Consider the following 136,782-nt stretch of genomic DNA (forward strand, 5'->3'; position numbering starts at 1 on the left):
GGCTGCTCCCGGGGCTGCTCTCGGGGCTGCTCCCGGGGCTGCTCCCGGGGCTGCTCCCAGGGCTGCTCCCGGGGGCTGCTCCCGGGGCTGCTCCCGGGGTGGCTCCCGGGGCTGCTCCCGGGGCTGCTCCCGGGGCTGCTCCCAGGGCTGCTCCCGGGGCTGCTCCAAGGGCTGCTCCCGGGGCTGCTCCCGGGGCTGCTCTAGGGGCTGCTCTCGGGGCTGCTCCCGGGGCTGCTCTCGGGGCTGCTCTCGGGGCTGCTCTCGGGGCTGCTCCTGGAGATGCTCCCGGGGCGGCTCCCGGGGCTGCTCCCAGGGCTGCTCTCGGGGCTGCTCCAAGGGCTGCTCCTGGAGATGCTCCCGGGGCGGCTCCCGGGGCTGCTCCCGGGGATGCTCTCGGGGCTGGTCCCGGGGCTGCTCTCGGGGCTGCTCCCGGGGATGCTCTCGGGGCTGGTCCCGGGGCTGCTCTCGGGGCTGCTCCCGGGGCTGCTCTCGGGGCTGCTCCTGGAGATGCTCCCGGGGCGGCTCCCGGGGCTGCTCCCAGGGCTGCCGGCCCCCTGGGCCCTGCTGCGGAGCGAAGCTGCCATCAGCCAGGGAGCCGCCCCGGGGATTACTTGCAGGTGTGGACGTCGTAGACGCGGGTGCACTCCTGGCAGCTCACGTAGCAGCACCAGTGGAAGATGCAGTGACATTTCTCCTTGCGCTTCTCCGTCCGGGTGTTGTGGCCGCGGCCGCAGCACAGCAGGTCGCAGCCGTCGATGCCGTGCGAGCTGACGTTGCAGGTCCTGTCCCGGGTGCCGAAGGAGCCTGTCTCGGGGTTGGGCTCGCAGAAGTTGGGGGAGTTCTCGTAGTAGACCAGGTCCCGCTCGGTGGGGGGCTTGAAGAGGGCGTACTTGGCCCGCAGGGTCTCCACCCAGCCGCGGGACTCGCGGTGCTTCTCCACCACCATCTCGGAGGCGCTGTCGTATTTGTCCTTCAGGTAGTCGCCGATGGCCCTGAAGTCAGGCTGCGCCCACCAGCAGGTCTTCACCTCGCAGCTGCCCGACAGCCCGTGGCACTTGCACTTCAGGTGCATGTGGTCCAGGATGGTCTGCCCGGGGGACACAAAGCAAAGCGGTCAGCAGCAGCTCCCGGCGCCCCCCGGCTGGCCCCCAGCCCCCTGCCCACGCTGCCCTGGGCAGAGCCAGCCTGGCAGGGCAGGGCTGGATGGGGCAGCTCTGGGGTGTGGCACAGCCACCTCCAGCTGGGGACATGGCACTGGGCTGGCTGAGATGGGCACCTGCTCAAATCCACTCCATCCTAATCTAATCCCAAGGCCAAATCCTTTCAGTGGGGTCCTCCCCAGCTCCCTCAGCTGCTCCTCCCCAGCCCTGCTCTCCAGACCCTTCCCCAGCTCTGTTGCCCTTCTCTGGCCCTGCTCCAGCCTCTCAATGTCCTTCTTGGAAGGAGAGGCCCACAGCTGACCCCAGGATTCCAGGTGTGGCCTCCCCAGTGCCCAGCCCAGGGGCACAATCCCTGCCCTGCTCCTGCTGCCCACAGCATTGCTGCCCCAGCCCAGGCTGCTGGAGGCCTTCTTGGCCACCTGGGCACTGCTGCCTCATCTCTACCTGGCTGTTGGCCAACACCTCCAGCCCCTTTCCAGGGGCTCTGACACTGCCTCCCTTGTCCTGGCTCTGCTCAGGAGCCTTTCTTGCCCAAGTCTGAGAGGCTGCACCAGGGAGTCAATGAAGTGGCCTCTTGGCCTGCAGCAGGCAGAGTGTGGCCAGCAGGAGCAGGGAAGTCCTTGTGCCCTGTGCTCAGCACTGCTGAGGCCACACCTGGAGTCCTGTGTCCAGCTCTGGGCTCCTCAGGTCAGGAAAGAGGTTGAGCTGCTGGAAGGTGTCCAGAGAAGGGCAACAAAGCTGGGGAGGGGTCTGGGGAACAGCCCTGGGAGGAGAGGCTGAGGGAGCTGGGGTTGCTTAGCCTGCAGGAGAGGAGGCTCAGGGGAGACCTTCTTGCTCTCTGTAACTCCCTGCAGGGAGGTTGTAGCCAGGTGGTGGTTGGTCTCTTCTCCCAGGCAGCCAGCACCAGAACAAGAGGCCACAGTCTCAAGCTGTGCCAGGGGAGGTTCAGGCTGGAGGGGAGGAAGAAATTCTTCCCAGACAGAGAGATTGGCCACTGGGATGTGCTGCCCAGGGAGGTGGTGGAGTCCCCATCCCTGGAGGTGTTTAGGAGGAGACTTGATGGGGTGCTTGGTGCCATGGGTTAGTTGCTCAGATGGTGCTGGGGGAGAGGTTGGACTTGGTGATCTCAAAGGTCTTTTCCAACCTGGTTAATTCTATTCTATTCTATTCTATTCTATTCTATTCTATTCTATTCTATTCTATTCTATTCTATTCTATTCTATTCTATTCTATTCTATTCTGTTCCTCCCCAGGAATCTCCTCTGGAGCTGGGCAGCCCCTGGGGCTGTTACCATCAGCAGTTTGCTGGTGGTTTGGCTTTCTTTTTTTCACAGGCAGCTGTCAGCTGTTAACACAACAGCTGACCTCCCAGCTCTGCCTGCTGTGCTGTGCAGGAGCCCTGCCTGGGGCTGCTTCAGGCACTGTCTGGGAGGTCTCACTGTGACAGGGTTAAAGCCTGCTGGGCTTCCAAATGACCTGGAGCAGAGTGTCCCAGGCCATGCTGGCCGCTGGAACACTGCAACAGGTAGCCCAGAGAGGTGGTTGAGGTCCCACCCCTGGAGATATTCCAGGTGATGCTCAAGAGGGCTCTGGGCAGCCTGATCTAGCTGAGGATGTCCCTGCTGAGTGCAGGGGGTTGGACTGGATGAGCTTTGGAGCTCCCTTCCAACCCAAACCATTCTGTGGTTCTGTGCTGGCAGCCAGAACAGATCATCCAGGCTGGAAGGGCTGACAGCCACCCCCTGGGCCAACAAATCCCTGGGTGAGACACTGCGACAAGAGAGAGCATGCAGGGAGGAAAGGCCTCTTGACCTGAGTCTCAGGTGGCTGAGCTGGGCTGCTACAAGCTGCCTTGAAGGCATCTTTCAGGTCTTCTAATCCCCCAACCTGTTGGAGAATCTGAGCATTGCCATGTCCAGAGGGCTCTCTCTTGGGCACTGCCATGTCCAGAGGGCTCTCTCCTGGGCACTGCCGTGTCCAGAGGGCTCTCCCCTGGGCACTGCCATGTCCAGAGGGCTCTCTCTTGGGCACTGCCATGTCCAGAGGGCTCTCTCTTGGGCACTGCCATGTCCAGAGGGCTCTCTCCTGGGCACTGCCGTGTCCAGAGGGCTCTCCCCTGGGCACTGCCATGTCCAGAGGGCTCTCTCCTGGGCACTGCCATGTCCAGAGGGCTCTCTCTTGGGCACTGCCATGTCCAGAGGGCTCTCTCCTGGGCACTGCCGTGTCCAGAGGGCTCTCCCCTGGGCACTGCCATGTCCAGAGGGCTCTCTCTTGGGCACTGCCGTGTCCAGAGGGCTCTCTCCTGGGCATTGCCGTGTCCAGAGGGCTCTCTCTTGGGCACTGCCGTGTCCAGAGGGCTCTCCCCTGGGCACTGCCGTGTCCAGAGGGCTCTCTCTTGGGCACTGCCGTGTCCAGAGGGCTCTCTCCTGGGCATTGCCGTGTCCAGAGGGCTCTCTCTTGGGCACTGCCGTGTCCAGAGGGCTCTCTCTTGGGCACTGCCGTGTCCAGAGGGCTCTCCCCTGGGCACTGCCGTGTCCAGAGGGCTCTCTCCTGGGCACTGCCGTGTCCAGAGGGCTCTCTCCTGGGCATTGCCATGTCCAGAGGGCTCTCTCCTGGGCATTGCCGTGTCCAGAGGGCTCTCCCCTGGGCACTGCCATGTTCAGAGGGCTCTCCCCTGGGCACTGCCATGTCCAGAGGGCTGTGTCCCGGCCGTGCCGTGCCCGGAGGGCTGTGTCCCAGCAGGGTCGTGCTCGCCGCAGCGCCGTGCCCCCAGAAGCGCCGTGCCCGCCGCAGCGCCGTGCCCGCCGCAGCGCCGTGCCCACCACAGGGCCGTGCCCGCCGCAGCGCCGTGCCCGCCGCAGCGCCGTGCCCACCACAGGGCCGTGCCCGCCGCAGCGCCGTGCCCCCAGAAGCGCCGTGCCCGCCGCAGCGCCGTGCCCGCCGCAGCGCCGTGCCCACCACAGGGCCGTGCTCGCCGCAGCGCCGTGCCCCCAGAAGCGCCGTGCCCGCCGCAGCGCCGTGCCCGCTGCAGGGCCGTGCCCACCACAGGGCCGTGCCCACCACAGCGCCGTGCCCCCAGAAGCGCCGTGCCCGCCGCAGCGCCGTGCCCGCCGCAGCGCCGTGCCCGCCGCAGCGCCGTGCCCGCCGCAGCGCCGTGCCCGCCGCAGCGCCGTGCCCGCCGCAGCGCCGTGCCCGCCGCAGCGCCGTGCCCGCCGCAGCGCCGTGCCCGCCGCGCGCCGTGCCCGCGCTCACCGTCCTGCCCGCCTCGTTGTTGTGGCGGTTCATGGCGGAGCGGGCGTCGGGGCGGTTCTCCCGCGCGTCGGCGAACTCCCTCGACACCAGCACCCCGAAGTCGGCGTCCTCGCTGCAGCCCCCCCACTTCCAGCCGTCCCCGGGGGGGCCCTTGTGGTGGGCGTCGCAGCCGCAGATGGTGGAGGTGCCCTCGGCGCAGGAGCGAGTGACGGCGAAGGCCACCCCGGCCGAGGCGATGGCGTGCACGAAGGCGGACTCCCGGGTGGCTGCGGACAAGCAGAGCCCGGGGGGTTAAGCAGCAGTGCCAGGCTTGGGCATCCTTCCCGACCCCCCTCCAGCACCACCCGCGGCTCAGCATCGCCCGGAAGGTTCTCTCCTTGCTTTCCAGTGCCCACAGCCTGAGCCGGGGGCTGCTGACAGCTCCCTGTGATGCCTGCAGGCAGGAGGAGCTGCAGCCTTGCCTCCAGCTCTGGGGAGCTCAAGTGCAGCTTTGAACCATGGAAGGGGTTAGGTTGGAAGGGACCTTCAAGACCATCCAGTTCCAGCCCCCAGCCACGGGCAGGGACCCCTCCCACCAGCCCAGGCTGCTCCAGGCCTCATCCAGCCTGGCCTGCAACACCTCCAGGGAGGGGACAGCCACAGCCTCCCTGGGCAGCCTGTGCCAGAGTCTCCCCAGCCTCTCTCTCAACAACTTCTTCCTCCTCTCCAGCCTCAATCATCCCCAAATGAGCAGCCAGCATGGGTGGTGATAGACACACAAAACATCAGTGGGGGTTGAAGGTGTCAGAAGAGAGTCACTGGAGCAATGCCTGGTCTGGAAACCCAGAGAGGATCCTCCATGCCCAGAGTTAGTCCAAGAGGAGATGAAGCAGCTCAGCTGTGTGCTGAAACAGGGCAAGGTTTCAGGTGGCCCAGGACAGGCAGTGGCAGGACAAAGCTGGAGAGCAGGTACTGGGTTGGAGGTATCCAACCAAGGTGGAACTGCACAGCAAGAGAGTTAAAAGCTCTTTCCAATGAGGTTCTGCACTGTGAGGCTGGGGAGACACTGGAGCAGGCTGCCCATGGGGGTGGTTGAGGCTCCATCCCTGGAGGCATTCACGGTCAGACTTGGTGTGGCCCTGGGCAGCCTGCTCTAGCTGGAGCTGCCCCTGCTGCCTGAGGGGAGGGTTGGAGAAGATGCCCTTGGAGGGTCCCTTCCAGCCCAGTGCACTCTGTGAGTCTGTGCAGCCCAGCTGAGGGTGTGAAGATAAGCCTGAAGTTTGCTCCTCATCACTGAACAAGCCAGGAGCAAACCCAAGCAGATGACACTTGGGCCCTGGCTAGAGCCCTGTGACCACTGGTGTGCTCACAGCTGCAGAGAATGACCTTCAGCAGGGCCAAAGCAGCCAAGCTGGAGAAGGTCCTGAGAGCACTGAGGGCTGAAGAAAGGGAGAAGTGTCCAGGATGGCCAGGACAGAGAGGTGGGGACAGGGGCACACAGCCACGGCAGCACTTGGGCTGGAAAGGCCTCAGCCATGGGCGGGCTCCTGTGCTGAGAGAGAACAAAGACACCTGGCAGGAGGTGGGGGCAGGACAGGAGATCCAGGTGGAGATGAAGATGAAAGAAGATGAAGAAAATGATGAAGATGAAGATGATGAAGACGAAATGAAGATGAAGATGATGATGATGAAGATGAAATGAAGATGAAATGGAGAAGATGAAGATGAAGATGAAGATGAAATGAAGATGAAGACAAAGGTGAAGATGAAGAAGATGAACAAGATGAAGAAGATGAAGAAGGTGATGATGAAGATGAAGAAGATGATGAAGATGATGAAGACTAAGTTGATGAAGATGATGAAGATGAGGGTGCGGTGGGTTTGCTGAGCTGGAGCCTCTCTGTCCATCGCCTCTTCCACCCATGCCCATGGCAGGTTGACTTTCAAGCCCTCCCTTTCCCTGGGCACTCTGTGGGGCCCTGGCACAGACTTTGCCCAGCAGCAGCCAAGGTGCCCATGGGCTGTGGGGAAGCCACCAGAAGCCTTTGGGATGTTTCCATTGGCTGGGGCTGAGAAGGGCAACAAGGCCAAGCAGGATGGGTGGGAAACCAGAGCAGCACTGCCTGGTTTGTGCCTGGAGGCTCCAAGCTCAGCTGCAGGCTCTGGAGGCAGGGAGCTGCTGGTCTCCAGCGTGCCCCAAAGCCTCTGCAGCAGCCCTGCAGGGTGCTCCGAGCACCAGGGCTGCTCCTGGGCTGCAATGGCCAAAGCCCAGGGGTGAGGGCCACCCCTGAGATGCTGTTCTGAGCAGCACACCCAAAGCAGCAGCTGCTCTGGAGCTGCCCTGATGGAGTTCCTTGGCCTTCCACTACCAGAGGAAGCTTCTGAGATGTCAGAAGCACCAAGTGCCAGGACTGGGAGAAGGCCCAGACCTGGCTGTAGGGGATAAAAAGGAGATGACTGCACATGGTGACACTTTGCTGCCATGAGCTCTGGGAGTTTAATCACAGAATGGCTCAGGCTGGAAGGGACCTCAGAGCTCATCTGCTCCAACCCCCTGCCATGGGCAGGGACACCTCTCAGCCAGACTCAGCTGCTCCAGGCCTCATCCAGCCTGGCCTTGATCACCCCCAGGCAGGAGGCAGCCACAGCCTCCCTGGGCAGCCTGTGCCAGAGCCTCCCCAGCCTCACACTGCAGAGCTTCTTCCTCAGCTCCACTCTGACCCTGCTCTGCCTCAGCTCCAAACCATTGCCCCTTGGCCTGGCTCAGACACCCTCAGGAGAAGTCTCTGCAGCCTTCCTGGTCATGTTTTTGGGAGCCCTCCCTGCCCACAGGTGGACATTGCTCTGCCTCACTGAAAGGGCATTGCCTGCATCTTGGAAGCCAGCTCTCCAGGAGGTGCTGGAGAGGTTGTGACCTGCTCTGCTCTCAGCTGCTCTCAGCTGGTGCTGTGCTGCAGGCTGGGAAGCAGGGCCCTGCCTCACTTGGCATTTTCAACCCAGACTGAAGCCCAGCCAGATCCTGCCCTTTGCCCCCTGCTCACCTGGACCTTCAGCCTCAAGCAGCTTTTAATGGTCCCTGCATGGTGCTTGCAGAGAGAGACTCTGTTCTCATACAATCATGGCATGGGCTGGGTGGGAAGGAACCCCCAGAGCTCCAACCCCTGCAGCCAGCAGGGACAGCCCCAACCAGAGCAGGCTGCTCACAGCCCCAACCAACCTCCCCTGCACTGCTGCCAGCCATGGGGCAGCTCCCAGCTCTCTGGGCAGCCTGGGCCAGGCTCTCCCCACCCTCAGTGCCAAACATTTCTCCTTCTCTCCACTCTCAAGCTCCCTCTTGCAGTTCCAAACCATCTCCCCTTGTCCTCTCCCAAAGCGCCACATGCAACCTTTGCAGCCTGGTTGCTCCTCTCTGCAGCTGCAGAGAAGCAGAAGCTCCCTTCCAGCTGTGGGGCTGATGGAGACCAAGTCCTAGGACAGCTCAGAGAGTTCTTCTCACAGCTGTGCCCTGGCTGCTCAGCTGCAGAGCTCTGCTCAGGATGGTTTAAGAATGATTTTACACAGCAGTCAGTGCTGTGCTGTGCTGCTCCTAATCAGGAGTCTCACCCTGGCCTCCTAAGAATGACAGAATCAACCAGGTTGGAGATCACCAAGTCCAACCTAATCCCTAACCCCTCCTGACAACTAAACCATGGCTCCAAGTGCCACATCCAAGCCTTTCCTGAACACCTCCAGGGATGGGGACTCCACCACCTCCCTGGGCAGCACATTCCCATGGCCAATCTCTCTTTGGGAAGAACTTTCTCCTCACCTCCAGCCTAAACACCCCTGGCACAGCTTGAGACTGTGTCCTCTTGTTCTGCTGCTGCTTGACCCCACCTGGCTCCAACCTCCCTGCAGGGAGTTGCAGAGAGCAAGAAGGTCTCCCCTGAGCCTCCTCTTCTGCAGGCTAAGCAACCCCAGCTCCCTCAGCCTCTCCTCCCAGGGCTGTGCTCCAGACCCCTCCCCAGCTTTCTTGCCCTTCTCTGGACACCTTCCAACAGCTCAACCTCTTTCCTGACCTGAGGAGCCCAGAACTGGACACAGGACTCCAGGTGTGGCCTCAGCAGTGCTGAGCACAGGGCACAAGGACTTCCCTGCTCCTGCTGGCCACACTCTTCCTGCTGCAGGCCAGGATGCCCTTGGCCTTCTTGTCCCCCTGGGCACACTGCAGGCTCCTGTTCAGCTGCTGTCCACCACTACCCCCAGGTCCCTCTCTGCCTGGCTGCTCTCCAGGCCACACCAAACACAGTCCTGCCCAAGCACAGCCAGGGGGTGACTCCATCTCAGCTTTCTCCTGGGGGACAAAGAATCAAAGAGTTCTTTTTGTTGGAGAGGACCTTTAAGACCATTGAGACCAAGCATTCTCTAACTCTCCCAAGGCTGGGGCCAAACCCTGTCCCTCAGCACCACTTCTCTGTGTCTCTGAAGCACCTCCAGGGATGGGGTTTCAGCCACCTCCTCGGGCAGCCTGTTCCAGTCCTTGAGAACCCTTTCAGTGAAGAGGTTTCTTCTAATGCCCAACTTAAGCCTCCCCTGCTGCACCTTGAGGCCATTTCCTTACTTGTTATTAGGGAGAAGAGACCAACAGCAGTTTCTTGGTTCCCACAGCCTAAGCCCAGCACCCAGGGGAGTGACCCTGGAGTGTTTTAACTCATAAAGAGGGAGCCTTAGGTCTCTGCCTTCAGAGCAGATGTTGGAGTCAGCCCAGCCTCACACCCAGCGAGCAGGAGCCCAGGAATGTGCTGAGGGCAGGTGGCCAGGGGCTGCAGTGTCTGAGGTGCTGTTGCTGGTGGATGGTGCCCCAGGGTGTGCTGCTGGAGGTGCTGCCAGCTGCCTCCTGAGTGCAGCTTGACCCAGGGGTCAGGACATTTGCCAGTGGGTGAGGGAGAAGGACAGAATTTGCTGCTGGCTTAGATCAACCTTGGAGACCTCCCCCTCCTGCCAGAGCAGGAGCCTTGAACCAGCTTCTCAGCTGCCCCATGCACCTCTCACATGCTCTTGCCTCATGCCCTGGGGAGGCATCACTGCAGCAGGTTCTGCTCCTTGGCCTGCAGTCTTCTCTGAAGGTCTGGCCTCTACCCTCCAAGCCCCAGGAAGCTCAAAGTGTGCTGATTTTGCCCATGCAGGCAACTGCAAGAGGCAGCTGCTGGTGCATGCCAGCCGTGGAGGGGCTCATCTCCACCTGCTGCAGTGGGGGGATGTGCATCTAGGTGCCAGGTGTGGTCCTACACCAGGGCTGCTCAGTGTTGTCTTTGCTGCTGGGCCCATGCTGTGGTTTTCATCTCCTTCAACTCAGACTCTTCCCTCCTGGCCCTTCCCTCCTCTGATCCACCAGCAGAGATCCAGCCTCTTGCTGCCCAGGTTTTCCTTAGCTATCTGGGGACCACAGCCCACCGGCTGAAGAGGACTGCTCCAGCCAGGGTGCCTCAGCCTGACAAAGGCTGTTTGGGTGGCCTGTGATCAGATTAGAGGAGCCAGGGAGCCCTTCTGGCCTCGGCCTGGGACAGCTCGGGGGCACAGGGGGAGGACACGAGTCGCTTGCTGGCCGCTGCCTCCCTGCCCACGCCGGGGCGGGACAGCGATGGGCAGGGGATGGAGCCGCGGTGCCGGGATGGGGCCGAGCCGGGGCGGCCGCGGCCGGGCAGAGGCGGGACCAGAGCCGTGATCCGTGAGCCCTGAGCCCTGAAGCCTGAGCCCTGAGCCTTGAAACCTGAGCTCTGAACCTTGAGCCGTGAGCCCTGAAACCTGAGCCCCGAGCCAAGAGCCCTGAGCCGAGAGCCTTGAGTCGTGAGCCGAGAGCCCTAAGCCCTGAATCCTGAGATCTGAGCCCTGAGCCGAGAGCCCTAAGCCCTGAGCCGCCCCGGGGGGCTGCCCCCCGCCGGCGGCTGCCCCCCAGCACCCCGCACGGTGCCGGTGCGGCGGCAGCGAGCTGCAGGCACCAAATCCTCGCCCGGAGCTGCTGCCCCGGGCCCGGGCGAGGCGCCGGCAGAATTTCCCAGAGACGAGAGGAGGGAGCAGCGTTCCCAGAGCCAGGGGAGGGGCCGGGAGGGAGGATTAGAGCCGCCTTGACAGGGCACCACTGCGCCTGTCCCCCAGCCGGGCCGGTACCTGCTGGGACGCTCAATCTGCCATTGTCCCCTCCGTGTCACACTCCATTACCCGCATAATGCCGAATGTTTCCGCCGGCCAGCGTACCCACGGCACGGAGCGCTGGCATTCCCCAGGAGCACCTCGTAGCAACGGGGCAATGTTCCCCTGTCCTGCCGTCACCCTCCAATCCCGCCAGCCCGGCTGGGAAATCCCTTTTGATGGCGCTCCCCGGCCCCCCGGCCCCGGCTCGGAGCGGCTAAAGGGCGTGTGAATGCGGCCGCCGGCTGCGGCTGCGGCGCGGCGCTGCCGCCGCTCGCCCGGCCTCACAGTAGGGGAGGAAGCTTAGCTCTTTCTCAGCGCTATAAGCTTATTTTTCTCTCTCCTGCTCTCCTTTCCCTCCCCCCTCCCCTTAAGCTGCTGAGTTTATATCAAGACGGCCCCCTGATCCCACACACCCCTGTTTAGATGCAAATGACTGCGGGTGTCATGGCTGAGAAAAGCGCAGGGTTATCGTGGTGCGGCTCCTGCCTTTCACAGCTCGTGTCAGGGGCTTAGCCCGACACAGAAGGACCCCCAAAGGCAGCCCAGCCCCAGCTGCCCGGCCTGCACCTGGCCCCTCGCAGCCGCGCACAGCCAGGCGCTGCCCTGCCCGGCGCCGTCGGCAGGAGGACTGAGCCCCGACTGGGGCTGAGGAGCAACCTTCCTGGAGAGCCGGTGGCATCTTCCTGGGGAAGGAGAGCCGGAAAAGGGCAGGGGAAGAGCGGTCCCCGCCGCGCTCAGGGCGGAGGGAGCTGTCTGAGCTTGGGACGGCTCCTGCCGAACTCACTCCAGCAGATCCAGTCCTGCCTGCGGCTCCGAGACCTCTTCTCTGCCCCAGGAGTCTGTCTGCAGGTGCCTGCGGGGCCTCCCTGCCTCCTGCACTCCCAGACAGCCCTTTCTGGGCACCACGGAGCTGAGCACTAACCAGAGGACGGCGATCGCTCGCCCTCCAGAGCAGCGGCGAGGCACCGGCCCTGGGCTCGGCCCTGGCTTAGGGCAGGGCTTGGCTGCGAGAGGCTTTGGCTGCTGCTGCAAACTGCTCTCGCTGCGAGAAAGGAGGCGGCAGAGCAGGAGGAAGCAGGTTTTGCCTCTCCCCTCGTCCCGGGCTGCACACCTGCAGTATAAATCATCCCGGGGAATTTGCTTGTAAAAACATGAGCTTGCCCCACGGACTGGGGCTGGGCTGGGGGGGCTGCAGTGCCCGGGTTAGAAGAGACATGCAAAAAAGAGAAGGAAGATAATCGATGGCCCTCAGGAACCAAAGCCTCAGCAGCTACGGCTGCCACAGCTTCTGTAGCAAAACCCTCACGAGTCTGAACTGGGAGCAGGGCACATGGGAGGGAGTTGAGTTGCTCAGGCAGAGCCTGGGACAGGGCTGGTGACCAGCAGCTCCCAGATGGGAGCACGTCAGGCCCCCTCGGGGGGGTTCTCTGGGCTGTGTTTGGCTTTGCTGCAAACCTGAAGCCACAAGACTGAGGGAGGAAAGATCAGAGTCATACTGTGGAGCTGGGAAGAGAGGTGGAGGTGTGGTGGGAGGCTGTGGGATGACCTGGAGCTGGAAGCCCTTGGGCTGCTCCAGTGCTCTCAGTGCTGGAAGCCTGGATGGTGTGGCCAGAAGGAGTGACCAGGAAAGGCCTGAGGATGAGCCCTGAGAGGGTCTGGCACAGCCAAACCACTGCAGCCAGCTCCCACCCTGCACCACTCCTCAGGCTAAGCCCTCCTGGAATGGAAGTGGCAGTGATGAACATTTTTGCAGCTCCTGTGAGATGAAATTACCCTCACTCTCTTCCCAGGCTGCATTAGAAATGATTTCCCATGCAGGTGCAGTGAGAGCTGCACCTTTGAAGTTTTCTCCAAAGCAGCTTCAACCTACCTAAGGGAGCAGGGAGGAGATCAACCCAAGAGGGGCTCCTGGAGACTCGGAGGTGATTCCACCCAGGCAGTTATCACAGCTTAGCTCTGGCTAGTTGGGGCTTAGCTCTTCATGCCTCTTGGCCTGCTGCACAGTGCAGGCTGCAAGGGGTTGTCATCTCAGCCTGAGCCTTACCACTCATTAACCCTTCTTTGTTTGAGGGGCTACATCCTGCTGTGTGCCCTGCAAGTCAACAAGAAGCTCAGAGGGCTGGAGCTGCTCTGCTGTGAGCACAGCCTGAGGGAGTTGGGGTTGTGCAGGCTGGAGAGGAGAAGGCTCCCAGGAGACCTCATTGTGGCCTTCCAGGATCTGCAGGGGGCTCCAAGAAAGCTGGGGAGGGACTTTTGAGGGTGCCAGGGAGGGATAGGACTGGGGGGGGATGGAGCAGAACTAGAAGTGGGGAGATTGAGATTGGCTGTGAGGAAGAAGTTGTTGCCCAGGAGGGTGGTGAGAGCCTGGCACAGGCTGCCCAGGGAGGTGGTGGAAGCCTCCTGCCTGGAGGTGTTTGCAGCCAGGCTGGAGGTGGCTGTGAGCAACCTGCTGTGGTGTGAGGTGTCCCTGCCCATGGCAGGGGTTGGGGCTGGCTGAGCCTTGAGCTCCCTTCCAACCCTGACAGCTCTGTGGTTCTAAGATGCTCAGAGGTCAACCAGATGGAGGAAGTGCAGCCAGTGGTGACCACAGATCTCAGACCTCTTCATTTCTGTGTTGCTGCAGCTAAGGAGGATGGGACAACAGCCTGGGGGAGGGACAGCCTGGAAGTGTCCAACCCTACCCCTGTCCCCAGGCAGCCCTGTCCCCAGGCAGCCCTCTCCCCAGGCTCATGGCAGCCAATGAGGTCCACCAGGGCAGGACAAAAGCCTTCTCCTTGCCAGCCTTCCCTGTTCCCTCAGCTGCAAGCAGTGCCCGGGAGGGGTTTGCTTTCCTCTGCCGGGGCTGCAAGCTTTGGGATCTCAAAGGCTTTCCTTGGTGCTACCTGGAGGAGCCGAGTCCCAGCCCCTCTCTGCCGGCTCCTTCCCAAGGCGGCAGGGAGAAGCCATTAGCACATGAGAGGGATGTAAATGAGAGCGGGGTGAGGTGGGCCGGGTTTGATGTGTCCTCCTTTGCAGACGCTGCTGTTTATTTTTAACTGTTCCACTTGCAGGGGAGGGAGCTGCAGAGCACACACAGCTCCCCAGCTAACTGCCTGCCTGAGAAACCACTGATGTGCCACGCTGGGACTGGCAGGGCTGGAGAGACTTCACCTGTCAGAAGGGCTCCAGAGCCCTGGGTGAGGTTTGCCTGTGCCAGCTCAGAGCACAGGGGAAGGTCATGTCCACACACACCAGGCTCTGCTCCACGACATGGACCTGGGGGACAGGGTCCAGAGGAGGCCACAAAAATGCTCAGGGGGTTGGAGCAGCTCTGCTGTGGGGACAGGCTGAGGGAGCTGGGGGTGCTCAGCCTGGAGAACAGAAGGCTCCAGGGAGACCTCAGAGCAGCCTCCCAGTACCTGAAGGGGGCTACAAGAAGGCTGCAGAGGGACTGCTCCCAAAGGCCTGCAGGGACAGGACCAGGGGCAATGGCTTCAAACTAGAGCAGAGCAGATTGAGTTTGGATACCAGGAAGAAGTTCTTCACTATGAGGGTGGTGGAACACTGGGACAGGTTGAGGCCACACCCCTGGAGGTATTCAAGATAAGCCTGGACAGGGCTCTGGGCAGCCTGCTCCAGTGGAGGATGTCCCTGCTGAGTGCAGGGGGGTGGACTGGATGAGCTTTGGAGGTCTCTTCTGGCCTGGACCATTCTATCATTCCATGATTCCAGCCCCAGCAGCCCAGAGCACCTCAACAACTTCTTCATGGATCCAGAGCTCAGCTTGCTCCTTCTGGGATGGGTGCTTCAAAGCCAAGCTTTAAAGTGCTTCCTTGCTGACAGAGATGGTGGTGAGAGATGCTCAGAGCCTGGGTGCTGCAGCAGCTTCATGTGTTCAGTAATTTTATGACAGGCCTGAAGGGACAGGAGGAGGAGCAATGGCTTCAAACTAGAGCAGAGCAGACTGAGATGGGAGGTGAGGAACAAGTTCTGCAGCAGGAGCTGCTGGAACACTGCTGCAGGCTGCCCAGGCAGGGGGCTGAGGTCTCAGCCCTGGAGCTGTTCCAGCTGAGGCTGCACAGGGCTCTGAGCAAGCTGCTCCAGGGCAGGAGGTCCCTGCTGAGTGCAGGGGGCAGCACTGGAGGAGCTTTGGAGCTCCCTTCCAGCCCAGAGCACTCTGTGGTGCTGTGATTCCACAGGAGTTGTTGTTTATTGTTGTTATTATTGTTATTAGTATTACATGAATAGTATGGTCATTGTCACTACTATCATTATTGTTGTATGACTGCCTTTAGGGAACCCAAACCCTCCTGCTCTGGCAGGTGCTGAGCTTTGGGAGATGCTTTGGCATAGGCAGCAGGTTTCAGTCTGGGGAGCCTTGGTGAGAAGTTATTGGATGGGGCTGGGTTGGAATGGATCTGGAGGTGTTGAGGCTGGAGCAGAGGAGGCTGAGGGAGAGCTCCTTGCTCTCTGCAGCTCCCTGCAGGGAGGTTGCAGTGAGGAGGGGACAGCCTCTGCTCCTTGGGGGCAAGGGGCAGGAGCAGAGGCAATGGCTCCAAGCTGCCCCAGGGGAGGCTCAGGCTGGAGCTCAGGAAATCTTTCTGCCCTGGAAGGGATCTCAGCCATTGGCAGAGGCTGCCCAGGGCAGTGCTGCAGTGCCCAGGCCTGGGGGTGTGCAAGCAGCAGGGCCCTGGTGCTGAGGGCCATGGTTTGGTGCTGAGCCTGCAGTGCTGGGTCAGGGGCTGGACTGGGTGAGCTTGGAGCTCTCTTCCAACCAGATCTGTTCTGTGACTGTAAACACAGGGGGTCCCCAAAATGCATCCCCCCAAAGCAGGGGGAGCTGCATCTCTTGGTCCCTGCTCCATTCTGCTAGGACTTTCCAACCCTGATTTCTGCAGTGTCTCACTGTGACCCCAGCCACAGAACCACAGAAGGGTTGGGTTGCAAGGGACCCTAAAGCTCATCCAGTCCATGGGCAGGGACCCCTCCCCCAGCCCAGGCTGCTCAGGGCCTCATCCAGCCTGGCCTCAACACCTCCAGGCAGGAGGTAGCCACAGCCTCCCTGGGCAGCCTGTGCCAGAGCCTCCCCAGCCTCACTGCAAAGAATTTCTTCCTCCTCTGCAGTCTCCATCTCCTCTCTCCCAGCTCTAAGCCATTGCCTCTCATCCTGGCACTGAGTCACCTCCCCTGAGCTGCACAGCTGCAGGGAGCTGAGCTGCTGGTGGAAGCTGAAGCTTGCTAAGCACATCAGGAGCTGCTCCCATGCAGAATCTCACTTTGTTGTGAGAAAGATTCACCAGGAGTTGAGTATTAGACTAGATTAGACTAGACTAGAATTAACCAGGTTGGAAAAGACCTTTGAGATCACCAAGTCCAACCTCTCCCCCAGCACCATCTGAGCAACTCAAACACTCCCCTGAGCCTCCTCTTCTCCAGGCTAAGCAACCCCAGCTCCCTCAGCCTCTCCTCCCAGGGCTGTGCCCCAGACCCCTCCCCAGCTTTCTTGCCCTTCTCTGGACACCTTCCAGCAGCTCAACCTCTTTCCTGACCTGAGGAGCCCAGAGCTGGACACAGGACTCCAGGTGTGGCCTGAGCAGTGCTGAGCACAGGGCACAAGGACTTCCCTGCTCCTGCTGGCCACACTCTTCCTGCTGCAGGCCAGGATGCCCTTGGCCTTCTTGGCCCCCTGGGCACACTGCTGGCTCATGTGCAGTATGGCCCTGGGAGGAGAGGCTGAGGGAGCTGGGGTTGCTTAGCCTGCAGAAGAGGAGGCTCAGGGGAGACCTTCTTGCTCTCTGCAACTCCCTGCAGGGAGGTTGAAGCCAGGTGGGGGTTGGTCTCTTCTCCCAGGCAAGCAGCAGCAGAACAAGAGGCCACAGTCTCAAGCTGTGCCAGGGGAGGTTTAGTCTGCAGGTGAGGAGAAAGTTCTTCCCAGCAAGAGAGATTGGCCACTGGGATGTGCTGCCCAGGGAGGTGGTGGAGTCCCCATCCCTGGAGGTGTTTAGGAAGAGCCTGGATGAGGCCCTTGGTGCCATGGTTGGGTTGATCAGATGGTGCTGGGGGAGAGGTTGGACTGGATGACCTCAAAGGTCTTTTCTAACCTGGTTAATTCTATTCTATTCTATTCTAGTCTAGTCTAGTCTAGTCTAGTCTATAGCCCCAGGATGGGATGGAGGGAAGGGAATCTTTGCACCCTGCCCTGGCTCAGCTCCGTGACAAAGCTTTTCAGCCTGAGTCCTTGGTTTGCTAAGTGTGCATCTGGCCTGGGCTGGGCTCTGCCCCCAGAGCCCTCCAGCAGCCTCCTTTCAGGCTGTGCCTGGCTGCAGGCTGCTGCTTTAGCTGTGGCCTCCCTGGGAATCCCAGCTGCACTGAGCCTCACCAGCGTGCTGCCAGTGGGCCTGCCAAGTGGCCTTCCAGGAGGGGGTGATGAAGAGGAGCAAGCACATGTGTCTGGAGGGCAGATAGGGTTTGGTCTCCTTCCTTTTGTTCCCAGTCCTGACTGCTTTGGGCTCATCTCTGAGAAGAGTTGGTGAGATGCCAGCCAAGGCTGGTCAGGAGCATGCATTTCAACCATGGCTTCTCACTGGGGGGGAAACCTCTACCCCCTGGCCTCCTAGGGTGCAGTGCACGCTTCAGAGGGCTTGCCCTGGCCCCAGGGAAGCTGACCACAACCTTGGCTTTGGCCCTGGATCTGCTGGAGCTGTTGTTTGGAAGTGCTGCAGGCTCTGGGCAGGGAGGGTGGAGGTCACGATTCCAGACCATGCATGGGGGTAGATATTCTCCTTCCTGTGCTTCACCCTCCTGAGAGCTCCTGGGGTGGGAACAGACCCTCCCCTCCCCTCCTCTCCTCTCCCCTCCCCTCCCCTCCTCTCCTCTCCCCTCCCCTCCCCTCCTCTCCTCTCCCCTCCCCTCCCCTCCTCCCCTCTCCCCTCCCCTCCTCTCCTCCCCTCTCCCCTCCCCTCCTCTCCTCTCCCTTCCCCTCCCCTCATCGTCCCTTCTGCTGTAACACACCAGAAAACTGGGGCAAAAGAAGGAGCTGGGGAGATGAGGGCTGGAAAGGAGGCCACCAGAGCTCCCACAGTGTGCTGCCAGCAGGACACCCGGGGTGGCTCCAAGAGCGCAGTGGGGCTGTGCCAGCAGGACCCAGCTTGGCAAAGCCTTCCCCTCCCGAGCCCCAGCCGCGGCCTTTACCTTTGTCCAGGACGGGCCCGAAGATGGCCAGGCTGTCGTCGATGGTGGTGCAGTTCCAGCGGCGGCCGCGGAACTGGTGCTGGCACTCCTGGATGCCCAGCTTCACCCCCTCGGCCACGCTGGGCATGATCTCGATGTAGTTGCGGCAGAAGCGCAGCTGCTTGGGTACGAGGCCGGGGATGGAGCCGCAGAGGATGGGCTGGGACCCCAGGGAGCTGTACTGCTGGCCCAGGGCAAGGGACCTGCGAGGGACGGAGCGCAGCGTGAGGAGCAGCCCGGCGCCCCCGGCCCCGCCGCCGCCCCCAGGGGGAAGCAGGAGTCGCCAAGGAGCTTCCCAGCGCCGGGCTGGGAAGGGCTGGAGGGAGCCCTGGGGCCCCTGCGGGCACAGCTCCCTCCGTGCGGTGTCTGAGGCATCCCCGTGGGGCTGGCGGATCTGATCAGGACCTGCAAGGAGGGGACCTGCAGCCAGGGGAACCACAGAATGCCAGGGGCTGGAAGGGAGCTCCAGAGCTCAGCCGGCCCAGCCCCCTGCCAGGGCAGGGCACCCAGGGCAGGGCACCCAGGAACACAGCCAGGAGGGTTTGGAATATCTCCAGAGAGGGAGACTCCACAGCCCCCCTGGGCAGCCTGCTCCAGGGCTCTGCACCCTCACAGGGAAAACTTTTCCTCATCTTTATGTGAACCAACACCTGGAGGATGTCCTGGGGATGTCCTGGGGATGCCCTGGGGATGCCCTGGGGAGCCTCAGACACTGCTGTGAAAGCTTCCCAGCTGGGGCCAAGGTGGGAAGTGTGCTGCCCAGTGCCAGGCTCAGTAGCAGAGGGATCAGCATTCCCTGCAGAGTGGCTGGGCAGGGGTCAGGCAGCTCAATGCCACATGCCCCAGGCTGTCTTGGCAGCTCTTGGCAGCAGAGACTTGACCACCATAGGTCCATCCTGATGGGCATCAGCTGTGAGCCAGGCAGGTGTGCTGAGCCTGGGGAAGGTGCTGGAGAGCAGGTTGGAGAGGACCTTTTCCTGCTGGTCCAAGGACCTGCCAGTTCCCCCCAGTTCAATATCTGGGTCATCCCTGGAGGTGTTCAAGGCCAGGCTGGATGAGGTCCTGAGCAACCTGATCTGGTGTGAGGTGTCCCTGCCCATGGCAGGGGGTTGGGACTGGATGAGCTTTAAGGTCCCTAAACATTCCATGGCTCTATGAAGTGCTTTGGGCTTCCAGCTCCTACCAAGCAGGGTGTGCTGGGGAGCTGCCAGGCACTGCTGGGCAGTGGTCAGCTCCAAGCAGCAGCTGGGAACAACCTCAGCTTTGTTCCTCACCCAGCGAGGCCAGGAAGGTGGTGAGCAGGGGGAGAGCAAAGTGCACTTCTCCAGACACCTGCCCTCACAGGCAGACTCCTCTCAGGGGGTGACAGTCCCAAGCTGTGCCAGGGGAGGTTCAGGCTGGAGGGGAGGAGAAAGTCCTTCCCAGCAAGAGAGATTGGCCACTGGGATGTGCTGCCCAGGGAGGTGGTGGAGTCCCCAGCCCTGGAGGTGTTCAAGAGGGGATTGGATGTGGCACTTGGTGCCATGGTCTAGCCATGAGGTCTGTGGTGCCAGCTTGGACTTGATGATCTCTGAGGTCTCTTCCAACCTGGGTGGTTCTGTGTGACAGGCTGGGAGCTGCTTGCTCCTGCCTGGCTGTGCACGCTGGGGGAAGTGAAGATCACAACCAGAGCTGCCAGGGATGTGCCTGGTACTGCAGCTGCAGATTCACAGTGGTGGTGAAGGACAAAGATTCACAGACTCAGGGAGTGCACTGGGCTGGAAGGGACCCTCCAAGGGCATCTTGTCCAACCCCCCCCCAGGCAACAGGGACAGCTCCAGCTAGAGCAGGCTGCCCAGGGTCAAGTCTGATCCTGAATGCCTGCAGGGCTGGAGCCTCCACCACCTCCCTGGGCAGCCTGTCCCAGTGTCTCCCCAGCCTCCCTGTGCAGAGCTTCCTCCTGATGTCCAACCTAGCCCTGCCCTGCTCCAGTTTCAAACCATTGCCTCTGGTCCCATCCCCACAGCCCTGAACAGTCTCTCCCTGGCATGCCTGGAGCCCTTCAGGCACTGCAAGGCTGCTCTGAGGGCGCCCTGGAACCTTCTCCAGGCTGAGCAGCCCCAGCTCTCCCAGCCTGTCCCCACAGCAGAGGCTCTCCAGCCTCTGGTCACCCTGGGGGCAGTGAGGGCTGTCCTCATCTGCTGGCTGTGGTCCCCACACCATGTCTCACCTCTTGCTTACTGCTGCTGTAGCTCACAGGTGTAAAGCCTGGCCCAGGCTTGCTCTGGATGAGCAGTTCCAGCCCTCAGGTAGCCTCCAGAAAGCAGCAGTGGCTTTGAGGCAGTAAGAGCTGGGAGAGCCCAGGAAGGTCTGGGGACCCTCTGGCAGAATCCATCCCTCCATTCAGGCACAGACTTGCTCAAATCCCTTCTTTAAACCCCTGAGCCACCTTGCAGCAGACTTTCCTGCCTGAAAGGTCCACCCAGGGGAGTGCAGCCAGCTTTGGTTCCTGTTTTGAGGCTGGAGAGTGAGCTGCTGTGTGACAGAGGCCCCTGGCAAGGGTAGAGGCTGCTGTGGCTTGCACCTGGCCAGGTACCCAGCTGCTGTTTCCTCACCCACACACAGAATCCAGCTGCCTTTGATGACCTCTTCCAAGCTTTCCCACCTTCCCCTTCCTCTCCTGCATCACTCCTGAGTGCCTGCTCCTCATTTCCCCTGCTGCTGATTGCTGAGAGCAGCCACACAGAAACTGCCAGGGCAGGGCACCAGGGCAGGGCACCAGGGCAGGGCACCCAGAACACAGCCAGGGGGGTTGGAAGCTCTGCAGAGCAGGAGCCTCCACAGCCTCTCTGGGCAGCCTGCCCCAGGGCTCTGCACCCTCACAGGGACAAAGTTTCCCCTCCTGGTCCCCTGGCACCTCCTCTGCTCCAGCTTGCCCCCAGTGCCCCCTGTGCTGTCCCTGGCCAGCCCTGAGCAGAGCCTGGCTCCAGCCCTGCACATCTTTCTGCTATCAATAGCTGAGGGCTGGGGGCAAGAAGCAGGTGCCAGGCTCTTGTGAATGGTGCCCAGGGGCAGGACAAAGGGCAGGGGGCACAAACTGGACCCCAGGAGGTTCCACCTGAACAGGGGGGGGAAATTTCTTAGGTGTGAGGCTGCTGGAGGCCTGCAGCAGGCTGCCCAGAGAGGCTGTGGAGTCTCCTCTGGAGACTTTCAAGCCCCATTTGGATGTGTCCTGCCCTGGCAGGGGTTGGACTGGATGAGCTCTGGAGGTCCTTTCCAACCTCTGATTCCATGGAGCAGATGTTAAGAGGAGAAGTCCCCAGGTGAGTGAATAGAATAGAATAGAATAGAATAGAATAGAATAGAATTAACCAGGAAGGAAAAGACCTTTGAGATCACCAAGTCCAACCTCTCCCCCAGCACCATCTGAGCAACTCAACCATGGCTCCAAGGGCCTCATCCAGGCTCCTCCTAAACACCTCCAGGGCTGGGGACTCCACCACCTCCCTGGGCAGCACATCCCAGTGGCCAATCTCTCTTGCTGGGAAGAACTTCCTAACATCCAGCCTGAACCTCCCCTGGCACAGCTTGAGACTGTGTCCTCTTGTTCTGGTGCTGCTTGCCTGGGAGCAGAGCCCAACCCCCAGCTGGCTCCAACCTCCCTGCAGGGAGTTGCAGAGAGCAAGAAGGTCTCCCCTGAGCCTCCTCTTCTGCAGGCTAAGCAACCCCAGCTCCCTCAGCCTCTCCTCCCAGGGCTGTGCTCCAGACCCCTCCCCAGCTTTGTTGCCCTTCTCTGGACACCTTCCAGCAGCTCAACCTCTTTCCTGACCTGAGGAGCCCAGAGCTGGACACAGGACTCCAGGTGTGGCCTCAGCAGTGCTGAGCACAGGGCACAAGGACTTCCCTGCTCCTGCTGGCCACACTCTGTCTGCTGCAGGCCAGGCTGCCCTTGGCCTTCTTGGCCCCCTGGGCACACTGCTGGCTCCTGTTCAGGCAGCTGTCAATCAGCACCCCCAGGTCCCTCTCTGCCTGGCTGCTGTCAGCCACTCTGCCCCCAGCCTGCAGCACTGCCTGGGGTTGCTGTGGCCAAGGTGCAGCCCCTGGCACTTGGCTGTGTTCTGTGTGGGGTGGGTGTAGGACATGGACAGTGCTCAAAGCACAAAGCACAGCTCCAAGGCTGCCAGACCCCACACCTCTCTCTCCTCCTCTCCCTGCTTGTGTCCCTCCTTGCTGCCCCAGCCCACACTTCCCTGCTCCCACCACATCCCAGGAGCCAAGCTGCCTACCCCCTGGCCCACTGCCCCCAGCTGTGCCCCCAGCAGGTGACAGCTGTGTGTCCCCAGCCCAGCTCCCCACACGCTCTGCAGGCTCAGGACAGGAGCCCTGGGCCCCCCCAGCTGTGCCCCTTCCCTGACTGCTCCCCTGGGCAGAGCTGCAGCTGCAGGAGGGCTCTGTGCCTGCAGCTCAGCACCACGCACAGCACCAGCAGCACGGGGGCCTGAGGCACAGGCACAGGAGGTCCTCCTGCTCCTTCCCTGCTTAATCCCCAAAGCCCCCAGGAGCCCTCCCGCTGCCACCAGGCCGCTGCCTCCTCTTGCTGCCAGCCAGCAGGGCCAGGCACAGCACAGCTGGGGCTCCTGCAGCCTCCAGCTGGCTTTCCATGGTTCACCTTGGGCTGGCAGATCCTGGCAGATCCTCCTCCTGCCATCAGCAGTGGGAGCATCCAGAGAGGTGACTCAGGTCATGGAGTCACAGACTGGGCTGGCTTGGAAGGGAGCTCAAAGCTCCTCCAGCTCCAGCCCCCTGCCAAGGGCAGGGACCCCTTCCCCAGCCCAGGCTGCTCAGGGCCTCATCCAGCCTGGCCTGGCACACCCCCAGGGAGGGGGCAGCCTGTGCCAGTGCCTTACCAACCTCACTCTGAAGCATTTCTTCCTCCTTTCCACTCTCAAGCTGCCCTCTCCCAGCCCCAGGCCATTCCTTCTCCTAGGTCTTGGCATTGCTTCAGCATGGAAGGCTCTGTGCCCACTCCCTTCCCACAGAGATGCTCCAGACCTCAGCTCCAGTCTGGGCACAGGTTGGAGAGCCACAGGGCACCAAGAGGCACTGGGCTGGCAACCTGGCAGAGCAGCAGGACCTGGCCAGGTTAGAACTGTGCCAAAAGATAGGAGAAGGAGGTTTAGGATGAGCAGCAAGGAAGGTCTCCTGCCAGCAGCTGCTGGGACACTGCTGTCCCTTCTGCATTGCAGACCCCAGCAGGGAGGGCTGGAAGGGACCTCTGGAGCTCACCCAGTCCAAGCCTCTGCTCCAGCAGGGCTCCCACAGCAGCCTGCCCAGGGGCACAGTGCCCAGGGAGGGTTGGAAGCTCTCTACCCCAGTAGACTCCACAGCCTCTCTGGGCAGCCTGCTCCAGGCCTCCAGCAGCCTCACACCAAAGTTTCTCCTCCTGCTCAGGTGCAGCCTCCTGGGGTGCAGTTTGTGCCCCCTGCCCCTTGTCCTGTCCCTGGGCAGCACTGAGCAGAGCCTGGCCCCAGCCTCTTGCCCCCCAGCCTTTAGCTCTTGCTGAGCATTGCTCAGCTGCCCTCTGGGGCTGCTCTGCTCCAGGCTCTCAGCCCCAGGGCTCTCAGCCTTTGCTGCTCCCAGAGCTGCTCCAGGCCCCTCAGCAGCTTCAGAGCCTCCCCTGGACTCTCTCCAGCAGTTCCCTGTGCCTCTGGAGCTGGGGAGCCCAGAGCTGGAGCCAGGACTCCAGCTGTGGCCTCAGCAGGGCAGAGCAGAGGGGGAGGAGAACCTCCCTTGCCCTTCTGGCCACACTCTGCTTGATGCCCCCCAGGAGCCCATTGCCCTTCCTGGCCAGGAGGACACTGCTGGCCCCTGGGGACCTTGTGCCTTGCCCAGAGCACTCAGGACTGGGCTGCCAGCTGCACCCAGGCTGCACCCAGAGCTTTGCCAGCCAGAGCCACGCAGGGCTGAGCAGCCTGAGCCCTTCCCTGGGTGCTGCTCTGCTTGGCTGCTGGCTGGCACAGAGCAGCTCCTGGGCAAGAGGTTTGCTCACCCTCTGCTGTGTGTGCAGGGCTGGGGAGGGCTGGCCTGAGGCCTTTGCTCACTTGTGTCTCAGGTTCCACAACCTCCCAAAGTCCAGGAGGGGATCAGCTCCCTGGGGAACCAGCTGGGCTGTTCACCCCTCCCCTCTGCAGCCCACCAGGCTGTGGCCAGCCCTGAGGGGTCCTGGGCCCAGCTGTGGGCAGGATCCTGCTTCTCCCTGTCTCTGCCGTGGCCAATGCTGCTGTGGGAGCTCCAAAGTGGGGCAGCCCCTCCTGAGCTCACTGCTGCAGCCATGCATCACTGCTGAGATGCCAGGAGCACACTCCTGGGCTGTGCTGCTGGAGGATGTTCTCCAGCTCTGAACTCAGCAGCTGAAGGCAGCTGAACCTGGGGAGCAGTTTTTCTTTCTTCCCACTCTCCTGAGGACACCTCCAGGCCCTGGGCAGCTGGGCAGGAAGGCTCTGGGCCTCCATCCTGTGCCATGGAGCTGGACACTGCCTGCTTTGCAACACTTCCCTGCCTCTGCTGAGGGGGCTCAGCACATGCCTCAGGCAGCCTGTACCCCACAGGGGGAGGGAAGGTCCCCCCTGGAGCCCCCAGCTGGGTGAGCACCACCGAGGTGCTGCTGGCTGTGCTGGCTCCAGCCATGCAGGGGACAGCAGGGGACGTGCAGGCTGCTCAGCACCATGTGCCCACACAGCCTGCCCTGGGCCACCCCCAGCCCTGCAGCCAGAGCAGAGCTCTGCAAAGGGCCTGTGAGTGCTGGGGGTGGGCACCACACCACCACCTTCTGCCCTCCTGTTCTCAGCCACAGCTGCCCCTGCCAAGCCCCTTGGGGGTCACAACCAGCAGCAGCCCTGCAGGGCTCCGGGGCCCTGGGGGGAGTGAGGCTGCTTTAAGCCAGGGGCTTTCCTGCCCAGCAGCTCAGGCTGCTGCAGCTGGATGGTGCTTGGCAGATGCCCACCCTGCTTGTGCCACCCAGTGCCCCTGCAGTGCTCACAGCACACTGGGAGAGCTCCCTCAGAGCCACAGCCTGGCTTGGGTTGGAAGGGACCTTCAAGATCCCCCAGTTCCAACCCTCTGCCATGGGCAGGGACACCTCCCTCCAGCCTGCTCTTGACTCTTCCTGCAGTGAGGCAGCCACAGCCTCCCTGGGCACCTGTGCCAGTGCCTCACCACCCTCCCAGTGAAGCATTTCCTCCCAATCTCCAAGTCTAAATGGACCTGCTGCCAGCTTCAACCCATTGCCCCTCACCTGTCACCACACTGCCTGATGAAGGGCCCTGCCCAGCCCTCCTGCAGCTCCCTGCTCAGTGCTGAAAGGCCACCAGAAGGTCCCCTGGAGCCTTCTCTTCTCCAGGTTGAGCAGCCCCAGCTCCCTCAGCCTGGCCTGCTCACAGCAGAGGTGCTCCAGCCCTCCCCTCCCCTGAATCAGCAGGAGAAAACCAGGTCACAGTTCAGCTCTCCTGCAGAAGTCTTTTCTCTGCCTGGGCATTTCTGCTGTGCCTGGCTCATCCCAGACACTTTTGGTGCTCCCCAGTCCTGGGCCAGCTTCTGCTGCACCAGCTGGGGACTCAGCAGCTCTCATGCTGAGGCTTCCTCCTCATTTAGTGCTCTCCAAGCCCATCCCAGCTCCCACCTTCCCCCTGCCTGGCAGGGGCATCTCCACAGCCTCATATCTCAGGTGGGTCAGGAGCCCTGCAGAAGCTCTGTGAGCAGAGGAGCAGGATGACTCCCAGGCCCACAGGATGACTCCCAGGCCCACAGGATGCCAGGGGTTGGAAGAGACCTCTGGAGATCTTCCAGTCCAACCCCTGCCAGAGCAGGAGCAGAGAACCCAGCACAGGTCCCACAGGAACACATCCAGGCAGGGCTGGGAAGGCTCCAGAGCAGGAGACTCCACAACCTTTCTGGGCAGCCTGCTCCAGGGCTCTGGGACCCTCACAGGGCAGAAGTTCCTCCTCATGCTGAGCTGGAACCTCCTGTGCTGGCTTCCATCCATTGCCCCTTGGCCTATCCCAGGGCACAGTGAGCAGAGCCTGGCCCTGGCCCTCCCTCCTGCCCCCCAGCCCTCAGCTATTGATAGCCATTGATCAGATCCCTCTCAGCCTTCTCCTCTCCAGACTAAACAGCCCCAGGGCTCTCAGCCTCTCCTCCCCAGGCAGTGCTGCAGTCCCTTCAGCATCCTTGCAGCCTCCCCTGGGCTCCCTCCAGCAGATCCCTGTCCCTCCTGAGCTGGGCAGCCCAGAGCTGGATGCAATACTGCAGGTGAGGTCTCAGCAGGGCAGAGCAGAGGGGGAGGACAACCTCCAAAGCTTCCAGGAGAGCCATCCCCTGCCTGCTCTGCTCTGCTGCTCCTGACCTGTGCAGCTCAGCCTGATGCAAGGCTCAAAGTGCTGTTCCCAAGGAGCTGATCAGAGAATCACAGAATCAATAAGGTTGGAAAAGACCTCAGAGCTCATCCAGTCCAAGCTGTCACCCAACACCTCCTGACAGCTAATCCATGGCTCCAAGTGCCACATCCAAGCCCCTCTTGAACACCTCCAGGGATGGGGACTCCACCACCTCCCTGGGCAGCACATCCCCAGGGCCAATCTCTCTTGCTGGGAAGAACTTTCTCCTCACCTCCAGCCTGAACCTCCCCTGGCACAGCTTGAGACTGTGTCCTCTTGTTCTGGTGCTGCTTGCCTGGGAGCAGAGCCCAACCCCCACCTGGCTCCAACCTCCCTGCAGGGAGTTGCAGAGAGCAATGAGGTCTCTCCTGAGCCTCCTCTCCTCCAGGCTGAAGACCCCCAGCTCCCTCAGCCTCTCCAGTGATGCTGATTGGAAGCTCAGAGCTCAGGACCCAGCCCAGCTGGGGCAGAGCTGTCCTGGCAGGCCCCAAGCAGTGCCTCCAGCTGCTGCCTGCTCTGCTGACCCGAGGTGGGGCAGGAGCTGCTCTGCCATTCTGCTCCTGGCGGTTTGCTGACTGCAGCCCTTTGTCAGCAGGGCAAGACACAAATTCCTGGGTTTGTCTGAGATCAAGAGCAGCAAGAGGGAAATGTCTGCAGGTCAGAGCATGCAGGCTGTGTGCACAGGAGCCTGAGGGCTGCCAGGCCCTGCCTGGCTGCCGAGATCAGACAGCTCCGGCAGGGAACGTCCCAGGGAGGCTGGGAGCTGGGGAGCTGGGCTGGATCCTGTGCTCATAAATCAGCCACAGCTGCAGCTCTGCTGGATGTGTCTTGGGCTGGCAGCTTCTCTGCTGGGCCCTTGTGGCCCTGGGAGGAGACCTTGCTGCTGCCACAGACTCTCCACCAGACTCTGCAGCTGTTGCTGGCTCTGCACACAGGCAGCAGTCACAGAGCCACAGAGCTGCCAGGGCTGGAAGGGAGCTCCAGGCTCAGCCAGTCCCAACCCCCTGCCATGGGCAGGGACACCTCACACCACAGCAGGTTGCTCACAGCCACCTCCAGCCTGGCTGCAAACACCTCCAGGCAGGAGGCTTCCACCACCTCCCTGGGCAGCCTGTGCCAGGCTCTCACCACCCTCCTGGCCAACAACTTCTTCCTCACAGCCAATCTCAATCTCCCCACTTCCAGTTCTGCTCCATCCCCCCCAGTCCTATCCCTCCCTCACACCCTCAGAAGTCCCTCCCCAGCTCTCTTGCAGCCCCCTGCAGATCCTGGAAGGCCACAATGAGGTCTCCTGGGAGCCTTCTCCTCTCCAGAGTGATCAGCCCCAGCTCCCTCAGCTGCCTGAGCACCAGGGGCAGGGCAGTCCCATGGGCATGGGCATGGAGTTGAGGCTCTTCTGTGTCACTGCCCTGCAGAAGCCCCTGCAGATGTTGAACAGCAGTGTGGCTGTGACCTCTGGACCAGGAGAGCCTCCCTCCCAGGTGCCCTGCTGGAAGCTTGCCTCATTCTGTGGTGCTTCTGAGCTGCAGGAGCTGCAGAGGCAGCAGCAGCACGCAGGAGCAGCTCCAGGCCAGCTGAGATTCTGCCTTCATTCAGTCACACCTCAGGGCTAGCAGCCTAAAGCCTCCACAAAGCAAAAGCTCACCCCGGGATCACTCCCAAACCTCTTCCTGCTTAGAAGCAGCTTAAGCATCCCCCTGAGGGCTCTCCCAGAGGGACAGCTCAGGGTATTGCAGCTCCTCTAGGGCCATGCACACCAGAGCTGCCTCCCTCCAGGAGCTGTGTCCTCCCTCCAGCTGCAGAGCCTCTTCCAGCAGCCTCTTCAAGGGGAGCTTAATCCTTCCTCCAACCACCACAGCACAGAGAGACAGAATAGAATAGAATAGAATAGAATAGAATAGAATAGAATAGAATAGAACAAACCAGGTTGGAAGAGACCCTCAAGATCATTGCATCCAACCTATCATCCAGCACCATCTGATCAACTCAACCATGGCACCAAGCACCCCAGCAAGGCTCCTCCTGAACACCTCCAGGGCTGGGGACTCCACCACCTCCCTGGGCAGCACATCTCAGTGGCCAACAACTCTCTCTGGGAAGAACTTTCTCCTCACCTCCAGCCCAAACCTCCCCTGGCACAGCTTGAGACTGTGTCCTCTTGTTCTGGTGCTGCTTGCCTGGCAGAAGAGCCCAACCCCCACCCGGCTCCAACCTCCCTGCAGGGAGCTGCAGAGAGCAAGAAGGTCTCCCCTGAGCCTCCTCTTCTGCAGGCTAAGCAACCCCAGCTCCCTCAGCCTCTCCTCCCAGGGCTGTGCCCCAGACCCCTCCCCAGCTTTCTTGCCCTTCTCTGGACACCTTCCAGCAGCTCAACCTCTTTCCTGACCTGAGGAGCCCAGAGCTGGACACAGGACTCCAGGTGTGGCCTCAGCAGTGCTGAGCACAGGGCACAAGGACTTCCCTGCTCCTGCTGGCCACACTCTGCCTGCTGCAGGCCAGGATGCCCTTGGCCCTCAGTGGTGGGGCAGTGCCCCACAGGAGGCTCTTGCAGAGCCCAGGGAGGGTCAGGCTGTGAGGGGCACACTGCAGCAGCTGGTTAGAAATGTGAGAACTGCTGAGCATGTCCAGAAGGAAACATCAGAGAGCAGTTAAAGAAAGGATCTCCTGCTCAGGTTGGACATTGTCTGCCCTGGGCTGGGGCAGCAATGCTGTGGGCAGCAGCAGCAGGGCAGGGATTGTGCCCCTGGGCTGGGCACTGGGGAGGCCACACCTGGAATCCTGGGGTCAGGTTTGGGTCTCCCACTGCAAGAAGGACCTTGAGAGGCTGGAGCAGGGCCAGGGAAGGCCAACAGAGCTGGGGAAGGGTATGGAAAGCAGGGCTGGGGAGGAGCAGCTGAGGGAGCTGGGGGTGGTTGGTGTGGAGTGAAGGAGGCTGAGGGAGAGCTCCTTGCTCTCTGCAGCTCTGAGAGGAGGCTGCAGCCAGGGGGGGGCTGGGCTCTGCTGTCTGCTAACAAGTGTCAGGATGAGAGGAAATGGCCTCAGGTTGCCCCAGGGGAGGTTTATGTTGGACATGAGAATAGCATAGAATAGCATAGCACAGCATAGCATAGCATAGACCAGCCTAGCATAGACTAGACTGGACTAGACTAGACTAGAATAGAATTAACCAGGTTGGAAGAGACCTTTGAGCTCATCCAGTCCAACCTCTCCCCCAGCACCATCTGATCAACTCAACCATGGCTCCAAGGGCCTCATCCAGGCTCCTTCTAAACACCTCCAGGGCTGGGGACTCCACCACCCCCCTGGGCAGCACATCCCAGTGGCCAATCTCTCTTGCTGGGAAGAACTTTCTCCTCACCTCCAGCCTGAACCTCGAGGTGGTTTAAGGTGGTTTGAAGAGGCTTGGAGCTGTTTAAGGAGGTTTGAGGAACAATTTCTTCCCCTGGAGTCTTGTCAGGGCCTGGCCCAGGCTGCCCAGGGCAGTGGTGGAGTCTCCATTCCTGGAGGGGTTTCAGAGCCCTGGAGCTGTGGTGCTGAGGGCCAGGGGTTGGTGGGGCCCTGGCAGTGCTGGGGTAAGGCTTGGCCTGGGTGATCTTGAAGGTCTCTTCCAACCAAAACCACTCCATGAGGATGTCTCAGCTGTTGGGAAATGAAAGCTGCAGAGAGGCTGCTGAGGTCTGAGGCCCTGGAGGGAAGGGCTGGTGGCTTCCATCAGCCCCCAAGCAGCAGTGATGGGGAGGAAGCTGCAGAAGCACCTCCCAGGGGACAGTGACTCAGGGGAAAAGCCCCAAACACAGTCACTGGCTCACAGCTTGCAGTGGGTTGGGAGGGATGCTCAAAGCTCATCTGGTCCAACCCCCTGCAGGCTGCAGGATCATCTTTAATGCCAGGCTGCTTAGGGCCCCACCAAGCCTGAGCTGGAGTGTCCTCAGGGATGGAGCCTCCACCACCTCTCTGAGCAGCCTGTTCCAGGGCCTCACCACCCTCATGGGGCAGAACTTCCTCCTGGTGTCCAACCTACAGCTCCTGTCTCCCAGCTCAGAGCCATTGTTCCTCCTCCTGGCACTCCCAGCCCTTGGCCAGAGTCCCTCCCCAGCTCCCCTGGAGCCCTTCAGGCACTGCCAGGCTGCTCTGAGGTCCCCTGGAGCCTTCTCTTCCCCAGGCTGCACAGCCCCAGCTCTCCCAGCCTGACCACACAGGGGAGGTTCTGCAGCCTCTGATCATCTTGGTGGCCTCCACTGGAGCCTCTCCAGCAGCTCCATGGCTCTCTGGTGCTGAGGACTCCAAAGCTGGACACAGCACTCTGCACACAGGGCAAACCCTTCTCTGGACACAGGAGTTTGCCATGCTGGCTGGACACCAGGGTGCTGGCTGGACACCAGGGTGCTGGTTGGACACCAAAGGTACTGATTTGGCCACAACTATCTTGAACACCTCCAGGGATGGGGACTCCACCACCTCCCTGGGCAGCACATCCCAGTGGCCAATCTCTCTTGCTGGGAAGAATTTCTTCCTCACCTCCAGCCTGAACCTCCCCTGGCACAGCCTGAGACTGTGTCCTCTTGTTCTGCTGCTGCTTGCCTGGCAGAAGAGCCCAACCCCCACCTGGCTCCAACCTCCCTGCAGGGAGTTGCAGAGAGCAAGAAGGTCTCCCCTGAGCCTCCTCTTCTGCAGGCTAAGCAACCCCAGCTCCCTCAGCCTCTCCTCCCAGGGCTGTGCCCCAGACCCCTCCCCAGCTTTCTTGCCCTTCTCTGGACACCTTCCAGCAGCTCAACCTCTTTCCTGACCTGAGGAGCCCAGAGCTGGACACAGGACTCCAGGTGTGGCCTCAGCAGTGCTGAGCACAGGGCACAAGGACTTCCCTGCTCCTGCTGGCCACACTCTTCCTGATGCAGGCCAGGCTGCCCTTGGCCTTCTTGGCCCCCTGGGCACACTGCTGGCTCATGTTCAGCCTACTCTCAACCAGCACCCCCAGGTCCCTCTCTGCCTGGCTGCTCTCAGCCACTCTGCCCCCAGCCTGCAGCACTGCCTGGGGTTGCTGTGGCCACTGTGCAGCCCCTGGCACTTGGATGTGTTCAATCTCCTGCCCTTGGCCTCTGCCCATCTGCCCAGCCTGGCCAGGTCCCTCTGCAGAGCTCTGCTGCCCTCTCACAGATCAACTCCTGCCCCCAGCCTGGTGTCAGCTGCACATTTACTGCTGGTGGACTCAATGCCCTCCTCCAGATCATCAATGAAGATATTGAACAGGCTGGAGCCCAGCACTGATCCCTGGGGCACAGCACTGGTGCCTGGCTGCCAGCTGGCTGTGGCACCAGCTGGGTCACAATAGGGAAATGTCTTCTGCAAGAGGTGCTGGGCTCAGGTCCTGCTCAGGATGAAGGACCCTGGGGTCACAGAGAGGCAGTGGTCACTCTCTGCTGCTGGTCAGATACCTAATGGGAAGCAGGAGCTGGGCTGCAGCTCTGGGCTGTAGGGCAGCAGCTCAGGCCCCTGGGACCTGCTGGCAGAGCACAGGGAAGGACAAACTCCTCAGGCTGCTCTGGGTCCTAGGAGCTCCAACCTTGCCCTGGGAAGTGAAGCAGTGGATGGGGAAGAGTGGTGGTGAGGAAGGGTGGTGGTGAGGAAGGGTGGTGAGGAAGGGTGGTGGTGAGGAAGGGTGGTGGTGAGGAAGGGTGGTGAGGAAGGGTGGAGGTGAGGAAGGGTGGTGAGGAAGGGTGGAGGTGAGGAAGGGTGGAGGTGAGGAAGGGTGGTGAGGAAGGGTGGTGAGGAAGGGTGGTGAGGAAGGGTGGTGATGAGGAAGGGTGGTGAGGAAGGGTGATGGTGAGGAAGGGTGGTGAGGAAGGGTGGTGAGGAAGGGTGGTGAGGAAGGGTGGTGAGGAAGGGTGGTGCATCACAACTACCTGCAGGTCACCTGGCACCGGAGCTGCAGCAGGGCAGAAGGGGCCAGGCCCGGGCAGGCAGCAGGCTCTGCTGCAGCATGCAGCATGCAGCATGGACATGCAGCATGCAGCTCCTCCGGCCGGAGGTGGGCTGCACCCCAGGCGGGGCCGCAGGCACGCAGGGTCGGGGGGCAGAGGTGGCCCTGCCCTCCCCAGCTGGGGGCGCTGCAGCTGCCGGTGGCAGTTCTGGGGAGTCCTCTCCCCCCGCCCCCTCCTCAGCTGCCTCGGGCAGAGGCGGGAGCGAGGTCCTCCCCCCGGAGCCGGGCGCTGAGCTCAGCCCCCTGCCTCCGCTCCCCGGGGCCAGCCTGCTGGGGGGCGAGGAGAGGCTCCCGAGGGGAGGCTTCCCAGCCCCCTCCCCGGGGCTCCCGGAGCCCTGTCCCGGCTGGCTGCCGCCGGGCACCGAGCGGGGCGCTGGGGCTGGCAGCGGCCCCGCAGCAGCCGGTGGTGGGTGGGTGGCAGAGGCGGCTCGCCCGTCGGACAGGCTGGCAGCGGCCGGGGTACCCGCGGCTCGGAGCCCTTAATCCCGGGCACACAGGAAGGGGAAGGAGCTCGGCGGGCACAGGGATGTGGCCAGAGGGGAAAGGCAGAGGAGGAGAGAGCCAGGATGAGGCCCGAGGGAGCACGGAGGCGATGCTGGCAGGGGGGGCTGGGAGGGGCTGGGGGGCCCCCGTGGGTGTCTGCACTCAGGGCGCTATTAGTCACCGGCTCAGCTCTCCCTCTGTGGTTCAGCCGTGGAAACAGCTGCCAGGGGAGGCCCAGGAGCACAGAGCATCCCTCCTGAGGAGGACCTTCCCACTGGTGCTTTATCTTCCTCCCCCACTCACTCAGGACCCGCAGCTGCCAGGGAGAGCCCAGTGCAGAGCCACAGAGCTGCTGCAGGCAGTGCAACATCTTCCTCGGCAGGGCAGGCTGAGGGCTCCTGGCTTGCAGCAGAGGAGCCTGAGGGTGACCTTGCTGGTGCCAAAGCTGTGCAGGGTGATGCCCAGAGGCTGGGGCCAGGCTCTGCTGGGGGATGCCCAATGCCAGCACAAGGGGCAGTGGTGGAAGCTGAGGCAGAGGAAGCTCCATGGACACAGGAGGGAAAGCTTTTCCCCTGTGAGGTGACAGAGGCCTGGAGCAGGCTGCCCAGGGGGGCTGTGGAGTCTCCTCTCTGGGGATATCCAACCCCACCTGGCTGTGTTCCTGGGTGCCCTGCCCTGGGTGCCCTGCCCTGGGTGCCCTGCCTGGGTGCCCCTGCTCTGGCAGGGGCTGGGTTGGATGAGCTCTGGAGGTCCCTTTCAGGCCCTAACACTCTGTGATTCTCTAATCCATCACTGCTGCCCCTGGGATGTGGTTCCCCTCATTCCCTTCCCACACTGCAGGGAGGGAAGCTGAGGGACAGAGGGGAGCAGGGGGGGAGGTGGAACTCAACCCCCAAGCCTGCATCGTGAGAGGGGCTGCCAGGAGCTGCACATGGAGGGGGGGGAGGTCACTTCTTTCAGCAGCTAAACCTCTGAAGTGTTCTCCTCAGTCCCCCTCTGCCCCACCAAATGCCCTGCACCTCAGTGCCCAGCCCAGGGGCAATGCCAGCTGCTGCCCCACCAAATGCCCTGCACCTCAGTGCCCAGCCCAGGGGCAATGCCAGCTGCTGCCCCACCAAATGCCCTGCACCTCAGTGCCCAGCCCAGGGGCAATGCCAGCTGCTGCCCCACCAAATGCCCTGCACCTCAGTGCCCAGCCCAGGGGCAATGCCAGCTGCTGCCCCACCAAATGCCCTGCACCTCAGTGCCCAGCCCAGGGGCAATGCCAGCTGCTGCCCCACCAAATGCCCTGCACCTCAGTGCCCAGCCCAGGGGCAATGCCAGCTGCAGCTCCCAGGGCAGGAGGCTGCCAGTGCCCGGAGCCTGCCTGCGGGGAGGGAGCAGCTGAGGCAGTGCAGGCTGAGCCCAGCAGTGCTGAGCCGCACAGGATCCTCTCCCAGCGAGCCCAGCAGGGCTGAGCCCCCAGGAGAGCTGCCTGGATGGATCCCAGGAGAGCTGCCTGGATGGATCCCAGGAGTGCTGCCTGGCTGGATCCCAGGAGAGCTGCCTGGCTGGATCCCAGGAGAGCTGCCTGGATGGATCCCAGGAGAGAGCTGCCTGGCTGGATCCCAGGAGAGCTGCCTGGCTGGATCCCAGGAGAGAGCTGCCTGAGTGGATCCCAGGAGAGCTGCCTGGATGGATCCCAGGAGAGCTGCCTGGCTGGATCCCAGGAGAGAGCTGCCTGACTGGATCCCAGGAGAGAGCTGCCTGACTGGATCCCAGGAGAGAGCTGCCTGGCTGGATCCCAGGAGAGAGCTGCCTGACTGGATCCCAGGAGAGCTGCCTGGCTGGATCCCAGGAGATCTGCCTGAGTGGATCCCAGGAGAGAGCTGCCTGGCTGGATCCCAGGAGAGTGCTGCCTGAGTGGATCCCAGGAGAGCTGCCTGGCTGGATCCCAGGAGATCTGCCTGAGTGGATCCCAGGAGAGAGCTGCCTGGCTGGATCCCAGGAGAGAGCTGCCTGAGTGGATCCCAGGAGAGCTGCCTGAGTGGATCCCAGGAGAGCTGCCTGGCTGGACCCCAGGAGAGAGCTGCCTGGCTGGATCCCAGGATTGATGCCTGGCTGGACCCCAGGAGAGAGCTGCCTGAATGGATCCCAGGAGAGCTGCCTGGCTGGATCCCAGGAGAGAGCTGCCTGGCTGGATCCCAGGAGTGCTGCCTGGCTGGATCCCAGGAGAGAGCTGCCTGGCTGGACCCCAGGAGAGCTGCCTGGCTGGATCCCAGGAGAGAGCTGCCTGGCTGGATCCCAGGATTGCTGCCTGGCTGGATCCCAGGAGAGCTGCCTGAATGGATCCCAGGAGTGCTGCCTGGCTGGATCCCAGGAGAGAGCTGCCTGGCTGGATCCCAGGAGAGCTGCCTGGCTGGACCCCAGGAGAGCTGCCTGGCTGGACCCCAGGAGAGAGCTGCCTGGCTGGATCCCAGGAGAGCTGCCTGGCTGGATCCCAGGAGTGCTGCCTGGCTGGATCCCAGGAGAGCTGCCTGAATGGATCCCAGGAGTGCTGCCTGGCTGGATCCCAGGAGAGCTGCCTGGCTGGACCACAGGAGAGCTGCCTGGCTGGACCCCAGGAGAGAGCTGCCTGGATGGATCCCAGGAGTGCTGCCTGGCTGGACCCCAGGAGAGCTGCCTGGCTGGACCCCAGGAGAGCTGCCTGGCTGGATCCCAGGAGAGAGCTGCCTGGCTGGATCCCAGGAGAGCTGCCTGGCTGGATCCCAGGAGATCTGCCTGGCTGGACCCCAGGAGAGCTGCCTGGCTGGACCCCAGGAGAGAGCTGCCTGGCTGGATCCCAGGAGAGCTGCCTGGCTGGATCCCAGGAGTGCTGCCTGGCTGGATCCCAGGAGAGCTGCCTGAATGGATCCCAGGAGTGCTGCCTGGCTGGATCCCAGGAGAGCTGCCTGGCTGGATTCCAGGAGAGCTGCCTGGCTGGATCCCAGGAGAGCTGCCTGAATGGATCCCAGGAGTGCTGCCTGGCTGGACCCCAGGAGAGAGCTGCCTGGCTGGACCCCAGGAGAGAGCTGCCTGGCTGGATCCCAGGAGAGCTGCCTGGCTGGATCCCAGGAGAGAGCTGCCTGGCTGGATCCCAGGAGAGCTGCCTGGCTGGATCCCAGGAGTGCTGCCTGGCTGGATCCCAGGAGAGCTGCCTGGCTGGATCCCAGGAGAGCTGCCTGGCTGGACCCCAGGAGAGAGCTGCCTGGCTGGACCCCAGGAGAGAGCTGCCTGGATGGATCCCAGGAGAGCTGCCTGGCTGGATCCCAGGAGAGAGCTGCCTGGCTGGACCCCAGGAGAGAGCTGCCTGGATGGATCCCAGGAGAGCTGCCTGGCTGGATCCCAGGAGAGCTGCCTGGCTGGACCCCAGGAGAGCTGCCTGGCTGGATCCCAGGAGTGCTGCCTGGCTGGATCCCAGGAGTGCTGCCTGGCTGGATCCCAGGAGTGCTGCCTGGTTGGATCCCAGGAGTGCTGCCTGGCTGGATCCCAGGAGTGCTGCCTGGCTGGATCCCAGGAGAGCTGCCTGAATGGATCCCAGGAGTGCTGCCTGGCTGGATCCCAGGAGAGCTGCCTGGCTGGATCCCAGGAGTGCTGCCTGGTTGGATCCCAGGAGAGCTGCCTGGCTGGATCCCAGGAGAGCTGCCTGGCTGGACCCCAGGAGAGCTGCCTGAATGGATCCCAGGAGAGCTGCCTGGCTGGATCCCCCCTGCCAAGGGTTGCAGAGTTGGTGTCTGGGGCTGAGGGCTGAGGGCTGAGAGTGCTCCTGGCTCAGCCCCTTCTGCTCTAAGTGGCTGCCAGGCCTGCAGGCTCTCAGCACCAGGAGTTCCCCCACTGGAAACTGCTCTGCCCAGGAGGTTAAGCAGCTGCTGAGAGGAGCCCAGAGGGGTTCCCTGCTCTGCTCTGCTCTGCCCAGGAGGTTAAGCAGCTGCTGAGAGGAGCCCAGAGGGGTTCCCTGCTCTGCCCAGGAGGTTAAGCAGCTGCTGAGAGGAGCCCAGAGGGGTTCCCTGCTCTGCCCAGGAGGTTAAGCAGCTGCTCCAATGGGCCCAGAGGGGTTCCCTGCTCTGCTCTGCTCAGGAGGTTAAGCAGCTGCTGCAATGAGCCCAGAGGGGTTCCCTGCTCTGCTCTGCTCTGCTCTGCCCAGGAGGTTAAGCAGCTGCTGAGAGGAGCCCAGAGGGGTTCCCTGCTCTGCTCTGCTCTGCCCAGGAGGTTAAGCAGCTGCTGAGAGGAGCCCAGAGGGGTTCCCTGCTCTGCTCTGCTCTGCCCAGGAGGTTAAGCAGCTGCTGCAATGGGCCCAGAGGGGTTCCCTGCCCTCCCTATGCACAGCCCCCCAGGGAGCCCCACTCTGGTGGGCACAGGAGGGGCCAGTGGCCTGCAGGCAGTGTGAGCAGATGCAGAGTGGCTGAGCTCTGAGTGAAGCACTTTGGGGGTCAGGAAGCAATGCTCCCAGCTCAAAGGCTTTCTTGGTCACCCTGCTGAAAAGGATTCAGCTCTCCAGGGTTGAGCCCTTCACAGCCACTGCTGTCCCTGATCCCTCAGCCACCCCTGCTCCATACCCCTCAGGTTTCCAGGCTAACACCAACCTGCCCAAGAAGACTCTGCTGCTCTCACAGAGCATTAGGGGCTGGAAGGACCTCCAGAGATCGTTGAATCCAACCCCTGCCAGAGCAGGGCACCCAGGGCAGGGTGCCCAGGAACACATCCAGGGGGGTTGGAGCTCTCCACCCCAGGAGACTCCACAGCCTCTCTGGGCTGCCTGCCCCAGGCCTCCAGCAGCCTCACACCAAAGAAGTTTCTCCTCCTGCTGAGCTGAAACCTCCTGGGCCCCAGCTTGTGGCCTTTGCTCCTTGTCCTGTCCCTGGGCACCCCTGAGCAGAGCCTGGCACCTGCCCCCAGCCCTCAGCTATTGATAGGCATTGAGCAGATCCCTCTCAGCCTTCTCCACACTAATCAGCCCCAGGGCTCTCAGCCTCTCCTCACAGCAGAGCTCTTCAGTCCCTGAATCATCCTTGTAGCCTCCTTTGGACTCTCTGCAGTTGGACTCTCTGCAGCTGGACTCTCTCCCTCCACCTGGCAGTGTGAGCAGTGCCCACTGGAGCTTCTCTGGCCTGCCCCCAGCAAGCCCTTCCCTGCTCCCCACAGCCCCAGCCCTGCTCCTCTGCAATGTTTTTAAAGCCTGGATTCACTGCTGGGACTTCTGGGGGCTCCCAGCCCAAGGCCCACTCCCAGCTCCTGTTGGTGGAGTGGCTGAATGTGCCCAGTCTGAACCCAAACCTCTGCTTGCTGTGTGCAGCACCGAGGCAAAGCTCAGTGTGGGCTCAGCACCCCAAGGGCAGCCACTGTCTGCTCCCCCTGCTGCTGCTCACACCGAGCTGGGAACCCTGCACCCTGCTTTGGGGCCATCAGTCACCAGTGGGCAGCATCCAAGGGCTGTGAGCACCATGGTCAGGGGGTGAGAGGGGAGCTGGAGGGAGCTGGTTTGGGGTGCAGGGAAGAGGCTGAGGGATGTCCAAGAGCAGCCTGCAGCCACCTGTGGGGCAGCTGCAATTGTGATGGAGCCAAGACCTCCCCAGGGGCACCAGGAGACAGGGCAAGGGGCAGCAGCTAGGAGAGCAGCTTGGCAGGTTGGGCATCAGGAAAACTTCTCTCTCCAGGAGCCCAGCACAGAGAGAAGTCTCCTTCCATGGGCTTTGGTGGGGCTCAGCTGGACAAGGGCCCTGGGGGGTGCTGGGGAGAGGCTGAGGGAGCTGGGGAGAGGCTGAGGGAGCTGGGGTTGCTTAGCCTGCAGAAGAGGAGGCTCAGGGGAGACCTTCTTGCTCTCTGCAACTCCCTGCAGGGAGGCTGTAGCCAGGTGGGGGTTGGGCTCTTCTCCCAGGCAAGCAGCACCAGAACAAGAGGACACAGTCTCAAGCTGTGCCAGGGGAGGTTTAGGCTGGAGGTGAGGAAGAAGTTCTACACAGAGAGAGAGATTGGCCACTGGGATGTGCTGCCCAGGGAGGTGGTGGAGTCCCCATCCCTGGAGGTGTTCAGGAAGAGCCTGGATGAGGCCCTTGGAGCCATGGTTGAGTTGCTCAGATGGTGCTGGGGGAGAGGTTGGACTGGATGATCTCTGAGGTCTTTTCCAACATGGTCTATTCTATTCTATTCTATTCTATTCTATTCTATTCTATTCTATTCTATTCTATTCACATCTAGTCTAGTCTATCTGCTCCAGGAGGGGCTGGGCTGCAGGCCTGGTCCCTTGCCAGCACTGCTGTGGCTTGGGGGAGCAGGCTCTGGTCTGGGGGCAGAAGGGGAAGCAGCTTACCTGCCCTGTGAGGAGAGGCTGAGAGCCCTGGGGGTGTTCAGGCTGGAGAGGAGAAGGCTGAGAGGGATCTGATCAATGTCTATCAATAGCTGAGGGCTGGGGGTCAGGAAGGAGGGGACAGGGCCAGGCTCTGCTCACTGTGCCCTGAGATAGGCCAAGAGGCAATGGATGGAAGCTCCAGCACAGGAGGTTCCAGCTCAGCATGAGGAGGAACTTCTGCACTGTGAGGGTCCCAGAGCCCTGGAGCAGGCTGCCCAGAGAGGTTGTGGAGTCTCCTGCTCTGGAGCCTTCCCAGCCCTGTCTGGATGTGTTCCTGTGGGACCTGTGCTGGGTTCTGTGCTCCTGCTCTGGCAGGGGCTGGGCTGGAAGCTCTCCAGAGGTCCCTTCCACCCCCTGACATCCTGTGAGCCTGTGCTCTGCTCCCCTGGTGACATGAGTGTCACCTGTGGCTGCATGAGGACACATGGGACTGAGGAGGAGAGAACAGAGCTCCCAGGAGGCTGAGGAAGGCTGCAGGCACCTGCAGCTGCCCTGCATGGACATGGCTGTGGGACAGCCACACCACAGCTTATTTGCAAAGGCTTCTGCACATCTTGAGCCCTCTGATGGGCTGCAGGTGACAACCAGCAGCTGAGAGACATCCCTGGGCAATGAGCCTGCAGCTCGGACAGAGGCAGCATGCTGCAGCTCCCCCCGGGAGGCTGAGCCTCCCTGCAGCCCTGCCTGCTCTGCTGCCTCTGCTGGGCAGGGCCAGGGGGGTCTGTGGGCCCGGGGGGGTGGTGTCTCACAGGGGTAGCTACCAGAAGAGTTGAAGTTGTTTGATGTGGAAGATGTTAGGGAAGTGCCAGAGCAAGGCCAGGCTGAGACCTGGAGAGGGCAAAGGTTCATCTGGGTGATGAGAGGGGAGCAAGGACCAGGACATGTTGGGTGCTGCCACTTCAGAAAGCATTGATGTCACTGAATGACAGTGCCAGGGGTGGGAAGAGACCTGCAGAGCTCAGCCAGCCCAGCCCCCTGCCAGGGCAGGGCACCAGGGCAGGGCACCAGGGCAGCATCACCCAGGGCAGGGCACCCAGGGCAGGACACCCAGAACACAGCCAGGGGGGTTGGAAGCTCTGCAGAGCTCTGCAGAGCTTCTCCCCTCTCTGGGCAGCCTGCCCCAGGGCTCTGCACCCTCACAGGGACAAAGTTTCCCCTCCTGGTCCCCTGGCACCTCCTCTGCTCCAGCTTGCCCCCAGTGCCCCCTGTGCTGTCCCTGGCCAGCCCTGAGCAGAGCCTGGCTCCAGCCCTGCACCCCTCAGGCTGCTCTGCTCCCAGCTCCCAGCCCCAGCTGCCTCAGCCTGGCCCCACAGGAGATGTTCCACTGCCTGCAGCAGCTCTGTGCCCCTGGGCTGGACTCTCTCCAGCAGTTCCCTGAGGTCCTTCTTGGGCTGAGGAGCCCAGAACTGGACACAAGATTCCAGCTGTGGCCTCAGCAGGGCAGAACAGAGGGGGAGGAGAACCTCTCTGACCCACTCCCCACCCCACTTCTAATCCCCCCCAGGATGCCCTTGGCCTCCTTGGCCCCCAGGGCACATTCTGGCTCCTGGGCATCCTGCTGCACCCCCAGGTTGCTTTCCCCAGAGCTGCTCTCCAGCAGGCCAGCCCCAGCCTGGATGCTCCCTGGGGTTGGGCTTTCCCAGATGCAGGACTCTCCCCTTGACCCTCATGGATTTCTTTCTCTCCCCTCCTAAGCTGTGTGGCTGACACAGAGCTGAGGGCACCTCCTGTTCTCCCTGTGCCTGGGGCCAGGTTCAGCTCTCCAGGGGCTGTGTCCCAGCCTCCCTGGGCAGGCAGGCACTGAAGCAGCAAAGCCAACCTGGTCCCTGCAGAGCAGGGAGGCCACACTGCAGCAAAGCAGAGTGCAGAAGGACTTCTCACAGCAGCCCAGCTGGGCCTGCCCTGGAGTCCCAGACAGTGGCCCCCCGAGGGCTTGCCTGGGTGAAGAGGACCAGGGCAGGCTCCAGGTCCTGCCCAGGGCCAGAGGGCTCTGCTGGAGCATGACCTGAGCTCAGCCTCGGTGATTGCTCCTTGCTGCCCTCAGCTCCTGCTGCCCTGCAGGCATGGTGTGAGCTGTGCTCCTGGGGAGAGCCTGCCCCCCACCCCCCACCCCCTGAGCCTGCAGGCTGCTGCTGGGCTGCCATCCAACAAAGCAGGAGGTGTGACCTGCCCTGCCTGCAAGTGTCCCAGCTCACAGCATGCCAGGGCTTGAGAGGGACCCCTGCAGAGCTTCCAGTCCAGCCCCTGCCAGAGCAGGAGCAGAGAACCCAGCACAGGTCCCACAGGAACACATCCAGACAGGGCTGGGAAGGCTCCAGAGCAGGAGACTCCACAACCTCTCTGGGCAGCCTGCTCCAGGGCTCTGGGACCCTCACAGGGCAGAAGTTCCTCCTCATGCTGAGCTGGAACCTCCTGTGCTGCAGTTTCCATTCACTGCCCCTTGGCCTATCCCAGGGCACAGTGAGCAGAGCCTGGCCCTGGCCCTCCCTCCTGCCCCCCAGCCCTCAGCTATTGATAGCCATTGATCAGATCCCTCTCAGCCTCTCCTCCCCAGGCAGTGCTGCAGTCCCTTCAGCATCCTTGCAGCCTCCCCTGGACTCTCTCCAGCAGATCCCTGTCCCTCCTGGGCTGGGGAGCCCAGAGCTGGATGCAATACTGCAGGTGAGGTCTCAGCAGGGCAGAGCAGAGGGGAGGAGAAGCTCCCTGGCCCTGCTGGCCACGCTCCTCTCAATGCCCCTCAGGCTCCCCAGCTCTTCCCCTGGTGTCCCAGGGCTGCCCTGCCCCTAACTGCAGTGAGCTTTGGCTGGGCTGGTGCTGATCATTCGGCAGCTCAGCCTGGTTTGGGCTCTGCTCAGAGCTGAGTCGAGGGCAGGGGTGGCAGTGCTGGGCAGGGGGCAGCAGGGACTGGCAAGGGCAAGAGAGGTGGAGAGCTGAGTCTGCAGCTGCTGAGAGGGGCAGCTGCTTAGACTGCCTTGGAGCAGAGGAGGCTCTGGGGAGATCTCATTGCAGCTTTTCAGTGCTTAAAGGCTCCTGGGAGGAAGCTGGAGGGGACCTGTGCCAGGACTGTGTGCCAGGACGAGAGGAGAGGGTCTCTGACTGAGGGAGGGAGAGGGAGACTGCAGTGGGGAAGGAATTCTTGACAGCGAGGGTGGTGAGAGCCTGCTGCCCAGGGAGGCTGTGGCTGCCCCCTCCCTGGAGGTGCTCAGGACCAGGCTGGATGAGGCCCTGAGCAGCCTGGGCTGGGGGAGGTCCCTGCCCATGGCTGGGGGCTGGCACTGAAGGAGATGGGAGGTGTCCTCCAGCCCAACCATCCTGTGGCTCCAGGGCTTTGCTCTGCCAGGTGGGAGGCAGCTGGGTTTGGCTGGAGAGAGGTAACAGCCTGGAGGACCCCTGAGGGGACCCTCAGCACTCATCCCTTGGGTCCTGCAGCTGGCTGTGGGAGGTGGAGTGCTCAGGAAAGGGAGAGGGCAGTGGAGGATGCCAGGGGCTGTTCTCCAAGACTGAGCTTCCTGCTGCTCACCCCCTGGCTGGGACTGGCCAGCTGCCTCCTGTGCCACTCCACTTCCCCCTGGCCACTCCATGTCCCCCTGGCCACTCCACTTCCCCCTTGCCAAACCCTCTCTTTGCCCACAGTACCAGGGCAGGAGGGAGGATCAACAGAGTTAGGAAGTGGGAGCTGCCCCATGCCTGGCACCAGTGCAGGGGAGGCTGTGTGGGGCTGTGAGCAGCTCTGGCTGGGGCTGTCCCTGCAGGCTGCAGGGCTTGGCCTGGGTGAGCTTTGCAGGTCCTGTTCACCCCAACCCACTCCCTGCTTCTATGACTCTAAGATGAGTTGTGAGCCAGAGTCAGGCTCTGGGGCAGTGTGAGCCCCTGGCAGTGCCCAGAGCTGTGGGCAGCAGTGCAGGGGTAGGATAGGATAGGATAGGATAGGATAGGATAGGATAGGATAGGATAGGATAGGATAGGATAGGATAGGATAGGATAGGATAGGATAGGATAGAATTAACCAGGTTGGAAGAGACCTTTGAGCTCATCCAGTCCAACCTCTCCCCCAGCACCATCTGAGCAACTCAACCATGGCACCAAGCACCCTTCCAAGTCTCCTCCTGAACACCTCCAGGGCTGGGGACTCCACCACCTCCCTGGGCAGCACATCCCCAGTGCCAATCTCTCTTGCTGGGAAGAACTTTCTCCTCCCCTCCAGCCTGAACCTCCCCTGGCACAGCTTGAGACTGTGTCCTCTTGTTCTGGTGCTGCTTGCCTGGGAGAGGAGCCCAACCCCCAGCTGGCTGCAACCTCCCTGCAGGTAGCTGTGGAGAGCACTGAGCTCTCCCCTGAGCCTCCTCTTGCCCAGCAGCAGCTCCTGCAGCAGCCTCAGCGCCGGGCTGGGGCCGGGCCGGGCTGTGGAGCCCTCTGCAGCAGCATCTCCGTGAGGCTGCCAGCAGCTCCCGGGGCGCTCAGCCAGGCTAAGTGAGACATCCAGGGGGGCAGGGCTCGGTGTCACCTTTAGGGGGTGGATTACCGAGCTGCCAGGCTGCCTGCAGCCTCCCTCCCGGGAGCTGGGGTTGTACTGCTGCTGCCTCGATCGAGCCCTGCGCCAGCCGCAGCTGCCTTCCCCGGCCGGGAGCTGCGGCTGCCGCGGCCGTGGCTGCAGGGAGGGCGCTGCCGGGAGCCTCCTGCCCGGGGTAAGGAGGATGTTCGACACGGGAAGCAGACAAAAGAGCGCTAGCAGCGAGCGGAGGCAGCGGCTCACGCTGCCAGTTTGATCAGTCTGTTGGGAAGGCTCCTGAGAGATTATTCAGTTACAGTGAGCAGAAGGGGAAGATTAAGACTTTGCGTCCAGCAGAAGAGGGGCAGACAAAGGCTGGGGAGTGGGGACTGAGAGCAGCAGAATGCAAAGGAGCAGGGTTCAAAGGCACAGACAAACGAGCAGCTCCTGCTGCAGCCCCTCCAACACCCCCAGGCTCCAGCCCCAGCGCTGCTCCCCCGAGAGGAGCTGGCCTGAGCCAGAGGGCAGCAGCTCCTCACCCCTGGGCAGCACCCTCGGGGGTGGCCTTGGCAGGAGAGGCTTTTCCTCTGGGCTCACAAAGGCTGAGAGCCCCCCGGGCTGTGCCTTGCCAGATTCCTGCCCTAGTGATCCTCTGCACCTGTCACAGAATCCCAGCTTGGAAGGGACCCCAGGGATCCCCTGCTGCAACCTTGCTGGGTGCTGGTGGAGCTGGGCTGAGCTGGCTCAGCACCCTGCCAGGCTGGGGCCCAGGGCCCAGGACCCACCACTGCCCCTGGGAGCTGATCCCAGCAGGGTCTGACTGCTCCCAGTGAGCCATTGCCTCCTGCAGCCCAGGAGGTGGCTGTGAGCAACCTGCTGTGGTGTGAGGTGTCCCTGCCCATGGCAGGGGGCTTGGAACTGGATGGTCCTTGAGGTCCCTTCCAGCCCTGACAGCTCTGTGGTGCTGTGATTCAGCTGTGGACTAAAAGAGAAGCTTCTGGGAAGTCAATGGTCCTGATTTCTTCTCTAGCCTAGGGGTGACTCCTGCTCAACACTGCTGAGGCCACACCTGGAGTCCTGTGTCCAGCTCTGGGCTCCTCAGGTCAGGAAAGAGGTTGAGCTGCTGGAAGGTGTCCAGAGAAGGGCAAGAAAGCTGGGGAGGGGTCTGGGACACAGCCCTGGGAGGAGAGGCTGAGGGAGCTGGGGTTGCTTAGCCTGCAGAAGAGGAGGCTCAGGGGAGACCTTCTTGCTCTCTGCAACTCCCTGCAGGGAGGCTGTAGCCAGGTGGGGGTTGGGCTCTTCTGCCAGGCAAGCAGCACCAGAACAAGAGGACACAGTCTCAAGCTGTGCCAGGGGAGGTTCAGGCTGGAGGGGAGGAGAAAGTTCTTCCCAGCAAGAGAGATTGGCCACTGGGATGTGCTGCCCAGGGAGGTGGTGGAGTCCCCATCCCTGGAGGTGTTTAGGAAGAGCCTGGATGAGGCCCTTGGAGCCATGGTTGAGTTGCTCAGATGGTGCTGGGGGAGAGGTTGGACTGGATGATCTCAAAGATCTTTTCCAGCCTGGTCTATTCTATTCTATTCTATTCTATTCTATCCTATCCTATCCTATCCTATCCTATCCTATCCTATCCTATCAGTGCCTGGGCAGAGGCTCTGAGCTATCAGTGAGTAACACAGGAGCAGTCCTGTGTGGAAGGAGTCTAAGTCAGCTCAGGAATTTGAAGTCCCAGGCCCCAGCATGGAGAGGCTGGAAGGGACCTCTGGAGCTCACCCAGCCCAGCCCCTGCCCCAGCAGGGCTCCCACAGCAGCCTGCCCAGGGGCACAGTGCCCAGGGGGGTTGGAAGCTCTCCACCCCAGGAGACTCCACAACCTCTCTGGGCAGCCTGCTCCAGGCCTCCAGCAGCCTCACACCACAGAAGTTTCTCCTCCTGCTCAGGTGCAGCCTCCTGGGGTGCAGTTTGTGCCTTTGTGCTGTCCCTGGGCAGCACTGAGCAGAGCCTGGCCCCAGGCTGGATGGATCCTGGAGGCCCTAGAGCTGGTCAGAGGGTGCTGGGCTCCCCAGAATGGTTGTGCTGAGCACCCTCCCAGGGCAGTGCTCCTGGTGCTGAAGTGCTCCTCTCAAAGAGCACTGAGGAACCTTCCTCTGTCCCCTGCAGCTCTTCCTTGCATCCTCTGCCCCATTCCCTCCTGATCCACACAAGCTCTGCAAAGCTGCCACCCTCTCCCACGGGCTCTGCCTGCAGCTCCTGGTGCAGAAGCAGCCACTGCCTGCAGACAGCAGTGGAGCTGCTCCCAGCACCCCAGGGCCTGCCTGGCTCCCTCCCATGCTGCCTTCTCAGCACCTTCCTCCTAGTCTCAGCTGGGCTCTGAGTGATGGCTCCAGAGCAGAGCCAGCTTCAGCTACAGGGCCCAGAGCAGTCCCCCCGGTCACAGGGACCCCCCCTGCCCCAGATCATCACCATGACCCCACCCTGGTCATAGGGACCCCCCTGTGCCCCACCTCATCACAAGGACCAGGGGACCCCCCTGCCCCAGATCATCACAAGGACCCTCCCAGGTCACAGGGACCCCCCCTGCCCCAAATCATCACCATGACCCTCCCCAGGTCACAGGGACCTCCCCCGCCCCAGATCATCACCATGACCCCCCCCGGTCACAGGGACCCCCCCTGCCCCAGATCATCACCATGACCCCCCCCGGTCACAGGGACCCCCCCTGCCCCAGATCATCACCAGGACCCCACCCTGGTCACAGGGACCCCCCCTGCCCCAGATCATCACCATGACCCCCCCCGGTCACAGGGACCTCCCCCGCCCCAAATCATCACCATGACCCCCCCCAGTCACAGGGCCCCCCCCCTGCCCCACATCATCACCATGACCCCCCCCCGGTCACAGGGACCCCCCCAGCCCCCCATCACCACCAGGACCACCCCCGGTCACAGGGACCCCCCCCTGCCCCACATCACCACCAGGACCCCCCCCAGTCACAGGGACCCCCCCTGCCCCACATCCCCTGACCAAGGCTGGCCAGGAGCTCCCTCAGCAGCTCTCACTGCTGTCTGGGGCCGGAGCTGAGGCAGCCTGCTGACCTCCCAGCAGCTCCTGTGGCCCTGCTCAGCTGCCCACCGTCCCCAGGGAGCCTTAGCCCTGCAGGCAGCAGCCTCCCGAAGCCCTGAGCTGCTCCCAGGGGCAGAGGTTTGTGCAGGGGATGGTGGCTGGGAGCAGGACTGCGGCTGCCAGCTCTCGGCTCAGCTGCAGCCCTGCGGAGCACGGAGCTGGCAGTGCCTGGCTGCGACTCTGCTCTCCCCTGGGATGTGCTGCCCAGGGGGGTGCTGGAGTCCCCAGCCCTGGAGGTGTTCAGGAACAGCCTGGCTGAGGCCCTTGGTGCCATGGTTGAGTTGCTCAGATGGTGCTGTGGGAGAGGTTGGGCTGGATGAGCTCAAAGGTCTCTTCCAACCTGGTTGATTCTATTCTACACATCAGATTGGTGATGGATTTGCCAAGCCAGCATCCAAGGGTGAGGACTGCCCAGCTCCACAGGACCCTGTCCTGCACCTGGGTCACAACAACCCCATGGGGAGTACAGACTGAGGAGGTGTGGTTGGGAGGCTGCAGCTTGGGAAGGGCCCTGGGGGTGCTGGTTGGCAGTCACTGACCAGGAGCCAGCAGTGCCCAGGGGGCCAAGAAGGCCAAGGGCAGCCTGGCTTGGGTCAGAAGCAGGGTGGGCAGCAGGGCCAGGAGGTGACCATCCCCCTGTGCTCAGCACTGGGGAGGCCACAGCTCAGTGCTGTGCTCAGCTCTGGCTTTCACTCCAGGAAGGACACTGAGGGGCTGGAGCCTGTCCAGAGCAGGGCAGCCAGGCTGGAGAAGGGCCTGGAGCCCCTGGGCTGTGAGGAGGAAGCTGGCAGGGTTCAGGCTGGAGCAGAGGAGGCTGAGGGAGAGCTCCTTGCTCTCTGCAGCTCCCTGCAGGGAGGTTGCAGTGAGGAGGGGACAGCCTCTGCTCCTTGGGGACAAGGGCCAGGAGCAGAGGCAATGGCTCCAAGCTGCCCCAGGGGAGGCTCAGGCTGGAGCTCAGGAAATCTTTCTGCCCTGGAAGGGATCTCAGCCATTGGCAGAGGCTGCCCAGGGCAGTGCTGCAGTGCCCAGGCCTGGGGGTGTGCAAGCAGCAGGGCCCTGGTGCTGAGGGCCATGGTTTGGTGCTGAGCCTGCAGTGCTGGGTCAGGGGCTGGACTGGGTGAGCTTGGAGCTCTCTTCCAACCAGATCTGTTCTGTGGCTCTGTGCCTCTGTCCCAGGGCTGTGCCACCTCCTAGAGAAGAGCTTTCTAAGCAGCCTGAATCCCCTGGTCCAATGCCAACCTGCTGCCTTCCCTTGTCTCCTGCCCATTGTCCAGGACCAGCACATCTCAGCCTCCTTCCCAGGGATGCTTCCAGTGCTCCTAAGGCTTTTGCAGCTCAACAGACCTCTGGAAGCCTTCTCTGCTCAGCCACAGAAGCTTGCAGGGCTGCTGGGAGGCAGCACCTGACATGTCCACACTGCTGAGGGCAGTTCAGGTGTCCCAGGTTCTGCTGGCCATGGTCAGCTGCCTCCAAGGTGCAGCTGGCTCTGTGGTCTCCTGCTCCAAACCATGGCCAACACTGCACCTTTAAAGGTGGGGGGCAGCCTGGCTGCCCAGAAGCCCCAGCTGCAGCAGCTGGGCATGGGAAACAGCCTCAGCTGGAGAAGGCTGTGGAGGAAAATCCTCCTGGGAGCCCTGCCCAGGCCCATGGGGGACAAGAGGCTGCCTGGGAGCAGGCAGCATGGCCCTAGCAAAAGCAACCTGTGCCTGGCCAGGGTGAGAGCTGCCTGTGGTGGTGTGAGCAGCTCTGCTCTGTGCTGGGAGAGCAGCAGGGGCTCCTGCCCTGAGCTATCCTCCATGGTAGCTCCATGGAAAAGAAGATGAAATCAGTGCTGGCCAGAGGGGCTGCAGGGGGGTGCACCACTGGGCTGAAAAACTCCTCCTGGCCAGAGGCTCAGAGTCTCACTGGCATCTGACCCTGTGGGCAGGCTGCAGAGGGTCCAGAGAAGGACCACCAAGATGATCCAAGGACTGGGAAGCTGCCATGTGAGGAAAGGCTGAGAGCTGAGTTGGTTCAGCCTGGAGTAAGGAAGGCTCAGGGGAGACCTCCTCACCACAGCATCACAGTGTCAGTGTCACAGTGTCACAGTGTCACCAAGGTTGGAAGAGACCTCAAGTCCAACCTGGCACCACAGACCTCATGACTAAACCCTGGCTCCAAGTGCCACATCCAATCCCCTCTGGAACACCTCCAGGACAGTGACTCCACCACCTCCCTGGGCAGCACATCCCAGTGATGAACGAGGAGAACTTTCTCCTCACCTGCAGCCTAAACCTCCCCTGGCACAGCTTGAGACTGTGTCCTCTTGTTCTGGTGCTGCTTGCCTGGGAGAAGAGCCCAACCCCCACCTGGCTCCAACCTCCCTGCAGGGAGTTGCAGAGAGCAAGAAGGTCTCCCCTGAGCCTCCTCTCCTGCAGGCTAAGCAACCCCAGCTCCCTCAGCCTCTCCTCCCAGGGCTGTGCTCCAGACCCCTCCCCAGCTCTGTTGCCCTTCTCTGGACACCTGCCAGCAGCTCAACCTCTTTCCTGACCTGAGGAGCCCAGAGCTGGACACAGGACTCCAGGTGTGGCCTCAGCAGTGCTGAGCACAGGGCACAAGGACTTCCCTGCTCCTGCTGGCCACACTCCTCCTGCTGCAGGCCAGGCTGCCCTTGGCCTTCTTGGCCCCCTGGGCACACTGCAGGCTCCTGTTCAGCTGCTGTCCACCACTCCCCCCAGGTCCCTCTCTGCCTGGCTGCTCTCAGCCACTCTGCCCCCAGCCTGCAGCACTGCCTGGGGTTGCTGTGGCCAAAGTGCAGCCCCTGGCACTGGGACTTGTTGAATGCCATCCTGTTGGCCTCTGCCCAGCTGTGCAGTCGGTCAAGGTCCCTCTGCAGAGCCCTTCTGCCCTCTGACTGACCAACATCTGCTCCCAGCTTGGTGTCAGCTGCAAACTTGCTGCTGACTGACTCAATGCCCTCACCCAGATCATCAATGAAGATATTGAACAGGCTGGAGCCCAGCACTGCTCCCTGGGGCACAGCACTGGTGCCTGGCTGCCAGCTGGCTGTGGCACCATTCACCACCACTCTCTGGGCTCAGCCTCCAGCCAGTTCCTCACCCAGCTCAGAGAGCTGCTGTCCCAGCCAGGGGCTGACAGCTTGGCCAGGAGTTTGCTGTGGGGGATGGTGGCAAAGGCCTTGCTGAGGTCCAGGCAGACCACATCCACAGCCTGCCCACAGCCCCCAGGCAGTCACCTGGGCATGGAAGGAGCTCAGGTTGGTCAGGCAGGACCTGCCCTGCCTGAATCCCTGCTGGCTGGGCCTGAGCCCTTGGCCTCCTTCAGGTGCAGTTATTGCCCCCAGGATAATCTGCTCCATCCCTTTCCCTGGCACTGAGCTCAGGCTGCCAGGCCTGCAGCTTCCAGGTTCCTCCATCCAACCCTTCCTGTGGCTGGGGACCATGTTGCAGTGTTTAAAGGTTGGCTGCAAAGGAGGTGGAGACTCCCTCCTGCCAAGGAGTCCCTTGGCAAAGATGAGCTGGGGGACAAGGTACTGCTGAGGAGATCCCAGCTGGGCACTGGGGGAAATGCTCTCACAAGGGGAACAATCAGCACTGGAATCATCTGCCCAGGGCAGCAGGGGACACCTTCAGCATCAGCTGGGCAGGAGCTGGGCCAGCTTGCCTAGACTGGGCTTTGCCAGGAGAGGGTGGACCACATGATCCTTGAGGCCCTTCCAGCCTGGGGCTCTGTGGTTGTGATGGGCTGGAGGGCATGGCAGGGCTTCAGGGATGCTGCTCTCAGCAGGGTGAGAAATGTGTTGGGGGAACCTCAGGAACCTTAACAAGAGCAAATGCAAAGTCTGCTTCTGGGCTGGGGTTGCTGGGCTGGGTTGGGGGCTGCCTGCAGACAGGAGCTAGAGGACCCTGGTGGGCAGCAACTGGAGCAGGAGGCCTTTGTGCCCATGCAGGAAAAGAGGTCACAGCCTGGGCTGCAGCCAAAGCAGCATGGCCAGAGATGGAGAGAGAGGATCCTGCCCCTCTGCTCTCCTCTGGGGAGACCTCACCAGCAGGGCTGGGGCCAGCTGTGGGACCCCCAACACAGAAAAGAGACCTGGAGCTGATGGAGAGGGTCCAGAGGAGGCCACAAAGATGATCAGAGGGCTGCAGAACCTCTGCTGTGGGGACAGGCTGAGGGAGCTGGGGCTGCTCAGCCTGGAGAGAGAAGGCTGCAGGGAGACCTCAGAGCAACCTTCCAGTACCTGAAGAAGGCAACAAGAAGGCTGCAGAGGGACTGCTCCCAAAGGCCTGCAGGGACAGGACCAGGGGCAATGGCTTCAAACTAGAGCAGAGCAGACTGAGATGGGAGGTGAGGAACAAGTTCTGCCCCAGGAGCTGCTGGAACACTGCAGCAGGCTGCCCAGGCAGGGGGCTGAGGTCCCAGCCCTGGAGCTGTTCCAGCTGAGGCTGCACAGGGCTCTGAGCAAGCTGCTCCAGGGCAGGATGTCCCTGCTGAGTGCAGGGGGCAGGACTGGGGGAGCTTTGGAGCTCCCTTCCAGCCCAACCCATCCAGGACTCTAGGATTCATTGGCAAGACACTTATGGAGCATCAGGGCTGTGACTTCCCCTCTGCTCAGCACTTGTGAGGCCACCTGTGGGATCTGATGTCCAGTGTGGGGCTCCTCAGGGCAGGCAAAGCAGGGACGTAGAGGTGGGAGTGCAGTGGAGACCACCACAGTGGGCAGGGGCTGCCTTGAGCAGGGACTGCAGAGAAGAGCCTACCAAAGGATCCTGTGAGTGTGAGGGGTTGGGATGTGATGGTTCAGTGAGCACTGCACAAGCCTGGTGTGCTCCCCTGCAGGGGAACAGCTGCCCAGGGAGGTGGTGGAAGCCTCCTGCCTGGAGGTGTTTGCAGCCAGGCTGGAGGTGGCTGTGAGCAACCTGCTGTGATGTGAGGTGTCCCTGCCCATGGCAGGGGGTTGGGACTGGCTGAGCCTTGAGCTCCCTTCCAGCCCTGCCAGCTCTGTGACTCTGTGGGGAACAATTTCTTCCCCCAAAGGGTTCTCAAAGCCTGGCCCAGGCTGCCCAGGGCAGTGGTAGGGCCCTGTCCCCCACAGGGGTTTCAGGGCTGTGTGGATGTGGTGCTGAGGGCCATGGTTTGGTGGTGCCCTGGCAGTGCTGGGTGCATGGTTGGGCTCCATGGTCCTGGAGGTCTCTTCCATCCAAAGCAATTCTGATTCTCAAAGGTGGTTGGGGAGCTGGCAGCTGGTGGTGCTGGTTCCTCCCCCGCCCGAGGAGAGGCCCAGGCACCTCTGGGAGGTCCCTTCCCATTGTGCTCCATGGACAGGACCTCGGAGTGCAGCCTGACTCCCCTGCACTGCTGCCTCCCTGATGGGCTGCCACTGAGGTGCAGGCTGGCTCAGGACCCAGCCTGGAGCTGGCCCCAGCAGGGACACCAGGTGGCCATCAGCACCTGAGCAAGACCCTGAGCTCCCTTCCCAAATCACAGGATCACAGAATCAGCAAGGCTGGAAAAGACCTCAGAGCTCATCAAGTCCAAGCTGTCACCCAGCACCATCTGATCAACTCAACCATGGCAACAAGGGCCTCATCCAGTCCCCTCTTGAACACCTCCAGGGACTCCACCACCTCCCTGGGCAGCACATCCCAGTGGCCAATCTCTCTTGCTGGGAAGAACTTCCTCCTAACCTCCAGCCTAAACCTCCCCTGGCACAGCTTGAGACTGTGTCCTCTTGTTCTGCTGCTGAGTGCCTGGCAGAAGAGACCAACCCCCACCTGGCTCCAACCTCCCTGCAGGGAGTTGCAGAGAGCAAGAAGGTCTCCCCTGAGCCTCCTCTTCTGCAGGCTAAGCAACCCCAGCTCCCTCAGCCTCTCCTCCCAGGGCTGTGCTCCAGACCCCTCCCCAGCTTTGTTGCCCTTCTCTGGACACCTTCCAGCAGCTCAACCTCTTTCCTGACCTGAGGAGCCCAGAGCTGGACACAGGACTCCAGGTGTGGCCTCAGCAGTGCTGAGCACAGGGCACAAGGACTTCCCTGCTCCTGCTGGCCACACTTCCTGCTGCAGGCCAGGCTGCCCTTGGCCTTCTTGGCCCCCTGGGCACACTGCTGGCTCCTGTTCAGCTGCTGTCCACCACTACCCCCAGGTCCCTCTCTGCCTGGCTGCTCTCAGCCACTCTGCCCCCAGCCTGCAGCACTGCCTGGGGTTGCTGTGGCCAAAGTGCAGCCCCTGGCACTTGGCTGTGTTCAATCTCCTGCCCTTGGCCCCTGCCCATCTGCCCAGCCTGGCCAGGTCCCTCTGCAGAGCTCTGCTGCCCTCTCACAGCTCAACTCCTGCCCCCAGCTTGCTGTCAGCCGCACATTCACTGCTGATGGACTCAATGCCCTCCTCCAGATCATCAATGAAGATATTGATCAGGCTGGGGCCCAGCACTGCTCCCTGGGGCACAGCACTGCTGCCTGGCCGCCAGCTGGCTGTGGCACCATTCACCACCACTCTCTGGGCTCAGCCTCCAGCCAGTTCCTAACCCAGCACAGGCCATGATCCACTGACCTGTTTCATCTGTTCACCTCTGGATGAGGTCCTCTGGGCTGCAGTGCAGATGTGTGGCTTCAAACTGTGCCTCCTTGTCTGTCACAGGTGGCACTCACTGCCTGCATCCCCCCCAGGGCTGGGAGAAGCTGCAAGCACAGCCCATGAAGGGTTCATCTTCTTTTTAGGAGCTCAGCAGGAGCTGCTGGAGGAACCACAGCCATGCTGCTCACACAGGCTGGCCCAGGAGCTGTCCCTCACCCACAGCAGTGCCCTGTGAAAGCCAGGAGCCTGCCCCCTGCTCTGCACAAGAGCTGCTCTGGAAGTCTCAAGTCACAGAGCTGTCAGGGCTGGAAGGGAGCTCAAGGCTCAGCCAGCCCCAACCCCCTGCCATGCCCAGGGACACCTCACACCACAGCAGGTTGCTCACAGCCACCTCCAGCCTGGCTGCAAACACCTCCAGGCTGGAGGCTTCCACCACCTCCCTGGGCAGCCTGTGCCAGGCTCTCACCACCCTCCTGGGCAACAACTTCTTCCTCACAGCCAATCTCAATCTCCCCACATCCAGTTCTGCTCCATCCCCCCCAGCCCTATCCCTCCCTGACACCCTCAAAAGTCCCTCCCCAGCTTTCTTGGAGCCCCCTGCAGAGCCTGGAAGGCCACAATGAGGTCTCCTGGGAGCCTTCTCCTCTCCAGCCTGCACAACCCCAACTCTTCATGAGGAAGAACTTCACTGTGAGGGTCCCAGAGCCCTGGAGCAGGCTGCCCAGAGAGGTTGTGGAGTCTCCTGCTCTGGAGCCTTCCCAGCCCTGCCTGGATGTGTTCCTGTGGGACCTGTGCTGGGTTCTCTGCTCCAGCTCTGGCAGGGGTTGGACTGGAAGCTCTCCAGAGGTTCCTTCCAACCCCTGACATCCTGTGAGCTGTGATCTCTCAGCCTGTCTTCATGATAGAGCTGCCCCAGCCCTCTGCTCCTCCTCGGACACCTTCCAGAGCCTTCCTGCAACAGGAGCTGCAGAGCTGGACATGGCCTGGACTGTGCTGCTGAGCTCTTGCTCAGGGAGGGTTGGCAATGATCCTGCAGTGCTGCAGGGGCAGCCTGGGCCCTGTCCTTTGCTGCTGCCAAGCCTCTTTGCAGTCTCCACACTGCAAGGCCCTGACCTGCACAGCCACCCTGCTCTGAGCTCCCACACTGACTCTCCTGCAGCCTCCTCTTCTTGTTGGCCTTTCTCCTGCTGCTTCCTCCCCAGACCTTCTTTCTGAGCAGGGCAAGTCCAAGCCCTGGCAAAGCCCAGTTCCAACCCCGCTGAGCTGGAACTGAATTGGGACAACTGGCTTCCACCTCTTGCTTGACCACAGGCTGAGTGGGGCAGCAAGAGGCAGAATGAGCTCCCTCCAAAGGTTGTGTAACTCCCTGAGGTAATTCCTGAATGGCCTCCAGCAGCCAATGGCCACATTTGCACCTTACCAGCCCTTGGTGGTGGTGACCACACTGCCCTGGCTCCAATGCACCTCTCCTACAGCAGTGTGGGAGCCAAGGAGGACTGAGGGGGTGTGCAGGGAGAGGTCACTGCTGCAGCACTGATGGCCTTGGAGCCTGCTGGTGGTGTGAGGGATTGCCAGGGAGGAGCTGAGGACAGGACCTGAATGCTTCTCACCCAACAGAATCATGGAATGGCCTCTAAGCCATGGCCCCAGGTGCCATGGCCACACCTGGGACACCTCCATGGGGACTCCACCACCTCCCTGGGCAGCCTCTGCCAGGCCCTGACCACTCCTGCAGCAAAGACATTTTGCCTCCTCTCCAACCTCAGCCTCCCCTGGCACAATTTCAGCCATTTCCTCTCCTTCTATCCCCTGAGCCTGGGGAGCAGAGCCCAACCCCCCCCTGGCTGCAGCCTCCTCTCAGAGCTGCAGAGAGCAAGGAGGTCTCCCTCAGCCTCCTCTGCTCCACACCAACCACCCCCAGCTCCCTCAGCTGCTCCTCCCCAGCCCTGCTCTCCAGCTCTGTTGCCTTTCCCTGGCCCTGCTCCAGCCTCTCAGTGTCCTTCTTGCGGTGAGAGACCCAAACCTGACCCCATGATTTGAGGTGCAGCCTCCCCAGTGCCAGGTTCAGAGGGGCAATCCATGGTCCAGCTGAGACCTTCAGGGCCTCCAGCGGCCTTGTGGCTCCTCTCCAGTCCCAGCCCAGGCTCTGAGGAAGATTTGCCAATTCTCCCTCTCTGGGTTTGGGCAGAGCAGGGAGCTGGGGCAGGGCAGGGAGCTGGGGCAGGGAGCTGGGGCAGGGAGCTGGGGCAAGGAGCTGGGGCAAGGAGCTGGGGCAGGGAGCTGGGGCAAGGAGCTGGGGCAGGGCCTTTCACCTGCACCCAGAGCAGCTCCCTGCAGTGCCAGCAGCCCTTTTGCCGCGGCGTGCCCGCAACAAAGAGCTTCCCGAGGAGCAGATCGCCAGGGCTGAGGGTGCTGTGCTGCCCCGCGCTGCCCTGCCCCGCGCTGCCCTGCCCCGCGCTGCCCTGCGCTGCCCTGCGCTGCCCTGCCCCGCGCTGCGCTGCCCTGCCCCGCGCTGCCCTGCCCTGCGCTGCCCTGCGCTGCCCTGCCCTGCGCTGCCCTGCCCCGCGCTGCCCTGCCCCGCGCTGCCCTGCGCTGCCCTGCGCCGCGCTGCCCTGCCCTGCGCTGCGCTGCCCTGCCCTGCGCTGCGCTGCCCTGCGCTGCCCTGCCCTGCGCTGCCCCGCGCTGCCCTGCCCCGCGCTGCCCTGCCCCGCGCTGCCCTGCCCTGCGCTGCGCTGCCCTGCGCTGCCCTGCCCTGCGCTGCGCTGCCCTGCGCTGCCCTGCCCCGCGCTGCCCTGCCCTGCGCTGCGCTGCCCTGCGCTGCCCTGCCCTGCGCTGCGCTGCCCTGCGCTGCCCTGCCCCGCGCTGCCCTGCGCTGCCCTGCCCCGCGCTGCCCTGCCCCGCCCTGCCCCGCGCTGCCCTGCGCCGCGCTGCCCCGCGCTGCCCTGCCCCGCGCTGCCCTGCGCTGCCCTGCCCCGCGCTGCCCTGCCCCGCGCTGCCTTGCCCTGCCCTGCGCTGCCCTGCCCTGCCCTGCGCTGCCCTGCCCCGCGCTGCCCTGCGCTGCCCTGCCCCGCGCTGCCCTGCCCCGCGCTGCCCTGCCCCGCGCTGCCCTGCGCTGCCCTGCCCTGCCCTGCGCTGCCCTGCCCCGCGCTGCCCTGCGCTGCCCTGCGCTGCCCTGCCCTGCGCTGCCCTGCCCCGCGCTGCCCTGCGCTGCCCTGCCCCGCGCTGCCCTGCGCCTCGCTGCCCTGCCCCGCGCTGCCCTGCGCTGCCCTGCGCCGCGCTGCCCTGCGCTGCCCTGCCCTGCGCTGCCCTGCCCCGCGCTGCCCCGCGCTGCCCTGCCCTGCGCTGCCCTGCCCTGCGCCGCGCTGCCCTGCCCCGCGCTGCCTTGCCCTGCCCTGCGCTGCCCTGCCCTGCGCTGCCCTGCCCCGCGCTGCCCTGCCCCGCGCTGCCCTGCGCCGTGCCCCGCTCCGGGCTGAGCACGCCGAGGGCTGCCTGCTGCCCCTGGATTAGTGTTGCTGCAGCAACAGCACTTTTGTCAGGCGAGCCCGTTCCGGGGGAGCCGCTCCAGTTCGGGTGACTCAGGGCTCTGTCATGGGCTTGAAAGTGATTTGGCATCTGCCTCCAGCCCTTTGTCTTGGCACGGCGCGGGGCTGGGCTCGGGCTTGCCGGCGAGCGCCGGGAGCGCGGCGCCGGCGGGGGCAGGGCTCGGGAGCTGCTGCTGCTTCCCCTGCCGGCCGAGGCGGCCCCGGGGTGAAGCCGCGGGGCAGGAGCTGCCTGCGCCCCGCGCCGTCCCCTGCGGCGCACGGAGGCCTCCGCGGCGGTGCTGGGGCAGGGCGCTGCCCCTCCGCTCGTCGCGACAAGAGATTCGCCACGGGAGAGCAGCTCTGCCGCAGAGAGGATCCTTCCCCCGGCAATTTGCATACGTGCATATGATTTGCATATGCAAACGAGGGCTCCTAGGCTGTGGCTGCCAGGAACACAGCAAGATTTTCAGCCCTGCAGAGCCTTTCCTCCTCAGGGAGAGGCTGAGGTTTGTGTGGAGCCCTGCTGGCTGCAGAGCGGTGAGTCCTGGCAGCACCCTGTGCCACCAGGGCCACCAGTCAGTGCTGCTGGCCCCTCACCGCCCCTCCCACTGCCAGGCCTGCCAGGGGGCATTCCCAGCAAAGAGGTAGCCCACACTCAGAAACCACCACCTGGTAACCACCACTCAGAAACCATCACCTGAAAACCATCACCTGATAACCATCACTTGATAACCACCACCTAATAACCATAACTTGACAGCCACCACCTGATAACCACCACTCAGAAACCACCATTTGACAACCACTACTCAGCAATCATCACTTGATAACCACCACCTGATAACCACCACCTGATAACCACCACTCAGAAACCATCACCTGACAACCATCACCTGACAACCATCACCTGATAACCACCACTTGATGACTGCCACTTGACATCCACCACTGGGGTTCACCTTCCTTTGCTGCCTCCTTCCCCAGGCTGGCAGGGCTGGAGGGAAGCCTCTGCTGCCAGGGAGGAGGAGGAGGAGAAGGACACTCAGCCCAGAATGGAGCAGGGCAGACGCAGAGCAAAGGCAGCCAGGCCTCTCCACCCAGCCCAGCAGCATCTTGGCCATCTCCAGCTGGTCAGCCAAGCTCTCTCCACATGCCTGGAGCTTGGGGGTCGCTCTGGAGAGGCCTTGGTGGTGGTCAGTGCTGGAAATCCCTCCCTGTAAGCCACCAGCTCTGTCACTGCCCATGGCTCAGGTGCTGTGTGGGACACCCACCTGGCTCTCCTGTGGCTTGGGGGTGACCTAAGGTGGGTGCCCAGGCTGCCTGCCTTTGGAGAGCCCTTCACTGCATCCTGAGGCCAGCACTGGGAACAGCAGGGATGGTTCTGCTCCCATCAACAGCCTGAGCTTGCCCCAGGAAGGACATGGCCTGGCCTAGGAGGACACAGAGCACCCAAGGAGCTTGGTCCTACCCATGCTGGGCTGCCCAGCTGAGCCTGAGCCACTCAGTCCTGTCTCAGCTGGATGAAGTGGATCTGGAATGGCTTATGTCAGACACAAAATGGGAAGGACAGAGGGAATCTCCTGGAAACCAGGTCTAGAGCTGTGGAGTGACACCTCCAGACCCTCCCCCCACAGAGAGCAGAGCAGCACAGAGGGTGCTGGGCTCTAGGGGATGTGAGATACAAACTGCTGCGGGACACTGAGCCAGCAGCCACACTGGGGCTGCCCCACAGCTGCCTCCTTCATGAGAGAACCCAGCTGTGTCCAGCTGTGGAGGCCTCAGCAGAGGAAGGGCTTGGACCTGCTGGAAAGGGTCCAGAGGAGGCCATGAAGATGCCCAGAGGGCTGGAGCAGCTCTGCTGTGGGGACAGGCTGGAGCAGGAGGCTTTTGTGCCCATGCAGGAAAAGAGGTCACAGCCTGGGCTGCAGCCAAAGCAGCATGGCCAGAGATGGAGAGAGAGGATCCTGCCCCTCTGCTCTGCTCTGGGGAGACCTCACCAGCAGGGCTGGGGCCAGCTGTGGGACCCCCAACACAAGAGAGACCTGGAGCTGAGGGAGAGGGTCCAGAGGAGGCCACAAAGATGCTCAGGGGGTTGGAGCAGCTCTGCTGTGGGGACAGGCTGAGGGAGCTGGGGTTGCTCAGCCTGGAGAAGAGAAGGCTGCAGGGAGACCTCAGAGCAACCTTCCAGTACCTGAAGGGGCTACAAGAAGGCTGCAGAGGGACTGCTCCCAAAGGCCTGCAGGGACAGGACCAGGGGCAATGGTTTGAAAGGAGAGCAGAGCAGACTGAGATGGGAGGTGAGGAACAAGTTCTGCAGCAGGAGCTGCTGGAACACTGCTGCAGGCTGCCCAGGCAGGGGGCTGAGGTCCCAGCCCTGGAGCTGTTCCAGCTGAGGCTGCACAGGGCTCTGAGCAAGCTGCTCCAGGGCAGGAGGTCCCTGCTGAGTGCAGGGGGCAGGACTGGAGGAGCTTTGGAGCCCCTTCCAGCCCAGAGCATTCTTTGATGCTATGATTCCATGAGAGGAGGCAAGGGTGGAGATGGGTCTGCCCAGGCTGTGCAGGTCCCAGCAGTGCTGGGCTGCAGGATGAGGATTTCTCAGCTGTTGCTGGGAAAATGAATGCTGCAGAGAAGCTGCTGAGGGTCTAAGGAGTTAGAGGGAAGGGCTGGGGGCTTATTTTAGCCTCCAAGCAGCAATGGTGTTGAGGAAGCTGCAGAAACACCTCCCAGGTGACAGCTGTAGTGACTCAGGTGAAAAGCCAGAAGCAGAATCATTCAACAGAGCCCTGGAGCAGGCTGCCCAGAGAGGTTGTGGAGTCTCCTGCTCTGTAGCCTTCCCAGCCCTGCCTGGATGTGTTCCTGTGGGACCTGAGCTGGATTCTCTGCTCCTGCTCTGGCAGGGGGTTGGACTGGATGATCCCTTTGGGTCCCTTCCAACCCCTGACATCCTGTGAGCTGTGACCCTGTGAAGCCCTGGAGGGTTTGAAAAGCCCTGCAGCCCATGCAGGCCTTGGGTACTGTGTGATGAGCAGAGCTGCAGAGCTGGGAGCTGAGACTTCTGCCCTGGGCTGTCAGAGCAGAGCTGCAGTGCAGGCCAGAGGAGCAGCCCTGCTGCTGGGGGGGTGGTGGCAGCCTCCACCATGCTTGGGTGTTGCAGCCACTGCTCTGAGGGCAGCTGCTGGCCCTGTGCAGGATTCCTCAGCTGACCAATTCCTTAGCAGGCTGCAAAGGGCAAAGCAATCACCTCCCATGTGTGCCTCATGCTGGCACCCTGGCTCTGCTGCAGGAGCCTCCTCCTTGGCATGCTGGGGAACAGATTTGAGCTTACAGAGCCACAGGACCAAGCAGGTTGGAAGAGACCTCCAAGGGTATCAAGCTTGTAGCTGTGGTTGAGCTTTGCTGGTCAAGGGATTGAGAACAAAGAGAATAGGAAGAGCCACTCTGAGCTGCAGAGCAGCCTGGGGAGCTCAGGGCTGCTAAGGACTTCTGCTTCTGTTAGCTGCTTCTGGCCAGGGCTTTGGTGCAGGGATGCTGCCAGGGATCTGCTCAGGGCTTCTACCTCTGTTAACCACTTTGTCTGCTAAGGGCTTCCAGGACTTGTGCAGTTAAGCACACTCTGAGGCTCTGCAATCCTGGGGATGCTCCAAGGCAGCCACAGAGGACTCGTGGGAGGGCTTCTGAGCTGCTCTGCTCTCTGCCTGTCTGCAGTCTCCTTGCTATACAGCAGCAGGGTCCCTGCCTTCATTCCTCGCCCAGAGGCCCCTGAAGAGGGAGAACTACACCCAAAGGGGGAAGATCACACCTGAGCATTTGGGAAGGCTGCTCTCTGGCCTCTGGGCACTCAAGAACTCCAAGGACCAGCCCATTTGGTGTGCAGGTGGCAGCCCTGGCACCACTGTGGCTGTGTCTGACCATTGCATTCCCCTCCTGCTGCCTTGCTGCAAGCTCTCATCTACCACAAGGACTCACAGAAGGCTTTGGGTTGGAAGGGACCTCAAAGCTCATCCAGTTCTGACCCCCTGCCATGGGCAGGGACACCTCCCACCAGCACAGGCTGCTCAAGGCCTCATCCAGCCTGGCCTGGAACACTCCAGAGAGGGAGCAGTTACCAGATCAAAGGCTCAGTGAGGGCTGCCCCCAAGGTCTGAGCCCACTGATATGAGTGCAGAGTGCAGACCTGGCCCCAGCAGAGCTGGGGTGAGAGTTCTTCAAAGGGTTTGGTAGAACCTGAGTCTCCAAAACTCTGATCCTGGACTCTGCACCACTGTTGCCTCAGCTCAAGGCAAAGGCTCTCTTCTTGTGGGGGCTTTGATCAGCTCCCAGACTCCTTCAGCATTCTCCAGCAAAGAAGCTGCAGGCCATGCCCCCCCAAAGCCCCAAGGGAGATCTGAGCTCCTGAGCAAACTGCAATGAAAGTGAAGCAGCACAGAGGAGGAGGAGGCAGGGTGCTGCAGGAGCTGCTGGGCAGGCAGGAGTCAGATGGAGTCTGTAGATTCATGGAGCCACAGAATGGGTTGGGTTGGAAGGGACCCTAAAGCTCAGCCAGTTCCAGCCCCCAGCCATGAGCAGGGACCTCCCCCAGCCCAGGCTGCTCAGGGCCTCATCCAGCCTGGCCTTGAGCACCTCCAGGCAGGAGGCAGCCACAGACTCCCTGGGCAGCCTGTGCCAGAGCCTCCCCAGCCTCACTCCAAAGAATTTCTTCCTCATCTCCAGTCTCAATCTCCTCTCTTCCAGCTCCAATCCATTCTCACAGCCTGTCACTACAAACCCTTCATTAATCACTTCCCAGAGGTGCTGGGCTGGCAAAGACAGCCAGGCCAGAGAACAAAAACTGCAATGATCAGGAATTCAAAAGGCAACTGGAAATCTCTTGCAACAGTGAAAAGAAAACCCTGCAAATATTGACAGCAGCAGCAGTCAGAGACACAGAGCCACAGAGCTGCCAGGGCTGGAAGGGAGCTCAAGGCTCAGCCAGCCCCAACCCCCTGCCATGGGCAGGGACACCTCACACCACAGCAGGTTGCTCACAGCCACCTCCAGCCTGGCTGCAAACACCTCCAGGCAGGAGGCTTCCACCACCTCCCTGGGCAGCCTGTGCCAGGCTCTCACCACCCTCCTGGGCAACAACTTCTTCCTCACAGCCAATCTCAATCTCCCCACATCCAGGTCTGCTCCATCCCCCCAGTTCTATCCCTCCCTGACACCCCCAAAAGTCCCTCCCCAGCTTTCCTGCAGCCCTCTGCAGATCCTGGAAGGCCACAATGAGGTCTCCTGGGAGCCTTCTCCTCTCCAGCCTGCACAACCCCAACTCCCTCAGGCTGTGCTCACAGCAGAGCAGCTCCAGCCCTCTGCTCCTCCTCCTGGCCCTGCTCTGGACACCTTCCAGCCCCTCCAGATCCTTCCTGGCACAGAGGCTCCAGAGCTGGCCCCAGAGCTCCAGCTGTGGTCTCAGCAGAGTGGAGCAGAGGGGCAGAATCCCCTCCCTGCCCTGCTGGCCATGTTCTGGGAAATCAGGCTTGGAACAGATCACTGGTGAGAGGGAACTGCATGGCTGCAGCATGAGACACCCCTGCTGCTGGCTGCAGTCTGGGCTGGAGCCTGCAGTGGGACTCCTGCAGCTGAGCCTGGCCCCAGCTGCACTGTGCCTGCAGATGAACAAATGGAGCCAAACCAGAAGTGGGGAGATTGAGATTGGCTGTGAGGAGAAGTTGTTCCCCAGGAGGGTGGTGAGAGCCTGGCACAGGCTGCCCAGGGAGGTGGTGGCAGCCTCCTGCCTGGAGGTGTTTGCAGCCAGGCTGGAGGTGGCTGTGAGCAACCTGCTGTGGTGTGAGGTGTCCCTGCCCATGGCAGGGGGTTGGGGCTGGCTGAGCCTTGAGCTCCCTTCCAGCCCTGACAATTCTGTGGTTCTATGATGAGCTGCAGGCTCTCTGCTGAGACCATTGGCCTGGTCTGACCACCATGGTCCAAGGAGCAAACCAGAAACTCATCTGCAAGGCAACTCCACACTGCAAGCATGGCAGAGTCCCTAAGGCCACCTGCCACCAGTGGCAGGAGAGGAGGAAGGACTAAGGAGGAAGGACTAAGGGGGAAGGACTAAGGAGCTGAGTGGCACTTGTTGGGAGCCCACTGGAGCTGGGAGGTCCCTGTGACCTTTTTTAAGGATCACTGTGGGGGTTTCTGCCCAGCAGGACTGGGGCAGGGATTGTCCCCCACTGCTCCCCACTGCTGAGGCCACACCTTGGATCCTGGGGTCAGTTTTGGGGCCCCTCACTGCCAGAAGGACATTGAGAGGCTGGAGCAGGGCCAGAGAAGAGCAGCAGAGCTGGGAAAGGGTCTGGAGAGCAGGGCTGGGGAGGAGCAGCTGAGGGACCTTGGGGTTCAGTCTGGAGAGGAGGAGGCTGAGGGAGACCTCCTTGCCCTCTGCAGCTACCTCAAAGGAGTTGTGACGAGTGGGAGTTGGTCTCTTACTGCATGCAGCAAGAGCCAGGACAAGAGGACACAGCCTCAAGTAGTGCCAGGGGAGGTTCAGGTTGGACATTAGGAAGAGTTTCTTCCCACCAAGGGTTCTCAGGCACTGGCCCAGGCTGCCCAGGGGGGTGGTGCTGTCCCCATCCCTGGGGATGCTTAAAAGCCACTGGGCTGTGGTGCTGAGGGCTGGGCTTCAGTGGCAGTGGCTCAGCAGCACTGGTGGATTGTGAGCTCTGGGTGAGCAGTTGGACTTGCTGACCTCAGAGGCCTCTTCCAGCCTCCACAGTTCCATGGGTCTATGATTCTTCATTACCATTCTTCCCAAGCTCTAGACAGTGACTGCAAGGCAAGCAGATGGCTGTGAGGCACTGAAGGGTTGAACTTGGAGAGCAAGGCACAGAGATGAGGTCAGAATGAGAACAAATGAGTCAAGATTTTATCTCCCAGCACCAACCCCTCCTGGCCTGGCCTTGGAGGTCCATCTGCTGCAAAGGTTGGGGCAGGTCTCTGGTCCTGAGCCCAGGCAGGGCTCAGGGGGCTCAGGGGAAGTGTTTCTGCTGCAGCAATGCAAGGTGCAGGCAGTGGGAGGGCTGCCAGTGAGGCTTGATTAGATTGGTAAGGTTAATTAAAAGCAGGCAGGCTCAGAGAACTGTGAAAGAGACAAATTGGCAAATTAGCAGGTCAGGAAAGCTGTCTGCAGGAGAGGAATTAGGAAGAGTTTGGCTCCTTTGTCACAGCAAATGTTCTCATCAAAGCTGCTTCTGTCCTGCTCGCAGCAAGGCAGCTGCAGGAGCGCTCCCCAGGGACCAGCAGGTTTGGTGTTCCAGGGGAAACTCCTCATTGATCTGCAGGAGGGCAGGGAGGCTCTGCAGAGGGGCTTGGAGACGCTGGATCCATGGCCAGCACTCCCAGGAGGAGCTGCAAGCAGGGCCTGCCCTTGGGGCACAGCAACCCCCAGCAATGCTCCAGGCCTGGGGCAGTGTGCCTGGAAAGCTGCTGGCAGGAAGGGACCTGGGGGTGCTGATGGCCAAGCAGCTGAACAGGAGCCAGCAGTGTGCCCAGGGGGCCAAGAGAGCCAAAGGCCTCCTGGCTGGGCTCAGCAATGCTGTGTCCAGAGGGGCAGGGAGGGGACTGTCCCCTGGGGCTCAGCTCTGGGCAGGCCACACCTGGAGGGCTGTGTCCAGTTTGGGCACTCAATGCCAGAGAGCTGTGGAGGTGCTGGAGCCAGGGCAGGGCTGGGAGCTGGGGAAGGGCCTGGAGAAGAAATCTGCTGGAGAGGGACTGAAGGAGCTGGGGATGGTCAGTGTGGGACAGAGGAGGCTGAGGGCAGAGCTCCTGGCTGCCTGCAGCTGCCTGACAGGAGGTTGTGAGAGGCTGCTGCTGGTCTCTGCTCACAGGCAGTTAGTGACAGAAGAGGAGGGAATGGCCCCAGGCTGCCACTGGGGAGACTCAGACTGGACAGGAGGAAGAATTTTTCCCCAGCAGGAGTGGTCAGGCACTGGCAGAGGCTGCCCAGGGAGGTGGTGGAGTCCCCAAGCCTGGAGGTGTTAGAAGGTGGTTTGGATGTGGTGCTTGGGGTCTGGTTTTGGGGGGACAATGGCTTTGAGCTGCTAGAGAGGAGATTGAGACTGGAGATGAGGAAGAAATTCTTGAGAGAGAAATCCCAAAGCAATTCAGAGAGTCACAGAATGGTTGTGTTGGGAGGGACCTGAAAGCTCTTCCAGTGCCAGCCCCCAGCCATGGGCAGGGACACCTCCCCCAGCCCAGGCTGCTCAGGGCCTCATCCAGCCTGGCCCTGAGCACCTCCAGGCAGGAGGCAGCCACAGCCTCCCTGGGCAGCCTGTGCCAGAGTCGTGGTTGGGCTACCTGCTGCTGAGCTGCAGAGCCTGAGCTGCCAGCTGAAGGCATTGCCCAGCTGAGCCCATGAGAGACAGCTGGAAGAGCTCTGCAGTGCAGCTGCACTTCCCCAGCTGCAGCACAGTTCTCTGATCTGTGCTGGGCTGTAGCTCAGTTTTGTTCTGCAGCTGCTCAGAGCTGGCTGCCTGGGCATTTCCCCTGCTTCCCAGCCCCACTCCAACAGTTTACCTTCAACTTTGACTTGGCAGGAGAAGCCAAGCATCACTGAGGAGCACCACTGATGTCAGGTGGAAGAGAACCTCCTGCCCCCTGCTCACCAGCCCTGGAGAGCTCAGGCAGTGTTCATGTGGCCTCCAGGACAGCTGTGGAAAGCCAATGCCCTCAGAGTGCCACTGAAGGTGGCATTGAAAAGGGATTGAGACACAGAGCCAGGTCCTGAGAGGGCTCAGGGCTGCCCTGTGCCTGCAGGGAGGGCTGGAGGCACTCTGGCATCTCTCCTTGGCTCCCACAGCCAGCAGAGCAGGGACTGCATGGCAGGGGCTGCAGAGCAGCAGGGCCAAGAGAGAGGCTTGAGCTACAGCTTCAGCTGAAGGCACAGAGGATGTGCAGCACATGGCAGGGGTGGCAGCAGTGACCACCAGCTTGGCACCTGTGTGTTGTGCCATCTGCTGCCACTGTAAGCCAGGGGCTGGCACAGGGATGGGAGCTGCTTAGATGTGCTCAGGGTCCCAAACCTCCTCCTTAGACTCTGGGGATGGGCTGGAGCAGCTCTGCTGGGAGCACAGGCTGAGGGAGCTGGGGCTGTGCAGCCTGCAGAGGAGAAGGCTCCAGGGAGACCTCAGAGCTGCTGCTAGGAGCTGAAGGGATCCTGCAGGAAGGCTGCAGAGAGACTTTTCCCGAGGGGGTCTGAGCCAGGCCAAGGGGAAAGGGTTTGGAGCTGAGGCAGAGCAGGGACAGAGTGGAGCTGAGGAAGAAGCTCTGCAGTAGGAGGCTGCTGAGGCTCTGGCACAGGCTGCCCAGGGAGGCTGTGGCTGCCTCCTCCCTGGGGGTGTTCAAGGCCTGGTTGGATGAGGCCTGGAGCAAGCTGGGCTGGCTGGAGGTGTCCCTGGGCTTGGAGCAAATGATCTGTAAGATCCCTTCCAAACAAAACCATTCTATGGTTCTGTGATGGTCTCCTGCAGCACAGCTCCTGGCCTCAGCAGAGGATGCACCACTGCCACAGTGATGGCTGAGAGGATCCCTGCAGGTCTCTCTCCCAAGCACCTGCTGGGAGCAGGACACTGCCCAGCACCAGCCCAGGCTGGCCTGGGCTCTGTGCAGCAGAGTCCTGGGAATGGCCAAGGCCAGCACCTCCCCTGCTCCATGAGCCCCTGGCTCATCACCACCTGGCTTCAGGAACCTTGGAACTTCCAGCCTGTGGCAGCTGCCCTCTGCTCTGTGGTCTGGCACTGCACAGTGAAGATGGAGTCCACATTGGCAGAGCCCTTCCAGAAGCCTTAAGCTGCTGCTGTCTCCTCAATCTGCTCTTGGCCAGCCCAAAGGAGCTCAGGTCCCACCACCCTTGCTGCTGAGCCACATGTCCCAGAGCTCTGCCATCCTGGAAGCTCTCCCTGGTCACTCTGCTTTCTTCACACCTCTCACTTCTCCACACAGCTGCCCCAAGGCCAAGGAGAGATTGACAGCTGCCCTCAGCCTGCTGCCCACACCCCTGCTCCCAGCCCAGCCCAGCCCAGCCCTGCCCAGCCCAGCCCAGCCCTGCCCAGCCCAGCACAGCCCTGCCCAGTCCAGCCCAGCCCACCACAGCCCTGCCCAGCCCAGCCCTGCCCAGCCCAGCACAGCACAGCACAGCCCAGCCCAGCCCAGCACAGCCCAGTCCTGCCCAGCACAGCCCAGTCCTGCCCAGCACAGCACAGCCCTGCCCAGCACAGCACAGCCCAGCACAGCCCAGCCCAGCACAGCCCAGCACAGCCCAGCCCAGCACAGCCCAGCCCAGCCCTGCCCAGCCCAGCACAGCCCAGCCCAGCCCAGCCCAGCACAGCCCAGCCCAGCCCAGCCCAGCCCAGCCCAGCCCAGCCCAGCCCAGCACAGCACAGCACAGCACAGCACAGCCCAGCCCAGCACAGCCCAGCCCAGCCCAGCCCAGCACAGCCCAGCCCAGCACAGCACAGCACAGCACAGCACAGCACAGCCCAGCCCAGCACAGCCCAGTCCTGCCCAGCCCAGCCCAGTCCTGCCCAGCCCAGCCCAGCACAGCCCAGCCCAGCCCTGCCCAGCCCAGCCCTGCCCAGCACAGCCCAGCCCAGCACAGCACAGCCCAGCACAGCACAGTCCTGCCCAGCACAGCACAGCCCAGCCCAGCACAGCCCAGCCCAGCACAGCCCAGTCCTGCCCAGCACAGCCCAGTCCTGCCCAGCCCAGCACAGCACAGCCCAGCCCAGCCCTGCCCAGCCCAGCCCAGCCCAGCACAGCCCAGCCCAGCCCAGCACAGCCCAGCCCAGCACAGCCCAGCCCAGCCCAGCACAGCCCAGTCCTGCCCAGCCCAGCCCAGCACAGCCCAGTCCTGCCCAGCACAGCCCAGTCCTGCCCAGCACAGCACAGCCCTGCCCAGCACAGCACAGCCCTGCCCAGCCCAGCACAGCCCAGCACAGCCCAGCCCAGCCCAGCACAGCACAGCCCAGCACAGCCCAGCACAGCCCAGCACAGCCCAGCCCAGCCCAGCACAGCACAGCCCAGCACAGCCCAGCCCAGCACAGCAAAGCCCTGCCCTGCCCAGCACAGCACAGCACAGCCCTGCCCAGCCCAGCCCAGCCCTGCCCAGCACAGCCCAGCACAGCCCTGCCCAGCACAGCCCAGCACAGCCCAGCCCAGCCCAGCACAGCACAGCCCAGCACAGCATAGTCCTGTCCAGCCCAGCCCAGCACAGCCCAGCACAGCACAGCCCAGCCCAGCACAGCACAGCACAGCCCAGCACAGCATAGTCCTGTCCAGCCCAGCCCAGCACAGCCCAGCACAGCACAGCCCAGCCCAGCACAGCACAGCACAGCCCAGCACAGCATAGTCCTGTCCAGCCCAGCCCAGCCCAGCCCAGCACAGCACAGCCCAGCCCAGCCCAGCACAGCACAGCCCAGCACAGCATAGTCCTGTCCAGCCCAGCCCAGCACAGCCCAGCCCAGCACAGCACAGCCCAGCACAGCATAGTCCTGTCCAGCCCAGCCCAGCCCAGCCCAGCACAGCACAGCCCAGCCCAGCACAGCACAGCCCAGCACAGCATAGTCCTGCCCAGCCCAGCCCAGCCCAGCACAGCCCAGCCCAGCCCAGCACAGCCCGGCCCGGCCCGGCCCAGCACAGCCCAGCACAGCACAGCTCTGCCCAGCCCTGCCCAGCCCTGCCCAGCCCGGCCCGGCCCCGCCCAGCACACAGCTCCTGGTGTGTGAGCTGAGCCCAGCTGGGAGCTCTCTTCCTGTGCTCAGCACCAAGCGCAGAGCTGCTGCTGGGCTGTGGAGCTGCATCCTGCACACAGCCAGGTGAGTGCTGCTGTGCACTGCAAGGCAGCATCCCCAGCGCCCCACAGCCAGCATCCCCAGCACCCCACAGCCGGCATCCCCAGCGCCCCACAGCCAGCATCCCCAGCGCCCCACAGCCATCATCCCCAGCACCCCACAGCCATCATCCCCAGTGCCCCACAGCCAGCATCCCCAGCACCCCACAGCCAGCATCCCCAGCGCCCCACAGCCATCATCCCCAGCACCCCACAGCCGGCATCCCCAGCACCCCACAGCCAGCATCCCCAGCGCCCCACAGCCAGCATCCCCAGCGCCCCACAGCCGGCATCCCCAGCGCCCCACAGCCATCATCCCCAGTGCCCCACAGCCAGCATCCCCAGCACCCCACAGCCAGCATCCCCAGCGCCCCACAGCCAGCATCCCCAGCACCCCACAGCCATCATCCCCAGCGCCCCACAGCCTGCATCCCCAGCGCCCCACAGCCATCATCCCCAGCGCCCCACAGCCAGCATCCCCAGCGCCCCACAGCCTGCAACCCCAGCGCCCCACAGTCATCATCCCCAGCGCCCCACAGTCATCATCCCCAGCACCCCACAGCCGGCATTCCCAGCGCCCCACAGCCAGCATCCCCAGCGCCCCACAGCCTGCAACCCCAGCGCCCCACAGCCATCATCCCCAGCACCCCACAGCCGGCATTCCCAGCGCCCCACAGCCAGCATCCCCAGCGCCCCACAGCCTGCAACCCCAGCGCCCCACAGCCATCATCCCCAGTGCCCCACAGCCAGCATTCCCAGCACCCCACAGCCATCATCCCCAGCGCCCCACAGCCAGCATCCCCAGCGCCCCACAGCCTGCAACCCCAGCGCCCCACAGCCATCATCCCCAGTGCCCCACAGCCAGCATCCCCAGCACCCCACAGCCGGCATTCCCAGCGCCCCACAGCCGGCATCCCCAGCGCCCCACAGCCTGCAACCCCAGCACCCCACAGCCTGCAACCCCAGCACTCCACAGCCAGCATCCCCAGTGCCCCACAGCCATCATCCCCAGCGCCCCACAGCCATCATCCCCAGCGCCCCACAGGCAGCGCCAGGCTGAGGCTCCTGGGGGGCAGAAGCAGCCTCTGCGGTGCCGGTGCCCTGCCGTGGGGTCCCTCAGGCCGGGGCTGCCCTGGTTCTGAGCAAAGGCTTCACACGAGGAGCAAACCCTGCTTGGTCAGGAGGGGTCTGGGCAGCCACAGGTTGCTGGGGGGCTGCAGGTCAGCTGCAAAGCCATCCAGCTCAGCTCCAGGAAGGGTCTCAGAGCTCTGCCTGAAGGACAGAAGCGCTCTGCAGAACCACAGACACACCGTGGCAGAGGGCACCCTCCAGGGTCCCCTGGTCCAACCCCTGCAGGCAGCAGGGGCAGCTCCAGCTGGAGCAGGCAGCTCAGGGCCACAGCAAGGCTGAGCTTGAACGTCTGCAGAGCAGAGGCTTCCACCACCCCCCTGGGCAGCCTGTGCCAGTGTCTCACCACCCTCATGGGGAAGAGCGTCCTCTGATGCCAAACCCAAATCTGCCCTGCACCCAGCAGCCTGTGACAGTACCCAGCAGCACCCAACAGCACCCAGCAGCCTGTTGCAGTGCCCAACAGCACCCAGCAGCCTGTGGCAACAACCAACAGCACCCAGCAGCACCCAACAGCACCCAGCAGCCTGTGGCAACAACCAACAGCACCCAGCAGCACCCAGCAGCCTGTGGCAACAACCAACAGCACCCAGCAGCACCCAGCAGCCTGTAGCAGTGCCCAGCAGCCCCCAGCAGCCTGTGGCAGTGCCCAGCAGCAGCACCCAGCAGCACCCAGCAGCCTGTGACAGTGCCCAGCAGCCTGTGGCAGTGCCCAGCAGCCCCCAGCAGTGCCCAGCAGCCTGTGGCAGTGCCCAGCAGCCCCCAGCAGCAGGCGAGCTGTGCTTTCCTCCTCAGCCCTTGCAGTTCAGAGCCTCCTGTGCCAGTGCAGGCTGTGGTGGAGGTGGTTTGGCTCCATGTGCCAGAGCAGGAGCCAGGGCAGCAGCTCTGGGCTCGCTTGGCAAGGGTCAGCAGCTGCCACTGGCAAACCCCAGCCTCACCTCAGGCATTTTGCCCCAGGCCTGGCTGCATTTTGAGCTGCAGGGAGATGACTCCTGGGGGCTTTTGCCTCCTGCTGTGCCACAGCTGCTGGGTGAGCAGCAGGGCACTCTCTCGGGGGGCTGATGCTGCACTCTGCTCTGATTCCTTTGGAATGAGGCTCTGAGGGCCACCAGCCCCTAGCAGAGCACAGAGACTGTGGGACAGGAAGGTTTGGAGCCTTCAGGGGATGGAGAGCCAAGAGAAGGAAGCCTCCTGCTCACCCCAGCAGGGGCAGCCCCTGGCAGGCAGAGGGCAGGAGGTTAGCTGTCACCTCAGGCTGTGCCTGCACGCAGATGGTTCCGTGGCAGGTTTGCCCTCACAAGGAAGCTAAGGTGGCACCAGTGGGAACATGTTTGTGAGCCTCTCTTTGCCTCTTCCTAGGGGCCCAAGGCCACTGGCATCCTCTGCCAGCTGCCACAGCCCCCAGCTCCCCCTGCAAAGGTTTCTGAGGGACAGAAATACAAGTTAATAACCTGCTGGATGCTCAGAGGCTGCAGAGCCTCCCCTGTGGGGCCAGGCTGGGAGAGCTGGGGCTGTGCAGCCTGCAGAGGAGAAGGCTCCAGGGAGACCTCAGAGCAGCCTTGCAGTGCCTGAAGGGCTGCAGGGGAGCTGGGGAGAGACTTGTGACAAGGGCTGGGAGTGCCAGGCTGAGGAACAATGGCTTTGAGCTGGGAGAGGAGAGACTGAGACTGGAGAGGAGGAAGAAATTGTGGAGAGTGAGGCTGGGGAGACTCTGGCACAGGCTGCCCAGGGAGGCTGTGGCTGTCCCCTGCCTGGAGGTGTTCAAGGCCAGGCTGGATGAGGCCTTGAGGAGCCTGGGCTGGTGGAGGGGTCCCTGCCCATGGCAGGGGCTGGCACTGGAAGAGCTTTCAGGTCCCTTCCAACCCAACCATTCTGTGACTCTGATGCAGGAAGCCATTCTCAGCACACCAGGGGAATGGAAGGGACCTCTGGAGGTCATTGAGTCCAACCCCCCTGCCAGAGCAGGATCACCCAGGGCAGGTGACAGAGGAACACATCCAGGTGGATCTTGAAGCTCTCTAGAGAAGGAGGCTCCACAACCTCTCTTCCAGTTGCTAGGAGGCCAAGGACTGCTGGGTGGGCAATGCCCAGGGTGAGAGCCACAGGCGTGGGCAGTGACCTCCCAGAGCTGTCTTGAGGAGCAGTGAGAGGAGTGGGGCTGAAGGTTTTGCTCCCTGCTTGCACCAATGACTCCAGAGCTGCCTCTGCTCTCCAGGCTGCTCAGAGCTTCTTGCCAAATGCTGCTGGTGCAGGGGGAGAGCCTTTGGAGTTCATTCTCAGCTGCTGGGTGGAGTTCTCTCCCTGACTGTCTTCTTCAGCCCCTACAGAGGTATTCACATCCTGGGAGCAATTTCTGCTTGTTGCCTTGCCCAGCACTGCCACAGCCCTGCCTGTGGGCTAGATTTTCACCTGAATGAGTCTCAGGACACTCCCAGAAAGCTGAGGGCACATCCATCAGTCTGTCTGTTCACTGCTTGCAGCCATCCTTCATACCTTGATCCCCAGTGACTCAGACTCGCTCTGTTCCCCAGGCTGCCATTGGCAATGAAGGACATGGCTGCAGGTGAGATTGCTGCCACCACCAGCCCTGCTGCTGCCACCTCAGGAGCCTCTTGGCATGCCCCATAACCGTGGTCTGTGGGGCTGGGGTGCCAGGCGTGGGCCTGCTGCCCACTTTGCTTCCATCCATGCCACCCCTGGCAGGTCAGGAGGAGCAGCAGCCCTGCTCTCTGTGGCATCACCACAGAGCTCTCCAGCTCTCCCTTCTCTGGCCCTCTTTCAGCAGCAGCAGAAGTGCTGGACAGGTATCTGAGGGAGCTTTTGTTGGCTCCAGCTGCCCTTGTCAGCACTCTGGCAGGCAGGGTTTAGATGACCTTTCCCCAGCTGTGCTCCATTTGTTCCTCTGCACTGCTGTCATAGGATGGAAGCCTGTGAAGAAGGCCTATGGAAAAATACCACCCCTGAAGGTTGCATCTCAGTCTGGGCTACTCCTGGGCCACTCCTGGGCCTTGCTCAGGCATTGCCTGGGCTGGTGCCAGTTGCCTGGGGACAGGATAGTGTCCCAGGGGGCTGCTACAATCCAACAGGCTGGACTGCAAACCCTTCTCTTGTCTCTGCAGCAGAGTGACTCCAGCAGCCACCAGCCAGCCTGGACATTGCAGGTCTGTATTGGCACCATGAAGTCCTTCCCTTCTGCTGCCCTCTGCCCAGCCTGCCCTCACACCAGGAGCTGCTGGCTCCAGCCTCCCTGCCTTCCACACAAGATGACCCCACCGAGGCCAGGGGCAGCATCCACCCTGCAAGATGATGGTGAGCAGGCTGCAGGGCAGCTGCTGGGCTGTGCTCTCTCTGGGTGAGTTGACCAGATGGGCAGAATCCTGCCCTGGCCCTGCACTCCAGGCACCCCTCAGGGGCAGCCCTCAGCAGCTCCATCTCTTTGCTCTCATCCCTTCCACCAGGCTGTCACCGGTGCCATGCTTGGGCATTGTCTGCCTGCGCCTCGGAGCCGCCTGGCTGCTCCAGCCCCCCCCAGCACCCAGCTTCCCCAGCACCCAGCCCCCAGCCCCCAGCCCTGCACCCCTGCTCCCCCTGCACCTTCAGGTGCTTCCTCCCTGCTACAGCAAAGAACATTCCCCCATTCACACCCCCCTCAGGAGCAATCCCTCGGGATTTGGCTGCCAAAATATTCTCTCCACAGGAGAAAGACCCCGAGGGAGGTCTCAGCAGCAGGACCAGGGACTGCCTGTCAGCAGGCTGGGGGGGCTGCAGGATCAGTAGGGGGGCTGCAGGATCAGTGGGGGGGCTGCAGGATCAGCGGGGGGGCTGCAGGTCTCCCATTTATCAGAGAGAGATTTAGCTGAGGGTCAGGAAGCCTGGACAGCCTCTGGTCCAGAGGGGTCTGGAGCTGGACAGCCTCTGGTCCAGAGGGGTCTGGAGGGCTACAGGAGCCCAGCACAGGAGCTGGGCTGGTGCTGTGCCTCATCCTTGCTTCCCTCCCTCTGTTCTGGGACGTGTTGAGCCCTGCAGGTGAGACCCATCCCCCCAAGTCTGCTCTGTACCTGCCGGAGGATCAGAGGATCAGGAGAGGGCTGGGAAAAGGCTGCTGTTTGCAGAGCATTTCTCCCAGCACACACTGTGCTGAGAGCCCAGCTCCAGGCAGCAGACACCCAAAGGCTGCAGTGGGGCTGCAGGAGGTGCTGAGCTCGCTGTGCTGCGGGCAGCATTGTGTCTGTGGAGCACTCGGGGAGCCCTGGCCCAGATATTTCTGCCCTCTGCTCCCTCAGCTTCAGGAACCCTCTAAAGCCCGGTGCCGGTTTCGACAGCTCCTCAGCCCTCCGAGGGGCACCTCCTGCCCTCCCCTCAGCGCAGTGCAGCCTCTGGCGCTCTGCTTTTGCCACAATCTCCACAAAACCTGAAGCCGAGGCTCCGTGGAAGGAAATCCTGCGGAGAGCCTGCTCGGCTCCCTGCTTTCCCTGGATGCTGCTCGCCGTGCCCCTGGTGTTTGCGTCTCACACGGCCTCTGTATTGTTCCTCGCAGGTGAGCTGCTAGGGCTGTGGGGGCAGGCAGGGAGTGGGGCAGACACCTGTCTGCTGTCTTCTCCAGAGAGCAGGGAGAGGCATTTTGCTCCCGGGGACGGATTTTGCTTCCCGGGGAAAACCCAGACCTTCAGCTCGGGAAGATTTCGTTCCCTCGCCCTGGGAGCCCGAAGCCTCCTTGATCAGGGCGTTAAATCCGGATGGATATCAAAGCCCGAGGCAGGGCAGGAGCTGGAGAGACCCTGGGAGAGCTGATGTCATGCCAAGGTATCAGTGCCCCACGCAGAGCTGTGCCTTTAGAGCCAAGCCAGGCAGTTCCGAGCTGTCCTACCCACCGCACCGCCCCCGTTCAGCCGCGCCGGTGCCCGGAGAAGGAGACAAGGGCTGGGAGGACGCAGAGCGATGCTGCCCCCGGGCTCCCCTGCCCCCGGGCTCCCCTGCCCCCGGGCTCCCCTGCCCCCGGGCTCAGCTCCCGAAGTTGGGGCAGCCATGCTCAGGGCGAGGAGATCGGCTAATTCTTCGGGAAAACCTGCTGTGATTTAGCCATTTCATGAACCTGGTGGCTTTTAAATGCCTCCTGAGCGTGGACTTCTCATTGTGCTCCCCCGGCACTGCTCATTTTCGTTCCCAACCTCCACGGCAAGAAGCGAGACGATTTAAAATGAAATCGAGCTTTGCCCTTCTGGCGTCTAAATACCCCCAGACATGGCAGCCCCTTCCCAAGTTCACTCCCACCTACTTCTTGCCATCTCCATGTTGGCGCTGAAAGGATCTGATTCACTCATGATTGAAAACAAGAAGAAGAAGAAGAAGAGGAAGAAGAAAAGGACTTTTCTGGAAAGGCGAAAACCACCCGAGCCCCCCAGCAGCACCGACCCCCAACACCTCCCTGCCTCGCCCTGCAGACCCCCAGGGCTGCAGCCCCTACCTGGCACCCAGCAGGGCTCAGCCAGGGATATTCCAGGCAGAAATCCCAGCCCCTGGGCAGAGCAAGGAGCTGAAATTCTGGGTTATGCAACTCGCTGGCTGCTGTAGTCCAGAGGACCTGAAACGCTTTATTGTGCCTCTGCCCTTCCCCAGGGCTCCCCGTGCCGCTTTTATTTCTTTCTTGTTGTTCAGATATGGCTTTGAGATTCCTTCAAATGCCTTTCAGACAGCTCAGCTCAGGTCACTTCTCAGCCACGTTCGAGGTCGGAACCGATTCCTCGGGCTTAAAATGCTCGCCCCATTGTTGGGGCGAGGCGAGAAGTGACATCTCCACCGCTAATAGCACAGAACGAAATCCACCCGGGGAGGAATTTTCCTGAGCAATATTTGCTCGGTTTGGGTTTGGTTTTGGTTTGGTTTTGTTGTTTTGCTGTTGTTTCCGCACCCCCCCCCAGGTGCCATTTGGGCTTTCCCAGCTTCTTTGCAGGGCTTCAAATTCGCCTATGACAGAAAGGCAACAAAAGAAGAGGGGAAAGAAGCCCCCCAAAAACTGCAGCAGCCAAGAGGGGAACGGAATTAATCTTCAATCATTTGTTGTTGTCGTTAAAGGCTTGGTCACAATTTGATGGGAAGGCAGCAAATGCCTGCTCCAGACTCCTCATCCCACAGACCAAATCCCCACCGCACGGGAGGAGAACCCCTGCAGCCTTTTTCCATCTGGAACAAAAAATGCCTCTTGCTACAGTGCCGAAAATGGAGAAATTAAGAGTGGTTGGGAAGCCTCCATTAGCGCCAGGGGAAGCCCAGACCCGGCCCTTCTCAACCACCCCTCTCGCAACCCTCCCCCCAAACTTTTCCCTCATTGCCTGCCCGGATCCAAAAGGAATCACGCCTGGACTCAGCCGCGCAGCAGGGCGAAGGGTGAAGGGGAAGGGACGGGAGCCTCGGCAGAGCCTGTGGCCGGTAATTAATTAATTCATTAATCGATCGCAGAAAGAAGGGGAAGGTGGGGAGGAGGAGGAGGAGGAGGAGGAGGAGGATGGGGGGAGGGAAGAATAAAACCAACATCTTACCACCAGATTGGGTACCCGGCTAAGACCTTTGTGCCATCGAAGAGAAAAGCTAGAATTAGTCCGAGCAGGTGGCAATCCATCAGTCCGGGCTGCTGCGCGGGGGGGAGCTCAGCGAAGTTTGCAGCACAACATCAAGTGCGGAGATGCGGCAAGTCCGCCTCCTCCCGCGGAAAAAACAAGCCCCAACGAAAAACCCCAACACCAAACACCCCCCCCAAAAAATCCCCTCCCCCCCCCGGAAAAATCAAACCCGAACCGACCCCGACCCCAAGAATCCAGCGCAAGAGCGCGGCCGAGCCCCCGGCGCTGCGGGTGCCGTCCCCGGCTGGTCGGACGCGCACCTCGCCGAGCCCTGGCCCCGCGGCGCATCCCAAAGCGGCTGTTAAAAAGTGCAGGGCGCGGGGATGTCAGCGCGCAGCCAATCAGCGCGCACGGCGCAAGGTGAGGGATGAGGCTCTGCGCGGCGCTGCCCGGCGCGGCCCTGCCCCCTCCGCACCGCAACTTTGTTCCCCCGGCTCCCGGCCACGGACCCCCGGCCCGCAGCCCGCGCCGCACCGCGCAGGGCAGCGCAGCGCAGCGGCGGGCGCGGGGGGGGGGAAATGGGGGGGGGGAAATTGGGGGAAATTGAGGGGAATTTAAGAAAGAAGAATTTGGGCTTCGTTTTTTTTGCTTTTGTTGGGAAATTTTGGGGTTAAATTTTGTAATTAATTTTAAGTTTTTATTTCTTTATTTTTCTTCTTTCTTTCTTTCTTTCTTTCTTTCTTTCTTTCTTTCTTTCTTTCTTTCTTTCTTTCTTTCTTTCTTTCTTTCTTTCTTTCTTTCTTTCTTTCTTTCTTTCTTTCTTTCTTTCTTTCTTTCTTTCTCTTTCTTTTTCTTTCTCTCTTTTTCTTTCTTTCTTCTTTTTCTTTCCCTTTTTCTTTCTTTCTCTTTCCCTCTTTCCCTCTTTCCTTCCTTCTTTCTTTCTTTCTTTTTCTTTCTTTCTCTCTTTCTTTCTTTCTTTCTTTCTTTCTTTCTTTCTTTCTTTCTTTCTTTCTTTCTTCTTTCCCTCTTTGTGCTGAATTCTGACATTCATTTCGCCTTCCACTTTTCTTTTCATGCTTGGTTCAATTTCTCCATTATTTTGGATTTTAGTTTTCATTTCCTTTGACATGTTTTAATTTTTCTGCTTCCATTCTGGCATTCATTTTGCCTTTCCTTTCTCTTTCCATTTGCTTTCATTTGTGTCAATGCTTGCCTTAATTTTTCCCTTATGTCTGATTTTGCTTTGCTTTCCGTTTGCTTTAATCTGGTTTGATTTCTGCCTTCATTTTGGCCCTCATTTCCCTTTTAATCTTTGCATCAATTTCCTTTCATTTGCTTCAAATTTTGGTTCAATTTGGGCGTTCACTTTGCTTTAATTTGTTTTGATTTTTAGCCCAAACTCCGCATTCCTTTTTTCTGTTACTTTTGGTTGAATTGGTTGCAATTTTGGAGTAGATTTTGGTGCCCATTTTTATTTTTGTTTTAATTCATGTTTTAAGGGATAAAAAAAAAATTGGGGTGCATTTTTGCACTCATTTTGCTTTGAATTTTTATTTCCATTGGTTTTATTTTTGTTCATTTTTTTTTTGCCTTACTTTTTGCACTCTTTTTGCACTCTCTATTTTCTTTTCATTCATTTTCCTTTGTTTTCTTTTTTTGTTTTGTTTCCTTTGGGCATTCATTTTTCTTTGAATTTTTGGGGGTCAGTTTAAGTTTTCATTCTTTCAACCTTTGGTTTCATGTTGGCCTTCATTTGGCTTTTTAAAAACCTTTATATTCATGTTCTAATTTTTGAAACGCTGCCATTGGAATTTTGTTTTCTTTAAGTTTTCTTTTGTTTGCAAAATTTTAGTTTCCTCTTTTAATTGTTTTAAAGATTTGTTTGAAATTTTGGCTTATTTTTTGCTTAATTTTTGGTTTGCTGTTTGGTTGTTGGTTTTTTTTTTTATTATGTGAATTTTGGTTCGAATTAATTCTTTATTTAAAATTTTTAAACATTCCATTTTAGCATTAATTTTTAGTCTTTTTTTAATTGAATTTGTGTTTGAAATTTTAAAAGGTTTATTTAATTTTTTTTTTAAAAAGTCCACTTTAATTTATATTTAATTTTATTAATATTTTCTTTTGCTATTTAATTTTTTCCCATTTGTATTTTTATTTTTCTTTTCATTTTTGGGCTTAATTTTTGCTTTCTTTTAAATTTTTAAATTAATACTTTTATTTTTATTTTTGTTTTAATGTCTGGTTCATTTTTTACAGTTTGAATTTTAGTCTTTCATTTTTATTTTCATTTTTTAGCTTAATTTTTGCTTTCTTTAAAAATTTTTAAGTAATACTTTTATTTTTATTTTTATTTTAATATCTGTTTCACTTTTGCAATTTGAATTTTAGTCTTTCATTTTTGTTTTCCTTTTTTGGCTTCATTTTTTGCTTTATTTTAAATTTTTTAATCAATACCTTTCTTTTTATTTTTGTCTTAATGTCTGTTTCATCTTTACAATATGAATTTTAGTCTTTAATTTTTGTTTTCATTTTTTTCCTTCATTCTCTTAATTTTCTTCATTTAAATTTGGGTGGTTTTTTTTAAAATCATTTTTATTTCATTTCTATTTTAATTTTATTTATGTTTAAAAATTTTAAAGTCTTGGGTTCATATTTTTCATTTTTTGCTTTCTTTTTTTTGTTTTCCTTTTTTGTCAACATTTACAAAAATATTAATTAATTTTTAAAATGCATGGTTTAATTTTTAGAATTTTTTTGTTTAGTTTTCACATTTTAAACATTTTTATTTGCAGTTTAATCAATTATTTTCATATTTCTTTTTATCATCCTTTTTCAAAATGATTCTTAACTTTTCAAGTTGTGTTTTAAATGGTTTGCATTTTTTTTCCTTTTCATTGTCATTTAATTTTTCTGGTTTAATTTTATTTTTAATTGTAATTGTAATCCTCATGTTTTGTCTCTGACTTTTTGTTTAGTTTTTTACTTTTTCATTTTATTTTTTCCACTTTCTCAGCAATATTTTAAGTTTTTGTCTCTGATTTTTTGTTTCTTTTTTACTTTTTCATTTTATTTTTTCACTTTGTCAACATTTTAATTTTTTGTCTCTTTGACTTTTTGTTTCTTTTTTACTTTTTCATTTTATTTTTTTCACCTTCTCAGCAATATTTTAATTTTTTCTCTCTTTGATTTTTTTTGTTTCTTTTTTACCTTTTCATTTTCTTTCTTTACTTTTTCAAAACTATTTTTATTTTATTTGTTTTCACTTTTGTTTTTTTCTCAATTTAAAAAAAAAATACCTTAATACAATTTTAAATTTTTTTTTTTCCCCCAAATTTTAATTTTTTTTAACTTTTTGGTTTAAATTGTTTGGTTGTTTTTTTGTGTTGGTGATTTTCAGCTCCCCTCCCCAGCTGGTGCCTGGCCATGCCAAGGCTCTGCAGGCTGAGGATGAAGAGGGCTCAGGGTGGGGGTGAGGCAGAGAACTGAGTCTTCAGATGGGGAGGGAGGTGACCTCCGACCCTTGCAGGAGGACCTCTGGGGTGCTGGGGTGAGCCCCGCGGCCAAGGCTGGCTCCAAGCTTCCAGTGAGCCCTGCAGTGCCCAGGGGGAGGCTTTCCAAGGGGGTGGGTGGGATGGGGGAGGGGCACAGTCTGGTTTCCTCTGTCCTGGTGAGAGGGGAGCAGGCAGGCAGGAAGGTGTCCCAGCCATGGAGTCCTTGTGAAGGGCAGAAATGATGCCAAAAGCCACACAGGGCAGGACAGGGGTGACCTTATTGCTCTCTACAACTACCTGCAGGGAGGTTGTAGACAGGCAGAGCTTGGTCTCTTCTCCCAGGCCCCCAGCACCAGAACAAGAGGATACAGTCCCAAGCTGTGCCAGGGGAGGTTTAGGTTGGATGTTAGGAAGAAGTTCTATACGGAGAGAGTGATTGCCCATTGGGATGGGCTGCCTGGGGAGGTGGTGGAGTCACCATCCCTGGAGGTGTTCAGGAGGAGACTTGATGGGGTGCTTGGTGCCATGGGTTAGTTGTTCAGGTGGTGTTGGATTGGTTGATGGGTTGGACTCAATGATCTTGAAGGTCTCTTCCAACCTGGCCTATTCTATTCTATTCTATTCTATTCTATTCTATTCTATTCTATTCTATTCTATTCTATTCTATTCTATTCTATCAATAAATAAATCCCAGACAGCGTCAGCTGAGTAAGGCTGGGGAGACAGTGGCAGAGGTTGCCCAGGGAGGCTGTGGATGCCCCCTCAAGGCCAGGCTGGATGAGGCCTTGAGCAGCCTGGGCTGGTGGGAGGTGTGCAGGTTTGCCCTCACGAGGAAGCTAAGGTGGCACCAGTGGGAACATGTTTGTAAGCCTCTCTTTGCCTCTTCCTAGGGGCCCAAGGCCACTGGCATCCTCTGCCAGCTGCCACAGCCCCCAGCTCCCCCTGCAAAGGTTTCTGAGGGACAGAAATACAAGTTAATAACCTGCTGGATGCTCAGAGGCTGCAGAGCCTCCCCTGTGGGGCCAGGCTGGGAGAGCTGGGGCTGTGCAGCCTGCAGAGGAGAAGGCTCCAGGGAGACCTCAGAGCTGCATTTCAGTACCTGAAGGGCTGCAGGGGAGCTGGGGAGAGACTTGTGACAAGGGCTGGGAGTGCCAGGCTGAGGAACAATGGCTTTGAGCTGGGAGAGGAGAGACTGAGACTGGAGAGGAGGAAGAAATTGTTGAGAGTGAGGCTGGGGAGACTCTGGCACAGGCTGCCCAGGGAGGCTGTGGCTGTCCCCTGCCTGGAGGTGTTTGCAGCCAGGCTGGAGGTGGCTGTGAGCAACCTGCTGTGGTGTGAGGTGTCCCTGCCCATGGCAGGGGTTTGGGGCTGGCTGAGCCTTGAGCTCCCTTCCAGCCCTGACAGCTCTGTGATTCTACCTCAGGCAGCCCAATGCATCTCATGACTCTGGGAGCTGCAGGCCTTCTCCTGACATTAAGGCTCTGGGTCCAAACTCATGCCTTGGTGCTGTGGAGTCACTGGGATGCCTCTGCCTCAGGCCTCTGCCTTTCCTGATTCCCAGCTCTTGTTCATTTTGGTGGCTCTGGACAGTGAGTAGCTGCAGAGCTGCTCTCATAAATGGTTTCCAGGTCATAGAATCATAGAATCAATAAGGTTGGAAGAGACCTCAGAGATCATCAAGTCCAACCTCTCACCCAAGACCCCATGATTACTAAACCATGGCTCCAAGGGCCTCATCCAGGCTCTTCCTAAACACCTCCAGGGATGGGGACTCCACCACCTCCCTGGGCAGCACATCCCAGTGGCCAATCTCTCTTGCTGGGAGAACTTTTTCCTAGCATCCAGCCCAAACCTCCCCTGGCATAGCTTGAGACTGTGTCCTCTTGTTCTGGTGCTGCTTGCCTGGGAGAAGAGACCAACCCCCACCTGGCTACAGCCTCCCTTCAGGGAGCTGTAGAGCGCAATGAGGTCTGCAGGCTGAACACCCCCAGCTCCCTCAGCCTCTCCTCTTCACCCTGCAGCTTACCTCTTCATCAGCCACTGCACCTGCTGCAAGCACTCTGAGCTCAGCCCAGCTTCTCCAGGCTCAGCCCAAGGAGTTTTCCAGCTGTGGCCCATCACAGATGTTGGACCTGGCTTGGTGCCCTGTGTTGTGTCCTGGCAAGGCTCCTTGCTGGCACCCAGCTGTGTTTTACTGCACACCTTGGGTGTTGGGCAGCAATGGTCTTCAGCTCAGCATTTGGAGACACCTGGAGGGAATCTGTTCCACCAAAGTGAGCACTGCCAGGGGAGCTTCCCCAGATCCTCAGCTCAATTATCCACATGTTCAGCTGTGAAGCATGGGTCCTGGCATGGGCCTGGAGCTGGCTTGCCCAGCCCTGATGAGATTGGAGGCATGGTTTGGGGTTAGTGTGGAACAGGAACTGTTTCAAATTATAGAGGTAGAGAATGGAAGGGAACCTCCAAAGCTCCTCCAGTCCAACCCCCTGCAGGCAGCAGGGAGATCCTCCACTGGAGCAGGCTGCCCAGAGCCTTGTCCAGCCTCACCTTGCATATCTCCAGGGATGGAGCCTCAACCACCTCCCTGGGCAACCTGTTCCAGTGTTCCAGCAGCTCCTGGGGCAGAACTTGTTCCTCACATCCCATCTCAGTCTGCTCTGCTCTGGTTTGAAGCCATTGCCCCTGCTCCTGTCCCTGCAGGCCTTTGGGAGCAGTCCCTCTGCAGCCTTCTTGTAGCCCTCTTCAGGTACTGGAAGGTTGCTCTGAGGTCTGCCTGGAGCCTTCTCTCTCCAGGCTGAGCAGCCCCAGCTCCCTCAGCCTGTCCCCACAGCAGAGCTGCTCCAACCCCCTGAGCATTTTCATGGCCTCCTCTGGACCCTCTCCAGCAGCTCCAGGTCCTTCCTGTACTGAAGGTTCCAGAGCTGCACCCAGTACTGGATGCTGTCACCAGAGGCCTCCCCAGAGCAGAGCGAAGTGGCAGAGCCACCTCTCTGGATCTGCTGGTGACACACAGGCCCTTCAGATGGGACTCACCTCCTCTGGAGGCTGAAGGAGCTGAGCAGGAGGGATGAAGGTGGTTCTGTGTCTCTCTGGTTGCGGTGCCAGGAGATGCTCTTTGGACTTACTGATTAAAGTAAGCCCTGGAGCACGTGCATTGCACTGGCACAGGCTGCCCAGGGAGGCTCTGGATGCCCTTCCCTGGGGGTGTCCAAGGCCAGGCTGGATGAAGCCTTGAGCCCCCTGGGCTGGTGGGAGGTGTCCTTGCCCCTGGCAGGGGGGTTGGAACTTCAAGGTCTCTTCCAACCCAACCTATTCTATGAATCTATGAAAGAGTCTCCAAGTGGATGCAGCAAGGGCAGCTCTTGAGGTGCTGCACAGGTTGGTACCTGCCTGGCTGGGTGGTTTGGAACCCTACAGACAGAAGGACTGAGGGAGGGAATTTCTGTCAGGGCAATGGCAAAGTGCTAAAGAGGCAGCAAAAGGGGAGACTGAAGGGAGATAGCTCAGGTGAGGCTCCAGGTGACTGACAGCCCATGGAGGAGGACAAACCAATCCCCAGCACTGCAGGAATCCAGCTTTGGAAGTCTGAACTGATGGTTGGAGAGCAGCATCCAGGTCCTGGTGCTGGGACAGACATTGGGGAACACCAACAGGGGACCCCTCAACAGGAGGAGGAACTTCTTCCCTGGGAGGGTCCCAGAGCCCTGCAGCAGGCTGCCCAGGGAGGCTGTGGAGTCTCCTCTGGAGACTTTCCAGACCCTCCTGGATGTGTTCCTCTGTGACTTGCCCTGGATTCTATCACAGAATCACAGAATTTAGGGGCTGGAAGGGACCTCCAGAGCTCATCCAGTCCAACCCCTGCCAGAGCAGTGTCACCCAGGGCAGGGCAGCCAGGAACACAGCCAGGTGGGTTTTGAATCTCTCCAGGGAGGGAGACTCCACAGCCCCCCTGGGCAGCCTGCTCCAGGCTCTGTCACCCTCACAGGGAAAAACATTTTCCTCCTGTTTCCATGGCACTTCCTCTGCCCCTGCACTGGACTCTCCCAAGCAGTTCCCTGAGGTCCTTCTTCAACTGAGGGGCCCAGAACTGGACACAAGATTCCAGCTGCAGCCTCAGCAGGGCAGAGCAGAGGGGGAGGAGAACCTCTCTGGCCTCCTAACCACAGCCTTTCTAATCCACCCCAGGATGCCATTGGCCTTCTTGGCCACCAGAGCACATTGCTGGCTCATGGTCAACCTCCCATCCAGCAGGACCCCCAGGGCCTTTTCCCCTTCACTGCTCTCCAGCAGCTCAGCCCCCAACCTCTCCTGCTCCATGGGGTTGTTCTTTCCCAGGTGCCAGACTCTCCCCTTGCCCTTGATGAATTCCATTCAGTTTCTCCCTGCCCAGCTCTCAGCCTGCCCAGGCCTGGCTGGCAGCACAACCCTCCTGGGGCAGCCACTCCTCCCAGCTTGGTGTCCTCAGCAAACTTGCTGGCAGTGCCCTCTGTGCCCTGTGGTCCTGCTGTGGCAGAGGGGTTGGACTCACAGACCTCCAGAGGTCCCTTCCAACCCCTAACATCCTCTGAGCCTCTGATTTCTTGGTGCTAGGGTTTACAAGGCAAGGCAATAATGAGCTGCACAGAGCTGCTGCTGCAGTCACTGAGCTGAGGCCCAAAGCCCAGGGGCTTCCTGGCTGCTGTGCCCTGGGCAGGGCTCTCAGCAGTACCTCTTTGGAAGGGCTGCAGTCCAAGAGCAGCAGAGATGCTGTGGTGCCCACCCCCAGCCCAGTAACTTCCACCCTCCCAGGCCATGCACAGGGTTGCAAAGCTGCTGATGAAGATTTGGTTCCCAGCACACTGAGGCCAAGGGAGAGCTCTCTCGAGGCTCTGGTGGATGTCTGATGAAGTTTCTCAGGTTCTCCTCCTGCTCCTTTTAGCTTCTCCCACACATTGCTCTGCCTGCTCTGGACACCAGGGGCTGAGTTCAGGTCCTCCTACCTTTTGAGAAGAGATTCTTCTGTGTCTGCTTTGACCTGGAGATCCTGTGCCATCCCCTGAGCAGAGGGGTCCTTAGTCCCAGACCCCAGCATGGTGAGGCTGGAAGGGACCTCTGGAGCTCACCCAGCCCAGCCCCTGCCCCAGCAGGGCTCCCCCAGCAGCCTGCCCAGGGGCACAATGCCCGGGGGGGGGTTGGAAGCTCTGCAGAGAAGGAGACTCCACAGCCTCTCTGGGCAGCCTGCTCCAGGCCTCCAGCAGCCTCACACCACAGAAGTTTCTCCTCCTGCTCAGGTGCAGCCTCCTGGGGTGCAGTTTGTGCCCCCTGCCCCTTGTGCTGTCCCTGGGCAGCACTGAGCAGAGCCTGGCCCCAGGCTGGATGGATCCTGGAGGCCCTAGAGCTGGTCAGAGGGTGCTGGGCTCCCCAGAATGGTTTCTTCTGTTCAGGTGGAACCTCCTGGGGTGCAGTTTGTGCCCCTTGACTGGAACTGTTCCCAGGGCTCTCAGTGCCTCCTGGCTCCACATTCCTCCAGCTGGAATGACTCTGAAAATGGGTAGAAAAGCAAAGGCAGCTTTCAGCTGTGCCTTCGGCTGCACCAACCTGGATCCCCCCAAACTGGCAGGCAGCTCTCCTCAGGGAGCATGACCTGGCTGGCAGGATGGAGACCACACTGTCTGTGGAATCACAGTCACAGGATGGAGGGGTTGCAAAGGACCTCCAGAGCTCATCCAGTCCAACCCCTGCCAGGGCAGGGCACCCAGGGCAGAGGAACACATCCAGGGGGGTTGGAAGCTCTCCAGAGCAGGAGATTCCACAGCCTCTCTGGGCAGCCTGCTCCAGGCCTCCAGCAGCCTCACACCAAAGAAGTTTCTCCTCCTGCTGAGGTGGAACCTCCTGGGTTCCAGCTTGTCCCTGCTGCTCCTTCTCCTGTCCCTGGGCACCACTGAGCAGAGCCTGGCACCTGCACCCTGCCCCCCAGCCCTCAGCTATTGATAGGCATTGAGCAGATCCCTCCCAGCCTTCTCCTCTCCAGGCTCAACAGCCCCAGGGCTCTCAGCAGAGATGTTCAGTCCCTGAATCATCCTTGTAGCCTCCATTGGGCTCTCTCCAGCAGGTCTCTGTCCCTCTGGAGCTGGGGAGCCCCAGGCTGGACACAGCACTCCAGCTGTGGTCCCAGCAGGGCAGAGCAGAGGGGACAGAACCTCCCCAGCCCTGCTGGCCACACTTCTCCTGCTGCAGCCCAGGATGCCATTGGCCCTTCTTGGCCACAAGGAATGGAGCTGCTGAGGTTGGGTCTCCTCTGCAGGGATCCTGGGGATGGTTTCAGCTTGGCCTGAACAAATATTTACAAGTTCCTCAGCACACAGTAATTTCCACTCCAGGCTCTAGGAGCAGATGACAGTGGTCCAGAGGAGCACAATCTGGAAATCCCCCTCATAGGCAGCTCCTTGTGCTGCTGAGTGGCAGCTTTACAGCCTGGGGCTCTGCCTGCCCTGCTCTCCCCGGGCCGGCAATGTTGACTCTCTCAGAGCAGCCTCGGGCTGCCCAGGAATGGAAAAACCAGCGGAAGGCTGGGCCCTGGCTGCTCAAGGGCAGTGCTGTTGCCCTCACAATGTCAGCACAAAGCTCCCTCTGTCTTGTGCTGGCACTGGGGCACCGCAAACGCCACCCCTGGAGGTGCCCAGGCAGCCCGAGGCATCCCTGGGCTTCTTCTAACGACCCTCTGGCCAAGGCAGTCATGCTGAGAGGGTTTCTCCTTCCCCTCCATGCTCCAAGCCCTCCATGCACAACCCAGTGAGGAGAGGCTGAGGGAGCTGGGGGAGGTCAGCCTGGAGAGGAGGAGGCTCAGGGGAGACCTCATTGCTCTCTACAACGACTTGAAGGGAGGCTGTAGCCAGGTGGGGGTTGTCTGAGTAGCTGTGGTGGAGGAACCTCTCTGAGTAGCTGTGGAGGTAGAACATCTTTCTGAGTAGCTGTGTGGAGTAACCTGTGCCTGAGGAGCTGTGGGGAGGGTCCTAGGTGTGAGGAGCTGTGTGGAGGATGCTGTGTGGAGGATGCTGTGTGGAGGATGCTGTGTGAGGAGCTGTGTGGAGGATCCTGGGTCTGAGGAACTGTGTGGAGGATGCTGGGTGTGAGGATGCTGTGTGGATGCTGTGTCTCAGTAGCTGTGTGGAGGGTCCTGGGTCTCAGTAGCCATGTGGAGGGTCCTGGGTGTGAGGAGCTGTGTCACAGCCAGGCTCAAGAAGCTTGTGTTGTGTTCTCAGCTGTTGCTGCTGGCTCCTCACATAGAACCACAGATTGCATTGACCCTCCCAGGTGACCTTGCCCACCCCCTGCAGTCAGCAGGGTCCCCCCCACCTCGAGCAGCCTGCCCAGGCTCCTGAGCTGCCTCTGTGCTCCTCCCCTGGGAGCTGCTTGCTCTGTGCAGTCAGTGAGTGCCTCCCGCGGGGAGCTCTCACCCTGCCTGCAGCCCCGAGCTGAGCATCCAGGGCCAGCCACGAAGCACAGAGCCAGCAACTGGCAGTGAGCAGAGCAGAGCAGAGCAGCACTGCACCCCCAGGCCCTGTGCCTGAAGGGCAGAGTGCTGCTCCCCACGCTGGAGCCTTTCTCCTCCCCTCCATGCACATCCTCCCTGTTCCGTGGCCAGGGGCTCAGAGCAGAGCTGTGGAGATGTGGTCTGCTGGTGACATCTCTGCCTCAGCTGCAAACCATTCCCCCTGGGCCTGTCTCCTGGCACCCTCAGTGCTGTGCTCAGCGCTGCTGAGGCCACACCTGGAGTCCTGAGTCCAGTTCTGGGCTCCTCAGCTTAAGAAGGACATTGAGAGACTTGAAGGTGTCCAGAAAGGGCAAGAAAGCTGGGGAGGGGTCTGGAGCACAGCCCTGGGAGGAGAGGCTGAGGGAGCTGGGGTTGCTTAGCCTGCAGAAGAGGAGGCTCAGGGGAGACCTTCTTGCTCTCTGCAACTCCCTGCAGGGAGGTTGGAGCCAGGTGGGGGTTGGGCTCTTCTGCCAGGCAAGCAGCAGCAGAACAAGAGGACACAGTCTCAAGCTGTGCCAGGGGAGGTTTAGGCTGGAGGTGAGGAGAAAGTTCTTCCCAGCAAGAGAGATTGGCCATGGGATGTGCTGCCCAGGGAGGTGGTGGAGTCCCCATCCCTGGAGGTGTTCCAGAGGGGACTGGATGTGGCACTTGGAGCCATGGGTTAGTACCCATGGGGTCTTGGGTGACAGCTTGGACTTGATGATCTCTGAGGTCTCTTCCAACCTTATTGATTCTATGATTCTGTGAGAAGTCTCTCTGCAGCCTTCCTGCAGGATCCCTTCAGGTCCTGGCAGCAGCTCTGAGGTCTCCCTGGAGCCTTCTCCTCTGCAGGCTGCACAGCCCCAGCTCCCTCAGCCTGTGCTCCCAGCAGAGCTGCTCCAGCCCATCCCCAGAGTCTAAGGAGGAGGTTTGGGACCCTGAGCACATCTAAGCAGCTCCCATCCCTGTGCCAGCCCCTGGCTTACAGTGGCAGCAGATGGCACAACACACAGGTGCCAAGCTGGTGGTCACTGCTGCCACCCCTGCCATGTGCTGCACATCCTCTGTGCCTTCAGCTGAAGCTGTAGCTCAAGCCTCTCTCTTGGCCCTGCTGCTCTGCAGCCCCTGCCATGCAGTCCCTGCTCTGCTGGCTGTGGGAGCCAAGGAGAGATGCCAGAGTGCCTCCAGCCCTCCCTGCAGGCACAGGGCAGGCTGAGCCCTCTCAGGACCTGGCTCTGTGTCTCAATCCCTTTTCAATGCCACCTTCAGTGGCACTCTGAGGGCATTGGCTTTCCACAGCTGTCCTGGAGGCCACATGAACACTGCCTGAGCTCTCCAGGGCTGGTGAGCAGGGGGCAGGAGGTTCTCTTCCACCTGACATCAGTGGTGCTCCTCAGTGGTGCTTGGCTTCTCCTGCCAAGTCAAAGTTGAAGGTAAACTGTTGGAGTGGGGCTGGGAAGCAGGGGAAATGCCCAGGCAGCCAGCTCTGAGCAGCTGCAGAACAAAACTGAAAGTGAGGACCTGGCTCTGTGTCTCAATCACTGGCAGAAATCTTCTAAGGACACTTCTCAGCCCCTGGTGCCACAGAAGTGGAGCTGTGACAGACTGTGAATGAAAACCTCTTCCCTTCACTCTCACCTCCTTCCCTTCCCTCAGCCCCTCACAGATCAGGCTCTGGTTGGATTCTCAGAGCTTTCCTCTCTCTTCCCATGGAGATCTTCAGGAAAAAACAAATAATGTAATGAAGCCCTGGGACACCTGGAGACAGCCTTAGTGCCTGGAGCGTGGGGAGCCAGCAGGGAACCCATCCCAGCCTTCAGGGGATGCCAGGAGGCAAATCCCACCTGAGCCTGGCACAGCTCTGCCTGCAACAGGCTTGGCCACACTGCAGCAGGTGGGGACAGGATGGTGAGGCTGGAAGGGACCTCTGGAGATCAGAGAACCACAGAGTCAGGGCTGGAAGGGACCTCAGGGATCATCCAGTGCCAACCCCCCTGTCTGTGAGGGACACCTCACACCACAGCAGGTTGCTCACAGCCACCTCCAGCCTGGCTGCAAACACCTCCAGGCAGGAGGCTTCCACCACCTCCCTGGGCAGCCTGTGCCAGGCTCTCACCACCCTCATGGGCCACAACTTCTTCCTCACAGCCAATCTCAATCTCCCCACTTCCAGTTCTGCTCCATCCCCCCCAGTCCTATCCCTCCCTGACACCCTCAAAAGTCCCTCCCCAGCTTTCCTGCAGCCCCCTGCAGATCCTGCAAGGCCACAATGAGGTCTCCTGGGAGCCTTCTCCTCTCCAGCCTGCACAACCCCAACTCCCTCAGGCTGTGCTCACAGCAGAGCAGCTCCAGCCCTCTGCTCCTCCTCCTGGCCCTGCTCTGGACACCTTCCAGCCCCTCCAGAGCCTTCCTGACACAGAGGCTCCAGAGCTGGCCCCAGAGCTCCAGCTGTGGTCTCAGCAGAGTGGAGCAGAGGGGCAGAATCCCCTCCCTGCCCTGCTGGCCACACTTCTCTTGCTGCAGCCCAGGCTCTGCTTGGCTCTCTGGGCTGCAAGTGCTCCCTGCTGGCTCCTGCTGAGCTTCTCCTCCCCCAGCACCCCCAAGGCCTTTTCTCCAGGGCTGCTCTCCAGCCAGTCCCTGCCCAGCCTGGATCAGTGCCTGGGATTGCCCTGACCCAGGTCACCCAGTCCAACCCCTGCTCCAGCAGAGCTCCCACAGCAGCTTGCCCAGGAGCACAATGGCCAGGGGGGGTTGGAAGCTATCCACTCAAGGAGACTCCACAACCTCTCTGGACAGCCTGCTCCAGGCCTCCAGCACCCTCACACCATGGACTTGTTCCCTCCTGTTCAAGTGGAAGCTTCTGGGGTCAAATTTGTGCCCTCTGCCTCTTGTCCTGTCCCTGTTCAACACTGACAAGAGTCTGGCCCCAGCCTCTCATCACTGCTTTAGATATTGAAGTTTAACACTAAGAAAGCACCAACCTCTGTCAACCTTCTGTCCTTCTGGCCAACCCATCCCCGCTCCAACCCATCCCCATTCCAACCCATCCCCGCTCCAACCCATCCCCGCTCCAACCCATCCCTGCTCCAACCCATCCCCGCTCCAACCCATCCCTGCTCCAACCCATCCCCATTCCAACCCATCCCTGCTCCAACCCATCCCCACCCCAACCCATCCCTGCTCCAACCCATCCCCATTCCAACCCATCCCTGCTCCAACCCATCCCCATTCCAACCCATCCCTGCTCCAACCCATCCCTGCTCCAACCCATCCCCGCTCCAACCCATCCCCATTCCAACCCATCCCAGCTCCAACCCATCCCTGCTCCAACCCATCCCCACTCCAACCCATCCCTGCCCCAACCCATCCCCATTCCAACCCATCCCTGCTCCAACCCATCCCCATTCCAACCCATCCCTGCTCCAACCCATCCCCGCTCCAACCCATCCCCGCTCCAACCCATCCCCACCCCAACCCATCCCCGCTCCAACCCATCCCCATTCCAACCCATCCCAGCTCCAACCCATCCCCGCTCGAACCCATCCCCTCTCCAACCCATCCCTGCTCCAACCCATCCCCGCTCCAACCCATCCCCACTCCAACCCATCCCCGCTCGAACCCATCCCCTCTCCAACCCATCCCCGCTCCAACCCATCCCCGCTCCAACCCATCCCCACCCCAACCCATCCCCATTCCAACCCATCCCCATTCCAACCCATCCCAGCTCCAACCCATCCCTGCTCCAACCCATCCCCACCCCAACCCATCCCCACCCCAACCCATCCCTGCTCCAACCCATCCCCACCCCAACCCATCCCTGCTCCAACCCATCCCCATTCCAACCCATCCCCTCTCCAACCCATCCCTGCTCCAACCCATCCCCACCCCAACCCATCCCCGCTCCAACCCATCCCCATTCCAACCCATCCCAGCTCCAACCCATCCCCACCCCAACCCATCCCCGCTCCAACCCATCCCCATTCCAACCCATCCCAGCTCCAACCCATCCCCGCTCGAACCCATCCCCTCTCCAACCCATCCCCGCTCCAACCCATCCCCGCTCCAACCCATCCCCACCCCAACCCATCCCCATTCCAACCCATCCCCACACCAACCCATCCCAGCTCCAACCCATCCCTGCTCCAACCCATCCCCATTCCAACCCATCCCTGCTCCAACCCATCCCCGCTCCAACCCATCCCTGCTCCAACCCATCCCTGCTCCAACCCATCCCCGCTCCAACCCATCCCTGCTCCAACCCATCCCCACTCCAACCCATCCCCACTCCAACCCATCCCCGCTCCAACCCATCCCCGCTCCAACCCATCCCTGCTCCAACCCATCCCTGCTCCAACCCATCCCCACACCAACCCATCCCCGCTCCAACCCATCCTTGCTCCAACCCATCCCCACCCCAACCCATCCCTGCTCCAACCCATCCCCACCCCAACCCATCCCCGCTCCAACCCATCCCTGCTCCAACCCATCCCCACCCCAACCCATCCCTGCTCCAACCCATCCCCACCCCAACCCATCCCCACACCAACCCATCCCCGCTCCAACCCATCCCCGCTCCAACCCATCCCTGCTCCAACCCATCCCCACCCCAACCCATCCCTGCTCCAACCCATCCCTGCTCCAACCCATCCCCACCCCAACCCATCCCTGCTCCAACCCATCCCTGCTCCAACCCATCCCCACCCCAACCCATCCCTGCTCCAACCCATCCCCACCCCAACCCATCCCCACCCCAACCCATCCCCGCTCCAACCCATCCCCATTCCAACCCATCCCCACCCCAACCCATCCCTGCTCCAACCCATCCCCACCCCAACCCATCCCCACTCCAACCCATCCCCGCTCCAACCCATCCCCGCTCCAACCCATCCCTGCTCCAACCCATCCCCACCCCAACCCATCCCTGCTCCAACCCATCCCTGCTCCAACCCATCCCCACCCCAACCCATCCCTGCTCCAACCCATCCCCACCCCAACCCATCCCTGCTCCAACCCATCCCTGCTCCAACCCATCCCCACCCCAACCCATCCCTGCTCCAACCCATCCCCACCCCAACCCATCCCCACCCCAACCCATCCCCGCTCCAACCCATCCCCATTCCAACCCATCCCCACCCCAACCCATCCCTGCTCCAACCCATCCCCACCCCAACCCATCCCCACTCCAACCCATCCCCGCTCCAACCCATCCCCGCTCCAACCCATCCCTGCTCCAACCCATCCCCACCCCAACCCATCCCTGCTCCAACCCATCCCTGCTCCAACCCATCCCCACCCCAACCCATCCCTGCTCCAACCCATCCCCACCCCAACCCATCCCCACCCCAACCCATCCCCGCTCCAACCCATCCCCATTCCAACCCATCCCCACCCCAACCCATCCCTGCTCCAACCCATCCCCACCCCAACCCATCCCCACTCCAACCCATCCCCGCTCCAACCCATCCCCGCTCCAACCCATCCCTGCTCCAACCCATCCCCACCCCAACCCATCCCTGCTCCAACCCATCCCTGCTCCAACCCATCCCCACCCCAACCCATCCCTGCTCCAACCCATCCCCACTCCAACCCATCCCCGCTCCAACCCATCCCTGCTCCAACCCATCCCCACCCCAACCCATCCCTGCTCCAACCCATCCCTGCTCCAACCCATCCCCACCCCAACCCATCCCTGCTCCAACCCATCCCCATTCCAACCCATCCCCACCCCAACCCATCCCTGCTCCAACCCATCCCCACCCCAACCCATCCCCACTCCAACCCATCCCCGCTCCAACCCATCCCCGCTCCAACCCATCCCTGCTCCAACCCATCCCCACCCCAACCCATCCCTGCTCCAACCCATCCCTGCTCCAACCCATCCCCACCCCAACCCATCCCTGCTCCAACCCATCCCCACTCCAACCCATCCCCGCTCCAACCCATCCCCGCTCCAACCCATCCCCACTCCAACCCATCCCCGCTCCAACCCATCCCAGCTCCAACCCATCCCCACCCCAACCCATCCCCACACCAACCCATCCCCACCCCAACCCATCCCCACTCCAACCCATCCCCACACCAACCCATCCCCACTCCAACCCATCCCCACCCCAACCCATCCCTGCTCCAACCCATCCCTGCTCCAACCCATCCCCACCCCAACCCATCCCCACCCCAACCCATCCCCACCCCAACCCATCCCTGCTCCAACCCATCCCTGCTCCAACCCATCCCTGCTCCAACCCATCCCTGCTCCAACCCATCCCCGCTCCAACCCATCCCCGCTCCAACCCATCCCTGCTCCAACCCATCCCCGCTCCAACCCATCCCCGCTCCAACCCATCCCTGCTCCAACCCATCCCCAACCCCAACCCATCCCCGCTCCAACCCATCCCTGCTCCAACCCATCCCTGCTCCAACCCATCCCTGCTCCAACCCATCCCTGCTCCAACCCATCCCCGCTCCAACCCATCCCCTCTCCAACCCCATCCCTGCTCCAACCCATCCCCGCTCCAAGCCATCCCTGCTCCAACCCATCCCCGCTCCAACCCATCCCTGCTCCAACCCATCCCCGCTCCAACCCATCCCCATTCCAACCCATCCCCACTCCAACCCATCCCCACTCCAACCCATCCCCACTCCAACCCATCCCCGCCCCAACCCATCCCCGCTCCAAGCCATCCCTGTGCCTTCTGAAGCCAAGGGTGCTCTGAGTCTGTTCCAGCAGGACTCCTGTCCCACCAACCAACAGCTGGCAGAGGGAAAATGGTTTCCAGATGCCACTTATGGCTCTCTTGAGCCTTCTCCTGAGCCCCTTTGGGCAGGCTAAAGCCCAGCAGAAAAGGTCTCAGGAGGCTTTCCTGCACACTGATGTGGATGGTAGGAAGAAATTCTTCCCATCAAGAGAGATTGGCCACTGGGATGTGCTGCCCAGGGAGGTGGTGGAGTCCCCATCCCTGGAGGTGTTTAGGAAGAGCCTAGTTGAGGTCCTTGGTGCCATGGTTGAGTTGCTCAGATGGTGCTGGGGGAGAGGTTGGACTGGATGAGCTCAAAGGTCTTTTCCAACCTGGTTAATTCAATTCTATCTACTCCACCCCCCTGCCATAGGCAGGGACATCTCTCACCCAGACTTCACTGTGCAACCTGGCATTGTACACCCCCAGGCAGGAGGCAGCCACAGCCTCCCTGGGCAGCCTGTGCCAGAGCCTCCCCAGCCTCACACTGCAGAGCTTCTTCCTCAGCTCCACTCTGACCCTGCTCTGCCTCAGCTCCAAACCATTGCCCCTTGGCCTGGCTTAAGACACCCTCAGGAAAAGTCTCTCTGCAGCCTCCCTGCAGGATTCACAGAATCACAGAATCTCCGAGGTTGGAAGAGACCTCAAAGCTCATCAAGTCCAAGCTGTCACCACAGACCTCATGACCAGACCATGGCACCAAGTGCCACATCCAATCCCCTCTTGAACATCTCCAGGGATGGGGACTCCACCACCTCCCTGGGCAGCACATCCCAGTGGCCAATCTCTCTTGCTGGGAGGAACTTTCTCCTCCCCTCCAGCCTAAACCTCCCCTGGCACAGCTTGAGACTGTGTCCTCTTGTTCTGCTGCTGCTTGCCTGGCAGAAGAGCCCAACCCCCACCTGGCTCCAACCTCCCTGCAGGGAGTTGCAGAGAGCAAGAAGGTCTCTCCTGAGCCTCCTCTTCTGCAGGCTAAGCAACCCCAGCTCCCTCAGCCTCTCCTCCCAGGGCTGTGCCCCAGACCCCTCCCCAGCTTTCTTGCCCTTCTCTGGACACCTTCCAGCAGCTCAACCTCTTTCCTAACCTCAGGAGCCCAGAGCTGGACACAGGACTCCAGGTGTGGCCTCAGCAGTGCTGAGCACAGGGCACAAGGACTTCCCTGCTCCTGCTGGCCACATTCTTCCTGCTGCAGGCCAGGCTGCCCTTGGCCTTCTTGGCCCCCTGGGCAATTGTCAGCTGCCCAGGGTCCATCTTCAGTGTCCCCAATGAGTCACACCCCAGCCCTGAGCATGCCAGCAGGGAAGGGTCCTGCTGCAGCAGGGGGAGCAGCACTCTGCTCTCTGCCATGGCTCCAAGGAGCTGCACTCCCTGTGCTGGTGGTGCTGCCAGGGGCAGGCCTGATGGCACAGATCCCAGCCTTGCATCTTGGGTTATCCTTTGAATTCACAGGGTGGAGGTGAGGTCTGTGCTGGCTCTGACACTGCTGTGCATGGAGGGGGCTCTGACTGTCCAGGGTCATGGTGCCCTGCGGGTCCTCAGCAGCCCTTCCTGTGCCTGAATCCTTGATGCCAGAGGGGCTCTGCTCAGACCTGGCCTGGTTCAGCTGGGTGTGAGCACACAGAGCAGGGCTGGCAGGTCTGGACTTCCCCAAGCCAAGGTCAAGGAACCCCAATTGTCACTTGATCCCTGCGAGGATGTTGGGCTGAGCTGGGAGGAGGTGAAGTGCTGGGGAGGGACAAACGTCCCGGTGGGAAGCTGGGCTGGGCTTTGCTGGGCATTGCCGAGCTGGGGCTGGGCTTTGCTGGGCATTGCCGAGCTGGGGCTGGGCTTTGCTGGGCATTGCCGAGCTGGGGCTGGGCTTTGCCGAGCTGCGGCTGGGCTGGGGCTGAGTTTGGAGCGGGCTTTGCCGGGCTGGGGCTGAGAAAAGGCGAGGGGCAGCTGGCTGGAGGCAGGCAGGAGGTCTGGAGCGGCGCCTGCGGAGCAGCCTGGTGGGGATTCAATCCGGGAAGTTTTAATGACACAACAACAACAACAACAAAAGAGGAAAGGGAGGGAAGGAAGAAAAGGCTCCTGCAGGGCTGGTTGCCACGGAGACCCCAAGGAAGTTTGAACCAGTCCTGCTCTTTTCACAGCCGCCTTTGAGGCAGGGAGGGAATTATGGCTGGCGATAAAAGGGGACATGTGGCCCTTTGCTCGCAGGGACCGGCCTCTGCAGTTATGAGCCTTTGGCTCATTCTCCCCCTGTCCCCTCCTGCAATTAGACATTCGGATCTCAGGACAAAAAAGGGAAAAAGAGGGGGGGGGAGGAATCTAGGACAAGTTGTGCCCCCGGGACCCCTCCCTGCAGGGCAGCGCTGCCTCTCGCAGCCCTTTCTCCCCGGCCCCGCCTGCATTTCCTCCCCAGCCCTGGGACCTCTACCTGCTCAGCGCTGCCAAGCGCCCTGGCGGCACAGCAGCCCCTGCCCGGCGCAGCCCCCACCGGCACCAGGGGCTGCAGAGGTTCTCCAGGGGAGCTGGAGAGGTTTCCCTGCCCTTGGCAGGAGGGATGTGGCTGCCCAAGCGCCAGGAACCACAGCGAAAGGGATAAACGCAGCTCTGTGCTGCCTCCAGTGACTGCCGGGCACTGCCAGCCCCCAGGCTGTGCTGTGGTGCTCAGGGTATGCTCCTGGGTCTCCCTCAGCTTGGGGCTAGAGCTGGGCACTTGCACCTCCACTCCAGAGTGAGCTGTGCTGCAAACCCCTGCTCAGCCCCAGCTGATGGAGAAGAGGAGGCTGAGGGGATCTCACTGATGCTGCTCGAGAGTCAGGAGGATGGGACCAGACTCTGCTCAGTGGTGTCCAGAGCCAGGGCAAGGGGCAGTGGACACAGAGTGGAGCCCAGGAGGTTCCACATAACCACCAGGCAAACCTTCCCCCCTGTGAGGGTGCAGAGCCCTGGAGCAGGCTGCCCAGAGAGGTTGTGGAGTCTCCTGCTCTGGAGACATTCCAAACCCCTGGATGTCTTCCTGTGTGGTTTACTCTAGGTGGTCCTGCTCTAGCAGGGGATCTGGACTGAATGAGCTTCAGAGGTCCCTTCCAGCCCTTATCAACCTGTGCTTCTGGGACAAACAGGCCAAGGGTGGCAGCAGAAGTCTCCTGCAGGCAGAGCACAGCAGTGGGAGCAAAGCAAAGCTCTGCCTGCCCAGCTGCACTCAGCTGCTGTGACAGAGCCCAGTTCATACTCACATCTTGTCAGGGGCATTGAGGCCTTCCTGGCCCCTTGGGTGCTGTGGGTGCCATGGTGAGCTGGGGAGGAGCAGGTATGGCTGGGGACAGGGGTGGGATGATGACCAAGGCTGGGATGTGCTTCCCTTCCCCACCCTGAGAGCATGGCTCCAGAGCCCATGTGCCACTCTCCTGCTGAGCTCTGGTGCTGGCTGCTGTGACATGAGTGAGGCAGAGGGGCAGAGGGGAGATGCCAGGCCAGGATGGGTAACCTGCTGCTGGCTGTCACCCTCCAGCCTGCTGCTGCTGAGAGCAGAGCTAGACCTGGAGGCAGCACTGAGTGGGACTGGAAGGTGGAAGTGCCAGTGCTGGGCTGGGCTGCTGGAGCTGTTTGTTGCCATCAGCTTCTTGGCTTAAGGTTTAAACCCAGAACTGTGTTTGGAGGGAATCTTGTTACCTGGAGAGGCTGTAGGGTATCCACCATGGGAGGTTTTGGAGCCTCAGGGAAACAAAACCATGGGAATCATGGAATCACAGAACTGTCAGGGCTGGCAGGGACCTCAAGGCTCATCCAGTTCCAACCCCCTGCCATGGCAGGGACACCTCACACTAGAATCCTTCTGGCATTAGCCTTGCTTTCAGCAGAGGCTTGGGTTAGAGACCTCCAGAGGTTCCTTCCCAGCAGCACTTCCATGCTTGCTGCTGCTGCATTGTTTGCCAGGTTAAAGAACCATTTCACAGCACCACAGAATCGCTCCAGCTGGAGGGGACCTTTAAGGTCATCAAGTCCAACCAGTAAGGCTGGGAAGACTCTGGCACAGGCTGCCCAGGGAGGCTGTGGCTGTCCCCTCCCTGGAGGTGTTCAAGGCCAGCTTGGATGAGGCCTTGAGTGAGATTCTGCATGGGAGCAGCTCCTGATGTGCTTAGCAAGCTTCAGCTTCCACCAGCAGCTCAGCTCCCTGCAGCTGTGCAGCTCAGGGGAGGTGACTCAGTGCCAGGATGAGAGGCAATGGCTTAGAGCTGGGAGAGAGGAGATGGAGACTGGAGAGGAGGAAGAAATTCTTTGCAGTGAGGCTGGGGAGGCTCTGGCACAGGCTGCCCAGGGAGGCTGTGGCTGTCCTCTCCCTGGAGGTGTTCAGGGCCAGGCTGGATGAGGCCCTGAGCAGCCTGGGCTGTGGGAGGTGTCCCTGCCCACGGCAGGGGCTGGAGCTGGATGAGCTTTGAGGTCCTTCCAAGCCAAACCACTCTGTGGCTCTGTGAATTCTCTAGCTCTGCCAAGCCTGGGGCTAACCTTCAGCACCATGTTTGAAACACCTCCAGGGATGGGCACTCAGCCACCTCCCTGGGCAGCCTCTTGCAGTGTCTGAGAACTCTTTCAGTCAAGAAGTTTCTTCTAATGTCCAACCTAAGCCTGCCCTGCTGCCACTGCTGCCACTGGGGTCCTGTTGAGCCCAGGGTTTGTGCATAGTCTGCCAGAGACCAGCACACCTCCACAGCAGCCACCTGGCTGAAGGGGTACAGAGCCAAGATCACAGATCACAGGATCCCAGGATGTCAGGGGTAGGAAGGGACCTTTGGAGATCTTTGAGTCCAACCCCTGCCAGAGCAGGAGCAGAGAACCCAGCACAGGTCCCACAGGAACACATCCAGGCAGGGCTGGGAAGGCTCCAGAGCAGGAGACTCCACAACCTCTCTGGGCAGCCTGCTCCAGGGCTCTGGGACCCTCACAGGGCAGAAGTTCCTCCTCATGCTGAGCTGGAACCTCCTGTGCTGCAGTTTATAATCATTGCCCCTTGGCCTATCCCAGGGCACAGTGAGCAGAGCCTGGCCCTGGCCCTCCCTCCTGACCCCCAGCCCTCAGCTATTGATAGCCATTGATCAGATGCCTCTCAGCCTTCTCCTCTCCAGACTGAACACCCCCAGGGCTCTCAGCCTCTCCTCCCCAGGCAGTGCTGCAGTCCCTTCAGCATCCTTGCAGCCCTCCCTTGGACTCTCTCCAGCAGATCCCTGTCCCTCCTGAGCTGGGGAGCCCAGAGCTGGCTGCAATATTGCAGGTGAGGTCTCAGCAGGGCAGAGTAGAGGGGGAGGAGAACCTCCCTGGCTCTGCTGGCCACACTCCTCTGAATGCCTCCAGGACCCCCTTGGCCTTCTTGGCCACCAGGGCACATTGCTGACCCATGCAGAAGTTGTTGTAAACCAGCACTCCCAGGTCCTTCTCCTTGGGGCTGCTCTGCAGCAGATCCCCTCCCAGCTCGTGCTGCTGCAGTTTATTCTTCCTTCCCAGACACAGGACCCTGCACTTATCCTGCTTGCTTGCTGCTTTCTTGCTCTGCCAGGCTCCATGCAGCAGGGCAGGCCTGTGGCTGGCCAGCTGAGCACTGGGCATGGTGTGAGCAGAGCTGTGGAAGCTGTCCTGGAAGGCCTGGGATGGCAGAAGGTGCTCAGACATGAACCCTGCCTGCTGGGCAGAGACTGCAGGGCCAGCTGCACACTCCCAGTGCCCACAGAACCATTCAGGCTGGAAGAGAGCCTCAGGATCACCAAGCCCAACCCAGAACCCTGTTCTGCAAGGCTCACCCCTAAGCCATAGCCCCAAGCACCACATCCAAACCACCTTCAAACACACCCAGGCTTGGGGACTCCACCACCTCCCTGGGCAGCCTCTGCCAGTCCCTGACCACTCTTGCTGGGGAAAAATTCTTCCTCCTGTCCAGTCTAAGCCTCCCCAGTGGCAGCCTGAGGTCATTCCCTCTTCTTCTGTCACTAATTGCCTGTGAGCAGAGACCAGCAGCAGCCTCTCACAACCTCCTTTCAGGCAGCTGCAGACAGGCCAGGAGCTCTGCCCTCAGCCTCCTCTGTTCCACACTGACCATCCCCAGCTCCTTCAGTCCCTCTCCAGCAGATTTATTCTCCAGGCCCTCCACAGCTTTCCTGCCCTGCTCTGCACTCTCAGATGAGTGTCTGCTCAGGAGGAACCTGCTGTTAATGGAGGGAGGCTGAGAGCAGGGAATGAGGAGCAGCCACAGCCTTTCAGATCATACAACCACAGAACTGTTTGGGCTGGAAAAGCTCTCTGAGGTCACTGAGTCCAACTGCACCCAACCCCACCATGGCCACTACACCACAGCCCAAAGACCATGGCCACAGGGTTCTGGAACCCCTCCAGGGGTGGGGAGCTCAGGTCTCCACATGGCAGGTGTGGTGAAGGCACATTATGCCCAGATAGTGAATCTTGTCCCAGCATGTGGACAAGTTTCCCCTCCTTCAGGAGGAAGACAAAAGCCAAGGCATTAGCCAGGCCAGCAGGCACCCAGCGCAGGCAGTGCTGGTGCGAACACCAAGGGTGGCATAGTTCTAGCTTCACACTTTCTATAGGCTGGAGCCAGTTGTCTATGAGAGTGCCCATTGGGCAAACCCAGCCTCGAGGAATCTATAAGTATCACCCCAGCTGGTAAACAAGTTGCCCCCTCTTTCACTTTGTCTCTGTGCTTGCTCAAGAGAACAACTCGCGAGCCACAGCCTCTGCCATTGAGCTGATTGTTGTTAGCTTCTGCCATACCTGCACGATACTGAAAGCCTCTGCACCGTGAGCAGCAGTTGTGAGGATCATCTCCAGAGGGAGGACCTTCACTGAGCCCGAGGAGCCCAGCATCGCCACAGCCAGTCGTACCGACCAGGAGAGCCCACCGTGCCACCGGGGGACTGGACCGACCCCCGAGGGTAGGATCTGCCCAGCTGCCGGGGAGAAGGGACTTGATCGAGCCCGAGTCCACACATGCCTAGCCTCGCTATAGCGGGAGAGGGCCACCACCTGTGCCGCTCTGAGCCCTGTGACCCTCAGGGAAGACCAAAGCACTGTTCGTGCCTATACTGCACCAAACCCGGGACCACTCCGAGCGTCCCGCTGTTCCTTTAAGCCCAGTAAATGAGAAGCCGCCGCTCAAGGCAGCTGCATTCTCTCCCCGAGGCTGTTTACATCAGCCCCGAGAATCACCGCAGCCGTTGTCTGCTGCCGTGTCCTCCGAGCCTGACTGCTGGCAACCATCACCCCACCCTGCCACGCGAGCCGACTCCGAGGCCAACCCCACGGGCCGACCCCGACCAGGACCGATCCCTGTTGTCTGGAGGGAATCGACCGAGTCCTGAAGGGAACCTGCTTCCGAGCTGAGCCCAGGTTCCATCATTCCCTCTGCACTGCTGCGGAGAGAGGAGACAGTAACCCAGCGCCGCCGTCCAACTCGACTGGGAACCAGCCCAGCCACAGTCGCCTGCCGGACCCGCACCTTGCTACAAACAACAGCCACAGAGTATCTCCCAGGTGCTTTCCATCCCCTGGCACTCAGTTCAAAGCATCCGTGTGCAGCAGAGCAATCGCTGGCGCATAGAGAGAGTATAACATTGCTGTGTGCAGCCAGGAGCCGCCCGCGTCCTGCCGGGTCGCCATCTGGTGGCCAAGCCGTGGAACTGCACCCTTTGTTATAGAAATACAGACATGGTCTGCGGATAGTTCAATTAAGCTCTAATCATAACCCTAAGCCACTTGTGGAATGTATTCCAGAATGTGCACTAGAACATGGATACAAGTTGGTGATCCATCGGTGATTAATGATTTGATAATTAATACAAATAATGTTTGCATCATTCACATATTCATAAATGTAATAACCTCTTCACCACAGCAGGGCCCTGCCTGGGCTGCCTAAGCACAGCTCTCCACCCTGCCTCCACAGCCCTGGGCTTTGGCTCCCACTGCCACAGGACACAACTGGCAGAAGCTGCAGCTTTGGGGGTCAGAACATGTCCCTCTGTGCCTAAACCACCACAGCATCATGGAGCTGTTTCAGCTGGGAAAGCCCTCTCAGACCACCCAGTCCAACCCCCCCATGGCCACCAAACCACCACCCCAAGGGCCATGGCCACAGGTTCCTGAGCACCTGCAGCCATGGGGACTCCACCACCTCCCTGGGCAGCCTCTGCCAGGCCCTGACCACTCCTGCACCAAAGACATTTTGCCTCCTCTCCAACCTCAGCCTCCCCTGGCACAATTTCAGCCATTTCCTCTCCTTCTATCCCCTGAGCCTGGGGAGCAGAGCCCAACCCCCCCCGGCTGCAGCCTCCTCTCAGGAGCTGCAGAGAGCAAGGAGGTCTCCCTCAGCTTGCAGAGCTGAGCCTTAGCCAGGGTTTGGTGTTCTGGGCAGCCATGGATCCCATTCCCACTGCTGCTCCCTGGACACAGAGCCATGCATCCCACCCCACTGACACCCACAGGGACCTTCACTTCTCCCCTCCCACCATGGTCCTGCTTTGCAGAGCTTCCAGGCCCTGAGCTTGGTGCTTCCCAGTGGCTGAGGACACTTTGCCTGCTGCCTTCAGACAGAAAGAAGAGGAACCAGGTTGTGTGCCTGGAGGTGTTTGCAGCCAGGCTGCAGGAGACTGTGAGCAACCTGCTGCGGTGTGAGGTGTCCCTGCCCATGGCAGGGGGTTGGAACTGGATCATCCTTGAGGTCCCTTCCAGCCCTGACAGCTCTGTGACTCTGTGATTTGTGCAGGTGGAACAGCTCAGCCTGGAGCTGTTCCAGGTGAGGCTGCACAGGGCTCTGAGCAAGCTGCTCCAGGGCAGGAGGTCCCTGCTGAGTGCAGGGGGCAGGACTGGAGGAGCTTTGGAGCTCCCTTCCAGCCCAACCCATCCAGGACTCTAGGATTCATTGGCAAGACACTTATGGAGCATCAGGGCTGTGACTTCCCCTCTGCTCAGCACCTGTGAGGCCACCTGTGGGATCTGATGTCCAGTGTGGGGCTCCTCAGGGCAGGCAAAGCAGGGACATAGAGGTGGGAGTGCAGTGGAGACCACCACAGTGGGCAGGGGCTGCCTTGAGCAGGGACTGCAGAGAAGAGCCTACCAAAGGATCCTGTGAGTGTGAGGGGTTGGGATGTGATGGTTCAGTGAGCACTGCACAAGCCTGGTGTGCTCCCCTGCAGGGGAACAGCTGCCCAGGGAGGTGGTGGAAGCCTCCTGCCTGGAGGTGTTTGCAGCCAGGCTGGAGGTGGCTGTGAGCAACCTGCTGTGGTGTGAGGTGTCCCTGCCCATGGCAGGGGGTTGGGACTGGCTGAGCCTTGAGCTCCCTTCCAGCCCTTTCTCTGTGGTTCTCTGATCTCCAGAGGTCCCTTCCAGCCTCACCATCCTGTCCCCACCTGCTGCAGTGTGGCCAAGCCTGTTGCAGGCAGAGCTGTGCCAGGCTCAGGTGGGATTTGCCTCCTGGCTTCCCCCACAGTGTCTGAGCATCACCTTCCCTCCCCTGTGGCTTGCAAGAGTCTCACCACAGGTCCTGTTCCTAGGGGGCATTGGAGCTCCCTGGAGCTCACAAACTGCTGGAGTTTTGCTTTTGAGCCCTGTAAATCCACTTCTGCTCTGGAGCAAGGCAAAAACCAAAGCCAAAGGAGCATCCCCCAGCAGGTTCAGTGCCCTCTGTGCCCACCCCACAGTGTCCACACCGAGTGGGGAGGGCTCCCCAGGCCCTCCCTGGTGCCTGCTCTGCCTGAAATGTCTCTGCCACAGGGTGCATCACAGCCACATCTTCCCCTCCAGGGGCTCTCCCCTCACTGATCCTGGTATCCTGCTCCTGGTGCTGAGTCTCCACTGAGCAGCTCTCAAAATCCCCTTTTTGGGGTTCTCTCTATTCAGAGCTCCACACCTGGCTCCTCTGGGGTGTTGGCAGAGTTTTGATGGAAGCTGCATACAGGGCCTGGGAGAGGGTTGAGGTCCTGGGGTGGGCTTGAGGTCCTGTGCCTAGATTGAGAGCAGCCCTGCAGGGAAGGTCTTGGGGGTGCTGGGGGGGAGAAGCTGGGCAGGAGCCAGCAATGGGCACTGGCAGCACAGCCTTGGGCTGCCCTTGGCCTCCTGTGCTGCCAGTGCCCATTGCCAGAGCTGGAGAGAGAGGATCCTGCCCCTCTGCTCCCCCTGGAGCCTTCTCCTCTGCAGGCTGCACAGCCCCAGCTCCCCCAGCCTGTGCTCCCAGCAGAGCTGCTCCAGCCCTGGGAGCATCCTTGTGGCCTCCTCTGGCCTCTCTCCAGGAGCTCTGTGTCCTTCTGCCAGGGACAGCAGAGCTGGAGGCAGGGCTGGAGGTGAGGTCTGAGCAGAGCAGAGCCCAGGGGCAGGATCCCCTCTGCTGCCCTCTGCCCACCCTGCTCTGGCTGCAGCCAGCACACAGCTGCCTGAGGGCTGCAGGAGGCACTGCTGGCTCCTGGGGAGCTCTCAGCACCCAGCACCCCCAGGGCTCTTTCCTCAGGGCTGCTCTCACCCTACCCTGCACCCAGCCTGGATTGGTGCCTGGGGTTGGCTGTGCTTAGCTGCAGGAGAGCCTGGCAGTGTGGGGCACAGTGCCACCCTGTGGGGCTGGCATAGAATCATAGAATCAATGAGTTTGGAAATGACCTCAGAGATCATCAAGTCCAAGCTGTCACCCAACCCCTCCTGACAACCAAACCCTGGCTCCAAGTGCCACATCCAAGCCCCTCTTGAACATCTCCAGGGATGGGGACTCCAACACCTCCCTGGGCAGCACATCCCAGTGGTCAATCTCTCTTGCTGGGAAGAATTTCTTCCTCCCCTCCAGCCTAAACCTCCCCTGGCACAGCCTCAGACTGTGTCCTCTTGTTCTGCTGCTGGGTGCCTGGGAGAGGAGCCCAACCCCCAGCTGGCTCCAACCTCCCTGCAGGGAGTTGCAGAGAGCAAGAAGGTCTCCCCTGAGCCTCCTCTTCTGCAGGCTAAGCAACCCCAGCTCCCTCAGCCTCTCCTCCCAGGGCTGTGCCCCAGACCCCTCCCCAGCTTTGTTGCCCTTCTCTGGACACCTTCCAGCAGCTCAACCTCTTTCCTGACCTGAGGAGCCCAGAGCTGGACACAGGACTCCAGGTGTGGCCTCAGCAGTGCTGAGCACAGGGCACAAGGACTTCCCTGCTCCTGCTGGCCACACTCTTCCTGATGCAGGCCAGGATGCCCTTGGCCTTCTTGGCCCCCTGGGCACACTGCTAGCTCCTGTTCAGCTGCTCTCCACCACTCCCCCCAGGTCCCTCTCTGCCTGGCTGCTCTCAGCCACTCTGCCCCCAGCCTGCAGCACTGCCTGGGGTTGCTGTGGCCAAAGTGCAGCCCCTGGCACTTGGCTGTGTTCAATCTCCTGCCCTTGGCCTCTGCCCATCTGCCCAGCCTGGCAAGGTCCCTCTGCAGAGCTCTGCTGCCCTCTAACAGCTCAACTCCTGCCCCCAGCTTGCTGTCAGCTGCACATTTCCTGCTGATGGACTCAATGCCCTCCTCCAGATCATCAATGAAGATATTGATCAGGCTGGGGTCCAGCACTGCTCCCTGGGGCACAGCACTGGTGCCTGGCTGCCAGCTGGCTGTGGCACCATTCACCACCACTCTCTGGGCTCAGCCTCCAGCCAGTTCCTCACCCAGCTCAGAGCTGCTGTCCCAGCCAGGGCCTGGCAGCTTGGCCAGGAGCCTGCCACTGCTGTGCTGATAGACTCCTAGCCTGGCTTGAGCTGGAGCTCACCTCTGAAAGCCACCCAGCCCGAGCCAGCTGCAGCGAGGGGACACTGCTCAGAGCCCTGGGCAGCTTGTCCATGGGTGACACAGGCTGAGGCACTGGGGGGGGAGCACTCCTGGCCCCACCACAAACCAACCTGGGCTGCTCAGCAAGGCACAGGGACAGATCAGAGCCCTGCAAACACCTGCCCCAGGCCTGGGGTACCTGGCGGTGCCCACCCCTGGGGTATCCCCCAGACCCCTGGCGTGGCAGTGCTGTGGGTGATGGAGTGGCACCGAAACCCCAAGGGCTTGGGAACCTGGCAGAGCCCTCCCCTGGGGTATCCCAGCACGAGGGTGCAGGAGGACAACAGTTCTGGGACAGCCATGGATGGCTCACTGCATGCCACCTTCCCCAGCTCTGTGGGATGGGAGTGCTGCAGGGGATGGAGGGGAACCCAAACCCCTGGGTACCTGGCAGTGCCCTCCCCTGGGGTATCCCAGCATGAGGGTGCAGGAGGACAACAGTTCTGGGACAGCCACAGGTGGAGGACCAGCCCAAGGCCTCCCAGCTGCTGCAGCCTGTGGGGGTGCTCTGGGGGGTGCAGAGAAGCCAGCTCCAGCCTGTGGGGAGAGTGCCACCCAGGGGTGCTGGGGACTGCCCCCTGCAGCAGCCCTGCAGCCACACTGCCCCTGGGAGCAGAGCAGGGCAGGGGCTGGGGAGCAGAGCAGGGCAGGGGCTGGGGAGCAGAGCAGGGCAGGGGCTGGGGAGCAGAGCAGAGCAGGGGCTGGGGAGCAGAGCAGGGGCTGGGGAGCAGAGCAGAGCAGGGGCTGGGGAGCAGAGCAGGGCAGGGGCTGGGGAGCAGAGCAGAGCAGGGGCTGGGGAGCAGAGCAGGGGCTGGGGAGCAGAGCAGGGCAGGGCAGGGGCTGGGGAGCAGAGCAGGGCAGGGGCTGGGGAGCAGAGCAGGGCAGGGGCTGGGGAGCAGAGCAGAGCAGGGGCTGGGGAGCAGAGCAGGGCAGGGCAGGGGCTGGGGAGCAGAGCAGAGCAGGGCAGGGGCTGGGGAGCAGAGCAGGGGCTGGGGAGCAGAGCAGAGCAGGGCAGGGGCTGGGGAGCAGAGCAGGGGCTGGGGAGCAGAGCAGGGCAGGGGCTGGGGAGCAGAGCAGAGCAGGGGCTGGGGAGCAGAGCAGAGCAGGGCAGGGGCTGGGGAGCAGAGCAGGGGCTGGGGAGCAGAGCAGGGCAGGGGCTGGGGAGCAGAGCAGGGCAGGGGCTGGGGAGCAGAGCAGAGCAGGGGCTGGGGAGCAGAGCAGGGCAGGGCAGGGGCTGGGGAGCAGAGCAGGGCAGGGGCTGGGGAGCAGAGCAGAGCAGGGGCTGGGGAGCAGAGCAGGGCAGGGGCTGGGGAGCACAGCAGGGCAGGGGCTGGGGAGCAGAGCAGGGCAGGGGCTGGGGAGCACAGCAGGGCAGGGGCTGGGGAGCAGAGCAGGGCAGGGGCTGGGAAGCAGAGCAGGGCAGGGGCTGGGGAGCAGAGCAGGGCAGAGCCACGCAACAGGCACCGGAGCCGGCAGAGCAGGAAGGGCTCCGCTGCAACCTGCCCGCAGCAGGCTTGGAGCCATCCTCGAGGGCACAGTGCCCCCTGCTGGCAGTGCCACACAGGGCACAGTACCACCCCTGGCAGTGGCACACAGGGCACAGTGCCCCCTGCTGGCAGTGCCACACAGGGCACAGTACCACCTCTGGCAGTGCCACCCAGGGCACACTGCCCCCTGCTGGCAGTGCCACACAGGGCACAGTACCACCCCTGGCAGTGGCACACAGGGCACAGTGCCCCCTGCTGGCAGTGCCACACAGGGCACAGGACCATCCCTGGCAGTGCCACCCAGGGCACAGTGCCCCCTGCTGGCAGTGCCACCCAGGGCACACTGCCCCCTGCTGGCAGTGGCACACAGGGCACAGTACCACCTCTGGCAGTGGCACACAGGGCACAGTGCCCCCTGCTGGCAGTGCCACACAGGGCACACTGCCCCCTGCTGGCAGTGGCACATGGCACAGTACCACCTCTGGCAGTGGCACACAGGGCACAGTGCCCCCTGCTGGCAGTGGCACCCAGGGCACAGTGCCCCCTGCTGGCAGTGGCACACAGAGCAGAGTGCCACCCCGGCAGTGGCACCCAGGGCACAGTGCCCCCTGCTGGCAGTGGCACACAGGGCACAGTACCACCCCTGGCAGTGCCACACAGGGCACAGTGCCCCCTGCTGGCAGTGGCACACAGGGCACAGTACCACCCCTGGCAGTGCCACCCAGGGCACACTGCCCCCTGCTGGCAGTGGCACACAGGGCACAGTACCACCTCTGGCAGTGGCACCCAGGGCACAGTGCCCCCTGCTGGCAGTGCCACACAGGGCACAGTACCACCCCTGGCAGTGGCACACAGGGCACAGTGCCCCCTGCTGGCAGTGCCACACAGGGCACAGGAGGGCAGCAGCCGGGCTTGGGTGCTGCCTGGCAGCCTTGGTGCTGCAGGGCAGAGCCCAGGGCACAGCTGCCCCTGCCTGGGGCAGGTTCCTCTCCTGCTCCCTGATCCCTTGCAGGGTTTTGCCTCTGCCAGAGCCCAGAGGCAGCCCAGGGAGCAGGAGCTGTGTTGGGGCTGGGGGCTGCCCTTGGGGGGCTTCCCCTTGGCTTTCTCACCAACTGGAGCTCAGAGAGGCTCCCAGAAGCATTTAGCTTGGAGCAGCCCTTTGGGATCCAGCCCAAGCCTGCCCCAGCACTGCCAGGGCACCACCCAGCCCTGGCCCCCAGCACCACAGCTCCCCAGCTCTGAAGGCCCTGCAGGGATGGGGACTCCACCACTGCCCTGGGCAGCCTGGGCCAGGCCTGACAGCCCTCAAGGGGAAGAAATTGTTCCTCTGGTTCAACCTAGACCTCCCCTGGGGCAGCTTAGAGTCATGGAATCAATAAGGTTGGAAGAGACCTCAAGGATCACCAAGTGCAAGCTGTCACCCAGCCCCTCCTGCCAACCAAACCATGGCTCCAAGGGCCTCATCCAAGCCCCTCTTGAACCCCTCCAGGGATGGGGACTCCACCACCCCCCTGGGCAGCACATCCCAGTGGCCAATCACTCTCTCTGTATAGAACTTCCTCCTCACCTCCAGCCTGAACCTCCCCTGGCACAGCTTGAGACTGTGTCCTCTTGTTCTGCTGCTGCTTGCCTGGGAGCAGAGCCCAACCCCCACCTGGATACAGCCTCCCTGCAGGGAGTTGCAGAGAGCAAGAAGGTCTCCCCTGAGCCTTCTCTTCCTGAGGCCATTTCTTCTCATCCTGTTGCTTTTGACCTGGGAAACCAACCCCCCCCTGGCTGCAGCCTCCTCTCAGAGCTGCAGAGAGCAATGAGGTCTCCCTCAGCCTCCTCTGCTCCAGGCTCAACCACCCCCAGCTCCCTCAGCTGCTCCTCCCCAGCCCCCTGCCCCCCAGACCCTTCCCCAGCTCTGTTGCCCTTCCCTGGCCCTGCTCCAGCCTCTCAAGGTCCTTCTTGGACTCAGGAGCCCAAACCTGACCCCAGGATTCCAGGTGTGGGCTCCCCAGTGCCCAGCCCAGGGGCACAATCCCTGCCCTGCTGCTGCTGCCCACAGCATTGCTGCCCCAGCCCAGTCTGCTGGAGGCCTCCTTGGCCCCTGGGCACTGCTGGCTCAGCTCCAGCTGCTGGCACCCAGCACCCCCAGGGCCTTTTCTGCTCCCCTGCTGCCCTGCTTCTGGCTCCTGGCTCCTGGTGTGCCCCCCAGCCCCTGCTGCCCTGCCCTGGCTGTGCCCTGTGCCCCCCAGCCCCTGCTGCCCTGCCCTGGCTGTGCCCTGTGCCCCCCAGCTGCTGCTGGCCCTGCCCTGGCTGTGCCCTGTGCCCCCCAGCCCCTGCTGCCCTGCCCTGGCTGTGCCCTGTGCCCCCCAGCCCCTGCTGCCCTGCCCTGGCTGTGCCCTGTGCCCCCCAGCCCCTGCTGCCCTGCCCTGGCTGTGCCCTGTGCCCCCCAGGCCCTGCTGCCCTGCCCTGGCTGTGCCCTGTGCCCCCCAGCCCCTGCTGCCCTGCCCTGGCTGTGCCCTGTGCCCCCCAGCCCCTGCTGCCCTGCCCTGGCTGTGCCCGGGTGGCACCTCTGTGTTTCTGGTTGCAGTGCCCCCAGCTGGCTTCCTGCCCTGCCCCAGCAGTCAGAGTTTCTCCTCCCTCCATCAGCCTCTTGGTCTGAAGGCTTCTGCTGCCTCCCCAGCTGCTGTCTCCTCCCCGGCCGAGCAGCCCCAGCAGCTCCTGCTCCAGGAGCCCCTCTGTGCCCCCAGCCCTTCCCTGGCTCCGTGCCCTTCCCGCGGGGTGGCAGAGGCTGCCCCGGGCCTGCCCCCCGCAGCCCTCTGCGCTCAGACAGCTCCCAGCCACAGCTGCTGCTGGCTGCATCCCTGCGGGCTGAGGGAGCCCCCAGGCTGTGGTGCTGAGGGGCACCCAGGGGTGCTGAGGGAGCCCCCAGGCTGTGGTGCTGAGGGGCACCCAGGGGTGCTGAGGGAGCCCCCAGGCTGTGGTGCTGAGGGGCACCCAGGGGTGCTGAGGGAGCCCCCAGGCTGTGGTGCTGAGGGGCACCCAGGGGTGCTGAGCGCCGTGGGGCTGGGGGCCGTGGCGCTGGGCTGTGGGGCTGTGGGGCTGTGGGGCTGGGGGCCGTGGTGCTGAGTGCTGTGGTGCTGGGGGCTGTGGGGCTGGGGGGCTGGGGGCCGTGGGGCTGGGGGGCTGGGGGGCTGGGGGCTGTGGCGCTGTGGGGCTGGGGGCCGTGGGGCTGGGGGCCGTGGGGCTGGGGGCCTGGGGGCTGTGGGGCTGGGGGGCTGGGGGCCGTGGGGCTGGGGGCCTGGGGGCTGTGGGGCTGGGGGGCTGGGGGCCGTGGCGCTGTGGGGCTGGGGGCCGTGGGGCTGTGGGGCTGTGGGGCTGTGGGGCTGGGGGCCGTGGGGCTGGGGGCCTGGGGGCTGTGGGGCTGGGGGCCGTGGCGCTGTGGGGCTGGGGGGCCGTGGGGCCGTGGGGCTGGGGGTTGTGGGGCTGGGGGCTGTGGGCCGTGGGGCTGTGGGCTGGGGGGCTGGGGGGCTGGGGGCCGTGGGGCTGGGGGCCGTGGGGCCGTGGCGCTGGGGGCCGTGGCGCTGGGGGCCGTGGGGCTGGGGGCCGTGGGGCTGGGCGCTGGGGGCCGTGGCGCTGGGGGCCGTGGCGCTGTGGGGCTGGGGGCCGTGGGGCTGGGGGCCGTGGGGCTGGGGGCCGTGGGGCCGTGGGGGCTGGGGGCCGTGGGGCTGGGGGCCGTGGGGCTGGGCGCTGGGGGCCGTGGCGCTGGGGGGCTGGGGGCCATGGGGCTGGGGGCCGTGGGGCTGGGCGCTGGGGGCCGTGGCGCTGGGGGCCCTGCTGCAGCTCCGGCTGGGGCGGGCAGGGGATGCTTGGCCCCGGGGAGCTGCCCCTGTGCGGCTCCGGCCCCGCAGGGCCGGGCAGGGGTCGGCCGAGGGCAGCACAGCCGCAGAGCGGAGCCGGGGCAAGAGGCACGGCAGGATGTGGCCTGAGGGGAGCTGAGCGCCGCCGGAGAGCTGAGCTGGGGGAGAGGCAGCACCCTCGGGGGGTGCAAGAGGGCCATGGGAGGAGAGGAGCCCTGGGGCCGGGGGTGGGGAGCAGGAGAGAGCAGGAGAGGAAACCGCCGGGGGGAGGGAAAAGGTCTCTGCTGCAAGGGCGAGCGGCCGGAGCTGGCTGCCCGCGGGGCTGCGGAGGCCTCCTCCGAGACATGTGCAAAGCCTCCATGGGTTGTTCCTGGCTGCCCTGCCCTGGGTGCCCTGCCCTGGGTGCTCTGCCCTGGGTGCCCTGCCCTGGGTGCCCTGCTCTGGGTGCTCTGCCCTGGGTGCCCCTGCTCTGGGTGCCCTTCCCTGGGTGCCCCTGCTCTGGGTGCCCTGCCCTGGGTGCCCTGCCCTGGGTGCCCTGCTCTGGGTGCTCTGCCCTGGGTGCCCCTGCTCTGGGTGCCCTTCCCTGGGTGCCCCTTCCCTGGGTGCCCTGCCCTGGGTGCCCTGCTCTGGGTGCCCTGCCCTGGCTGCCCTGCTCTGGGTGCCCCTTCCCTGGGTGCCCTGCTCTGGGTGCCCCTGCCCTGGCTGCCCCTGCCCTGGCTGCCCTGCTCTGGCTGCCCTGCCCTGGCTGCCCTGCCCTGGGTGCCCTGCTCTGGGTGCCCTGCCCTGGCTGCCCCTGCCCTGGGTGCCCCTTCCCTGGGTGCCCCTTCCCTGGGTGCCCCTTCCCTGGGTGCCCCTGCTCTGGGTGCCCTGCCCTGGGTGCCCCTGCCCTGGCTGCCCTGCCCTGGGTGCCCTGCCCTGGGTGCCCTGCTCTGGGTGCTCTGCCCTGGGTGCCCTGCCCTGGGTGCCCCTGCCCTGGGTGCCCCTGCTCTGGGTGCCCTGCCCTGGGTGCCCCTGCCCTGGCTGCCCTGCCCTGGGTGCCCTGCTCTGGGTGCCCTGCCCTGGCTGCCCCTGCCCTGGGTGCCCCTTCCCTGGGTGCTCTGCCCTGGGTGCCCCTTCGCTGGGTGCCCCTGCCCTGGGTGCCCTGCCCTGGGTGCCCTGCTCTGGGTGCCCTGCCCTGGCTGCCCCTTCCCTGGGTGCCCCTGCCCTGGGTGCCCCTGCTCTGGGTGCCCCTGCCCTGGGTGCCCTGCCCTGGCTGCCCCTGCCCTGGGTGCCCTGCTCTGGGTGCCCTGCCCTGGCTGCCCCTGCCCTGGGTGCCCCTTCCCTGGGTGCCCTGCCCTGGGTGCCCCTTCCCTGGGTGCCCCTTCCCTGGGTGCCCTGCTCTGGGTGCCCTGCCCTGGGTGCCCTGCTCTGTCAGGGGCTGGCCTGGATGAGCTTTTGAGGTCCCTTCAGCCCCCAGCACCCTGTGGCTGTGTGACTCTGGCCCTGACCTGCAGGCGGCGCTCTGCTGGGCTCGCTGCCCCCTCTGTGCCCGCTGCTGCAGCCCAGGAGCGAGGTGCTTGGCAGCATCTCCTGTGGCACATCCCAGAGCCTCCCTCTGCTGAGGAGGGCAGAGGCCTTTGTGCTGGGGATGCACAAACCCTGCTGGCTCCTGGGCAGCCAGCACAGGACCTGCTGCTGGGCTCTGAGCTCAGGGCAGGGCTCCATGGACTCATCTCCAGCCTCGGCGAGGCTGGGGCGAGGCTGGCAAGGCCCCTGGGTGGCACAGTGTGAAAGGGGGTGGTGGCAGTGCTGCTGGGCTCACGAGTCCCTGGAAGCCCAGCCCCAGCCTAGGGAAGCTCTCAGGATCTGCCTTTGGTCCCCATGAAGCCCTCAAAATGCCTTTGCTCCCAAACCTCACTGTCCCTGCCCCTCTCTGGGCACCCAAACACAGTCAGGAGGCAACTGCAAGCCAGTTAAAAGGTCCTTGAAGTGCCAGAGAGAAAAGGATAGGGTAGGGTAGGGTAGGGTAGGGTAGGGTAGGATAGGATAGGATAGGATAGGATAGGATAGGATAGAATTAACCAGGTTGGAAAAGACCTTTGAGATCACCAAGTCCAACCTCTCCCCCAGCACCATCTGAGCAACTCAACCATGGCACCAAGGGCCTCAGCCAGGCTCTTCATAAACACCTCCAGGGATGGGGACTCCACCACCCTCCTGGGCAGCTCATCCCAGTGGCCAATCTCTCTCTCTGTGTAGAACTTCCTCCTCACCTCCAGCCTAAACCTCCCCTGGCACAGCCTCAGACTGTGTCCTCTTGTTCTGGTGCTGCTTGCCTGGCAGAAGAGCCCAACCCCCACCTGGCTCCAACCTCCCTGCAGGGAGTTGCAGAGAGCAAGAAGGTCTCCCCTGAGCCTCCTCTTCTGCAGGCTCCAACCCCAGCTCCCTCAGCCTCTCCTCCCAGGGCTGTGCCCCAGACCCCTCCCCAGCTCTGTTGCCCTTCTCTGGACACCTTCCAGCAGCTCAACCTCTTTCCTAACCTGAGGAGCCCAGAGCTGGACACAGGACTCCAGGTGTGGCCTCAGCAGTGCTGAGCACAGGGCACAAGGACTTCCCTGCTCCTGCTGGCCACACTCTGCCTGCTGCAGGCCAGGATGGCCTTGGCCTTCTCGGCCCCCTGGGCACACTGCAGGCTCCTGTTCAGCTGCTGTCCACCACTCCCCCCAGGTCCCTCTCTGCCTGGCTGCTCTCAGCCACTCTGCCCCCAGCCTGCAGCACTGCCTGGGGTTGCTGTGGCCAAAGTGCAGCCCCTGGCACTTGGCTGTGTTCAATCTCCTGCCCTTGGCCTCTGCCCATCTGCCCAGCCTGGCCAGGTCCCTCTGCAGAGCTCTGCTGCCCTCTCACAGATCAACTCCTGCCCCCAGCTTGCTGTCAGCTGCACATTTACTGCTGACTGACTCAATGCCCTCCTCCAGATCATCAATAAAGATATTGAGCAGGATGAGTCCCAGCACTGATCCCTGAGGGAAAAAGCCTCCATGACCTGTAGGGATGAAAGAAATGCTGAGCTAGAAGCTTGCTTGAAGGGCTGGAGGAAAGTGAACAGAGAGCCAGGCAGGAGGCCCAGGAGGACCTCTGCTGCCAAAAGAATGTGGCCTTCCTGGGGGGCATTCAGGGGAGTGTGGCCAGCAGAGCCAGGGAGGTTCTGCTCCCCCTCTGCTCTGCCCTGCTGAGACCTCACCTGCAATATTGCAGCCAGCTCTGGGCTCCCCAGCTCAGGAGGGACAGGGATCTGCTGGAGAGAGTCCAGGGGAGGGCTGCAAGGATGCTGAAGGGACTGCAGCACTGCCTGGGGAGGAGAGGCTGAGAGCCCTGGGGGTGTTCAGTCTGGAGAGGAGAAGGCTGAGAGGGATCTGATCAATGGCTATCAATAGCTGAGGGCTGGGGGGCAGGAGGGGGGGCCAGGGCCAGGCTCTGCTCACTGTGCCCTGGGACAGGCCAAGGGGCAATGGATGGAAGCTCCAGCACAGGAGGTTCCAGCTCAGCATGAGGAGGAACTTCTGCCCTGTGAGGGTCCCAGAGCCCTGGAGCAGGCTGCCCAGAGAGGTTGTGGAGTCTCCTGCTCTGGAGCCTTCCCAGCCCTGCCTGGATGTGTTCCTGTGGGACCTGTGCTGGGTTCTCTGCTCCTGCTCTGGCAGGGGGCTTGGACTGGAAACTCTCCAGAGGTCCCTTCCAACCCCTGACATCCTGTGAGCCTCTGATCCCTTGGGCCTTGGCCAGTGGCCCCAGGACAGTTTTCAAAGCAGCAGAGATGAAATCAGCTCAGAAATGAAAGAATTTCACTGGGGAGAGCTCTACAGCACAGCTCCTGCAGCAGCCCAGCCTGCCAGGGCTGAAGGGGACTCCTCCTCTCTCCGGCCCTGCTGGCTCATGGGCTGCAGGACACATCCCAAGCCCTGTGCTGTGCCCTGGGAGCAATGGAGCAGGCAGAGCCGAGCTCTCAGCCACGCAGGCAGCACCTGCTCAGCCTCCTGTGGTGCCCTCCTGCTTCACTCATTTCCCTTCCCCCTCAACACATCTGAGCCTCAGCCCTGCCTTTGGCAAACCCTTTCCCATTCCCACTGCTAGCACAAAGATTTACTTGAGCAAGGAAGAAGTTGTACCCCAGGAGGGTGGTGAGAGCCTGGCACAGGCTGCCCAGGGAGGTGGTGGAAGCCTCCTGCCTGGAGGTGTTTGCAGCCAGGCTGGAGGTGGCTGTGAGCAACCTGCTGTGGTGTGAGGTGTCCCTGCCCATGGCAGGGGGTTGGGGCTGGCTGAGCCTGGAGGTCCTTTCCAGCCCTGCCAGCTCTGTGATGCTGTGATCTCTGTGCTAAGCCACTCATGGCACAGGAGCACAGAACCATGGCACTGCTGAGGCTGGAAGGGACCTCTGAGATCAAGTCCAGCCTTTCACCCAGAGTCACAGCCCCACCGTGGCTGCTAACCACTGCCACCGAGCCACAGCCCTCAGCACCACCTCCAGGTGGCTTTAAAAGACTGTGTGGCCTCCAGACCGTGTGGGAAGAGACAGCTCCCTCACCCCAGGGAGAGATCCCTCACCCCAGGGACACCTTCCTCACCTCAGGGACACCTCCCTCACCCCAGAGACAGCTCCCTCACCTCAGGGACACCTCCCTCACCCCAGAGACAGCTCCCTCACCTCAGGGACACCTCCCTCACCCCAGAGACACCTTCCTCTCCCCAGGGACAGCTTCCTCACCCCAGAGACAGCTTCCTCACCCCAGGGACACCTTCCTCACCCCAGGGACACCTCCCTCACCCCAGAGATACCTTCCTCACCTCAGAGACAGCTCCCTCACCTCAGGGACACCTCCCTCACCCCAGAGACACCTTCCTCACCCCAGGGACAGCTTCCTCACCCCAGGGACACCTCCCTCACCCCAGAGACACCTTCCTCACCCCAGGGACAGCTTCCTCACCCCAGAGACACCTTCCTCACCCCAGGGACAGCTTCCTCACCCCAGGGACAGCTTCCTCACCCCAGAGAGAGATCCCTCACCTCAGGGACCCCTTCCTCACCCCAGGGACCCCTTCCTCACCCCAGGGACACCTCCCTCACCCCAGAGACCCTTCCAGCAGGGGAGGCACAAGAGAGGTGTCTGCCCCCTTCCCCACCACTGCTCCTGCCTCCCTTGGCAGCCCTTGCTGAGCAGGTCTTTGCTTTTGTGTTCTCTGCCTAGGACTGAAGGGTCAGCACCTAGCAGTCTTCTGCTGGCACTTCCTCACCTGGATCCTGGCCAGTCCTGCCCAGCCTTCCTCAGCAGGACCCTGTGGGTTGCATATTCCTACAGGGTCTATGCACCTTTGCTTCCTCCCCTGGGCTTCATGACATGCTTGGGAAGCTGCCCCAGGTGTGCTGAGCAGAGCAGTGCTGAACTTTCAAGTACTCCCAGATCTGCCAGAAGCACCTCCCAGATCTGCCAGGAGCACCTCATCCAGCACAGCTTTGCCCAGGACCCTCCAGACCTCCTGCTCCCTCTGGTCTGTGGGCAGAGGTGCTGTGGGAGCTCTGCTCACATCCCTGAGGCAGTTCACTTGGGCAGGGAGCAAACAGCCAGGGAGCTCCTCTGAGACACTGAGGGCACCCAGGAGTATCTTAATGGTGCCACAGCTCCCCCAAGAGCCTGGGGGAAGGGATCCTGGCTGCTCTGGTACTCCAGAGCTTGGGACTCTAGTGCAGCAGGGCACCCAAATGTGGAGGGCAAGTCCCAGCAGGAGGGCTGCAGGGGCTGCACTGTAGCATTCCTCATCAAGCTCCCCTTGGTCGTGGCACAGGGGAGCATGGCATGGTCTCCAGGACCTCCTCTATGGGCTCCTCCATGAGGTTCCACTCTCCCACTTGGAGGCAGGTGGCTGCTTTCATCCTGATCTGCTGCCATAGAATCACCAAGGTTGGAAGAGACCCCAAGGATCATCAAGTCCAATCTGTCCCCACAGACCTCATGACTAAACCATGGCTCCAAGTGCCACATTCAGTCCCCTCTTGAACACCTCCAGGGATGGGGACTCCACCACCTCCCTGGGCAGCACATCCCAGTGGCCAACAGCTCTCTCTGGGAAGAGCTTTCTCCTCCCCCCGTTCCTGGGTGGGGACATCTTCCATGTCTTTATCAGGGATCTGGGTGAGGAGATTGAGGCACCTGCAGTAAATTTGCAGGTGGCACCAGGCTGGGTGGCTGTGTCCATCTGCTGGAGGGTAGGGAGGCTTTGCAGTGGGACCTGGACAGGTGAGAGCCATGGGCCAAGGCTCATTGTGTGAAGTTCAACAAGGCCAAGGCCCAGGCCCAGGGGAGGGGTAGGTCGGAGATGAGGAAAAATTACTTTGCTGCAAGAGTGGTCAGGGACTGGCCCAGGCTGCCCAGGGAGGTGGTGGAGTCCCCATGCCTGGAGGTGTTCCAGAACCCTGTGGCCATGGCACTTTGGGGCCATGGCTGGGTGGCCATGGTGGGGCTGGGTTGCTGGTTGGAGGGGGTGATCCCGGGGAGCTTTTCCAGCCCAACCACTGCTGTGATGCTATGGAGGGGTTTAGGGTGGGAAAGAGCCTTTAGGATCATTGCATCCAACGCAGCGCTGCCAGCTCCGCAGGGCACCGCCGAGCATCCGGGAGCTGGCACCGAGCGGCAGCGGCTTGCGAGCCCGCAGGGTGCCTGAGCCCCGCAGCGATGGGAAGCACTCCGCGGCACCGACCCGGCCCGGCCCGCCGGGGGGTCCCGGCAGAGCCCCGGGGGAGCCGCGGGGGTGCCCGGCGCCGTCAGTCCCGTCGTCGCCGGCGGCTGTGGGCCGGGCCGGGCCGGGCTGGGCCGGGGGAAGGGGGAAGCGGCCGCCCCGCCCTCAGTTAAAGAGCCGCAGCGCAGGGCGGCCGCGCACCGTGCGCGGAACGGCACCGCCGGCACCATGCGCTCCGCAGCCGCCCTGTGCTGCCTCCTCCTCATCACTCTCCTCTTCATCCTCATCCTCCTGCCGCCACCGCCCGCCGCCGCCTACTTCGGGTCAGCACCGGCCCTTGGCATCGCCTCCGCGCCCCGGGGAGCGCGCAAAATCCGCGGGGCAGCGCTGGAGGGGACGGGGAGGGAGAGCGCAAAATCCGCGGGGCAGCGCTGGAGGGGACGGGGAGGGAGAGCGCAAAATCCGCGGGGCAGCGCTGGAGGGGACGGGGAGGGAGCACAAAATCCGCGGGGCAGAGCGGGGAACACCAGGGAGGGAGAGCGCTTTTTCCGCGGTTGCGCTGCCGAAGGCAGGCGCGGAGGCTCCGCGGGGTTGCTCGGTCCTCGGACAGGTCCCGGCCGGAGCCCGGCGGGGTGCGGGAGAGGGTCCCGGCCGGGCCGCGCACCTGCAGCCGCCGGCGCATGCCAGCGCCCGGGGAGCATCCCCGCAGCCCCTGGAGAGCCCCCAGAGTATCCCCGCAGCCCTCGGAGCATCCCCGCAGCCCCCAGAGATCCCCCGGAGATCCCCCAGAGTATCCCCGCATCCCCCGGAGATCCCCCAGAGTATCCCCGCAGCCCCTGGAGATCCCCCGGAGATCCCCCAGAGTATCCCCGCAGCCCCCGGAGATCCCCAGGAGATCCCCCAGAGTATCCCCGCAGCCCCTGGAGATCCCCCGGAGATCCCCCAGAGTATCCCCGCAGCCCCCGGAGATCCCCAGGAGATCCCCCAGAGTATCCCCGCAGCCCCTAGAGATCCCCCGGAGATCCCCCAGAGTATCCCCGCAGCCCCCGGAGATCCCCAGGAGATCCCCCAGAGTATCCCTGCAGCCCCCGGAGATCCCCCGGAGATCCCCCAGAGTATCCCCGCAGCCCCCGGAGATCCCCCGGAGATCCCCCAGAGCATCCCCGCAGCCCCCGGAGCATCTCCGCAGCGGGGACAGGGGTGGGAGGAAGGGTTGGGGTGCAGGGTGTCGCAGGAGCCCCCGCCGTGCTCCCGGGCACCCCGGCGAAGGGGAAGGATCAGTGCGAGGGCGGCACGGCGCTGGGGGAGGCTTTTCCTTGGGAGATGCCTGGAGGAGAAGTGGATTTCCTGAAGTGGTTTTCTCGTCGTGCTGGAACTGTGCTCTGTCTCCGCTCAGGCTGCGGAGCAGCCCCGGGGCGCTGCTGGCTTTGATGCCGCTCCCCAGGCCGCTTCCCCGGGAGGAGCGGGAGCCGGGAGCCGGCAGAGGCCAGGGCTGGCCGGGGGGCGCCGCTGAGGTGCGGGCGCTGCGCGGCTCCGGGGGTTAAAGCAGCGCAGGGACGGAGCTGTGCTGGGAACGGAGGGGCAGAGATGGTGCCGCAGCCTGCGGGCCCTGGCTCCTATCCCACCCAGCCACCCCCTCACGTTTTGGTGTGCTTGGGGGAAGGCAAAATGCGTTGGAACAGGTTGGGTCGGCGCAGCATTTCTGGGGAAGTTTTGGGTTGTTGCAGGTTTGGTTTAATTTGGGGTTTGCTTTGTTCTGTTCTGTTCTCTCCTGGTTGGTTTGCTTTGGTTTCTCTGCTTTGGTTTCGCTCCGGCTTTGTTCTGGTTTGGTCTGTGTCGTTCTTCTTGGTGAGCTGCTCCTCAGGCAGGTGTCTGAGCAGAGCTGCTGCTGCCCAGCTCGCAGGGGCTGGTGGAGGAGACACAAAGCTTAACACTTGCAGACGCTGCTGTGGGAGAGCTCAGGACAGGTCTGCGCTGGCAGACACTTGGGGAGGGTCTCAGTGGCTCCCTGCTGACCCTCCCAGACACCCCTCCGTGTCTCTGCTGCCTGCTTTCTGCTGCAAAGCTTCCCCAACCCCCTGGGTTTGAGCTGATCCCTTGTGTCCTGCAGCCAGACTCCTGCCCAGGCAGCTGTGCCAGGGAGGACTCTCCCTGCTGGGTCATCCCCAGGGTGTCTCTGGACCTGCTCTGCAGAGGAGCTGTGTTTGGCGTCCCAGTCACAGGGGCCCAGGGCTGGGCTTGGGGGAGGGGAGGGCTCTGTGCCCCCAGCCCAGCTTGGGGGAGGGGAGGGCTCTGTGCCCCCAGCCCAGATAACCCACACGAGGTGGCTGGAGGCTGTTGCTGGAGCTGCACTCTCTTGCTAAAGCCACCTGAGTGCCTCCTGGCCCCGTGGCAGTGACCTGTCAGCTGCTTTCAGGACACATGAGCTCAGTGTGTGCTGCCCCTGGGTGATGCACAGCTCAGATGTGAGGACCTGGTGTCACCTTTTAATGCTTCTTCCCTTGAGGGGCTGGGCATGGATGTGTCCTGTGTGGTCTCACTCCTCACTGCAACGTCACAAGAGGAAACTAAAGTCTAAGGCCTCAGGGAGTGTTTGGTGGTGAGTGCTGATGTGAGACCTGGGAGGGCTTTCAGAGACAAACTGGAGCTGATGGACTGCAGAGGCACTGCAGAGGCACTGGAGCCCTTTAGAAGCCCTGAGGTGGCTGCCAGCCCTGGCTCAGTTCAGCACAAAGGCATCTGGCACCCAAGTCACTGCTGAGCTGCAGGGGACCTTAGACCCTGCTTCAGCAGCTGCCTCTGCATGTGGCAGAGAGGAGAGAGCCAGGCACAGGAGCCACAGCTCTGCTCTCCAAGCACTTCATTGGGAGAACCTTCAAAGATGTAACAGTGGAGGAGGCTTTTGGGGGACTACCTGCAGGGAGAGGACCTGAGCCCTCTCTGTGGTTTGGCAAGGGTGAGGTGCTGCTGGTTGAGGAGGTTTAGGCTGGAGGTGAGGAGAAAGTTCCTCCCAACAGGAGAGATTTGCCCTCAGGATGTGCTGCCCCTGGGTGGTGGAGTCCCCATCCCTGGAGGTGTTCAGGAGGGGATTGGATGTGGCACTTGGAGCCAGGGTTTGCTTGTCAGGAGGTGTTGGGTATTAGGTCATAGGTTGGACTTGATGAGCTCTGAGGTCTTTTCCAGCCTGGCTGATTCTGTGATAGCAGTGAAGAAAAGGCCATGGAAGGATGTGAGGGAGACTTCTGAGGGTGTCAGGGAGGGATAGGACTGGGGGGGATGGAGCAGAACTAGAAGTGGGGAGATTGAGATTGGCTGTGAGGAAGAAGTTGTTGCCCAGGAGGGTGGTGAGAGCCTGGCACAGGCTGCCCAGGGAGGTGGTGGAAGCCTCCTGCCTGGAGGTGTTTGCAGCCAGGCTGGAGGTGGCTGTGAGCAACCTGCTGTGGTGTGAGGTGTCCCTGCCCATGGCAGGGCTTGGAGCTGGCTGAGCCTGGAGCTCCCTTCCAGCCCTGCCAGCTCTGTGGTTCCATGGTTCCAGCAGGACAAAGGTGAGGCAAGAAGTGTGCAGGGTAGTGCAGCAAAAGCTGTCCAAGGGCCTGGGAAAGGTGAAGGCCACCAAGCAATATGCAAGATGGATTGGGTGCAGTCCTGGGCACACTACCCTAAGTCATCCTGCTTTTGGCAGGGCATTGGACTTGGTGACCTCTGGAGGTCCCTTCCAGCCTCCAACAGTCTGTGAGTCTGGCCAAGGTGAGCAGAGCCTCACAACAGAGAGATCAGCACAGACTCTTAGGATGGTTTGGATTGGAAAGAACCTGAGAGATCATCTGCTCTAACCCTGGACCTGGAGACAAGTAGGAGGAGTGCTTGGCTCTGGCACAGGACATCCAGAGCCAGAGCTCCTCTGGGAGCACAGGGAGCAGGGTAAAGTCTCTGTCCCTGAACCTGCTGCCCTCTGGGTTGTGAGGATCATGGAACCACAGAATGGCTCAGGCTGGAAGGGACCTCAGAGATCTTCTGCTCCATCCCCTGCCATGCCCAGGACACCTCCCACCAGCTCAGGGCCTCATCCAGCCTGGCCTTGGACACCTCCAGGGAGGAGGCAGCCACAGCTGCTCTGGGCAGCCTGCTCCAGGGTCTAACCACCCTCACAGTGAAGGATTTCTTCCTTATAGCTCATCTGAATCTCCCCTCTGTCAGTCTGCAGCCCTTACATCCCATCCCACCTCTACAGGCCCTGACAAAGTCCCTGCCCAGCTCTCCTGTAGCTACCTTTAAGCACTGCAAGACCACAGCAAGGTTTTCCCAGAGCCTCCTCTCCTCCAGGCTGAAGACCCCCAGCTCCCTCAGCCTGTCCCCACAGGAGAGGTGCTCCAGCCTCTGATCACCTCCCTAGTGCCCCTCTGGCCCCACCTGAGCAGGTCCAACGTCCTTCTGCTGTGGGCTGGCTGTGGGCAGATCCTGGTGGCCACAGTCCCAGACTCTGTGGCTGCTGGGCTGCCTGCTGCCAGGGCTGAGCTTCAACAGACCTTGAACCACAGAGGGGTAAATTAAAGCCCACTTGTCAGAGGGGGGGACTGAAGTCAGCTCTGCCCCAGATGTGGTCCAGCTGCTGTTCAGGCTGTGCTGGGGCTGCCTGGCTCCTGAGCTGCAGGAACCCAGGAGCTCCACAGAGGGACTCCTCTGAAAGTCCTTTGTGCTTCCTTTGCTTTCACCTTTGCTGCAGTCCTCCCCCACGCTGCTGCCTCCTCTGCGATACTCCCTCCTCAGGCAGCTCTCCCTTTAGGATGCACAGCCCCTGGGGTGGGTGAGTGGCTGGGAGCCTCCCCAGACCTCGCTAAAATCTCTCAGCCTCCTGCTGCCTTCTTGGGGGCCCTGTGACACAAAGGGAAAAGCAGTTTAGGAAGTGCTGGAGGGCAAAGAGCTCCTCACAGGCCCTAAGGTTAGGAAGAGGCTCACCTCAGGTGGGACACTGCTGGGTAGGCAGAAGCAGCAAGCAGCAACTTGATTGAAGCCTTCTCCTGGGGAGACCTCCAGGGAGCAGGCTGCAGCTTGTCTCATCATGGGGCAGCCTGGCCTGAGCTCGGTGGTCACTCAGATCTGCTGCAGTGTTTCTGTGAGGCTCCTCCTGAAACACCAGTGGCAGGCAGAGAGGCTTCCTGGAGCTACACATGGGCTGCTGTCCTGATCCTCAGCCCCTCCTGTCCCAGCCTGGTCCTCAGCTCCTCCTGTCCCAGCCTGGTCCTCAGCTCCTCCTGTCCCAGCCTGGTCCTCAGCTCCTCCTGTGCCAGCCTCATCCTCAGCCCCTCCTGACCCAGCCTCATCCTCAGCTCCTCCTGACCCAGCCTCATCCTCAGCTCCTCCTGTGCCAGCCTCATCCTCAGCCCCTCCTGTCCCAGCCTCATCCTCAGCCCCTCCTGTGCCAGCCTCATCCTCAGCCCCTCCTGTGCCAGCCTCATCCACAGCCCCTCCTGTCCCAGCCTCATCCTCAGCCCCTCCTGTGCCAGCCTCATCCTCAGCCCCTCCTGTGCCAGCCTCATCCTCAGCTCCTCCTGTGCCAGCCTCATCCACAGCCCCTCCTGTCCCAGCCTCATCCTCATCCCCTCCTGTGCCAGCCTCATCCTCAGCCCCTCCTGTCCCAGCCTCATCCTCAGCCCCTCCTGTCCCAGCCTGGTCCTCAGCCCCTCCTGTGCCAGCCTCATCCTCAGCCCCTCCTGTGCCAGCCTCATCCTCAGCCCCTCCTGACCCAGCCTCATCCTCAGCTCCTCCTGTGCCAGCCTCATCCTCAGCTCCTCCTGTGCCAGCCCACCCATGCCCTCTGTCCCCCTGGTGCTCCTGCTCCCATCAGTCTGTGGCACAACTTCGCTCCTGTCAGGATGGAGTTTTTGGGGCCCCTCAGACAGTAACCCAAAGCCCTGGCTTGAGGCTCTGCTGACCACCCCTGGAGCACTGTGTCCAGCTCTGGGCTCCCCAGCTCAAGAGGGACAGAGACCTGCTGGAGAGACCCCAATGGAGGCTACAAGGATGATTCAGGGACTGAACATCCCTGCTGTGAGGAGAGGCTGAGAGCCCTGGGGCTGATGAGCCTGGAGAGGAGGAGGCTGAGAGGGATCTGCTCAATGCCTATCAATAGCTGAGGGCTGGGGGGCAGGGTGCAGGTGCCAGGCTCTGCTCAGGGGTGCCCAGGGACAGGAGAAGGAGCAACAGGGACAAGCTGGAACCCAGGAGGTTCCACCTCAACAGGAGGAGAAACTTTGGGGTGAGGCTGCTGGAGGCCTGGAGCAGGCTGCCCAGAGAGGCTGTGGAGTCTCCTGGTGTGGAGAGCTTCCACCCCCCCTGGATGTGTTCCTGTGCCCTGCCCTGGGTGCCCTGCCCTGGCAGGGGTTGCAGTGTGACTGTGCTGGTGTCAAATGAGACCTTGATATAACTGAGAGTCCCTCAGAGCCGCTGTGCTCAGCAACCCTGTGCCCCTCCAGAGCTGCCCCGCAGGCTCTGGGCTCCAGCAGCCCAGGCTCCTCGCCTGCTGTGGCAGCTCTCTGCAGCTGCCCTGGAGGAGCACAGGCAGGCACTCTGCTGTCCAGCTCCTGCTGAGGCTCCTGCAGGCCTCCCTCCCCTTGCTGAGGTGACAGAGGCACCGCTGGGGCTCCTCACAGGCTGCACTGGGGCAGGAGGGCTCATGGCAGCCTCTCCTTTCGGTGGTCCTGGGGTGGTCAAAGAGCCTGGCAGCAGGAAGAGAGGGGCAGAGCACCTCTGAGCTGAGCCCTGGGGAGATGGAGGCTCCAGGTGGGTCTGCAGTGACCACCCAGCAGGGGGGATGTGGGGGTGCAGAGGTGTTCCAGAGGCAAGGGCTCCCCATGGGTGCTTTTGGCTCTCTTTGCTCCCCTTGTCCTCTTCAGTCCCCATCTCAGGAGGTTAGGGCTCCCATGGGTGCTTTTGGCTCTCTTTGCTCCCCTTGTCCTCTTCAGTCCCCATCTCAGGAGGTTAGGGCTCCCATGGGTGCTTTTGGTGCTCTTCAGTCCTCACATTCTCTATTCTCCCAAGAACCATCCTGCTGGGTGCTGAGTGCTTGCTGCAGGGGACGTGGCCAGTCCAGAGCTGGGCTGCAAATCTGCTCTCCTGTGTAATGATTGACCCCAGGGCTGGCCTGGGCTGATGGGCAGAGTGCACTGCCCCTGAGCCCCAGGGCTGCCTGCAGATGTTCCATGTGGTTGAGCTCAGAGGTGGAAGGATTCAAACCAAGGGTGTGCAGAGGCCAGCAGGGGCAGGGCAGGGATTGTGCCCCTGGGCTGGGCACTGGGGAGGCCACACCTGGAATCCTGGGGTCAGTTCTGAGCCCCTCACTGCCAGATGACATTGAGAGGATGCAGCAGGGCCAGGGAAGGGCAACAGAGCTGGGAAGGGGCTGGGGAGCAGGGCAGGGGAGGAGCAGCTGAGGGAGCTGGGGGTGTGCAGCCTGGAGCAGAGGAGGCTGAGGGAGACCTCCTTGCTCTCTGCAGCTCTGAGAGGAGGCTGCAGCCAGGGGGGGGGTTGGGCTCTGCTCCCCAGGCTCAGGGGATAGAAGGAGAGGAAATGGCTGAAATTGTGCCAGGGGAGGCTGAGGTTGGAGAGGAGGCAAAATGTCTTTGGTGCAGGAGTGGTCAGGGCCTGGCAGAGGCTGCCCAGGGAGGTGGTGGAGTCCCCATGGCTGCAGGTGCTCAGGAGCCTGTGGCCATGGCCCTTGGGGCCCTGCTTTGGTGGCCATGGGGGGTTGGGCTGAACTCAATGACACTGAAAGCCTCTTCCAACCCAAACAATTCTGTGATTCTCTGAGTCCATGGCTGTGAGAGCCCAGAGCAGGTGAGGGTGAGGGAGCCAGCCAGGGTGAGCCAAGTGAAGCAGTGCACAGGCACTGGCTGCAAGGGCTCCCATCTAGACCCTCACTCCATTGGCACAGACACAAAGCTCTCCTCCCAGAGCAGCTCTTCTGGTGGAAGGAGTTTCCATGCTGCTCTCTGTGGAGTTCCAGGAGGATTCATTTCCAAATCCCAGCTGCTATCTGGACTCAACAGCTCTTGGTGTTCCCAGGAGGGTTTGCAGCAAGTAGGGGGAAAAAACAACCAAGCAACAACCCCAAAAAGCTCATTTCAAGGATTTCAACCCAGCACCTCCCAGCAACCTCCCCTGAGCTTTTGCTGCCAGCTCTTTGTGAGGAGCAGAATGCTTGACACACAACCTGCAGGACAAGAGGTACAAAGTTGTCATCTGCCAGAGGGTCTGACACCACCCTTTGAGATCAAGAGTTTGTCCCAAGGTGCTGCTCTGGGGGTCCTGCCACCCCCCCTGTGGGCAGCAGGTGGTACAAAGGTGCCCAGGGGTTGAGTGCTGGAGGCTCCATCCCTGCAGACATTCCACATCAGGCTCAGTGTGGCCCTGGGCAGCCTGCTCCAGCTGGAGCTGTCCCTGCTGCCTGCAGGGGGGTGGGCAGGATGACCTCTGGGGGTCCCTTCCCACCTGATGTACTCTGGGAGTCTGTGTAGCCAAGGGAGCTCAGGAGGCTGCTGGCCACCCATCTGCCCAGGGCTTGGGAGCCTGAGGATGAAGCAGTGCTGCTCTGAAAGGATTAAACCTGCTCCCCTGAGCCCCAGGCAGAGCAGAGCTGGGGACCTGCCGTGCTCCCTGGTGGCCTTGCTCCCCCCCAGCCTTCCCTGGAGGCTTGCTGCAGCTATCTGTGGGCTGGAGATATTGCTGTGGAACATGAAAGGCTCCTGAGATCAGATAGGAGGGCTGCTGGGGCTGCCTTTGATTTTGCTGCTGGCCTGGGAGAGGGAGCAGGGGCACATTTCTCGGGGGGTTTAAGGCCCTGCAGACCCAGGGGACGTTGGGCACTGCACAGGAAAAGGCTCTCATTAAAAGTCTCTTAAGCAGCTGGAATGTGGCTGGAAGGAGATTAAAGGAAATAGATGAATTTAGCAAAGTGCTCAGAGCCCAAAGCAGAGAGAAGGAAAAAGTTTGAGCTCCTCATTGTTCCCTGGGAGTGCAGGCAGGTGTGCATTAATGCAGGGAGCTGCCTGCTCCTGCCCTATGATCTGCAGATAATGAGCCCTAAATCATCCCCAGCTGATGTGCAGCTGAACTGCAAACCTCTGCAGCTTGATATTTAACCTCCCAAGAATGGGCTGGCACCTGAGCCCCATCCCCATCTCATCCCACCTTAGGTGTACCCCCAGAAGGCACAGCCAGAGCCACTTGAAGGTGTCCAGAGAAGGGCAAGGAGGCTGGGGAGGGGTCTGGAGCACAGCCCTGGGAGGAGAGGCTGAGGGAGCTGGGGTTGCTTAGCCTGCAGAAGAGGAGGCTCAGGGGAGACCTTCTTGCTCTCTGCAACTCCCTGCAGGGAGGTTGGAGCCAGGTGGGGGTTGGGCTCTTCTGCCAGGCAAGCAGCAGCAGAACAAGAGGACACAGTCTCAAGCTGTGCCAGGGGAGGTTCAGGCTGGAGGTGAGGAGAAAGTTCTTCCCAGCAAGAGAGATTGGCCACTGGGATGTGCTGCCCAGGGAGGTGGTGGAGTCCCCATCCCTGGAGGTGTTCCAGAGGGGCTTGGATGTGGCACTTGGTGCCAGGGTTCAGTTGTCAGGAGGGGTTGGGTGACAGCTTGGACTGGATGGTCTCTGAGGTCTTTTCCAACCTTGGTGATTCTGTGGCTCTCCAGGGTGACCTCAGCTGTGTCTGCCTCAGGAGTGGGCTCTGCCCCCAGCTGCTCCACCTTGGGCAGCTCCTTGGACTTCTCTGCTGCTTGCCTCAACTGAAGGTTAGGTGAGACAGGAGTCCTGAGAGCTGGGCCTGGGCCCTGACCCCAAGCCATGGAGCCTGATCTCTGCAGGATCACAGAACCATGGGATCATGGAATGTTAGGGCTTGGAAGGGACCTCTGGAGATCATTGAGTCCAACCCCTGCCAGAGCAGGGTCACCCAGGGCAGGCCTCACAGGAACACATCCAGGCAGGGCTGGGAAGGCTCCAGAGGAGACTCCACAACCTCTCTGGGCAGCCTGCTCCAGGCCTCTGGGAGCCTCCCAGTGCAGAAGTTCCTCCTCATGCTGAGCTGGAACCTCCTGTGCTGGAGCTTCCATCCATTGCTCCTTGGCCTGTCCCAGGGCACAGTGAGCAGAGCCTGGCCCTGGCCCTCCCTCCTGCCCCCCAGCCCTCAGCTATTGATAGCCATTGATCAGATCCCTCTCAGCCTTCCCCTCTCCAGACTAAGCAGCCCCAGGGCTCTCAGTCTCATGCCCTCCAAGCACAGTGCTGTTAGCTTTCCATGCTGCCCCTTACCTGGCCTGGCAGAGCAGGGGGCAGTGCCCCTGGGGGAGGCTCTCACAGGAGCATTTCTTTATTGCAGGGAGCTTTAGCCACCTGCCTTGGACCAACCAAGCTGCTGCTGATTGTGCCTGCTCCTCAAGGCCTCCAGCTCTAGAGGCACCCCCAAGGTGTGCTGCACCTTCACAACTCCATCAATTCAAGCAGCATTCAGTCTGCCAGGGAGCAGCAGGCAGGGAGGATGTCAGAGCTCCAAGTGGGGCTGGATCCAGTTTTAGGAAGTGGTTTGGGTTTCCTTTTTTCCCCATGAAGCTTTTGCTTTGCTGGGTGTAGAAGGTGAGTTGGATTTGGTGTCCTTGCTGCGTGGGTGGTCCCAGGCTGTGCCTGCTGGGAGCTGCTGAGATTGCTCTAAAAATGGAATCAGATTCCTCAGAGGCTGCTGTCCTGGTGCCTGCCCCTGTCCTGTCCAAGCTTCCCACAGATAGTCACAGTCAGCATCCCCCAGGGGCTGGAGTATGGCAGCAGCTCCTCCTCCCAAACCTCAATGCTCATAGCCTGGAGGTGATGCATGGGGACACGCTGGAGGTGATCCCTGGGACACCCTGGAGGTGATCCCTGGGACCCCCTGGAGGTGATCCCTGGGACCCCCTGGAGGTGATCCCTGGGGACCCCCTGGAGGTGATCCCTGGGACCCCCTGGAGGTGATCCATAGGACACCCTGGAAGTGATGCATGGGGACACCCTGGAGGTGATCCATAGGACACCCTGGAAGTGATGCATGGGGACACCCTGGAGGTGATCCATAGGACACCCTGGAGGTGATCCATAGGACACCCTGGAGGTGATCCCTGGGACCCCCTGGAGATAATTCCTCTCCAAAAGTGTAGGAATGGCTGTCCTGGGTCAGGGCAAAGGTTCCTGTAGGTTCATAACCTTTATAACTTCATAAGAAGGACACAAGAGGGACCTGGAACTGTTGGAGAGGGTTCAGAGGAGGCCACCAAAATGCTCAGAGGCTGCAGAACCTCCTTGTGGGGCCAGGCTGGGAGAGCTGGGACCATTCAGCCTAGAGGAGAGAAGGCTCCAGGGAGAGCTCAGAGCAGCCTCCCAGTACCTGAAGGGCTCCAGGAGAGCTGGGGAGGGACTCTGGACAAGGGCTGGGAGTGCCAGGAGGAGGAACAATGGCTTTGAGCTGGGAGAGGAGAGACTGAGACTGGAGAGGAGGAAGAAACTCTTGAGAGTGAGGCTGGGGAGGCTCTGGCACAGGCTGCCCAGGGAGGCTGTGGCTGTGCCCTCCCTGGAGGTGTTCAAGGCCAGGCTGGATGAGGCCCTGAGCAGCCTGGGCTGGGGGAGGTGTCCCTGCCCATGGCAGGGGGCTGGCACTGGATGACATTGAAGGTCCCTTCCCTCCCAACCCCTTCTGTGGTTCCATGGTTTCAGTCTGGCCAATACCCAATGGCTCAGAGGCCTGGGGAGCACAGCAAGCAGTGATGCTCTCACTCTGCAGCTGCTGACAGGGTGCACCTCAGGAAGGTCCTGTGTCAAAGTATCTTTGTGTTGGAGGGACCCTGATGGATTTTCTCCCATGGCTGTGTCTGAGAGCTGCTCCAGGAAGAGCTGCAGCCTGAGCCCAGCCTGTGCCTCCCACTGCCCAGCCTGTGCCTCCCACTGCCAGCTCCCAGTACCACAGCTAGGAACAACCTTCCTTTGCTCACTTGCAGGGCAGCTCTGCTCTCACAGCCCTGGGCTCTGGAGTTGCCTTTTCCCCTGGTGTCAGACATCCACTCTGTCTGTCTGTCTGTCTGTCTGTCTGCACACACAAGCTGTTCTGGGAGCCCAGCAGCCCTACAAGTCCAAGCAGAGTGCAGCATCTGCCTTGCCTTGGGCTTCCTCCTCAAGGACTGCTCCAAAGGAGGCCTGGAGGAGCTGTGCTGCCTCTTCTCCCCTCCTCCCCAGCTAACCTTTGCTCACTCACTCTGCTCTGGTCCACTCCACCTCCCTGCTGTGCAGATCCTCACCTCTCACCAAAGGCTCCAGATCCATTCCCACCTCTTCTCCCCTTGGCTTTTCCCCCCCTGAGCCCCCACTCTGAGGTGAACCCTTGGCCCTCCAGGTTGCTCCAGAGGAGCACACAGCCTGCACTTCACAGCTGCTGCTTGAGGAGAGCCATGGCTCCCTCTGAGCACAGGGCAGCTCAGGAGCTCTGGGGTAAATTGTGGCTCCTTAAGGTCTCAGTTTCATAGAATCAGAGTGGTTTGGGTTGGAAGAGTCATCCAGTGCTGCCCCCTGCACTCAGCAGGGACCTCCTGCCCTGGAGCAGCTTGCTCAGAGCCCTCTGCAGCCTCAGCTGGAACAGCTCCAGGGCTGAGACCTCAGCCCCCTGCCTGGGCAGCCTGCTGCAGTGTTCCAGCAGCTCCTGGGGCAGAACTTGTTCCTCACCTCCCATCTCAGTCTGCTCTGCTCTAGTTTGAAGCCATTGCCCCTGGTCCTGTCCCTGCAGGCCTTTGGATGGAGAGAGACTGTCCCCTTCTTGTAGCCCCTCCAGGTCCTGCCAGGCTGCTCTGAGGTCTCCCTGGAGCCTTCTCTTCTCCAGGCTGAGCAGCCCCAGCTCCCTCAGCCTGTCCCCACAGCAGAGCTGCTCCAACCCCCTGAGCCTCCTGGCCTCCTCTGGACCCTCTCCACCAGGTCCAGGTTCTTCCTGTGCTGAGGGCTCCAGAGCTGCCCCCAGCACTGCAGGGGAGGTCTCAGCAGAGCAGAGTGGCAGAATCCCCTCTCTGGGTCTCTGCTTTGGATGCAGCCCAGGCTGGGATTTGCCTCCTGTGCTGCAGGCTCACCCTGAAGCTGAAGTTTCTAACTTCATCTTCCCTCCTGCTTTGCTCTTTACCACTAGACTAAAGCACTCTTTAGAATCATAGAGTCATGGAATTGCTTGGGTTGGCTAAGCCCTCCAGGAGCACCCAGTCCAACCAGCAGCCCAGCCCCACCATGGCCACTAAGCCATGGCCCCAGGTGCCATGGCCACAGGGTTCTGGAACACCTCCAGGGATGGGGACTCTACCACCTCCCTGGGCAGCACATCCCCAGGGCCAATCTCTCTTGCTGGGAAGAACTTTCTCCTCACCTCCAGCCTAAACCTCCCCTGGCACAGCCTCAGACTGTGTCCTCTTGTTCTGGGGCTGGGTGCCTGGGAGCAGAGCCCAACCCCCACCTGGCTCCAACCTCCCTGCAGGGAGTTGCAGAGAGCAAGAAGGTCTCCCCTGAGCCTCCTCTTCTGCAGGCTAAGCAACCCCAGCTCCCTCAGCCTCTCCTCCCAGGGCTGTGCTCCAGACCCCTCCCCAGCTTTGTTGCCCTTCTCTGGACACCTTCCAGCAGCTCAACCTCTTTCCTGACCTGAGGAGCCCAGAACTGGACACAGGACTCGAGGTGTGGCCTTGGGATGGGCAAGGACAATCAGGCAGCAGTCACCTCTGCAGCTCTCTGCTTTGTTCCCAGTTGAAGTCTTTCTGTTGGACCTCTTTGGAAAGAGAGCCACCAGACCCCCACACAAGATCTGTCCCCTCCTGGCCAGTGCAGCCTCTGCTGCTGTCCCAGCAGTGTCAGACAAGGATGAATGCTGGCTCAGCTGGGGTGGAGAGCACTGAGCTCAGACTGGAGCCTGGCAGGGTGGGAGCTCTGCTTGCCCAGAGAAGGGCCCTGGGGCAGCTGGGGTGCTGGGCACAGGTGGTTCTGTTGGTACATGGAGAATCAGAGGCTTGGTGTAGAGCACTTCAATGGAGCTGCAGAGGTGGCTGCCAAGCAGTGAGCAAAGGCAGTGGTGCTCATGGAGCTCCTCAGCTCCTCCCTCCAGTGTCTGTTCCCTTTCCCTTTTGCTTCCCTGGGTGCCATGACCTTGGGGAACAGTGACCAGCAGCACAGAGTCCCCAGAGCCCACATCTGACCTGTTGAGGAGCTGTGCTGGGGTCTGGCTGCTGGAGACCCCCACAGTCACAGAGCCACAGAACAGATCTGGTTGGAAGAGAGCTCCAAGCTCACCCAGTCCAGCCCCTGACCCAGCACTGCAGGCTCAGCACCAAACCATGGCCCTCAGCACCAGGGCCCTGCTGCTTGCACACCCCCAGGCCTGGGCACTGCAGCACTGCCCTGGGCAGCCTCTGCCAATGGCTGAGATCCCTTCCAGGGCAGAAAGATTTCCTGAGCTCCAGCCTGAGCCTCCCCTGGGGCAGCTTGGAGCCATTGCCTCTGCTCCTGGCCCTTGCCCCCAAGGAGCAGAGGCTGTCCCCTCCTCACTGCAACCTCCCTGCAGGGAGCTGCAGAGAGCAAGGAGCTCTCCCTCAGCCTCCTCTGCTCCAGCCTGAACCCTGCCAGCTTCCTCCTCACAGCCCAGGGGCTCCAGGCCCTTCTCCAGCCTGGCTGCCCTGCTCTGGACAGGCTCCAGCCCCTCAGTGTCCGTTCTGGAGTGAAACCCAGAGCTGAGCACAGCACTGAGCTGTGGCCTCCCCAGTGCTGAGCACAGGGGGATGGTCACCTCCTGGCCCTGCTGCCCACCCTGCTTCTGACCCAAGCCAGGCTGCCCTTGGCCTTCTTGGCCCCCTGGGCACTGCTGGCTCCTGGTCAGTGACTGCCAACCAGCACCCCCAGGTCTCACCACCAAGCAGGGTGCATCTCTCTGCCCTTTGGCTGAGTGTTGCTCTTCCCCTGAATCCCCTAACAGCAACAACCTCTTCCTGAGCCCAGCATTGTCCTGCTGAGCTGGGCACAGCCTGACCATCGTGGTGGCACCAGAGCCTCACCCTGCCCATGCTGGAGCTGGCACATCTTCAGCTGCAGGTTCAGAGCTTGTGCAGTGCTGATGCAGATGCTGCAGGTGAGACCACAGCTGGAGCTCTGGGGCCAGCTCTGGAGCCTCTGTGCCAGGGAGGATCTGGAGGGGCTGGAAGGTGTCCAGAGCAGGGCCAGGAGGAGGAGCAGAGGGCTGGAGCTGCTCTGCTGTGAGCACAGCCTGAAGGAGTTGGGGCTGTGCAGGCTGGAGAGGAGAAGGCTCCCAGGAAACCTCATTGTGGCCTTCCAGGATCTGCAGGGGGCTGCAGGAAAGCTGGGGAGGGACTTTTGGGGGTGTCAGGGAGGGATAGGACTGGGGGGGATGGAGCTGAACTGGAAGTGGGGAGATTGAGATTGGCTGTGAGGAAGAAGTTGTTGGCCAGGAGGGTGGTGAGAGCCTGGCACAGGCTGCCCAGGGAGGTGGTGGAAGCCTCCTGCCTGGAGGTGTTTGAAGCCAGGCTGGAGGTGGCTGTGAGCAACCTGCTGTGGTGTGAGGTGTCCCTGCCCAGGGCAGGGCTTGGAGCTGGCTGAGCCTGGAGCTCCCTTCCAGCCCTGCCAGCTCTGATTCTATGCAGGCAGGAAGCAGAGCTCCAGGGAGCACAGCTGCCAGCTCCAGCAGCACACTGGGTCAGGCAGTGCCCATCTGTGGCTCTCCCTCACTTGGCTCAATCTTGTGTCCCTCACAACAGTTCCTCCAGCTGTGGCTGCCCTCTGAGCAGTGCTGGGTGCCAGCTGGGTGCCAGCTGGGTGCCAGGGCTTTGAGCTGTGCAGTCTGAACTGCTCTCTGGAGCTCACCAAGCTGGGTTACTTCCAGACTCAGTTTCCAGGGCTGCCTGCTTGTTCCTTGGCTCTCTCTGGGCCATCTCACATTCCTGGCCCCTGGCTGAGCCGTGACAATGGCATTAAGAGGTCCTTCCCACCCCCTCTGTTTCTGAAGGCTAATACTTGGTTAATTCCCAGGGATTCCCTGGTTCTGGGGTGGTTTGCAGGTCCCTGGATGGTTTCCAGGTCTCAGTTATTGGCACTTGCCCCTCGTGAGCAACATGTGGATCCCTCTGGAGGCTGCAGGCTGCTGTGGGCTTAGGTCAGCTGAGCTGAGCTGTGACTCCTGGGCCTGGGGAGCTGAATGGACTGCAGAGACAGGCATCCAGAGCAGGAAAAACGTCCCTGAAGCACGGGGAGGACCAAACCTGCAGCTGCAGTGCTTGACTGGTGTCCTCCACAGCCCTGAGGGTGGTCTGACAGCCACAGACTGCTTTGGGCTGGGAGGGGCTTTAAACATCTTCCAGCTCCAGCCCCCTGCCATGGGCAGGGACTCCTCCATACAGCAGGTTGCAGAGAGCCTTGTCCAGCCTGACCTGCAGTGGTGCCAGGCATGGGGCAGCTCCCAGCTCTCTGGGCAGCCTGGGCCAGGCTCTCCCCACCCTCAGTGCCAAACCTTTCTCCTTCTCTCCACTCTCAAGCTCCCTCTTGCCCTTTCCAACCATCCCCCCTTGTCCTGTCCCATCAGGCCCTGCTCAAAGCTCTGTCCCCAGCTCTTTGCTGGGCCCTTGAAGCACTGCAAGGCCACCAGAAGGTCTCCCTGGAGCCTTCTCTCCTGCAGGCTGCCCAGGGCCGGCTCTCAGCCCTCCTCAGTATTTTTGCAGCGGGAACATGTTTGCCATCTTGCAGCAGAGGTGTTGCTTGCTCTAGGAAGATGCTCCCCAGCACCACCTCCCCCTGGGTCTCTGCTGGCTCTGTCCAGGGGCATGGTCCCAGTGCACACAACCCTGTGGAGCTGGCACAGAGCTGTGCATGCAGTGGCCTGCAGTGTGGCTGAGGAGCACAAAGCTCTGTGTCTGACACTGGGAAGGAAACAAAACTGCAGGGCTGTGATCAGGTCCTCTCCATGGGGCCAAGAAAGATTCCCCCCTGGAGGCTGCTGGTGACAAAGGCAGATTGAGACTGGAGATGAGGAAGAAACTCTTGAGAGTGAGGGTGGAGAGGCTCTGGAGCAGGCTGCCCAGGGAGGCTGTGGCTGCCTCCTGCCTGGAGGTGTTCAGGGCCAGGCTTGAGACTGAGCACAGCCAAGTGCCAGGGGCTGCACTTTGGCCACAGCAACCCCAGGCAGTGCTGCAGGCTGGGGGCAGAGTGGCTGAGAGCAGCCAGGCAGAAAGGGACCTGGGGGTGCTGGTGGACAGCAGCTGAACAGGAGCCAGCAGTGTGCCCAGGGGGCCAAGAAGGCCAAGGGCAGCCTGGCCTGCAGCAGGCAGAGTGTGGCCAGCAGGAGCAGGGAAGTCCTTGTGCCCTGTGCTCAGCACTGCTGAGGCCACACCTGGAGTCCTGTGTCCAGCTCTGGGCTCCTCAGGTTAGGAAAGAGGTTGAGCTGCTGGAAGGTGTCCAGAGAAGGGCAACAAAGCTGGGGAGGGGTCTGGGGCACAGCCCTGGGAGGAGAGGCTGAGGGAGCTGGGGTTGCTTAGCCTGCAGAAGAGGAGGCTCAGGGGAGACCTTCTTGCTCTCTGCAACTCCCTGCAGGGAGGTTGGAGCCAGGTGGGGGTTGGGCTCTGCTCCCAGGCAGCTAGCAGCAGAACAAGAGGACACAGTCTCAAGCTGTGTCAGGGGAGGTTCAGGCTGGAGGTGAGGAGAAAATTCTTCCCAGAAAGAGTAATTGGCCACTGGGATGTGCTGCCCAGGGAGGTGGTGGAGTCCCCATCCCTGGAGGTGTTCAGGAAGAGCCTGGATGAGGCCCTTGGAGCCATGGTTGAGTTGATCAGATGGTGCTGGGGGAGAGGTTGGACTGGATGATCTCAAAGGTCTTTTCCTTCCTGGTTAATTCTATTCTATTCTATTCTATTCTATTCTATTCTATTCTATTCTATTCTATTCTATTCTATTCCATTCTATTCCATTCTATTCCATATGTAGAGGATGAGGCCTTGAGCCACCTGGGGCTGGTGGGAGGTGTCTCTGCTTGTTGCAGGGGTTGAGCTGGATGAGCTTTCAGGTCCCTTCCAACCCAAACCATCCCAAACCACACTCCTGTGTTTCTTCCCTCTCCCCACAGTGCTGCTGTGCTCCTCTGCCCTGCTGTGTGGTGAGAAGGGCTCTGCTCCCTCTGTACTGATCAATCTTCTCAGCTGGGGAAGTTCCCTGATCACAGACTCACAGAATCATTCAGGCTGGAAGAGACCCTCAGGACCACCAAACCCAACCACTGGCCCTGCTCTGCAAGCAGTTGTTGAAGGCCAGGCTGGAGGTGGCTGTGAGCAACCTGCTGTGGTGTGAGGTGTCCCTGCCCATGGCAGGGGGTTGGCACTGGCTGAGCCTTGAGCTCCCTTCCAGCCCTGCCAGCTCTGTGGTTCTGTGGTTCAATCACTGCCAGAGGACAGCTGAGAAGTGCAGCTGTGGTCAGAGCAGGAGGACACAGTGGTGTCTCCTCCACTTGCTTCCCAAGGAAAGAGACTGTGCTGCCCTCCTCCTCCTGAGCCCCTATGTACAGAGCCACAGTTCTGTGAGTCTGTGATTATCTGAGCTGAGGTCACCTGGCATGGGCTACCCTTTGGCCAGCCTGGGTCATCTGGCTCAGCCCTGTCCCCTCCCAAGCTCTTGCCCACCCCTCGCTGCGCTCCTGGGGCAGGGAAACATTGGAGGGACACAGCCTGGGTGCTTGCTGAGCAGCAGCCAGGGCACTGCTGTGCTACCAGCTGCTGCTGCAGGGCACAGCGCTGCAGGGATGCTGTGCTGCTCAGCTGAACCCAACACAGGGCCACAGCTCTCCTGGGGACCCCACAGCCTGCCTGGGCAGCCTGTGCAGTGCCCCCTGTCCATCCCTGGGCAGCCTGTGCAGTGCCCCCTGTCCCTCCCTGGGCAGCCTGTGCAGTGCC

The 136,782-nt window shown here is 61.3% G+C and overlaps 2 protein-coding genes across 2 annotated transcripts in view; one reads left to right on the forward strand and one right to left on the reverse strand.

Moving 5' to 3' along the window:
• Nucleotides 1-607: 607 nt before the first annotated feature.
• WNT3 (Wnt family member 3) lies at nucleotides 608-76,308 on the reverse strand. Its single transcript, XM_054176655.1, has 4 exons — nucleotides 76,229-76,308; nucleotides 17,733-17,974; nucleotides 4,413-4,678; nucleotides 608-1,087 (listed from the first exon to the last, which is right to left on the reverse strand). The coding sequence occupies exons 1-4, from the start codon at nucleotides 76,306-76,308 to the stop codon at nucleotides 608-610; spliced, it is 1,068 nt and encodes a 355-aa protein (XP_054032630.1).
• A 55,529-nt stretch (nucleotides 76,309-131,837) lies between these two features.
• LOC128898951 (protein Wnt-9b-like) overlaps nucleotides 131,838-136,782 on the forward strand; it is a 15,296-nt gene continuing 10,351 nt past the window's right edge. Inside the window, 1 exon segment of the mRNA XM_054176634.1 lies at nucleotides 131,838-131,899. Within this exon segment, the coding sequence (XP_054032609.1) occupies nucleotides 131,838-131,899 (62 nt within the window).

This window comes from Dryobates pubescens, chromosome 36 (assembly GCF_014839835.1).
Source record: "Dryobates pubescens isolate bDryPub1 chromosome 36, bDryPub1.pri, whole genome shotgun sequence".
In the NCBI taxonomy this organism is placed as follows: Eukaryota; Metazoa; Chordata; class Aves; order Piciformes; family Picidae; genus Dryobates; species Dryobates pubescens.

What these genes read in the sequence shown, in the direction of transcription:
- WNT3 (XM_054176655.1), bottom strand. Translation starts at nt 76,308, where the DNA reads ATGGATTGCCACCTGCTCGGACTAATTCTAGCTTTTCTCTTCGATGGC. An exon ending in CGGGCCCGTCCTGGACAAAG is followed by an intron (nt 4,679 to 17,732) that starts GTAAAGGCCGCG and finishes GCTTGTCCGCAG; the next exon opens with CCACCCGGGAGTCCGCCTTC. An exon ending in ACAACGAGGCGGGCAGGACG is followed by an intron (nt 1,088 to 4,412) that starts GTGAGCGCGGGC and finishes TCCCCCGGGCAG; the next exon opens with ACCATCCTGGACCACATGCA.